Source organism: Nannobrachium achirus, assembly GCF_963921795.1.
Source record: "Nannobrachium achirus genome assembly, chromosome: 9".
Classification (NCBI taxonomy): domain Eukaryota; kingdom Metazoa; phylum Chordata; class Actinopteri; order Myctophiformes; family Myctophidae; genus Nannobrachium; species Nannobrachium achirus.
In genome coordinates, this window is record NC_137818.1 from 10,471,354 (window position 1) to 10,595,816 (window position 124,463).

At 41.6% G+C, this 124,463-nt stretch overlaps 4 protein-coding genes across 6 annotated transcripts; all 4 read right to left on the bottom strand.

The window, feature by feature from the left end:
• Positions 1-23,418: 23,418 nt before the first annotated feature.
• Positions 23,419-27,657, bottom strand: LOC308291734 (fibromodulin-like; the record flags this gene model as incomplete). Its single annotated transcript, XM_080733863.1, has 4 exons — positions 23,419-23,570; positions 24,705-25,044; positions 25,893-26,006; positions 27,211-27,657. 4 exons carry the CDS (start codon positions 27,655-27,657, stop codon positions 23,419-23,421), a joined length of 1,053 nt encoding a protein of 350 aa, XP_080589989.1.
• Positions 27,658-43,865: 16,208 nt separating this feature from the next.
• LOC308291345 (MAP kinase-activated protein kinase 2-like) lies at positions 43,866-81,087 on the bottom strand. The gene is made up of 10 exons (XM_080733336.1): positions 80,553-81,087; positions 61,071-61,210; positions 57,980-58,044; positions 57,767-57,846; positions 51,836-51,962; positions 49,744-49,819; positions 48,916-49,040; positions 47,218-47,303; positions 46,546-46,626; positions 43,866-44,281 (listed from the first exon to the last, which is right to left on the bottom strand). Exons 1-10 carry the CDS (start codon positions 80,838-80,840, stop codon positions 44,138-44,140), a joined length of 1,212 nt encoding a protein of 403 aa, XP_080589462.1. The 5' UTR covers positions 80,841-81,087; the 3' UTR covers positions 43,866-44,137.
• Positions 81,088-83,089: 2,002 nt separating this feature from the next.
• LOC308291957 (RNA-binding protein 39-like) lies at positions 83,090-96,657 on the bottom strand. 3 transcript variants are annotated; one of them, XM_080734124.1, is made up of 15 exons: positions 96,493-96,657; positions 94,429-94,485; positions 91,591-91,640; positions 90,646-90,867; positions 89,756-89,803; positions 89,414-89,531; positions 88,855-89,007; positions 88,332-88,469; positions 87,517-87,582; positions 86,376-86,580; positions 85,045-85,131; positions 84,807-84,900; positions 83,874-83,979; positions 83,687-83,765; positions 83,090-83,343 (listed from the first exon to the last, which is right to left on the bottom strand). In XM_080734124.1, exons 2-15 carry the CDS (start codon positions 94,477-94,479, stop codon positions 83,240-83,242), a joined length of 1,521 nt encoding a protein of 506 aa, XP_080590250.1. In that variant the 5' UTR covers positions 94,480-94,485; positions 96,493-96,657; the 3' UTR covers positions 83,090-83,239. The 3 variants fall into 3 exon arrangements, with proteins under 3 accessions (XP_080590250.1, XP_080590251.1, XP_080590249.1); XM_080734125.1 differs by having other exon boundaries at positions 84,807-84,879; positions 88,849-89,007; XM_080734123.1 differs by having other exon boundaries at positions 88,849-89,007.
• Positions 96,658-99,465: 2,808 nt separating this feature from the next.
• Positions 99,466-102,372, bottom strand: LOC308291735 (ammonium transporter Rh type B-like; the record flags this gene model as incomplete). The annotated part of the gene is made up of 3 exons (XM_080733864.1): positions 99,466-100,428; positions 100,995-101,273; positions 102,178-102,372. The coding sequence occupies 3 exons, from the start codon at positions 102,370-102,372 to the stop codon at positions 99,466-99,468; spliced, it is 1,437 nt and encodes a 478-aa protein (XP_080589990.1).
• Positions 102,373-124,463: the final 22,091 nt, after the last annotated feature.

The following is a 124,463-nucleotide window of genomic DNA, read 5'->3' on the forward strand; positions in this document are numbered from 1 at the left end:
CCAAATACATATAATTTTGGGGGTCCTTGGCATAAAAAGGTTTGAGCAGCACTGACATAGAAACATAGGTTTTTAAAAAAACCTTGGAAGGATTTGAAATATTCAAAGAGTTGCACAACTTTTCATGATTTTTTTTTCATAAATAGCAGATCTACAAGCTCGCGCTGCGCTGTGCTGTGAGCTTGTATATCTGCTATTTTTCAATAGTTAAAGCACAAAATAATGCGTTTCCACTTCCCAGTCTAAATGGGTTAAACCCCCTCCCCAAAGGAAGAACATTCATGGGGGGCCCACAGTGAATCCTTGTACCCAGGGCCCAGATTGTGGTGCGACGCCCCTGAAGTCATCACCCCAGTAAAGACTGTATAATCCCCTATTCTTCCCATGGGACTTGTATTACGGGGGGGCCTTGTGTCGCTTAAAAATTACCCTCGAAGCCTGTTGTTTTGTGGCGCATTTCGGGGATGAACAAAAAAGTCAGAGTTTTACTTATTTACTGGAAATTCAAATATCCCCCTGGATGTGATTAAAAAACAGGACATATTGAGCCCTTTAACGAGAGAAACATTATCCTCATTTCTGCCTGTTTTCCATCTCATCATCGTTTGAGATGATCTAAGACTTGAAGTCTGTTCTCCAGTGAATGCATGGGTTCACAGTAAAGTCCTCTGTTTTATTAGTTTGACTCACATCATTGTAACCAAATTCCGATTGGATAAATTGGTATCCCAGCCTGAAAATGTAGTTTCTGTTCACTTAAAGAAGTGCCGGGGAGAGAGAGAGCAGAGAGCCCTCTTATTGTACAAACACATAAAACAGCACTTTAACGCATTTGTTAACCATATAAAAATCACAGTTTAACACCACCTTTAACAGTTTACATGGACACTAAACATTACATGGTACAAATTGGTTCCGCCTGTTAGATGGACCTCGCAACATATATTATTGTGCCCTGGGAGCAATTTTCTTTAAATGAATGACACGACGGTCAATCATGAAATTATGATATGATATGATATGATATGATATAGTACTTTATTGTCAGTTCACACTGAAATTTGTCTTACGACACAGCAGTCATGTATTCAAAACATATATACAAACATTTGTAACACATCAAGGCATACGTGACACGCTGAGTCGCGGTGCAGCCCCTGTACCAGCGCACCAAAATTTCACTTGCTTGAAAAGAAAAGAGTTGTGAGAGAGGGGGGTGCAAGCTTTGCATGGGGGTGAGGGGGGGGGGGGGGTTGTGCAATCTTATGCACATTAATGGGGGGGTTATGGTCCCATAACCACTCTCTTTCATAATATTCAATGAACTAGCCTCCATACTCGACCGGGGGAAGAGGCAGAAAAAAAGTCACAGAGAAAACAAAACCCTTGCTGAAAACACACATTTACACAAAATTACTGAAATGCCAATTAATATCAGTTATTTGTAAACAACTGGGTTGGCCTAATTGGCCACGAAATCTTTACATCAGCTACAACTACAAATTATGAACATGGCCGAGATTTAAATCACAGACGACCACTACAATTATCGCGGGGGTAACAGTTCCAACTGAGACTTCCAGATTTCCTTATCCTGAGCAACTTCCTCCACTCCCTCAGGGAGTATACCGAGGCGTTCCCAAGCCAGTTTGGAGATATAATCCTTCCATCTGGTCTTTGGTCTGCCACGGGGTCTCCTCCCAGTGGGACGTGCATCGAGGACCTTTCCTAGGAAGGCGCTCGGGGGGCATCCGTACTAGATGCCCGAAACACCTAAGAGGAGTTAATTCTACTACTAGCGTACACATCTGTGTGTGAAAAGCTGACGCTCAGCAGTGTATGGCGAGAAAGAACCAATAAATGGGCGCACGCGTTCCCAAGAAAATCTCCATGTGTTCTTAATTGAAGTGTCTCTGTATGTCCTTCCCACAGATGGATAACCAGCTGAGAAATGGATGTACAGTGAACTACACATTCATAGAGCGCAGAGGTTTGGTAAGGTCAGCTTCTACTCCATCAACACTAACCTGTCTAAGTCTAGGAGTCTTTGTATTCATCAAACGGTCAACCCATGAATGCACATGGTGTGATTATGGTATTTACAGTAGTGTGGCTGCCCCTGCAGGGTAACCAGACTATAGTACTTGTCTGACTGTATTCCATCCATCCATCTTTCTTTCTTTCCCCTCGTAGATAAACGTTATTTTGCCGCGCTACTCCTCCCACAGTTTTGGTGGCACGCACTTGGGCCATACTGTATGTCAATTCGACCAGCTTCATCAGGAATTGATTCTTTACATTTTGCTAAGAGATATGTTTTAAACTTTCCCCAAATATAGAGATGACTGACATCATAGACCACATGAGACAGACAGTGTATATGTCCATATATGAGCATTCCAAGATATGGTATTAATATTGATGACATCATGGATCTCCATATATGGGCATAAATGGGAAAAGGCCGGAATGGTTAGCACCGCTCCAATAGTGACAAGGACTGACAGATAGTGGGACTCCCCTCAAGGCAACTACACTTGCGATTTCCAATTGCATCTTTCTAGTTACTGATTTATACCTTTTATGATTTGTTTATGTATAATTTTTTTTTCTCTTAAAGGTTAAGGATTTCATTTAATTCAAATAATAACAAAATGGGTCTATGTTCTGATAGTTAATATAGTGTTTGGTCCATATTTGGACTTCAGCCTCATCTCTGGTAGGAGAAAAAATAGTCAGAGCGTTTCAGGCAAAAATCGTGCACTTTATGAAAGAAGCATGACATTTGGCACACAGTTAGAACATGTCATATGGAACATTTTTGGCTATAGGGCCGTCGCAGATTTGTCTTGGGAAACTTGTGGGAGCCAATCAAAGTTGGGCTCTCATAGACTTTACTATAGAGTGAAATAATACAAAAAATAAATATGCTTTAAGTAGCATGTGAGGGGTCAAACTAGGTGTTTTTCGGGATTCTGAATCCAATGCAAGCATTTGTTTTGCACGAAAAACATTCATTTCCGAGAAACGGCCGCCACAAAACTGTGAAAAGTGATGACTCATCACTAAACCATAGTTTTATGGGGTCCGTTTTTAGCCCACGGATTTTTTTCCTGAAAAACAAATGCTTGCATTGAATTCAGAATCCCGAAAAACACCTAGTTTGACCCCTTACATGCTACTCAAAGCATATTTATTGTTTGTATTATTTTACTGTATAGTAAACTTTAGCCCAACTTTATTGGCTCCCACAAGTTTCCCAAGACAAATCTGCGATGGCCCTATAGCCAAAAATGTTCCATATAGCATGTTCTAACCGTGTGCCAAATGTCATGCTTCTTTCATAAAGTGCACGATTCCATCAAAATACTGCCTGAAACGCCTGGACTAAAAGCAGTTTCAAAAACTGTTGGGTGACAGGTTATCCTCCTCCAATCATGGTCAATTGGGGGCGGGCCTTATGCGCACCAAGGCCTGCCCCCACTTGATCATGATTGGAGGAAGGCCCCCGCCTGTCACCTACATGAAAACTGAAACTTAAAGGAAATCACTGACCCTACCTTTACTCTTTCCACAGAGTAAGTGCTGCTTTGTGAAGGCTGCGTTGCCGTGGATTCTGGAGCTGCTGAGCAGCAGCTTCAGGTACAGCAGGGGTTCGGTGAACCACGGCCACGTGCTCACGCTGAGGACACTCATCCTCAACCTCTACTCCCAGGGGTGTGTGCCCATGATGGATGAGGAGCTGGAGGTGCGCATGTGACCTGTAATTATTTTATATACTTTAGTTCAGGGGTCCTCAGAGTTACTACAGGGGGGCCGCCAAATCTGTGTGTTATAGGTCATAGATCATGTTTTTTAAATTTTTTTTTTTTTACATACAACCACTTGAACCCTAGCATCCCTATTCTGAGTGGAACATTAGCCAAAAATAGCAGGTCTACAGCGTGTAGATCGGCTATTTTTGGCAAAGAGGTTTGTAGAGAGAAAAGATGAGCAGACTAAATTATTGTATGGTTAAGTGGTTAAATGTCTGAAAATACATAATACTCCAACATGATAACAGTGCTGTCAAACAAGTCTAAAAGCTGTCTAAGATATCTATGAACATTTCTAATCTGCAACACAATTTTATGCAATATGTAGTGGGGGTCCCTGCTTCATCTCTCTCTCTCGCCTGGGTTTCCGAGGCTACTCTCTCTCAACTAAGGGGTCCTTGGCCTGAAAACGTTGAAGACCCCTGCTTTAGCTATTGAAAAATAGCAGATACACAAGCTCACAGCGTGGCAACGAGTGCCGCGCTGCAAGCTTGTAGATCTGCTATTTTTGAAAAGTCGTGAAAATGTGTGCAAATCTTTGAATAATGTTCGCTTTAAAAATTCATTATATTAGATAATTTTTAAAGCGAACATTTGTAACTCACAATTTTGCTTCTGGGGTTCCCTAGAACGAAATATTCTGAGATTTGGGTCCGTGGCCAAAAACATACGATTTGGGGGGTCCTTGACAAGAAAAGGACAAGAAACCTGTTGGATTCAGGAGACATTTATAGAATCGGGTCAATATATTCAAAGACTTGCTCAAATTGTCATGATAAAAAAAATCACACCCGTGTGAAGTGGAGCTGTGTGTGTGTGTGTGTGTGTGTGTGTGTGTGTGTGTGTGTGTGTGTGTGTGTGTGTGTGTGTGTGTGTGTGGATCATGTGTACCGATTTTTGTGACATTTGAAGAAAATATGTAGGAAAAGGAGCAAAAAGTGTGTTTTGGAGAAAATTCAAGATGGCGGAAAATCTATCATGGCGCAAATGGGCGTGGCCTATATGGGGAGATGCGTCATGACCCAAGGAATCCAGGGAAAAAATATTTTTTATTTTCCGACCTACGGTTCAAGAGTTACAGGCCAAAACGTAAAGTGGGGTGTTATAGCGCCACCATGAGGCCAAATGACACAATTATTTTTTATTTAATCCTTGAAATCATTATGAACCTCCTCTCCAAGTCTTGAAACTGTAGCCCCTGTGGTTTGCGAGAGACAAATAATTGAATGTGAGTTTTTGCGATTCCCATTCTAAGTCAATGGGGAAAATTAATTCACTAATAAATTAATATCAATTAAACTATAGAACCTTTCTCTTAGAAAAGTAATAGCCCACGATTCCCGAGTAAGCCGGTCGATTTGACATATGGCGCGAGTGTTTGGTGGCAAAACTGTGGGACTAGTGGCGTGCCGAAGTTTAGGAAGTTCAGGCTACATACACACAGACACACACACACAGACAGACAGACAGACAGACAGACAGACAGACAGACAGACAGACAGACAGACAGACAGACAGACACACACACAGACCCACACAGCCACGTATAGGGAGCCTGTGTTTCACACAGCTCCAAAAAGCAGATCTACAAGCTCACAGTGAGCGTGTATATCTGCTATTTCTTTTAATATTTAAAGCATAGAATGGGGGTACGTTTAAACCCCTTCATAGCCTATTCAGCAGGAGGCAAATTCATTCCTTGAATTGTTTATATGTTTTGATTGATTGAGTTGATAGATACTACTATCAAAAGGTTGAGAACCACTGCTATATATAGAGTGTTTGTTCAGTCACAGCTGGTGGTCTCTGCGTCTCTCCACATCTTTAATAAACAGAAAATACATGTTCAGGTGGATGTCAACATTTCAGCCAATCAGGAGAAAGTTTCTCTGTTCGTTTATCACTTCCAATTTCACTTGTTTAACCTGCATCCTGTCCGAGGTTCTCTATCCTGCGACCGCGGTTTTCCCGGTGAACCTAAGCACAACGGTGGGGGCCGATGGGCAAGGAGGGTCGCGAGCTTATGAAACAACTAAAATAAGACCTTAAACCTGGCGAAAACAGTTGCGTGCATTAGCACAAGATGACGATAAAGGAAACCATTAAAGGGAAAACATTAAATTAACTCCTGAAAAGCCTACTAGGCCTTAAAACCTGGTGAAAACAGTTGGGTACATTAGCTCAAGATTAGATGAGGATAAAGGAAATCATTAAAGGGAAAACATTAAATTAACTTCTGAAAAGGCTTCTAAGCCTACAGTAGCCTACTAGTAAAACTAGTGGAACCGCGATCTTGCCACACGTGAATAATTGTGGTTGTAAACAATAACACAAGACAATATAAATCCTTGGTCTAATAATGGGAAGAGGGGGTTAATATCATCATGGCCCCAAATAACTTTTAAATATCTTGCAATTGGCGACAACCTCTCTACACATAAAGCTATAACCTCTCCCCACACTCCCATGCCCCCACCGTTGCGCTCAGTTTCACCGGGAAAACCGCGGTCGCCTCTATCCTGATTGGATAAAATTGGTATCCTGTCCTAAAAATCTACTGTTTAGACTCCTGTTACTGAACAAACAATCTGTAGCAACGATTACGATCAGACTATAGAGCCATTTAACACTTATTTTATCCAAACAAAATCACTCACCCCACACCTTTAAAGACCAACTCCACCCAACATCCTGTTTTTTTTGTGGTTATTCTGGTCAATGTGTTTTTGGAGCATTGAAAACATGGTCTCTATAAACTGAAGCATTTTACAACCACAATCTAGAACGAGCACTCATTGAAAACAGCTTGGACTCAGGGCACATTTGGCATGATGATGTCACACAATCATGGCTGGTCTGTCTGTTGTCCAATCAGATGCAGAGTAATATGCATACGGGTCGGGATGTCACACGGAGGGGAAAAGTGGGACTGAGTTACTAGGGCCCAAGGTGGAGGGGCCTTAATTATTTTATACTTTAGCTATTGAAAAATAGCTGATCTACAAACTCGCAGCACGGCACCGAGTGCCGCGATGTGAGCTTGTAGATCTGCTACTTTTTGAAAAGTTGTGATGTGTGCAAATCTTTGTATATATGTATTCTTTAAGCGAACATTTGTAACTCAAATTTTGCTTCTGGGGGGTCCCTGGAACTAAATATTTTGAGATGGGGGACCGGGACCAAATACATATCATTTTGGGCAGACTTGGGCGTTGTGCGGCCCGGGGGCCGTATGCGGCCCTTTGGTTCACTCTGACCCGTGTAGGGTTAATTACAAAATTAAACACATTTTCTCATTTTACCTCATGCATGGACTAAAGCTGCCTTGCTTTTGAAGTTTTTTATTCACGCACATATGGATGCAATGCGTACATATCAGCACATGTGCGTGATCATTGTTGTCAGACTGGTCACAAGTCAATGTGACTCACCCATCAAAAATGGCTAAAGTGGCTAAAAAAAGAAAATTCGATGCCGGATGCCAGGTTTTCAACAAAAATTGGACTGCTATTTATTATTTACTGAAGTCGGAGGTAAAGCTGTGTGTTTAGTTTGCGGGGAGCACATCTTGCGGGGAGCACTGCCTTTTGGCCCGGCCCTCCTCAATATTTTCTGTTGTTCATGACATATGGCCCCATGGAAAAAATAATTGCCTACCCCTGATTTTGGGGGTCCTTGGGGGTTTGAGCACCACTGACATAGAAACAGGTTTTTCAAAAAACCTTAGAAGGATTTGAAATATTCAAAGAATCTTTTCAAGATTTTTCAAAAATAGCAGATCTACAAGCTCGCATGCGCGGCACTCGGCGCTGTGAGCTTGTATATCTGCTATTTTTCAATAGTTAAAGCACAACATTTGAGTGAATCCTTGTACCCAGGGCCCAGAATATGGTGTGACAACCCTGTATGCATACATAGTATGCTGGTCTTTGATTAATTTGTGTCACACCACATAAGTTGAGTCAAGCCAGGTGTCAGTGAGCAGGGCCGGATCTAGCCTTTAGCACTAGGTGGGGCAGGGAGAAACGATAGGGGGGTCACCTCCAGCGCATGCCGCGGGGACAAACCCCCTAAAACACCCGAAATGCATAGAAAACTAAGCATTTTGGCACACTTATGCCTATAACACGCAATACAAACAACAGATCTCTCTCTCTCTCTCTCTCTCTCTCTCTCTCTAATATCTACCCAGTTTATCTACCCATCTACCTAGTTGTAGCATAACATTTCAAATAGTTTAATACTTTTGATATTTTCGATTTTTGCATGCCATCATGTTTGGTGGGGCAGACAGGGCATTTAGGGGGGCATTGCCCCCCCTTGCCTATGCCTAGATCCGGCCCTGTCAGTGAGTGCTCATCTGAAAACCAGATTTTGGTCATAAACAAACAGCATTAATTAATGCTTTAGAGATGTACAAGAGACCACCAGGGTTTTCATGGTTAAAGCAGGGTTCCAGACGGTACGCGGTCACCAGACTCACCACCTCCTAGTCATTTATTTTCAAAGAGAGACGGGCGGCTATTTTGGCCGCGTGGATTAGTTTAGGAGCGGTGAAGCGAGCGGGCTCTGTCCCGTGAAATCCCCGCGAGCGTGCTCGCTTGTGCATGCGCACGCGGGCGGCGAGAGATGGATTGTGTTCATCTTTGTGAAATACCGTGCAGTGTTTACTCACCGAGCAAGTGTGTTTGTGTCTCACCACGGTGCGGGAAAATCGCGCTCTTTCGAACGACCATCATTTCGACCCGGAGGGTTAGCGACTCACTCCATGGAGGTTAGGGTTAGGGTGAGGGTTAGAGTCGGGTGTTGAAAAGATGACATGTAGTAACAGCGACACGCTCCCCCGAGGTGCGGCCGCCGCTGATCCCAGCAGGAGCCCCTACGGCAACCGCTGCTCATCTGGAGGGCCCTTTAATCATTTTTCAACATGAATTTTTCATGTTAATGTTAAAAACACGGGTGGTTGAATGGATCATTATGAGTTTCCCAACACCAAAAGAGAAAATGAAAGGCGTTTTAGTGGTGTTTAGCAATATTAGCTTACCGACTGTCGCAGTGGCACTGATGCATTATTATGTTAAAAGGAAACTAGGTAACTCTAAAACTACCGTATTTTAATATATATGTATAGAAGAGAGGTACTCTTGCACACCTACTAGGACAGGTGCGTTGAACAGTGTAATAGATACTGAGAGGAGAGAAGGAGTCCCGCACACTGTCTTCACTTATAACTTTATATTCAGCAACGTTTTGGTCTCTTCAGACCTTCGAAGGTCTGAAGAGACCGAAACGTTGCTGAATATAAAGTTATAAGTGAAGACAGTGTGCGGGACTCCTTCTCTCCTCTCAATATATATGTATACACATTTTTTAGCAGTCCTTTCCCTTTATCAGTCACTATAGTATTGTGCTGGGGTGTTTCCTTGCAGAAAGAAGGAGGAGGATGGATCGCACACAGTGGCAAGAGTTGTTTTTTCTTTATTGTTGCATTTGCATGAGAAACAAACGTTTCGGCTGTAAGCCTTCTTCAGTGTATCTGATCAGATACACTGAAGAAGGCCGAAACGTTTGTTTCTCATGCAAATGCAACAATAAAGAAAAAACAACTCTTGCCACTGTGTGCGATCCATCCTCCTCCTTCTACATGTTGATTTAAAGGGATACCGCACCAGCAGAGTCAGAGCGCGGTGGTAACCAAAAAGTATATTCCTTGCAGAAAGACACATCCCCTGGCTGTATTTTGGTTCTGTTCCACTGTTTATGTTGACATTACGTTTTTGTCAGGGGGAGCTCAGCCAGAGCTCATCAATTGCTCCCTTTGAACTTCAAAGGGGTTGTGCACTGAGGCAATTGATTGGGCCATAAAAGTGGCAAGTGCTCGTTAGTGATCTCTCTTATCAATGAAAGCATCAGAGACAACTACCTGTTTGATGCCTTTCATAGCGGGGAGGGGGAGATGTGTTTGTATCCACACAGACCTGCCTATAGTTCTTATAGTATTAATGACAGCACTCGATTCTCTCCTCCGCCTCAGAACAAACCAGAGCACTTGGAGAGGCCCTTCAGCGGCTCTCCCTCAGAGGCCCTGCAGATGGCACTGGAGGTGCTGTCTACATACTGGGAGCTGGTGACCTCTGCTGCTGGTCCGGTGAACTGGAACTGTCAGAGAGAATACACACCAGTGTCTCCTGCCACCACCACAAAAGCATCGTACACCCCAAGCCCCCCTGCTGCCGATACAGAAGCATTGTACACCACAAGCCCACCCACTGCCACCACAGAAGTATCCTACACCACAAGCCCAGCTGCTGAACACCCAACCACAAGTCTACCTACGCAACACTTTATGACAGGTGGGCTGCTCGTTTTCTGAGGGGGGATGGATTTACCCGTGTGATGTGAGTGTGTCATTATGCTCTGAAGTAGGGTCAGGATTTTATAGCTCAGATTCCTTATTCCTTATTCCCAGATAAATATCATAACTAGTCAGATATGTCCCAGAATATAACCTTATATGCTCATATTTCAACTAACATTACAAACAATAACAATAATCCTGTCAAACGACAAAGTCCATATGACGTCCTGGTAATTACGTCAAGATCATCCCCATATGGGCTGTGATCTGGCCTATAGTTCTGAACGTCACCGGAGTCACCGGAGGACGTTATCATAACATCATCATGACGTCATTTGGCTTGCAGGGTAATTGTTTAGCAGACGTGAAGACATACAGTACCAGCTCTGACAGACAGTGTGATAAACAGGTTCCAGAAACGGTTCCAAATATGATGTGATCTCAATGTCGGTTCCGGTTCTGGATTCCAACCCTAGTCTGAAGATGTCTCTTCCTCCACAGACAGACTTTTCTCTCTTTTTTTTTTATTTCTTTTTTTATCCTGCAATGTTTTTAACACATTTTTCACCCAGTGCCACTTTGCCTAAGCTGTAATCCTGGGCTCTGCTCTCCCTCTGCCAACATGATGTGAGCCCTGAACTGAGCTCATGCTTCCTTTAATGTATGAGGAGTGAGCAGACCGCTTCTTAACACCTGACAGGGGGGAGCAGGACGTTGCGCGTTATTCCAACCAGTTCCTTTCCCATCAGGCATATAGTGGGAGGCAGTATTAGCCTTAGGGTTTTTTTCGTTCTAATCAGTCTAAAAGCGCCCGTTTTTGCACAGATGTAGCCCAGGGCATGCTCTAATGATTTAGCTAGGGCGCCCGAGTCGGTGACCTTCGGGGTCGCCACAGCGGCCAAATCAAGTTGGGCTCCCATTGACTTTCTATACAACGTACTACAGGAGGGGAAAGTAGGATGTGAGGGGTCTAACTAGGGGTTTGTCATGATTCTGAATCCATTGCAAGCATTTGTTTTGCACAGAAAACGTTCCTTGGGTAAAAATGGCCGCAACAAATCTGTAAATCATTAGAGCATGGCCTATAGGCTGGGCTACATCTGTGCAAACTTTGGCACTTTTAGACTGATTAGCACAAAATTACCATTTTATCTCCCTAAGGTCCCGAATATATAGAAACCAGGACCAGAATGCCTTTCCTTCATGTGTCTTCCACAGACAGACTATCATTTTTTCGTGTTCTTTCCACAGAGAGAGCTGTGAGGAGCTCCGTGGGGTCTGCCTCTCAGATGAGTCCACAGACACACCTGTACAAATATGGCTTCATCGTCACTTCTGTCTGTGGAGGACTGATGTTCATGCTCATCCTCTACTGCGTGATCCTACAGAAGGTACAGCGATTCATTATGCATGTCCACTTTACTCAGGAATCACTCAATCACTCACTCTCAACGTGCAGGTTCGAGTTTGTGTCAGTTTGTGTTTGTGTCAAACAGTGTAAACTTAACACACCAAACCCCTCAGTCAATAAGGGCCACTGATCTCTCAGGGAAACCATAAGGGTCTACTTTTACACTCCTGTAATACTTTATACTTTAATAACCCATTCAAACTGGGAAAGTGTGTGTGTGTGTGTGTGTGTGTGTGTGTGTGTGTGTGTGTGTGTGTGTGTGTGTGTGTGTGTGTGCGTGTGCGTGTGTGTGTGTGTGTGTGCGTGTGCGTGTGCGTGTGTGTGTACCTTTTTCAGAAGAAAATATTAGAACAGTGGTACAGTGGTTCTCTAAACTGAAAAAAAAAATCAGATATACAGTACAAGCTCACAGCACGTCACTTTGTGTCACGCTGTGAGCTTGTACATCTGCTATTTTTGAAAATTAAAAAATATCTTGAAAGTGTTAGAAAAATAATTTAAGGAGCTATAGTCAACTATTTTCGAAACATTATTTTTATTTTAGCATCCGTTTCACAAGACAAAGTTGACTAGGCCTATAGCTCCTTTAATAATTGGTTATTTTCTTAAACACAAATCTTCTCTTCTGGGGCCTCACTGGCACAAAACATTTTCAAATGTGTTGTCCGCAACTAAATCTATATAACTTTGTAGAAGGCATAACTGTAGAATCTCCCTCAGGTCATAAGGGGTCAACTAGCTGTGACTGCAACACAGGAGTTATGTTAACAGTACATACTGTAACTTGTATATGGGGTGGAAAAACTGATTCGGTATCTGATCATGGAAATGAGATTATAGCCTATGAGTTCTGAGGTAAAAATTACTCTGCCACAAGCTTAGTGCTACGGAAAGTTATTTATGTTTTGCTGTTTATCCAAAACATCTGTACTGCAGATTTGAAAGAAACACCCACTAATTCACAAACCTTTATTATAGATTATAAAGAAACGCAGACGTGGTGGACCAGTGACGTGAGTATATAGTCAAGTCGCTTGTGTAATTTCGTTCATTTTTTTTGGGGGATTATGAAAACCATATATTTTTGGAAACTTCAGAGTAAAACAAATCAGAAAATCCATGATTCCATTTTTACAGCTGCTGAAAGTGTGTGTCTCATTCACTTACTATACACTATACTATAAAAAATACCCCCCAAAAATATGCTTTAAGTAGCATGTGAGGGGTGAAACTAGGGGTTTGTAATGATTCTGAATCCATTGCAAGCATTTGTTTTGCATGAAAAACATTCCTTTGGCTAAAAACAGCCACCACGAAACTCTGAAAAGTGATGACTCATCATCCGTTTTTAGCCCAAAGAATGTTTTTCATGCAAAACAAATGCTTGCAATGGATTCAGAATCATTAAAAACCCCTAGTTTCACCCCTCACATGCTACTTAAAGCAGATTTTTTGGGGGTATTTGTTTTCTTTATAGTATATTGTATAGTAAGTGAATTAGACAAACTTTCAGCGGCTGCCAAAAATTCCCCTACGGATTTTGCAAATGGAATCATGGATTTTCTGATTTGCTATACTCTGAAGTTTCCAAAAATATATAGTTTTCATGATCCCCTGAAAATTTGAACGAACCTTTCATGTTTGGACATATTAAACTGGACTAATACCAGCCTAGCCTGTCAGTAAATCATCATATCGTTGTCGTTGTGTGGAAACCTTGTATGTCCAAAACCGTTTTGTATTTATCATTTTAAAAAGGATTTAAACTAGTGAAAATAGCTGATCTACAAGCACACAACGCCTCGCATTGTGTGCTTGTAGAGCAGCTATTTTCACTCGTTTTTGTGCGACAGTCTTGTATGATGAAGCAGGGCTTTACTTTACGAATAAATGTACACATTTGAAACTTGGAGATACAAGGTTTCTGCCTTTCAGTGACGATATCTTCAATACTCAGTTGTGTATCTGCTTCTGCTCTGTACATAATAATAATAATAATTCATAAATAATATTCTCTCTTCCCAGGCATTAAAGGATCAGCTGACAGCGAGGACAGAGCATATTTCGAGCAACTAACTGCACTTTGACTTTCTTCCATCCGATATCCTGTGTATTAATTATCAATCTGAAGTATTATGAGTGTTTTCATATCGATCTCATCATGTGTGCAATTAAGCTGCACTCACAGGCAAGGCGATTCATCTGTGATGATTGCCAAAGAGTATATTGTGCTGCGGTATTTCTGCTATGTAAATTATGTTTATGGTATGTACTTGTCTTTTTAAAGTTCACTAAAGGTTTTATTTTTCAGTAGCTTTGTCTTTGTGTCATTATGTCTCCCTCCATCATTATAGCTTTACACATGTTTATGTTTTTAATAGCTGCACTATGAAACTAACCTAACAAATGGTTAACCGTAATCATCATTTGTAAAGAAACACAATGTTAGTTATATACGCAATGCAACAGCTTTACACTCATAGGTTTGGGATCCAGAACCAGAGGAACCAGATCCAACATTGACGAACCGCAATCGGTTCTATCACATTTGGAACCTTTTTCCGAAACATGGGTTTTATCACACTGTCAGAGTACTTGTACAATTACAATACCGGTGGTTTTCAACATTTTTGAGGGGTAGAGTTGCTGCCTTAAGAACACGGAGGGTTCCCAGTTCGATACCGGGCTCCCCCAGAGTTAGTGTCTTAAGAGTCGAAGAGTCCTTGAGGAAGACTCTGAACCACTAGTTGCTCCCGATGTGCAGGTTGGTGCCTTGCATGGTTTCCTTCGCCAATCATGGCGTGTGAATGGGTGAATGTAATGCACAAACTCTGTAAAGCAGCTTGGATAAAGGTGCTATAGCCTATAAATGCACCATTTACCATTTTAACTCTGAGAGTGTACAAGTGGGGTATGGGCCCGTCTATAAAGTTAACCCTTAAGTTCTGTTTGGGTCATTTTGACCCGTTTTACATTTTAATTTGTAAGAAAAAAGTAGAAGTTTACATTTTTTCCACCTGAAACTCACTGGCCTTAAAGATTATTTTGTGATTAACATGTAAACAAATATTTTTGCACTACACCCATGCTACACCCCCCACATTTCTTTTGACCCTCTAAATCTGTTCGCAGGTCATTTTTACCCGGGGATATTTGGTTTAAAAAATACTAGGCTAATATAAATTTTAACTTAACAAATCATCATCATACATTTACTTTGTGTCAAAACAGTGAACTTAGAGTTGAAGCATCTGGCAAGAAAAAGTGCTGTTCGGTGTGTCCTACAACAGCAGACAGGAAAACAGACTGCTTGCAGGAGGTGCAAGAAGCTCATATGTGCCTCACATGCAGTCTGTGTTTGTGAAGCATGTGCCTCCTAGAGTATACGTACAAGTGTGCATTCATATGTGGCGTTAATGTGTGTTAGCGTGTTCACATGTGTGTTCAGCTCTTATTTTACATGAATTTCAGCCATCAGTAAAAAGCTGTTTCAGTGTTTAATTTGATATAGCAAAGCATAAATGCAAACATTTACCATATATCATATGAATTGTTTGGAATTGAGACAAAGTCAATGTATGATGATGATTTGTTATGTTAAAATGCATATTAGTGTTGTTTTTTAAACCAAATATCCCCCGGGTCAGAATGACCCGCGAACAGTACCAAGATGAAGTGAATCTGAACAGAACTTAATGGTTAAAATGTAAAACATCTGAGAGCAAGGGGGCCGACCTTTACTTTTTGGATACGTGTGGAAAAAAGGTAGGAATCAAGCTTATGTAAAAAAAAAACATTAACTATAGGGAGGGTTCCTATTGGCCATGGCACAGCGGATGACTCTGTCCTGGCAAAGAAGCATGGAAAACAACCCAGATAATAACAAATCCAGTGTGGTTTACCGAAATAATGGATTTACAAGGTGTCTTTAAAAGCACAACCACCATCACCTCTACACTGTCTCTCTGACTCTCTGCAGCACTTCAGCACTGACTGCAGGCGTGCAAAGCTCCCAACTGAAGATGGAAGGCAGGGGGAATGAGAGACCATCTGGAGTTTCTGGATGGTGTCTGTGGCTTATTTAAATAAATTGATTCGACTGGTTCCTGTAAACTGTGTAAAGGAATGTGTTTCAAAAGCTATTTTGGGTAAATATAATTTCTGTCGGGTGGAAACCTCATATAACCTCATAATACAATGAGTACGTAATTTTTTGGCCAAATTGATATTTCTGTTTCTATATTCTCATAACACTGCTGCTTCATTGTGCCTTATTGCCCATCTCCTCAGCCTATCAGAATGCTTGTTACATAGTACCAAAATGACTTGGGCAGAAAGAGCTTCTAAATCTAAAGTCAACCTTTTGACTTATCTGAATGCTTGATTCAGATAGTCTGCGAGCATTGGCAATAAGGCAGGATTAATAGGCAGTGTTAGTAATGTCTATCTATATAAAGGCACATAAACAAGGTTATATATAGGTTTAGGCAGTTTTACTGAGGTTATGTTTAGGAAGATGTAGTGGAATATAGAAATAAAAATTGGAAATACTCCAGTAAAGTAAAAAAACAAAACAATACTTGAGTAAAAGTCCCTGCTCTCTGTGTGTGCATGCGAAGAATCCATAGTATCCATAGTATTCATGCCAACCCTGGTATTAGAACATAAGTGGAGGGGTAAAGTAACTAAGTACATTTACTCAAGCAGGCATTGACACTAAGGCTTGCCCACCTGCCCCCGGCAGGTAAATAACTCTTGGGCAGGTGAAGTTTGCTTTCGGTTGCTCGACCGACTGGGTAAGTGCTCATTTGAGAGGGAACGCAACCCAACCGCCTATAAACACAACACCAGATATCTGTCTAAACACCTGAACGAGGACAGAGATGTCTTCTGGTCTGTGGAATGTAAAATAGGGACACTGTTTACCTATAATGTGCTGTTTTCACTGTTGCTACTTACAAATATAAAATAACAAGTGTGAACCCATACCCACAACCTCAGAAAGTAAAAAAGATATGTGTTAAATTGAACAGTAATTCAGATTTGACCTATCATTTTATAATGGACGAGTTCAGGCAAGTGGGAATGACCTTTGGGCAAGTAGAACATAACCTGTACTTGCCTGACGGGCAAGTGCCCTGTCAACTACTGTACTTGAAGGAGTAGTTCACCCCCAAAATTACTTTTTTCTATTGATAGACACGCCATGGAGACTAGAGTTCAATAATATGTTTTGGTTTTTGTCACATTCCTAAGACAAAAATTTTATTCGAGTAAATTTACCCCCATTGATTCCGGATGGGGACCCGTTTCGAAACGGGTCCCCATCCGGAACGAATGGGGGTAAATTTATTGTTATCACATTTTTGTCTTAGGAATGTGACAAAAAACTAGAAATATTATTGAACTCTAGTCTCCATGGCGTGACTAATCATTAGAAAAAAAAAAGAAAAAAAACATTTTGGGGGTGAACTACTCCTTTAAAGGAGATGTAACCGAGGATTTCTACTTTGAAGTATTGATACTTTTACTTGGGTAAAAAAAAAGTACTTTTTCCACCACTGATAATAAGGAGAGTGAATTCAATTTGGTGCTTTTCTCCACTGCAGATTCCAGGCATCTGCTGGAGATGAAAGGCAGAGTCATTGCCAGGCAGATTGCCCAGGAACACGAGAGGGAGACATGTGTTAAGAGCTATGGTTCCCAGGAGTGAAAACCACACATTGTTATTGCTACCCTCTTAAGCCCCAGGGGGGTCCAGGGGAAAACCTGCCTAAAATGTATGGCCAGATTAGAACAGTTGTGGACACAAAACTACAATGATTGTGGCTACTCTTGACCCACCAAATGTCAGCTAACCCCTGAACATTTACAAATGCAATGTAAATTTCTCTTACCAAATTGTCCTGATGTGATCACTTATCTAGGAAAAGATGATTGAAAAAGACCTCCGCCTAAGGAAAATGTGCATTTTGGGTAGTCAATAAGCCTCAAGACCTCATTGAGAACATAATAGTGAATTGAGAAATTGTCCACCAGGGTGTCATCAATTGATAGGCAAAATTGTATGAATATATTCCAAACTATGTAATCTCTACAGATGTTTTAGTGAGAGTAGTGCTGTAATATTAGTAATGTAAAAGTATAAGGTGAGAAATGATAAAAACAAGTAACACAAAGGTGTAATACTAGTGAGTAATGAGTAATGTATGGATGAAAAGTAAAATGGCAGCTGATTATTATGCTGTAGGCCCACTGTAGCAATAATCAACAATGAAATTGTAGTTTGATTTGGTCTCTATTGATTTATTGACATTTATTGACAGGTGAACCCCATTGCCCCCGCCAGCGGGGGCAATGGGGTTCAAGAGGAGAGAGTGAATTCAATTTGGTGCTTTTCTCCACTGCAGATTCCAGGCAGCTGCTGGAGATGAAAGGCCAAGTCATTGCCAGGCAGATTGCCCAGGAACACTTTAGGATCACCCAGAGGGAGACATGTGTTAAGAGCAATGCTACCCAGGAGTGAAAACCACACATTAACCGGGTTTCTCAAAGCAATTTTAGCTCATCGTAGCTCACGAATGGTTGTAGAGACCAAGCCCTGACCGTCATGTAACCAGTTTACATGGGTTCGGGCAGAGCGACTTATTTATGGCCCCCTCCACAAACAAAGTGCTTAATAAAGTCTCACACCTGTCTAAATATGGTACAGTATTCTATAATTACATGTATTCTCTGTGTTCTTTAATAAGAAGCCTTTTTATCCGATCGCTGTCTGTTTATCTCAATGGGGTTGGTTAGGGTTAGCGCATGGGGAACGCCAGGAAATACATGGGAAAACAGAAAGCGATCGGATAAAAAGCCTTCTTATTAAAGAACACAGAGGATACGGGTAATTATAGAATGCTGTACCGTATTTAGACAGGTGTGAGACATTATTAAGCACTTCTGAAATCTGAATGTTGGTGTACAGTTAGGAGGCTAATTAAGTCGCTCTGCCCAAACCCATGGAAACACAGGAACATGACAGTCGGGGCTTGGTCTCTATGACCATGCGTGAGCTTCGATGGGCTAAAATCGCTTTGGGAAACCCGGCCATTGTTATTGCTACATAATGCAATTGTGTACACAAATAGTTATGAATTCGTTTTTTTTAAGGGGTGCTGTAAGTGAGATTTCTGGCTTTTGTTCAAAAATGAAAACTCCATCGTGGTGCATCCGGCGTTGTCAAGCGTTGATATGAGCACAATTGGCCCGCGTTCGAGGGATGGAAGCCGGACGAATACCAAACGTTCACCCCCAAAACACCTCGGAACAGTGGTATTCCTAAACGTAACCTCAGTAGAACTATGCCTAAACCTAACCTTAATCTTAAAAACAAATACAAGAATACAAGAGCCAACAGTACGTCCTCCCGGTGGGGGCTCCTCACTGGCAGGTGAGTCAGTAGGATACAACAGCAGTGACAACACAGAAATGTCTGTGTGTGGGGAGGATTTAATGACGACTAAATTGGAAAGAAAAAAGGGTAAAAAGAAACAATTGGCTTGCTATAGAACGTTCAGTAACAGAGGTCGCCCTGTCTGAGAGAGAGAGAGAGAGAGAGAAAGAGAGAAAGAGAGAAAGAAAGAGAGAGAGAGAGAGAGAGAGAGAGAGAGAGAGAGAGAGAGAATGAGAGAGAGAGAGATTGTCAAAAAGGGAGACACATTTTTAAGTTTCATATTAGTCAGGTCTTTATTTAAAAGGAAAACTAAAAAAATATCATACAACAAAAACTGTGTTTTTATAGGTGGGTTCATTAATGCCCAGTCTGTTAGATCTGAGAGAATGTCACTTTGAGAACAGTCAATGTGTAAGTAGCAATTAAAATTCCTTACTGTGTTATAATATGAATATACATATGTTAGACATGTAGGATTACATACTGTAGGCCTACAGAACAAAACATTTAAACATTGACAATTTCCACACTGAGGATCTGACTGAATTCAAACTGTAGTCCATGACTGTGTACTCAACAGTTTACTGAAAAATCATATACATTTGAGAAAATATCCACGTGTTTTTAAAATAGCAAAGTAATAATAGGATTACTTCAGATAGCTATTTGAAAGGAAATTAGTACCAATGTAAATTTCATTTCAATGTTTGCAGTAAATTGTGTTTAAAATACAATTTATTCTACAAATCAACGGTCCATTTTACTACAATTACTGTATATGTATTTATCCAAAAAGTAAAAAAAAAGAAAAAGAAAAGAAAAAAAGAGGCCAATACATAGTAAGCAAGTGCAGTGGCTTATGGTTGGTATTATGGGTTCAACAGTTAAACTAATGTATTAAATAGATAAAAAAGATAAATGTTATTAAACATTATTGATTTTTGTGAAATATATTTTCATTGAAAAAGATAGTTAAAAACTTGTGAAAGTAGCAGATCTACAAGCTCACAAAATGTTGCGATGGCAATGTGCTGTGAGCTAGTTCTGCGTGGCACCATTGTGCGATTTGAGTAAAGAGGGCTTAAAAGGACGACTTTTCAACCATATCTTCATATAATTGGTCCTCTAATGAACTAATGTTCAAGATAAAATGGTACCATTGTTTTCTACTTGGGTCTGTGTCTCATAGGAGGGCTGTGGGGAGTTCAGAATCCAGCCTACCAGTTTAGTTTAGTTTATTTAGGATCCCCATTAGTCTACACCAAGAGTCTTCAACAGGGGGTAAGGGACCCCTAGGGGGTCCTCAGAGTTACTACAGGGAGTCCTCCAAATCTTTCTGTGATAGAAACTTTTTCCCTTCTTTTTTACACTTGCCAAAAATAGCCGATCTACAATCGTTGTGAGCTTGTAGATCGGCTATTTTCGGCAAAGAGGTTTAGTGTAGAGGGGGAAAAGAGCAGACTAGTAGTGAAAAGTCAAATGTATTAAGTATTGATGGTTCAATTGGTTAAATATCTGAAAACACAAATTGACATGAATCCAAAATACACTGATGATTGTGCTATCAAACCATGAAACTATATGAAAAAGGTTGTGGGGGTCCCTGCTTCATCTCTCTCTCTCAACTGAGGGGTCCTTGGCCTGAAAACGTTGAAGACCCCTGGTCTGCACCGTAGTGGAAACTATTCTTCCAGGGGTCCAGCCAGGCATTAAACATATCACAATACAAGACATTGATAACATGTGTTACAATTCCTACAGTCTTTATGCTTGGCCTTGGGCCTGTTGCACCTCCCAGGTGCCCATGATGGACTCTGCATGGCAGGGACGTCCTCTTCCCTGAGCCAGTCCTGAGCCTGACCGCATACCAAATCCATACCATACCATACCATACCATACCATACCATACCATACCATACCATACTCATCATTGTTAGGCAGATGTATGTTTTGCATTAGTGAGGACCAATTATATGAAGATAGGAGAAGTTGTCCTTTAACTAGTTCAGGGGTCTTCAACAGGGAGTTCGGGACCCCTCGGGGGTCACTACTACAAACCTTTGTGTGATAGAAACCTTTTTTTCTCCTTTTTTATTTGAACCACTTGAACCCTAGCGTCCGTTTTCTGATAACTTTAGCTAAAAATAGCAGATCTACAAGCTTGTGAGCTTCGAGATCGGCTATTTTCGGCAAAGAGGTTTGGTGTCTGGGGGGAAAAAGAGCAGACTATGTACAGAGTGAAATGTCAAGTGTATAATAAGTATTGATGGTTCAAGTGGTTAAATATCTGATAACACAAATTGACATGAATCCAAAATACACTGATGATTGTGCTGTCAAACAATGAAACTATATGGAATCTATGAACAGGTTGTGGGGGTCCCTGCTTCATCTCTCTCTCAACTAAGGGGTCCTTAGCCTGAAAACGTTGAAGACCCCTGAACTAGTTGATCGGAAATGAATTTGATTTCTTACAATGCTGTGTGGAGTCATGCTGGTGTGCGTAAGAGACAAGAGGAGGGTTTTTTGTGACACCCACACATAATCATTAGGCTATTATTAAAATATATACAACTATACAACAAGTTAGAATATATATGTTTTAATTTACTATTTCAATACTTCTGTATGCATTAATTCCCCCAATACCAGAGGCAAATTTATGCTCTAGAAAAAATATATATTTCACCACTTTCAAACCTTCATCCCTCTTTTGTTTAATCAAAACAGGGATGAGGTTTTGTTTCATCCCTGCCTATGTCATTATAAGCATAAATGTTTATTATTTGTTGTCATTTAGCAAACATAGAACATCTAAAAGCTAGTAGTTCTGCTATGTTTGCTATGAACACAGGTGTGCGTTGATTTTCTTTACTTTTGACCCAACCCATTGCTGTGCCTTTGGACATTGGAAATCACACATTTGTGTGTTATGGATTACAGAGTAGTTTGTGATCACACTTTTAAAAACATGATCCAGTTATAAAGCTGATTACATTTAGAAAGTAACCATCCAATCATTCCATCATTACATGTCATCCTTTCTGCTCACCCTGCTGTAATGCCATTATTTACCACATGGTGGCAGCAATTGTCCACATTTCCACGTTTCCCTGCATCCATGCCAATGCAATTTTGTCTTTATCAAGTTTGTCTTTCTAAAACAAATAACATTAAAACACAATAACTAAATAAATGTATCTATTTTCCACTGTTTAATATAATGTTGAGTTTGTGTTTTTTATATGTATTTGCTTGTTCATTGTACAATTAAAGTTAATAGTCATTTTCATATTGGTTATAGCCTCATTTAAAGGTCCATCTATAAAAACAACATATTTGTGTACATGTTTTATTTACATTGTTTGCTTAGAGTCGAGTTAAATATTCTCAAATGGAAACTCTAATCAAATGTTTGTTTTTTGAATCGATTAGTAAGTGCACTTTTTGACCAAATACCAAAGCAGAGACAGAGATAGATAATCACTGCCTTGCACAAGGGTAGAATGGGAGGAAGGCACTACGAGACCAGTGTGTTTCCCTGACATTTTCATGTCAAGGACCCCCAAATTAAAATGTATGTGGACCCCCATCTGAAAAGAGTTTTTCGTTTTATTATCATTATTATTTTAATAGCAGGTCTTAAACCCTGTTTTATAGACCGTTTTCCTGAGCGCTCCCCTGTAGAGAGCGCCGCTGGTGTATGGGCGGGGCTACGGTATGGGGAGGGGCTGTGGGTGTATGGGTGGGGCTACGGTATGGGTAGGGGCTGTGGGTGTATGGGTGGGGCTACGGTATGGGGAGGGGCTGTGGGTGTATGGGTGGGGCTACGGTATGGGGAGGGGTTGCTCTGGTCCAGAGCGTCAGCAGCTGACACTGACTCTGAGGGAGACCAGGATTTCTCAGCCCCTACGAGGGCTCAACTTCAGTCAAAATAAAATAAACTACTTCGCTACTCACATAAGCAAAGGTAGTTTTGCGTTGTTGAAAGTCTTTTCTTCGCGGTGGGAAACCTCTCAGCACCCCACCCACTCTGTAAAATACATTATTTTTGTCATGAAATAAAATGCACCCACCTCGAGCCACCGCAGATACAACCCAGAAATAAGCGGCGGTCCCCCTCGGTCGAGTTGGATGTGTTTTATTTCATGACAAAAATAATGTATTTTACAGAGTGGGTGGGGTGCTGAGAGGTTCACCACCACGGAGAATAGACTTTCAACAACGCAAAACTACCTTTGGTTAGGTGAGTAGCGAAGTAGTTTTGTTTATTTTGACTGAAGTTGAGCCATCGTAGGGGTACAGAAATCCTGGTCTAGTCTTAGAGTCACCCACCTGTCAGAACGTCAGTGAAGTAGACGCTCTGGACCAGAGCTAGGGGAGGGGGTACTAACTAGACGTCAATGTGCGACGCCATGCGTAGACAGTAGGCGGCTTCGGCAGGGATGTCCTTGACGCTGATCTCGTTGGCGTCCAGACGCAGCACTCTCAGCTTGGAGAAGTTGGCCATGTCCACCACACTGCAGAAGCTGCCCACTGAGAACTCTGCAAAGAGATAGGAGAGAAGAGTCAAGTGGGAGTCAACTTGGAACACTCGACTGTCAATGACATATGATCCGCTATTTGATAATGATACATTATGTTGTTTGTTGTCGGACAGAAACCTTGTTATCTCCATGTCTAATATTGTACGTTTTATTTTTCTTCGTATGACAGCAAAGGTAGCGAGAAGCGGAGAACATACTGTATACATATTGTTGGACATTTATAATGACGAAGGGAGGCCATTCAGGCCAGGCCAAGTGTGTGCATGGGTCGTTATAAATATTGAAGCAAGGAAAAGTATTAACTAGAGCTTATGACTAAATAATGACTACATTGGATCCATTGGAAGACAGGTTCTTTTTTCTTTTCCTGAAAAGTCACTGTTTTGGACATACAAGGTTTCCACCCGACACAGATGATATTATATCAATCACCAAGCAAATAAAGAAACATGAGTTAGACCCATTTAACTAATTCATTTCAGAATTGTTTTTGTTAAATTCATATATGTTCTGATAGTAATCATTTAGAACAAAATGAGTTATTAATCAGGTCCGGTGCATCTCAGGAGCAGGTCATATCAGCAGAATTTAAGTGCTAATATCATAAATCTCTTAAGTAACAGGTCTCCCCCGTGCTCTCCAGCTAGTAAACAGAACATTAGATGTTGCTGAGCAAACTCTACAGCAATGATTACCATCATATATAAAGAACTTTAAACTATCAGCAAAGAAAATCATGCAGACATACCGTCTCCAATCACTGCACCATGAAGTCAAACTTCAGAGAATGTTCTAAAAGGGCCTTTTGGTGAAAATATCGAAAATAGACGACCTCCATGGAGGTCGGCTATTTTCGATGCTTGACTTCTACACAGAGAGGGCAATTCTTTCAACATTAAGATGCTGCATTCAAGTTCAGGAGAGTTTGGACAAGGCAATTCTCTCAAACGCTGCCTTCAGGTATGGCATGGAAAGAGGGCATTTGCATGGAGAGGGCAAGTTCCCTCTCCATGGTCTGGAGAGGGAACTTTTTACAGACGGATAAAATCCCCAAGCCTCTTTGATGTCTATGTGTGCACGTGCCAGCACAACAGATGAAGAGAGAAGAATGTGCGTGTGTCGTTTTCTTTACCTTTGATCTGGTTGGCCTGCAGGTAGAGGTTCTCCAGGCTGCGGGCCACCGTGGGGATCCTCTGCAGCTTGTTGTGGGACAGGTCCAGCTCCACCAGGCTGCTGACGTTGAACACCTGGGGCGGGAGGCCCCCGTCCGTCAGACGGTTGTGGGCCAGACGCACGAACTGCAGCGTGGGGTAGGTGGAGAAGAAGTCAGCGGGGACGCTCTCGATGGCGTTGAACTCCAGGTACAGCTGGTGCAGCCTACCTGGCAGGTTGGCGGGGATCCGCCGCAGCTTGTTCTTCCTCAGGTCCAGCAAGGTCAGGGACTTCAGGCCCTTGAAGGCACCGCCCGCCACCTTGATATAGTGAGAAAATATGTATTTATCACTCTCAGGGCCGGTTCTTGGCATAAGCAATATAAGCGGTCTCTTACAGGACCACAACCACTAAGGGGACTATGTTTTTTTTTTCTTTTTCTTATTTTTACATATTGTTACATTATGTCAAGTATCACCTGTCCAAAAACTAGCGTTATTACACTAGTAGTTACACTACAAGACAACAGAATAATGTATGCCACTGCTGCTGTTTCCCCCCTTCCCTTCCCCATAATCCCCAACTTCACTCTAGGCCTGGCTGCTTGTACTTGATTCATAAGCAAGTCAATATGACTCCAAAATGAACAATTCTGGTGCTGGATACGTCTGTATAAAATAAAAATACAAAAACTTCCATCCGGCAGTGGGGAAACCACCTAAAATAATCTTGCATAGGGACACCTGAGTCCTAGAACTTGTATGTGCTTGTGCATATTAGAGAGACAGCATGCATGTCTCTGGTGTATCCGTTTGGTTAAAATGTCTGCGCTTCCAAGGTACTGTGCTATCAACTTGTTTTGTTGCTCCCAGTGTAGAAGATGTCATAACAACCCTGGTTACCCAGGAAACTAAGCATGTTATGTTGGCCGCTGACATCTGGACGTGAGGATGTCAGGTGCAACCCCCTAGGTGTATAAACAACCATGTATCTCTGGGACGGGAGAAGAATTTATCTGGAACCATGCCTTTCCAATGCTTGCAAGATCTCTTTCCTGGAATAAACCCAAATACTATTACAACTAAGATGTTTTCCTCCGTTTATTGATGTAAATTAACTATTTAACAGTTGGATAGATATTGGGGTAATAAAAACTAAGCTATCACACCTCCTCGATGGCGTTGGCATGGAGCTTGAGGCTGGTGAGCTCGCCCATGCCCTCGAAGGCACCCGCCTGGATCTTGGTGATGCGGTTGTTGCTCAGCCGCAGGTCTGTGATGCCCTTTGATTGATTGATTGATTGAAGAATTGATTAGAAAGTTGCATAGGAAAAAGTACAGTTTCATGACGGTACAAATCACTGGTAGGTCAACTTAAAGGAGATCCTAGTAAGCTTTTGGGCTTATTTACACATTTCATATAACATTGAAAGACAGACGGATAGAACACAGTACTTTGCATAGGATATCATCAGTAACAAAAGGGGGGAAAAACAGTCATAAAGAAGAAAAAATGTAATAAAAGAAAGGGAAAGAAATGAAAAAGAAAAGGAAGATATTTACAGTGGAAAAAGGGAGGCAAGTATGGGCTTAATCCATTAAAGGTTTCGAGTAGCAGCCGTCTGTAGGTGACTTTTCAGATTTTGAAGGAAGTTAGGGATTAAGGGCTTTGCAGACAGGCAAGTTTTTTCGCACAGAAACCGATGATTCTCTATGACCTCATGCACACCTGCTCCGAATTTGCCGTGTGGCAAGTGGCTGCGGCAGTGCGTTTTTTCCCCCCGATCGAACCCAGTTCGATTTGTGCGTATTTCCGCATGCGATAAAAACTCCTCGTCTCCCTGACTTGCACAGCATTGCACACCAAATCCAATGTGTTTTAATCATGCAGCATCTAACAGAAAAACTCAACAGGTCTGTGTGCAAAGCCCTTAACACTCCTTTAAGGGCTTTGCACACAGACGTGTTTTTTTCGCACGGAAAAAAATGACGTTTTTTTTTTTCTAAAGCCTCCCACACACAGTCAGGCACTAAGTTGTGTGAGAGTTGTGTGGGGGAGGCGGGGGGCAGAGACAGCGCAATGCATTCCGGATGGAAGTCTAGTGGTTTGAAGTCTAGTGAGAGTCCTGTGGTTGCACAGAGCACCATCCAACAAGCACACAACACGCACTAGACTTCAAATCACTAGACTTCCATCCGGAATGCATTGTGCTGTCTCTGCCCCCCGCCTCCCCCACACAACTCTCACTCAACTTAGTGCGTTCCAGTGTGAGTGCAGCCTAAGAAACCAACGGACTCCTTTTACGACTCCTTTTAGTGCGGATTCTGCAGTCGCTCGCACAGCATTGCACACCAAATCCAATGTGTTTTAATCATGCAGCATTAAACGGGAAAACGCGGCGGGCCTGTGTGCAAAGCCCTTTACACTCCTTTAGGGCAACGCAACGGGCCTGTGTGTAAAGCCCTTTACACTCCTTCAGGGCTTGCCTTGGGGAGGTTGGCGGGCACGCGGCTCAGCTCGTTGTGGTCCAGGTAGAGGCGGTCCAGGTTCCTCAGCTTGCTGAAGACGTGCTTGCCGATGCGGTCGGAGTCCAGCTGGTTGTGGAAGAGCACCACCCACACCAGGCTGGTGGCGTTGTCGAACACGCCGTCCGGGATGCCCGCGATGCGGTTGCGCTGCAGGTAGACGTACTTGATGTGCGCGGGCACGTAGGGCACGTGCTGCAGGTTGCGGTTGTGGCAGTACATGGCCGTGGGGAAGTAGGTGGGGCAGTCGCACTCCAGGGGGCAGTCGTCCTCGCGGTTGTCCCACTGCGCCTCCGGGTGGCGCCGGCGGCTGCGCAGGTGGTTGAGCCACTGGAAGGTGTTGAGACGCTGGCTGGAGGCCAGCTCCAGCATGAGGAACACGGCAAGGAGGAGCAACGCCGTCCGCATGGTTCCTATTGGGGTTGGAGCAGGTCATGGAATTAGTCTGTTTCAGTGTTTCTCAAACATGTAAATGTCAAGGTCTCCCCTTAACTCTGACAGCATGCAAATGTTGTTAGAGTTACAGACTTGAATGGGTCCATTAAGACCCCCATAAAGGAACCCACAAAGTCCCTGGAATCCACTCTGAGAACCACTGGTCTGTTTGATGGAAATATGAAACGTAAAATCGCCAATTTCATGAAATAATCGATCCATATATAGTTTGGGCATTGGTCATTCAAGCCTAAAACTTTTTTTTTTTTTTTTACAGATGGCGGAAAATAGCCCATGGACAAACTTGTAGATCTGCTGTTTCAACTATTTTTGCACGACGCGGTTGTGCACTAAAGTATAAAATAATGCTTCAGAGCTTAATCCATTGATGCACTTTATTTCTAAACAAATACGATTATTCAAAAAAGTAATCGATAAGAATAATCGCTAAAATAAAATAGTTGTTAGTCTCGTCCCTGATTCCTAAAGAGAAATTCAAAACAGAGGAACATGCATCTTGAATCTGGAGAGAAATAAATTAAAATAATAATACAATAAAGCTATTTCTACCTGGCAGTTTCCCAAAACATACCTGTAACACCGTGTGCTGAAATATTCTCAATTGTAGTAATTCAAGTATTTTTCTTTTCAATACAAATAATTTAAAGTAGGCTGAAAAAAGTTCAAAATATGTTAAAAAATAGATCCCAAATACTGTACATCCATAGAAGGTATATACCAACCGGCTGTTTGTTGAGAAGCGACACCTCTCCAAGCCCTCTCCTCTTCACGTTGTGTAATGCTCTCTCCCAGACTGAGGGTATAAGAGGTTGGTATCTCCTCTCTCTCTCTGTCTCTCTCTCTCTCTCTCTGCCTCCAGATGCAGTGCAGCCCCCCACCAACCACTGCAGTCTAATTAGGAAACGTATATTTTCCGCTGGCATGCGGGGGTTTCAAACTGCTACACACACACACATCCCCTCTGGCCATATCTGGATCAATTCCATCTGGATGGCTGGCTGCAGCCGGCATCTGTTCTTTAACAACCTTGTTTTCTCGCTCTCTCTCTTTCTCTCTCTGTGCCTTATCATTAACACTGAGACCCAGGGCTCTACAGGTTCTGGTGTGCACATTGCAACAGGTTTGAAAACTGTGGGTCGCGACCCCCCCAGGTAAGGGTCGCGGGAAGGTGGCGGCGGGGGTCGCGAATTGACAGTTGAGAAAAGAAAGATATGAAAAAAAGTAAAAACAAGACTCGACACTTGACGAATATGCAACTTATGACTTCATCTAATTGTCTCTCACTCATAAGATTCCACCATTTCTGTCTACCAGGGCAGTCATTTCAGGGAGGCCATGGCCGCTGTTGCCCCTCAGTTTGGCCTTGTGCCCCTCAATCCAATGGCATGACCTGAGGCCACAGTGGCCTTAATGATGACAGATGACTGTACCACTTTCTCCTCTGTCTCTTTCTAGTCAATATGTAGACAGTAGACACCGGCGTCTCTTTCTTGTCATGTAGACACCAGTGGGCTTTTTTGTTGAGATTCTGAAATCTTAACTCCCCCGAGTCCCCATCTTTAAACTGCCGATCCAGTGACTTTGAATGGTGCAGGGCTGAGCATGGATCAGATTGTAAATACAATCATTTATCTATTTCACTGCAGATTAGGCCCTTAAATTCAACAAATTCTTTCAATGAACTAAAATCTTGTTTTATTTGATGGCCTTCCTGCCCTGGCGTTTGGCTTTTGTGCCCTAAAAAAAATGGACAACACCAAAGGCCAAGTGGCCTTGCCCCTAAAATGACGAAATTCTAGGCCTGCTGTGTCTACTCCCTGTCTCTCAAGAGGAGAGCCGTGGACAGTTCAGAAATCTGTCTATCATGACATCATCGGTGGGCATGTTTGGTCAATTCAATTATTATTTTTTGAGCGGTGGTAAACCGCTCCATAGAGTGGCTGTGCGTGTGACTGTAGCCACTTTTCCTCAGCGTTTTGCCATAGCAATATATGTGTGTGTGTAGTCATATTACATCACCAATTACATCCTAAACCTATATCCTAGTCTTTTTCCTCAGCGTTTTGCCATAGCAATGTGTGTGTTAGTGATGCGCGGATAGGCTTTTGAAGTCATCCGAATCCATCCGCGCAAATTAATTATCCGCCCATTATCCAACCGCATTAATTATATCATCCAATTTATAAATCCGCATCCATCCTCATCCGCAACTTCAAAAGTATTATTATTATTATTACCCTTATTATTAGGCTAATATTTTCTGGTAGGCTATTCCCTGTTAGTTTTCTTAGTTGTGCGATCACAGAAATGCATTGATCTAGCCTACGGAATGTCTCCGTTAGTCTTTTTTCTTTCTTTTTTTTTTTTGAGTCTGCGTCGATGCAGACAGACATGCAGGCAGACAGACAGACAGACAGAGTCAGACACACGAGAGAGAGAGAGAGAGAGAGAGCGAGGGAGAGAGCGAAAGAGAGAGGAACAAACACAACTTAGTGGGAAGTTTAACTTACCTACTGTACAGTACTTTACAATATGGACTGAGAGAGATTCACTTTTTAGCGCAGCGCGGCCAGAGGTAATGAGTGCGACGATGCATGCCGTGATGCCGTTGCCTTTAAGTGGACACAGCTGTTTAGTTTTATCGTGGACTGCACATTGCCTCATGAAAAATGATGGTTACTTTACAAATTATACAAAATAACACACACTAACACAGACACAAGCATACCTAGATTTAGCTTTTTATTGATAGATATATTAGGCCATAATTTATTTCCTGCATTATTTCATCCGCGGATATCCGAAATTAATTAATAATTATATTTGATTGATCCAAATCCGACTGCACCGCGGATCACCGCGGCTAAAACCGCTATCCGCGCATCTCTAGTGTGTGTGTAGCCTGTATTACATCACCAATTACCAATTGAAGACGTTATGCAAGCACGACCACCGCTCAGTCTCTTCACATTGGGTGTGATTTTTAAATTCATGCAAGAACAATGGCTTCTACTTCAGCTAACTTTAAAGGAAGAAAAAAAGCCTGTAATTTCTGTCAGCTTGAGATCCTCATCGATGAGGTCACTGGTAGGCAGGTTTCTGAACTGTGCCATCTTATAATGAGCATTTGTGAGGACCAATTATAGTTTTCCTTTAAGTACAGTATTTGAGTAAAATGTACTTGTAAATGCTACTTTCCATAACTATTCAATTTCACTGGACAGCCCCTTGTAAACCTCTGGCGATCACTTGTTAAGGAGCATCCAGAGTTGCTTAAGAGAAAGGGGGTCTGCTCTGGCTAAAATTGCTATTTTGGCTTTGACAAAGAGTTGAAGCAGTTCTTCGCCTGTTTCTCAGTCCAACGTAGCCACGCATGGTGGAACTGTGTTCAGCTTACAAACACATCCTTCCCATTAAGACTGTCTCTTTCATTTGTGCTTGAAAAGCACAACCATGTGTTTTATTAAGCTTCTGGCAAACAGATAGGCCTCCATTTAACAAAATCTGTACAGAACGCCTTTCTTTCCAACTACCACAATAAGAAACTAACTAACAGAAGGAATCACATCATTTTAAATATATTTTCTTATAGATATATTCATATCCAAGGCTGCCGGTGCATGCCTTACGTTTTAAATAGACTGTATTTCAAATTTGACTATAAATGAAGTCTAGGGTCACCAAAACAATGAAGTGAATGGCAAATCGAGTGGCAAAGTGAGTTTAACGTTGTTTAATGCAATCAGATAGGACTTTTCTGTTTGGATGTATGGGCTGTCAAGGCCAGAAAGTAGTTTTTTGCCACTTAGTAGGCGTTCCCGCATGGCTTCCGGGTATGATGATGTCACACGCACATACCCTCTATAAAAACGTTTGAGAAGTCCTTTGAGAATCCCCATACTCTGTCTATGTAAAGGTACAGGTATTTATGGAGCTGGAGACTTGCCATCAGCATTGAGTCATTCAAATTGATCCACAAAGGAATGTTTTAAATTATCCTCTTTCAACTTGGCCCTTATTTTTGGCATGTCAAAGGCGAAAAGTGTCAAACATAATTTCTTACAGAATTATCATTCATCATTATTACGTTTAAAAAAAAATAGCATATCTGCAAGCTCACAAGTCACGATGTGTTGTGTTGTTGGCTAGTAAACAGGCCATTTTCTTTGCCTGTTTCTGCATGTTTTTGCCATTTTGTTGGAAGACAACCTATACACAGCTTTAGTGGTTAATTAACTTCAAAGCGCAATTGTTTCTCAAACTATTGTGCAATAAACATTATTCTTGTCTGACAAAGTATGCTTCCAATTAGCCTCTCTCCAGTGTGTGCTTCTTCCATTATTCCTTTGTTTTCAGGTGTTTGTGTGTTAAGCGTTCCATTCCAGAGGCTCGGGCCGCTCCAGGGCAGCTTGCTCAATTACAGTGTTTATGTTGTAGGGAAAGTTAACAAATGGCTGCGCTGGCGCCCATTCACACTAAATGATTACCTTCCTGCAGAATGTCCATAAAATAAGACGGCTCCATTGTTTCTGCCCTCATATGCCTCCACTTTACCAGTCACATGTTGCACTGTAACAGGTACGGGCAAGGGACGACTTCAGATATTTACATACAAGTCCATAGGCGATGTAGACAACAATATCAATAGAGCAGTGTTTCTCAAACTTTACATTTTCAAAGGTCTTCCCATAACTCTGACAGTGTACACATGGAACCAAATGAACCTGTTAGGTTCATTTGGTTCCATTTGTACACTGTCAGAGTTACAGACTTGTATGGGTCAATCTAGAGACCCCTAAAGCAGAGGTCTTCAACAGGGGGTCCGGGACCCCTAGGGGGTCCACAGAATTACTGCAGGGGGTCCTCCAAATCTTTGTGTGATAGAAACCTTTTTACTTATATTAACCACTTGAACCCTAGTTTCCTTATTCTGAGAACTTTAGACAAAAATATTTTTGTGGCAAAGAGCTTTGGTGTAGAGGGGAAAAGGAGCACACTTAGTACAGAGTGAAATGTCGAGTTTATTAAGTTTGACGGTTCAAGTGGTTAAATATCTGAAAACACAAATTGACATGAATCCAACATACACTGATGATCGATCGTGCTGTCAAACAACAAAACTATTGTGGGGGTCCCCGCTTCATCCCTCTCTCAGCTAAAGGGTCCTTGGCCTGAAAACGTTGAAGACCACTGCCCTAAAAGAACCCACAGAGTCCCTGGAATCTACTTTGAGAACCACTGCAATAGAGGGTATGCGCAGGACATCATCATCATAACCGAAGTTATACAGGAACGCCTACTGAGTGGCAAAAAACTACTTTCTGGAGTTGACAGCCCATGCATCCAAACAGATCTGATTGCAATAAATGACGTTAAACAACGTTAAACTCACTTTGCCACTCGATTTGCCTATCATCTATTGCTTGAAAATTATATGGAAATGACTAGGGATGGGTATCAACATTTGTTTCATAGCAAGAAACTAAACTTAAGACGTTCGGGTGGCGCAGTGGTTAAGTACCACCAGCGAGGAGGTTGAGTTTGAATCCACAGGGTGCATCAGCCTTTGTCGAACGTCTATCCACAACTTTCCAACATCCCATCGTTTTTACATTCATCACCTCATTGGTCCTGCTCCAATCAGAACAGCTGAGCCGATTGACAATGTCCCTCTAAAAGGACGACTCCTCCTTCCTTGGCTCACTAATGCTCTCTGTTCAGGACACCCACCACCTCCCCAACACCACCCAAACAGCAGGCACCACCAGGTTGGCCCTATCTACGGGGGGTGGGCTCCTGAAGAGTAGTTTGTGATGGGGCCCGTGCCAAAGTGTTCAAACAAATCAATTATAATTGTATTCTTATTTAAATACTGTTGCATTCATGTCTTCATCTGTATTAATCATTAAATATGATTTCATTCAATTGTTGTGGCAAAGTCTCTTTTAAGTTGAAATAGAATCGGAACCGACAGAAAAGGCAGCTGACTGGGTATGAAGAATCATGCCATTTTGAGTGGAGGAAGTTGTACAAACCGTATTGACATAATGTACATTGTTACATCTCTGGAAGCCTCTCTACTGTTAATTGTTTAAATACATTTATACAGTATCAATGATACACAGTAGGCTAAGTATACTTGTCTTTGTTTATATGGAGCTTGGGTGAGTTTGCCAGCCAGGTTGGGCTAAATCTATCCACAACTTTCCAACATCCCATCGTGCATTGCGCAGAAGTTGCACGGAGCTTCCGGCGCCACAGCCGAGTGTGATCTACAAGCTCACAACGGCTGCATCTGCGACGTGACGTGAGCTTGTATGTCTGCTGTTAACTGGAAGTGTGGTGCAAAAAAATCTCCAGTAACTTCCCGTGGAAAGAGGTGGATAAGTTATCTATTTTGTTGCACATCTGGGTTGTGCTAGAACATATGTAAGAAATATGTAAAAAAAAAAGCAAAGCTACAAGCTCACAATTGTAGCTCTGTGATTTTAGAAGGTTCCTTTTTTAACAATGTGCCAATTGCAATTACCATGTAGGCATTTGATCGAGAGAGACTTACAAATTGAGATTAGAGGAAGCAGAATAAGCTCTGGTCACAGTAAACAAGGTAAAGTACAGTCACATAAACAGAGAGATCAAAGGAAACTATAGGAAACCAGGTAAACAGTGGACCCAGCGTCTGCCCAAACAACATATAAACAACATTCTCAACATTCTTAGTGGTTAACCGCTCCCGCCCAACCCGGCCCCCCTCAACTAGCATGCCGTATTGGAATGGGAAGCCAAACATGTAATGAACCTTAACTAACCAATTTCATTTGAGAGGGAGTGGGGTGGGGAGGGGGGGGGAGTTTAACCGATTTAGGCCTAGAATTATTGAATGCTTTAACTATTGATAAATAGCAGCATGGCACCGAGTGCCGCGCTGTGAGCTTGTAGATCTGCTATTTTTTTTAAATCGTGAAAAATGCATTTTTTCAATATATATTTGAAAAATGTTTAGACCTAGAATTATTGAATGCTTTAACTATTAAAAAATAGCAGCTGTGAGCTTGTAGATCTGCTATTTTTGAAAAATCGTGAAAAATGTGTGCATTTTTTCAATATATATGGCGAGGGCCAGCCGCACTTTGGCACTCGCCCTCCCTATTAACTTTTGTAACTCAAATCTCTGCTTCTGGGGGGGTCCATGGAACAACATATTGAGATGGAGGTCTGCGGCCAAATAAATGTAATTTTGGGGGTCCTTGACATGAAAAAGTTTGAAAACAAGCTGATTTAGAGGAAGGATTTAGAAGTCAGGGTCAAAGATCAGGTCAAATATATTCAAAGACTTGCACACATTTTCATGTTTTCTTTTTTTCCCCAAAGATAGCAGATCTACAATCTCAAAGCGTGGCACTCGGTGCCACACTGTGAGCTTGTAGATCTGCTATTTTTCAATAGTTAAAGCATGAAATAATGGTTAAAGTGGTTAAAATCGAACGCAACTCGGGCACGTTCCAGGTATTTTAGGTTTAATAAACAGATGGAACTCCTCTGAGGGGAAAAAGGGAGCCTCGCTGAAACGCTTTTGACACACAAAAAAACAAACATAAGAAAAACACATCCTTCAACTAAATGATAGTATTTATTACAGGCCTCTTCTTCTCGCATACTGTAACTCGCGTCACCGCTGACTCACCACCCTGATGTGTGGCAGTGTCGCCATGTCTGCTTATTACAAGCGACTTTGGGCTTGTTTTTTTGTTAGGCGACTTGTAAATACAGTTATTTGCAGGGTTTCCAGCCCAAGCACAACTTAGTTAAAACCATCCCAATTTAATAAAATCCAGCCCAAATCAGGCAAACCCATGTTAAACCGCAAAATCTGAGTTTGAAACACATTATATAGGCCTACATATACAATATTTTCCTCCCGCACCGGCATTAAACCGGTGACAGTGACACACTACATGCAGCTTCACCCCTAGATGGATCAGTATCCATCTCCCGCCCTATGTACTCACAACATGGCCGTTATTGGATCAACAGCTTAGTGCATGCATTTATGGGTGTTAAGGACTGGATACAGTGAGTAGGTGGGTTCTAGACCAGATCAGAGCACTGAGCAGTAGAAAGAAACCAGGTAGAAACCAGGTTTTACACACTGTACTGCGTGAAAAACCTGGTGTCTTGAGGCTAATAAAACCATCCAGATGTGTTAAAAACAAGCCCAAATTTAAATGCCCGCACAATGCTATTTTTTCCAGCCCAATGAGTTTAAAAAAATTGGGCGGAAAACTGCCCAATCTGGCAACACTGGTTATTTGGGCTGCCTGCTTTTCATGTAATACTATTTTGCGACCCCTGTACCAGCTTCGTGTTCAAATATTTCAAAAGATATTATTTTCAAGATCTATTTTTTGGTGGAAAATAGCATCTAGATCTACAAGCTCAACAACTGTGCTTATCGATCTGCTATTTTCAAGCGGCCAATGTATATAGGTTTGAAGTACTCGTGCGGCCCAATATAGTGGTTTCTTTTGGGCTTGTTTTCCAAGACCGCATGTTGCTTAATTTTCTCATAAGATCTGGCAACACTGACGAGAAATGTTTTCGCACAAAATTCCAAACTGAATTTTATAAATCATATCCACTAGCCCCTCCCCTTACCACGACCACGAATGGCGGGGCAGTCACTGTCACGCACAATACGATCACAGCGGCCATTGTGTGGGAATACAAAAGCAAGGATGCTGAAAAGGAAGGAATAATTGCTTTCATTATAAAACAAGCATCCTAATTCAAAACATATACCCCGTTGTGGGGGGCTTGTCTCGCCGCAGTCTTATTGCGAACGCAGGCTTGTAATTTTAAACCATTTAGACCAGGTACGCCTAACTCGGTGCCGTGCTGCGAGCTTGTAGATCTTCTATTTTTGAAAAATCTTGAAAATGTGTGCAAATCTTTGAATGTATATATTTTTTAAAGCAAACATTTGTAACTCAAAAACGTTGCTTCTAGGGGGTACTTAGAATAACATATTTTGAGATGGGGGTCCATGGCCAAATACATATAATTTTGTGGGTCCTTCACATGAAAAAGTTTGAGAACCAATGACATAGAATCATAGGTTTTTCTAAAAAACCTTAGAAGGATTTAGAAGGCACTTTTAGAATCGGGTCAAAATATGCATAGACTTGCACAAATTTCAATTTTTCAAAAATAGCAGATCTACAAAATCGCTGTGAGCTTTTAGATCTGCTATTTTTTAATAGTTAAAGCATAACATAATGCGTAATAATGCGTTCCCGGTTTAAATGGATTAAAGACAACATATGATGATCATCTTAGCCTGATGTCAACGTTTCACCCCTGCTGTTTAACAAAGCCTCGCTAGATATTGCCAAGTGCATGCTTTTATTTTACGCTTTCCCTCTCCACAGTTTTAGTCGTTATTAGACGTGTGCCCGCCGTCGGGCACCGGCCTACTCGGGAAGGATGCAAATAAGGAATGTATGTCCCGCCCTCTGTAATGCAATACCCGGTATGATAGATACCTTTATTATCGCAAAATGCCCGTTGTCACTTGTCAGAGTATACCACATATCTCATGATGCAACTCGGGCGCTTTATCTCAGTAAATCTACTTCCAAAAACTCTGGGCCGCGACGATCGATCGGCCGCGGTTAGGATTTTTCATATCTGTGTTTCATTTCGTGAATTTCCACAACATGGACTCGATCGTGGCGTCCGGGGCTCTTCAAAATAAAGCGCAAGTTAATGGCGGCACTCTGTATCCAAATAATTACCAAAATGATGGCTGTGGTTGCCATGGCAATTCATTGGCTCAATTGGGCCAGAGCCTTTTCTGGTGTTTATGGAAAACTGCTTATCTGACCGCCTCAACGCCGCTCACTGCACCCTCTCAGGTCGTCTGCGACGTGTGTGGCGAATGTGAAGTCGGTCTAATGGTTCTTGAGATACGTGGGGGGGAAAAAACGAATACAAATTTCAACATTGAGATATTAGGTGTATTCTATGAAGTCTATCACGTCACACGTTAAAAGATTCATACCCCACATTGTGTCAATCACGCTGTGTACACACCGCCTTGTGTACACTACACACTGAACTTTTGTTCGTTCGTCATTCAAGATTTCAGCTCAGGTAAAAAAAGAAATTGGGTCATCTTTTTCGCATCATCTTCTTGCGGTGCTTTGAGGCTGTACCCTGAAAAATTAAACCATCTGCAGATTCACATTCAGGAAATGCTCATTGCCTGGTCAGCACGCACATTCTTCCATGCAATGATACAATTTGGAACGCCAATTAAACTCACTGCAAGCATGTGTGTGTGTGTGTGTGTGTGTGTGTGTGTGTGTGTGTGTGTGTCAGTCATACTGCCAGTCGTTGTCCAGGATCAAATGGTTTCCCAGAATTGTTGGCTTTACGCGATGGCAGGCTCACCCTGAGAAAACAAAGAGGACAGCTTTGATCAAAAACATGGATTAAATCTCACAACTGAAAATGCCTTGAGTGACCAAGTCCTGATGTGTGCCTGATGTGTGATCTGTGAAAGCATGTGAACCTGGTGCACCCCACACTAAACCAATATGTAAGATTATGATGTTTTAGTAGTATTGTTCCTGCTGTTCTACATACAGCTAAAGGGCCATTTATAGTTACGTATGGTTGATTTTGTGTACGTTTGGGGGTGAGACAGTACGTACGGTAATTGCGTCGACATGCATAGTTCTTCTCTCCGTTATTTATGTGCCGACCCGCTCTCCGCTCCAATTCTGCTCCCGTTTGGGCCGCGTGCCACATGGAGGTGTTTTTTTAGCCAAAATATGTAGAACCACAGAATTTCTTGACCCGACGACCGACGTGATGTTTTCTGTCGGCAACGGCAACGTTATTGCGGTAAATGCAACTCCGCGAGGGACAGATTAACCACCCGGACTGAGTAATTATAACAAAACACAGAGCACTGCACCCCTCTCTCTGTTTATTAGTTGGGGGACAGGCGGTGTGAGTGTGTGTGCGCGCGCGTGTTTGTGTGTATGTTTTCTCATGCCAATAAAGCCGTTTGAGGCTGTGAGGAGTCCAGACGTCCTCTTCAGTGATTGCAATGACGTTCCTTTTTTCACGTTTCTTGCTAAATTATATTTCTTGTTGGAGGAAAATTATTTCTTAATTTTCCTCACTACTGCCACGGTTGACAAAAGTTCGCCACGGGTAGTTCAAGCGTACGTACGTCTTTATCGGTTTTAATCCGCCGGGTTGAGTGCTGTCCGTAAGGTTACGGACAGAGTCAATTATGTACGGAGCTACGGAGCAAACGGATTAAATGACTCTCCCCCTCCGTTTCTTGTGTATTCCTGCGGTCCTTATGTACTACTATGCATGGTACTTAACCAGGTGAAGAATCACAGACTGAGGCTTTAACCCCTGCTTTTATGAAACTTATGAGACTATTAAAGAGGTGCCATAGTTTTATACTTTCTCTTTCGTATGCGTCTATGGACTTTACTCTAATAGACCCCCAGGTGTGGTTATAATATGCAAATTATGTCTTCCCTGTGTACTTCGGTTACTTCCTGAAAGCCTCCGAGTCAAAAGGCCCAATTGATATGCACTGATATGACGTTGTAATATCATCCCCTAAAATGCCCCCAGAGCAGCAATTTAACATTGGTCTATGCATATCATTTAAGCTGCTCTTTTGGTTTCTATTAGGGATGTAATGGTAACAAACTCACAATACGATGAGATCACAATAAAGTCCAAAGATGTGACATTTATCATATTATCGTTGCTGTCATGCAGAAACCTTATAACCATGTTCTATTTTCTTGTGGAAATGAATGCCCTTCTTGATCACACAACAGCGTCAAACAAAAGCATCAAAATTAACAGATCTGCAAGCTCGAAATGCGGTGCGAAGAGACACGTTTTGAGCTGGTGGATCTGCTACTTTTGCCATTTATGAATTTGAATCCTAAACATAACAGTTTTGGACACATGCCTTACCCCTTATCCCTACACTTTGTTACCATTTTGAAAACTATTTTCTTCAAATAGCCAATAATCTACATCAACACGTTGTGAGATTTTAGATCAGCCATTTGAACTATTTACTTGTTTTAAATAGTAGGCTAAAAAAAATGCCCATGGTTTCCATCCACTCAAGAGAGAAGATATTTTAAATATAAAGAAATGCTCCAAAAGTTCACTTATGACATGCTCAGAACTAGCCTAATAAACCAACTTCCGTAAACAAATGAAATCCTTTCAGGAAGAGGGCGGTTTACGAGGCTAGCTCAGAACAGGGATGCTATGCTTCATGTTGATCAAGATGCACTGATTTGATTTTCCATCATAGGATCTATCCATCTACCTACATCTACTCTGCTTGTTTAAGGCTTTGAACCACTTCATCTTGTGTGTCTCTTGGTAGAAAGCTGGCAGCATGGTTTGACTAATGCCAAGTTAGCTGCTAAGCTAAATGGCAAGGCCATTATGCCGGCGACAGTGGCTCAGGGGTAGAGTAGCAGTCTTAGAACACGGAGGGTTCCAGAAGGGTTCCTAGTTCCATCCCGGGCTCCCCAGAGTTAAGCTGGTTGCTCATTGCTGCGTTTTTTCGTTGCATTTTGGAAACCGAAATCCGCATAAAAACGTTTTTTTTTTTTTTTTTTTTTTCAGGCCAGGGAGAGAGAGAGGAAAGGGAGAGAGCAAGGGACCCAGTTGTGACAGTTGCGAAAATCGGAAAAATTAAGCCTGGTCTGAAAATAAATACAAAACGGGCGGCAGTGTGCAACCGTGATTGACATAATGTGAGTAAGATCTTTTTATTTACGTGCTCCGAAATTCGCTCCTATATTCGGACGAAAAAAATGCAGCAGTGGTTATGTTTAGCTAAACATCCAAGTCATCAGCAAGCGAGTCCCTACAAAATAAGTCTGTTTTACTCTCATTACTCCGCTGCTGTTCAAACAAATTAATACGATTTGTGTTCTGGGGAGGGTGATAATTGTCTATACTTACTTCTACAGGGCCGGGGCGGCAAATGTCAGCAGGGAGTGTTGGGCGGGAGGAGTAGGACGAAGGCTCTGCATCGTCCCGGTGGGGGCTCCTCGCTGGCAGGTGAGCCAGTAGGATACCACAGCAGTGACAACACACACACACACATATGTGTGGGGAGGAAATAATTAGACTATTGGGGAGAAAAGGGAGTGAAAAGCAAAAAACAGACCTCACTTCCTGCATTAATCTGAGGAGGGAAAACCCACAGATATAAAAAGCTAGATACCTCCCCCGCCGCTGCAGTTCATTGGCGCGACTGGTCAAACACTGCTGGCGGAAGTGTGTAACTGTGGAACTGCGGAAGGCACTCTGCCCCCTCCAATGGGAAAGAGGTAGTCCTGCCAGTCCTGCATTTGATTGGCCTACCGAGCTTCCCATTCTGTGACGCACAAGGAAGCGTCCTTCAGAATTCCCAAGAGCCCCGCCTCAGAATTCTGGAGGCTTGCATAGAGTTATTGGGAGGCTTGCCAGCTCTCTTGACCAACGCCCCACACCGGAGGAGGTATCTAGCTTTTTATATCTGTGGGAAAACCAACCCACTGGGAATGAGAAATCTCATCAGAAATGTTAGGGCTACACAATATTTCAGGGCCACAAACTACCCGTTGGGGGCGGTAAAGTGCCACTAAAGCTACGGCGAGGGGAGTCTACTGCAAGGGTCTTCAACAGGGGGTCCGGGACCCCTAGCTAGGGGGTCCTCAGAGTTACTACAGGGGGTCCTCCAAATCTTTGTGTGATAGAAAGAAAAAAGTCAAACTCCTTTTTAGCCAGATTCTTAACCAGATTCTGAGAACTTTAGCCAAAAATAGCAGATCTACAAGATCACAACAGCCTGTAGATCGGCTATTTTCGACAAAGGGGTTTGTTGTAGAGGGGAGAAGTATAACAGTTCAAGTGGTTAAATATCTGAAAACACAAATTGACATGAATCCAAAATACACTGATGACTGTGCTGTCAAACAATTTAACAATATGGAATTTATGTACAAGGTTGTGGGGATCCTCATCCTTGGCCTGAAAACGTTGAAGACCCCTGGTCTACTGCGTTTGCAGCAATACATTATGCACACCAAGACTTCAGAGGATTTCAAGAGATTTAATTGAGAGTACAAGACATGATTTTAGTAAGGTGCAAAATGACAGATTCTTACATCTCCCAACTACTTCCCTTGTCTTATACTGTCCCTTGCCCCCCCCCCCCCCCCCATTCCCCAACACTTTTTAAAAGTCCTTCACACAGTAGGGACCTTTATAACGACAAAATGGACCCGTGAGGGTCCATTTGGTTACGTTTTGCATCCTCTCAAGGAGTTAGAAATCGATAAATGAAAACACAGAGGAGTGGATTCAACAATGTTCTTGTCCATTGCTGCGGTGCGGCGCGTTGAAATGCCTTTTTGAAGCATCTTGAATCCAGCTAGCAGCAGGGTTCGTCAGAAGCTTCTCAATTAAAACGCTGTTGTGATCAGTCTGTCAAAGAGATACACGAATACTAAAACTCCCCACACACACTGGATACTCTGTATGGGGAAGGAACTACAAACACTGATATTTGGGACACCGAAAGATGGCGACAAGGTTTTTAAGGTCAGTTTGCCACGACAAGTGTCGACCGACTCCTTCACACGACGAAAGTGGCGCCGGAAATGCATTTGTGCCATTTCGCCAGCGAGTCGCAGACGGCATGAACGAACGAACGCTCAAACCTCACAGAATGCTGAGACACGCGACCCTGTTGATCGACACGTGCCTCTCAAAGCATTAATCGACCTTGACGCGTTGACAGAGAATTGATGAGAATTCGACTATTAAAAGTGAGAGTAATCCGACGTGGGCACAGAAAACACATCCGTGTGAAAATCATGCATTCGTCGAACACACGTTTCGATTAAAAACTTAAAAAAATAAAACCGATGCGGAACCGTTTTTTGAATTAGAATTCTCTGCCACGCAGGGCACCTACTACTCTCCTATGTAGACAAACATTAAAATATTTGGGTTGACACGACTCGGCTCGCGGGCATGTTGCCAAAAGAATATAACGCACGAGCAACAATTCCAACACATTCAAAAGCACTCATACAATCCATTATTCTCCTTTTCTTTTTTCCTTTTTTCTCCATTTTGTGGCAACATAATTCACCCGACGCAGGAAAAAAACAAAAACAATAACACTGTTGATGCGACATTATGTACATCAACAGTATAAAGGGGACAAGAAAAACGATTAAAACACTATTATACACAGATGTTTTCCTCCCTTCACCCTGACAACACAAGGGGATTTATGAATAACCTTCAGTGCACATACTAAAATGTTTTCCAGTGCATAGCGCAAGAGAGCCCAGTCCCCCCCACCCCCTCCCCCGAGAACGCTTACGTAATCCTTTTGTGTCATTCTTTATGGCCGCCCGGCTACCGATGACAGCATCCAGTAAATAACAAAGATATCAGAACCATGTGGGCTCTCCGCTGTGAAGAGACAACAAAAGGACAGTTCGGCTCCGTTGATTGTACTTCTGTGGAGTGTTCAATAAACCGTTTGACAGGGATCCGACAACTGGGACCAGAACCTATCATGATAACGGTCGGAAAATGTAAATCATCAGTGCTCAGTAACCCTTCCAAGTGTTCCAACTACTGGGGGAAAAAAAGTTCTACTCATGGGTTGCATTTGTAGTCCTACAGCGGCCATATTGAGGACCAACACAGGTGTTCTGATTGGCGTAGAACATTATAGTTCTATGCCAATCAGACAAATAGAAACACCTGTGTTGGTCCTCAACACGGCCGTGTTGGACTACAAATGAAACCCATGGAATTGCAGTGGTTTTCAAACTTGCACAACAAGGGAACCAAAAAGTTCCATTCGTACACCGTCAAAGGGTTACAGACCCGTAAGGGTCTGTTTTGAATCCCCTCAATGAACCCTGTGGGGTCCCTGGAGCCCCACTTTGAGACCCACCGTTCCATCTTGTGATAACCGTCTGATGATCTACATGCCGCTTCACCTTAAAATAGAATCAATGACAAATCTGAACGGTAACTTCTATGATAAAAAAGGTTGCAACATTGATACAAGACAGAAATAAATGTTTTAAAAGCTTTCAAAACAGCTTTTTTGGGGTGTGTGTGGGGGGGAAATAGCAGTCTTCAAACACTGGAAACTCCTCTGGATTTCCCAGAGATCTCCAGTGAGAGCGGCTTTCTTTCTGGTGTGTGCGAGCCAAGGCGAAGCGAACGGGATGAGAAACAAGTCGACACACACACATCACGGCAGCGTTCCTTAGGACAGGGCGGGACAATGTGTGTGTGTAGAGAGGGAGGGCTTTTCTTTCTAAAAGAGTCTTTTGTTGGGGTTTCACAGGCCTGGCGGTTGCGTGGTCGTGCCCTTGACTTTTTTCCGTCTCTTCATGAGCAGAGGGTTGGTGGAGTCCTGCAGGGTTTTGATGGTGATCTGTTCGTAGTCCACTCTCATGGTGGCCAGGGCACTGGTCATCTCCTCCTGGTGATGATAATACAACAGACAATCAGTGGTGAAAAAAAATACTCAAGACTTTTTACTTGTGCAGTAGTTAGGCCCCCAGAATGTTTCTATCAATTAAACAACTAGGGCGAGGTCGCGCCACAGTGATATGGGCATCAGGGATCTCCACATAAGGGCATAAAAGGGATTTGTTCCCCTGGCATCACAGGGATCTCCATATCTCCATATATGGGCATAAAAGGGATTTGTTCTCCCTGGCATCCCAGGGATCTCTCTAACAGGGCATCATTATTATTGATGACATCAGGGAACTCCATATATGGGCATAAAAGGGATACTGTTAGTGTGACATCACAGTGAATGTCATCACAGCGTTATGTCAGAGCGGCAAACCCATTCTGGTAGGGTTGTAATTTCACGATTATCTCCACGATACGATTATTGTAAGTGTTTTTTTTATCACGATAAGCGATAACAACGATCATCGTCCCATCCCTATAAACAACGCATTTACTCACAAGCCATAAAAGATTTGCGCCTCAGTTTGGCCTTGTGCCCCTCAAACCAATGGCATGACCTGAGACCACAGTGGCCTTAACGCCCCAATGACTGTACCACTTTCTCCTCTGTCTCTTTCTTGTCAATATGTAGACAGTAGACACCGGTGTCCATCTTTAAATTGGTGCTGGGCTAAACATGGATCAGATTGTAAATACCATTATTTATTTATTTCACTGCAGATTAGGTTATCATCCCTAACCCTTAAATTCAACAAATTCTTTCAATAGACTAAAAACTTGTTTTATTTGATGGCCTTCTTGCCCTGGCATTTGGCCTTTGTGCCCTCAGAAAAATGGACAACACCAAAGGCCAAGTGGCCTTGCCCCTAAAATGACGAAATTCCAGGCCTGGTCCCGACCCACTGTGCTTTACATCACAGTCTGCAGCCTACCGTTAATAAAACCACCATGATCACAATGTTAACGAGCACAGTCATAGCGTCATTACAGTTTAAGTACCTGCTATGTGCCTCATTGTTCAGCAACAGCTGCACACATGTAGTCACGTGCACTGACATGCAACACAAAGTACTGTACTATACAGGGTGCTTGCCCCCTTTTCAGCTTTTCCTAAATAAAAAAAGTTAATCGTTTTTCAAGACAAGTGTGCATTTTTGTTGGGATTTGACCTTTTTGATCAGCGCTGGTGATCTCAACCTGCGTGTTTTATGTCCTGCCAGATGGCAGATCAACGCTAAGCCGAAAATGTCGGTTTTGTTGGCGCATCATTTTTACCATGTTTTTACTGTTTGACTTGTTGTCAGGAGCGATCTCTGGTCCAGAGCGTTAGTGAAGTCTCTCTAACGCTCTGCCAGGCAGCAGGCTCAGATGGCTTGACTTCAGTCAAAATAAACAAAACTACTTCACTACTCACCTAAACAAAAAGGCAGTTTTGCATTGTTGAAAGCCTATTCTCCGTGGTGGTAAACCTCTCAGCACCCCACCCACTGTCATGAAATAAAATGCATCCACCTCGCATCGGAGTTGGATGCATTTTATTTCATGACAAAAATAATGTATTTTACAGAGTGGGTGGGGTACGGAGAGGTTTCCCACCACAGAGAATAGACTTTCAACAACACAAGTCTATCTTTGTTTAGGTGAGTAGCGAAGTAGTTTCGTTTATTTTTTCAGTCCCAATTCTGGGGATATCCACAGAAAATCGACAACACAAGCTGTAAGCTTATAGATTGGCCATTTTCAGTGAAGATATTTGGTGTAGAGGGGGGGGGGACACCGAAAAGTAACCATTGCATAGCTAAACTAAATGGAAAAATGTACTTAGAAATGCTGCCAGTTAACACTAGAGGGCGCAGGTGGACAATGTTCAGGGTTTGATAACAAGGCACACATGTTTCTGTCATTGTTATCAAAAGGGGGTCCATTTATTCCCAGGGAGGACATGGATCCTGACGCCACCTCCATGACAGCCAATCAGAAGAGGCGTAGAGGGGACGAGCCCACATACCCCCCACTGGGGAGAAGCAACACATACAGTAGACAACAGCAACAAACTGAAGGCCCGCCCATGACACATTTTTGGGTTCCGAGGCCGATCCCACTTTTGGGCAGTACTAGAACCATGTCTTGGCCCATAATTTGTCAAAAGTTGCAACATTTTAGAATAATTTGAAAAAGGTTAGATTTGATTAATGTTTATATTTGAGAACATCCAACCAAGCAAACAAATAAAAACAAACAGAAAAAGGCTAAAGCAGATACCTTGACATCCTCCCAGACGTCCTGCTCTTCCTGCAGCACGCGGCTGGTGTGTAGAGGGGTCTGCGGGACCTCCATCGACTGCTGTGGACAGGACCAGACATGGATGATGAGCGGACACAAAGCACTCGCACACACTGAAACACTTAACAGTGCTCTTTTAAGTCAGCGGCTCCCAAGCGGTTTGTAGACTGAGAGCCAAAAGAGACATCTGATGTCTCCCAGGGACACAAACCAAGTAGCAGATTTACAAGGTCACGACGGGTCGCATCAGGGCACGTTGTGTACTTGTAGATCTGCCATTTAAACTACTTCTTAAAAGTCTATTTCTTTATTTTTCCATTTTTTCCCCTGTTCTGAATTCCCATACACAGTTATAATATCATGTCAAATAAGAACTGTGTTCCAAAATTAAAAAGGATTATCCCAGCAGTTTGACTCGTATGGATATGAAGGACATCAACTGACGGTGTGGAAACTGTAGTGTTTCGTCAGAAACAAACCGTATCAAATATGAGTGACTGACTATAAACGATACAGAGCCTGAAATCGCCGATATTTTTGTATCACAATGCTTATATGCAAGCTTATATACAAGCTTGCAGTGCAGCACGAGAGCTTGTATATCAGCTATTTCTTGATAGCATAAACATAATGGTTACGGTGGTTTCTTACATTGATCCAGGGGTGGTTCATGAACTCTGTGATGCTGATCCTCTGGCTGGGCTCAGTCTTCAGCAGGTGACGGATCAGCTGCTTGGCTGAAGGAAAACACACAACAGGGTAATGATCACACACCCAGCTCAAAAGGTCACACTCACATGTCTGCTATCTCACTGATATCCTTATCAGACAATTATTTACTGCAACCGACATGAAATGTCACGTGACATCATGTTTACATCATGTTTACATCATGTTTACATCCGGTCTGGCGGGACCAGTAGTAGAGGCAGCTCAGCGATGGAAACGTCTTTTTTCAATGGGATTATTTTATTTGAAAGCTGTGATCGGGTGTACACATGCCTGGTACATTATCCGTGCACAGATCGTGAGCGATATGCACGCACGCGTCCACGTTAAAAGGTAAGGACGACGCGGCAGTTAACCCTTTCAGTTGTTTTAAAAGACGGTAAATGAGTTAATACAGATTGCTTAAGGCTGTATTTCACTATGCATTCATACAGTATATTGCCGTCTATAAATCCAGACACTAAGCTACACTCCACACACACTTTCCCTAATGTAGCTCTAAGGGTAAATTCAATCAGGAAGATCTCTTCTCCCATGCTTTCAATCTTTGCGATTTAGTTTCTTGCTGGGAATTCTCAGCAAAAGTCCTTCTCACTTACAGCTTGAAGCGTGAGCACTATTGGCCAATCTGAATCTGCAGATGGCCAATCAGACGATTGGGCCTGATATATCCTTTAAATAGCTCTGTTTATGAACCTGTCATTCCCTTTTCAGCGAGCAACGACCAGCTCCACCTCATTAAAGTCTCACTTTAACAATTCTGGTTCCTTAACGATTCCCTCTTCACGGTCCGATTCCATACCAGTTCCCTTTTAACGATTCCTGTAAACATTACAGGTCTGTAACTCGGTGTACAAATGGAACCAAATGGATTCATAAAAAGGTGTACTTGAAATGTAAAAGTTTGAAAACCACCGGTATTGTAATTGAAAACCACAGGGAGTTTGGCGACATCTGGAGAGAGCGAGGACGGACAGGACGGAGAGACGGCGACCCGGGTTGGAGAGGGTTGGGAGTTCCAAACCCTTAAAATCCACTAAGGCAGTATGAGATGTTTGGCTGGCCAGCGGAAACGCACTGAAGACACTTCTGGTCAGACGCAGTAGGATCCAGACCTGGAGGCAACCCACAGTGTCCAGAGCCTCCTAGTGTCACCAACACCCACTGCTAACAGCTCAACTGCCACCCTAAGCACCCAAGAGACAGTGGGGGCAGTAGCATGCCACTTGTACACATGCCAGGGAGGTCTGATCAGCCTCGGTCGGGTCGTCTGGAGGAGGCTGTCTGTTGCAAGACCCCAAACACCCAGTGACTCCAGGAAACAACACTGATGATGTGTCCCAAGTTTGAATTATAACACTGACGAAGACCTGCGCGCCGAAACACGCTTGTTATCTGAAGGCTACTGCTGCTTCTTTTTAAAAAAAGACTCTTATTTAAAGTGAGTGCAGAGAGTATTTCTCTTCTGAATCCCCTCAGACTGTCCTAAAGTTGAGCGAACCTTTATTTGAAGTGTGCCCCAAGTTTGTGCATCAGTAGATGTTTTGTTAACTATAGTGTGATAAATCAGTTCCGGATCCCAACCCTACGGTGACATGGCTCTCTGTGAGTGTCTCTCACCTTCCTCCGACACGTCGGACCACTCCGGGTTGGGGAACTCGTACTGTCCATTGCGGATGCGTCTCTTCATCCCAGGGGAGATGGCCAGGCCGTGGTTGGAATAGAAGGGGGGGTAGCCACACAGCCTGGGGATGGGACACAAACAAACCACTATCAGGAATATGTGGAACGTTGTTGCCGTAATCCTAACCAGGAAGAGTGGCAGTTGCAAGCTTTCAAAAAATATATATATATTTTTTTTTATTAGACAAATAGCTGATCTACAATCGGCATGCATTTTGAGTTTTAGATATTGTTGTGGCAGGGCAGAAACGTATTATCACCATAGTTTAACGTATGTGTTTTCGTAATTTGATCTCATATATTGTCAAACTACAGTGTCACACAAAAGTAGCAGAAATAGCGACATGTTGGGAGCCTGTATTTCAGATATTTTATGGTTATTTTTTCATTTGAACCCTGAAAAGTAATAGTTTTGGACAAAGGAGGTTTTGACCCGACAGAGACGATAAGCTATGTTTGACCATTTAAGAAAAAATCTAACTTAAAACTGTACAAAGATAAATCAAAGTGAAAAACACTGATAAACTGATGATGGACACAGATATTTCCTCTTTCATGACATACATTTCCCTTCAGGGCTGGTTCTGGTTATGAAGGACATGTAAAGAAACAAGACAACAGATCACAGAACTTGACGGGTTCTGGAAAGCATCAGGTTTAACAGATGGTTCATGGTTACCCTGCGTAGAGGAAAAGAGCCATATGTAAACCCATAAACACATGTCAAAACCACCCGCCCCCCCACGACCTTTCAGTTTGACTTACAGGATGTACATGATGACTCCCAGAGACCACATGTCACAGGATTTGTCGTACTTCTCTGGACCCAGGACTTCCGGGGCTGTGACAGAGAACAAGAGACAAACAATGATGACACGTTCATTTGTGTTACAACTTAACCCACTTACACCAAGAACGCATTATTACTTTAACCATTATTGTATGCTTTAACTATTGAAAAATAGCAGACATACAAGCTCGCAGCACGGCACCGAGTGCCGCACTGTGAGCTTGTAGATCTGCCATTAAATAAAAAATAAAACATGGAAGTCTTTGAATATTTTGACCCGATTCTATAAATGTCTTCTAATCTAAGTCCTTCTAAATCAGTGGTTCTCAAACTTTTTCATGTCAAGGACCCCCAAAATTATAGGTATTTGGCCACAGGCCTCCATCTCAAAATATGTTGTTCCAGGGACAACCCCAGTAGCAATGATTTGAGTTAGAAAGGTTTGCTTTGAAAACTATATATTCAAAGATTTGAACACATTTTCACGATTTTACAAAAATAGTACATCTACAAGATCATAGCGTGGTATGTGCCGCGCTATGAGCTTGTATATCTGCTTAATGGGTTAATGCAGTGGTTTGTAAACAAACACCAATCAATATCTCAAGGCACTCCTGTATTCATAGCAAAAACAGCACCTCTACATGCTCATGCCGCGCCGATTACACAGGCGAGATTGTATATCTATCATTTTCGCTACCATTTTCACCATCTTTAACATTTTGAGGTAATAAAAATAAAAAGAATAATGTCAGGCAAAATAATAATATCACGCCCAAAATATGGCAAGTGTTTTTAGGGTAAACAATTTGCATCTGTATTGAGAAATGTATTGAGAGTTCACAAAATACAGATATAGTAAATTAAAATGCAATTCATATTATATTGGGTGGTTGTCACCTGGATTTGTCTTGCGACACAGCAGTGTGCCTCCACACACACCATGTGGTAACCACTGACTTAATGTATTCAACACGTTGGCTGACAATTGAAAACATAATGAAAAGAGAACAAAAAACTAAAAAACAGCTGACTCTAAAACAGGTCTATGTCTAGTCCACAGGATGTTAACTTCTCGTTAACCAAAACATGCTGTAGCCAGCGTGGATACTGTACTTTCCACAGGAAGTAACCTATATACTGTTAACGATCAGCAACTTCTGTGAAATCCCCTGCAAGGAAAGTTCTGCACACAAACACTGGGTCACCTCCATGGCTTAGTAAGCACTCACATGGCTTTGTTTTAACCACTGTCAACCCTGGGAGGAGGAAGCCCCCTTCTTGTGGTTTACAAGAATGCAGATAAACACAAGCTCACAACGTGTTGCATCGCAACTTTGAGTCTTGCCTTTGTGGGCTTGTTAGATCGGCTATTATTGAAACATTGAGACATTTCTGAAAAGAGGGCATAAAGGAGTAGTTCACCCCCAAAATGACTTTTTTTCTATTGATTAGTCATGCCATGGAGAGTAGAGTTCAATAATATTTTTTGTTTTTTGTCAAATTCCTAAGACAAAAATTTGATTTGAGTAAATTTACCCCCATTGATTCCGGATGGGGACCCGTTTCGAAACGGGTCCCCATCCAGAACGAATGGGGGTAAATTTATTGTTATCACATTTTTGTCTTAGGAATGTGACAAAAACCAAAAATTATTATTATATTATTATTATTATTAGTAGTAGTAGTAGTAAAAAAAGAAAAAAACATCCTGTGAAGCTTGGGCAATGTGACCCTGGGCATACAACAAACTTTGAAGCATGGCCTACATCTTGCCACAAAGCACTCAAAGCCCGGACATTTAGTGGGGCATACAACAAACTTTGAGCACTTTGTGGCAAGATGTAGGCCAGATGTAGGCCATGCTTCAGAGCCCAGACAAAGCCAGATGTTGGAGCTTAGCTCCTTTCAGGAGCACTGCTCAAAAAGGCAAAAAAAGATAGAACAATCGTTTCTCATTTGGAATTAAAATGATAATTTTTCGGTCCGGCTAATAAGCTGATGCATGACAAGTAAATCAATATAGCAGTATTATTAATGTATACAACTTTAGCCAGCAGTTCTTACCAACATAATAAGGGGTGTAGCAGGGCGTAGCCAGTGAGTTGAGAGTGGTGATTTCTTTGGCAAACCCAAAGTCGGTGAGCTTGAGCAGAGCGTCGGGTCTTTTGGAGGTGTACAACAGGTTCTCTGGCTGAAAGAACAAAAACACCACACATTCATCTTCTGCAAAGCAGGACAGTCACAGAACACCCCAAAAAAGCTGCATCCAAATTGTTCATTGGGGCCACATTATAAGAAACCCAAGGGGCCGGGGGCCAGACAAATAATCTGTACATTGAAAGTATAGGATTCAAGGTAAACATGGAACCTAGCATCTGTCTAAATATCATGCTATCTAAATGACATCATTTGTAACCTTTGCATTAGTCTACATCAGTGGTTCTAAACCTGTGGGTCAAGACCCCCAGGGGGGCCCCCAAATTATTTTGGGGGGGGGTCCCCAGTTGCTTAGCTTAAAGGAAAATTCCAGAATAAAACATATTAATCCTTAATCAGCCTTTTATCACGTATGTACATACCTGGTATGATGGATTTATCATAGTCCTTCCAGTTTTTACTTCTCCTGGACTCCTCAGATCTCTCTCCCACAGCCAAAACGGCGGTCAATTGTGGTTCTCCCAAAGCGCTAATTTTCACCGCTGCAAAGTTACTTTTTTCTTCATAAATCTGCTATTTATAGTTCCAAGAGAGCCAGTAATCCACTGTTTTATCGCGGGTTGAGGGAAATGGCCGTTGTTGACATGATCCCAATAGTACTCACAGAAGAAGAATGAAGTCTCGCGTCTCGCGTGATTACCGCGTTTCCTTTAGCTTTTTCTTTAGCGCAAAAGAAAGCTTTCTCCTGGAGTTATTACAGCCAGTATGTACACAACAAGGCATCGTGGTATATATATAAAAAATAAGAAAGCAGAAGAATATAATCTAGTTAGTCTATTGATCGCTAGAATCTAGTAATATGACTGAGAAGGATTCATAACAAAGCATTTTAACGGACTTCCTGTAGTCATAAGGTAATTCTATTACCTTTATTTATTTTATTTTTTCCTCAATACATTTCTTCGATTTTATTTATTATTTATTTATGGAATTACTTATAAAATAACTTTGACGTGTATTATTATTTGTAAACAATGTAGGCTACAATATAATCAAAATAATCGTATTTTCCTCAAGACATTCTGCAATGCCTCACCAAATAAACGTTAGGTAAAAAGTACCTCATGACCACAGAAACGTGTCTTTCCGTTAAAATGCTTTGTTATGAATCCTTCTCAGTCATATTACTAGATTCTAGCGATCAATAGACTAACTAGATTATATTCTTCTGCTTTCTTATTTTTTATATATATACCACGATGCCTTGTTGTGTACATACTGGCTGTAATAACTCCAGGAGAAAGCTTTCTTTTGCGCTAAAGAAAAAGCTAAAGGAAACGCGGTAATCACGCGAGACGCGAGACTTCATTCTTCTTCTGTGAGTACTATTGGGATCATGTCAACAACGGCCATTTCCCTCAACCCGCGATAAAACAGTGGATTACTGGCTCCCTTTGAACTATAAATAGCAGATTTATGAAGAAAAAAGTAACTTTGCAGCGGTGAAAATTAGCGCTTTGGGAGAACCACAATTGACCGCCGTTTTGGCTGTGGGAGAGAGATCTGAGGAGTCCAGGAGAAGTAAAAACTGGAAGGACTATGATAAATCCATCATACCAGGTATGTACATACGTGATAAAAGGCTGATTAAGGATTAATATGTTTTATTCTGGAATTTTCCTTTAATGTGCAATGTTGTTTTCTCACTCAACAATAAACAAACCAACATAAAGTTTAACCATATATAGAGGGCATCTGCACATTTCTAAAGTGACAACTTACTGACTTTTTAAACCCTGTCAAATTGACAATTTAAAACTGGCCAAATTGTCAAATATTAGAGGCAGAAATTGTGAAAATAGCCGATCTACATGCACACAACGCATGTAGATCGGCTATCTATCAGATAAACAACCAAAATATGTGGAGCAAGGGCATACATTATGCCTTACATTATGATGCTCCCACATATTCTCACGCACGCACCAGTTACAGTAACTTTCCCCACAACCCACACTCTGCACATATTTTGGAGCACACATCTTCGAACGGGTAAGGTCTAGTTTTCATAATAGAACCGTCTGTGACAGGGTGGGGGGTCCCCAGTTAAAATGATTATTTTGGGGGTCACGGCCTGAAAAGGTTGAGAACCACTACTGGTCTACATGGTCGTCAAGGCTAGGTTCACATGCTACGGGCTGAGGTGGAGTCTGAAGAGGTGAGTCTCCAGATTACGCTGAAATGCACATTTCTGTCAGTTTGTTGACCATACACTTGAAAGGCACAACTCATTTACAAAGTAATACTGTAGGAATACTCAAGAAATGTGAGACGATTGAACCTCCTCCGATGTAAAATGAAAGACATTTCTAAAATCCCTGTTCTGCAGCCAGTGGTCCGTGGACCATTCATTCTTTGTAAACCTGTTGTGAATGTGATCCACGGCAGGGGGTCCGGTCATAGACCCCCCCACTGGTGTTCATGTCAAGACTACAGCTGGTCACCTGTTATCAACTACACCCGTCAGCAGACCCACTGTTGTCACAGCGTCTGTTAGTGTAATGGATGTAGAATACAACCTTTTAAGGGCACTTCACTAATGCAACACTAGTGTGTAAGGGACATTAAAGTAGGGTGACCAGACGTCCCGTTTTACCCGGGACAGTCCCGTTTTCAAGCTGCGTGTCCCGGTGTCCCGACAAATATCTCTAAAACACCAATATGTCCCGGTTTTCAACATTCACTACAAAATTGTCCCGGTTTTCGCCAGAATTAAAATAATAGTAGCTGTTTTCAGTGGTTGCATAGACATTTATCATGTTCTTTTCACGAAAACATGCTCACCTAACCAATCAGAAACAAGAATTGACACAGTCAATATATAAGCTGGTCAGATGGAAAAAAAAATGTTTTTTGAAAAAAAAAAAAAAAAATGTTTTTTGAAAAAAAAAAAGTTTTGGAAAAAAATGTTTTTTGGAAAAAAAAAGTTTTGAAAAAACTCGGGCGTGCTCAAACAACAGTAATAACTGCGTATTACCTTACTGTACTTTACTGTACTGTATACTGTACCTCACTGTACTGTACTGTACATATTCTGTGTTCTATATCTATGAAGTCTGTGTTCTAGATCTATGAATTTTGTCACTCCCCCCCCCCCCCCGTGTATGTGTGTGTGTGTGTGTGTGTGTGTGTGTGTGTGTGTGTGTGTGTGTGTGTGTGTGTGTGACTTTTACTTATAACTGAGTACATCTACAGTGCAGTATTGATACTTTTAAGATACTTTAAAAAAAACAAGTGTAAAACATTTGAGTACTTTTTCCAACAGCTACTTTCCCCCATAGCCTGGAGGACTCCTGCTAAGTTTACAGTTGCCATATAGCCTATTACTCTATAAATCTATCTGTGATGTCTGATTTTACTAAAACTAGCATGCTTATTAGGCAGTAGTGGGAAAAGTACTCGCATTCTTTACTTAAGTATCATACAAGTGGAAGACTTGTATTCAAAATTTACTTGAGTACAAGTATAAAAAGTATTTGTATTGAAATGTACCAAAAGCAGAAAGTACGCATTATGCAGAACTTAATGTAACCAAGGTGTTCAAATAAGTGTATTGATTGTAGGCATTTTCCAAAATCTTGTGGTATTTCACTGCTACATATCGTTCTAAATATATGCTTTCTTGTCATTTAGTACAATGAATGTGTTACCGTGTCTCTAGAAATGTGCTCATTATTTGTGAAGATACTAACTGTAATTCTCAAAGACTCGCATTGGTTCATTCAGCACATCGTTTTTGCTCTGCTTCATTTGATATTAAAATGCAACTCGAATTAATCTACTGTGTGGACACTGATCAGATGACAGGAAGAAGCAGCTCATCAATGAATGTACTTTGTGTTGCTTTTGTAAATTGTGTAGGGTACGATATTTTCATGACTTCACACCAAAGCCCATATCATGGTCATAGAGTTAAATCATTGACAACTTGCATACTCGTTCAGTTCATATGTTAATGCAGATGGTGTGACACATCACCTACTACAGCCTACAACGATGCCCAGGGCAACACTGCATATTGTCTATAAATGGCTCACAGTTTAAATAACGTACGGTTTATTTGGACAATCATCTGTAACAGATGAAGTATAATTAAATACGACGTGATTAACGTTTGTTTGACATCCTCATCACAATTACATTGGATGCATCGCGTTGATTAAAGTGAATGGCTGCTATAGTTTTGCTAGTTTTCATCACCTAATCACCTTCCTTTCATAACCTAATCTCTACGTTTAGAATTGAAAGAAGAAAAATAATGTTAATGTTAGTATGAAGCTAATTATAAAGCTTAAATGGATGATGATGTCAACAATGACTTGTGAAAATCAAAGAATGATAGCCGATCTACAAGCAATCATACAAACATTTTGTACTTTGATGCCAATACTTTTGTACTTTTACTCAAGTATAGACCTCTCTTTTCTTCTGTTTCATTTATCACAAGCAGGCTGGCCACAGGCACCGCCTCAGTGTGAAGGAATGGTGCTCCCTGCTGGACAAAATATGTCATTACAGCAGTACAGATCTGGAGGGCCTGGCCAATGGATCATGAGCTCGGTGACCATGTGACATGGACAGCCAATCGGCAAATAGGTCCCCTAGGTCCCCTGAATGTCTCAGGACAATGTAATCTGTTTAAAGAGCTGGTCCTGCTGACCAGCTAAAAAGGAACAAATTCATTGCGTGTCTGAATTCAACACTGAGCCCTGTTTGTCAATCACTCACTGCCCGTTTGCAACCCTGCGGTGCGTGTGTGCGCGTGCACGAACGTTAGAGAATGGGCACGCGCGTGTGCGGTAACGTGCGCATTGCTTTTAGGGTCCCAGTTTAAGGCAACAGTGTTTTGCGTCCCGGTTTGAGTGGCTGAAAATATGGTCACCCTACATTAAAGAGGTCTTTGAGGTTGAGGAGGACTTAGATCTCATCAAGGAGAACTGATTAGGACATATGACAGTGGAGCGAGATGTTCTAGGCCAGTGGTTCTGGCTCAGGGCACCCTGTAAACATTTGTTTCATCCACGGCACTGTTACTTTACAGGACCTTACATTTATGTCAAATAAATCTTTCTTTTAAAGTCATTCACTCATATTTGATAAAGCCTGTTTCTAGCAAAAATGTAACTAATTCGGCGACAGTAACATTAGCGTTTTCTCACAATCAGTTGATTCTTCATATCCATATGAGTCAAACGGCTTAGATCATTTGTTTATGTTTGGAACACAGTTCTTATAATTATTACGCAATATGAAAAAATCACACCCGTGTGAACTGAGCGGTGGTGTGGGGGGGGGGGGGGGGGTGCCTGTGTGTGTGTGTGTGTGTGTGTGTGTGTGTATTGCAGTTGATGCTCAGGGCAGGCTAGACTCAACAGCACCTCTCTGGTCACCCAGGGTACTCAGGCTACACCAGAGGCTACATACAGACAGACACACACACACACACACATACATACATACATACACACACGGCCACGCTATGGAGACGGTGTGACCACCGCTCAAAAAGTCTATGGGAATTCAGAATGGGGGGGGGGGGGAACGTGAACCAGGTAGGATGGGTAAATGAAGTCAGACTTCACTGCTCTATTCTGAGGGATTTAGGCCTAACCTGTAGTTAGGCCTAAATCAGAAATTTGCCTACAAAAACAATTATTTTGCTACATACTGTACATGTACTGTAAGCCCCTTCCATACACTAAAATGTGTGCCCGGCCTGAATGGGTTAAGTGGTGGTAAGAGATGTTGATGGCATGTACTAGGAACTGTATGGTTTACCTTGATGTCTCTGTGAGCGATGTTGATGGCATGTAGATATTGTATGGCTTCTCCTATGCTCTTCATGATGTCTGAGGCCTCTGAGCACGAGAGAGAGAAAGAGGGAGGGAATAATTCAACAGGACTGAACAGCACACTGACTGAGCCCCTGGCAAGCAGAGGAGGAGAGACCATTGGATTTGATAAAAAAAAAAGGAGAAGAAATGTCTTTACCTCTTTCTGTGAAAGCATGATTCCCTCGGTCTTGGATATGACTGAATAGCTCTCCTCCATCCATGCTGAGGACACATAAAGGAAAAAGATATATTGTTGTCAGGCAGAAACCTCTTTATCTCCATATATCGACTTTTTTTGTTGTTGTTGTAAATTAACGCTCTAATTCAGGAGTCTTTTTCAGGCCAAGGACCCCTTAGTTGAGAGAGAGATGAAGCAGGGACCCCCACAACCTTTCACGGATTCTATATAGTTTAATCGTTTGACAGCACAATCATCAGTGTAAAAAAAGCATCAAAAGTAAAACCTCAAAAAGTGCTGCTTAGCCCCATGTTTCGAGCTGGCAGATCAGTTACTTTTGCCATTTTTAAATTGAATCGTGAACATTAACAGTTTTGGACACCTGACAGAGACGATATATTAAAAAGATATTTTTAGCATAATATAGAAATCACATCAAGACACATTTAGATAACTTATAAAAGCTCTGAGACAATTATATTTAAATGTATATATGTTTTTATATTCCGCATCACTCCCCCATTAATGCCTCATTTAAAACGGCAGATATACAAGCTTGTAGACGATGGGCTATTTTTGGCACAAGACTTACAGACAGTTTTATTGCTAACTAGAAGCAGTGCTCTTCCGAGCACAGGTCTCCACCAGGCCACACAAATCGGCCTGTTATAGCGCCACCATGAGGCTGATTTAAAAAATGTGGGGCAGAGGTTCTGAATTAGCATCCAGGGAGTGTGTGTGCTCAGTTTGGCAGCGATCGGGCCAACGGCGCCGGAAATTAGCTGGTAACAACCAGGCCACACAAATCGGCCTGTTATAGCGCCACCATGAGGCTGATTTGAAAAATGTGGGGCAGAGGTTCTAGATTGGCATCCAGGGAGTGTGTGTGCTCAGTTTGGCAGCGATCGGGCCAACGGTGACTGAGATTAGCTATTCACAAACTGCGAGGACGCACGGACGCACGCACGGACGCACGGACGGACGGACGGACGGACGGAGGGGAAAACATACTCTCCCTCAGCCTTCGGCTGGTGGAGACAATTATCAACATCCTAAAAACCGAATAGCGTTATGAGGAAATGTATCAATGAAAATGCTCCACTCCGTCAAATTAGTCAGACATGGACCCAATTTAGATATATTATAGAAAAGCAAGCCATGAAAATAACTTTTATAGCAAGCATTGGGTTTGTGTGCCACAAATAATAAAAACCTTGTAGAGTAAACTGTAGAGTAAACCAAACCCATTAAAAATCGAAACTCCAAGAAGCCGTTGGTTCACAGAACGGCTACAAGAAGCAACATATTTTACATGAATATGGCAGCCTAAACTTTATGACAACCATATGAGATCATTATGCACAGCATAATAATGGGTCTAATAAAAGATATTATACACCAGGTGCTTCATGCTACGTTCTGTGCTACTGTATCATACAGTAGCATGTCGTCACTGTCGGGTTGAAACCTTGTATGTCCAAAACTGGTCCATTTCAAAACATTTTAACGACGCGTTGTGAGCTTGAAGAGTGGTATTTTTGCTACTTTTGTGCAACACTTGTGTGATGAAGTATGGCATTAAATTACAAATACAATTAATAATAATAATGTAGATATGAGGTTTCAGAAGCAGCGATATATTTCATCATTATATATCCCATGTTATCATAAAATATGGGATGTATTAGCTGATGGTTGGCAGTAGGGGTATAACAATATAGTAACTGCATCGAAAAATCTTTTTTAATTTGCAATGATCTACTACATCGATATGCAAAAGCAAATATTGTACCATGTGGCTCTGTATATCAAATAAGCAAATAATCGGGATTGAATCGTTTTGCAATGCAAATAAATCGATTGTATGGGAAGTATTTGTGCCTTGTATTTAGCAATTTTAAGAGGGAAAATGTAAAAGAATGGGTCTAATTACTGTTCCATTCCATATAGCTACTCTTGGTCTATCGATAAATGTGTGTAATCTCTGTGTTCATGTCAAGGTGCGGGTTTGTCCATGTGTTGTAATATAATGTCCATGTATTTGCTAAAGAATCAGTGTTTTCTTATTTATATCAAGAATAGATTTGTCCCTTAAAAAACCTGCCCTATTGACACGTTTCACACAGATTTAATGTCTAATGTGCTAAATAGTTACTATATTGATTTTAAATCATTGAATCGTATCATATCACCATGAATGAACCAATATCGTCCATGTATCGTATCGTATCGTCAACCATGTATCGTGATGCGTATCGAATCGTTGTTCAAATGTATCGTTACACCCCTAGTTGGCAGGTTAAAGGGATATTTCACTTTCAAACATGTTTGGGGTCATTTTATCTTAACAATAATAGTAATAATAATAAAATAATGGATTAAACATGGCCCCCTCACACATTAGAAGGATATGAGTCACCAGAACCAAGGTGTTTGCAATGAGTAACATGGTTCAAACAGAGCTTGAAGTCACAATGGGTTTGTATAGGAAGGGGCCGTGTGTCTAATTGTGTCTAATAAAATGAATATCAAATATCTAAATACTGAATCTAGCAACTTAAAACTTTTACGGGGTGCTCGTAAAAGCCAGAGTACACGTTAAAATTACACCAAACATGTTTGAAAGTGAAAGCACATGTATTCTACTCTGTGTGTGTGTGTGTGTGTGTGTGTTTGTGTGTAGAGATGGGATGATAAGCGATATTATCGTTTATCGTGATCAAAAAAACACTCATGATAATTGTATCGTGGAGATTTAATATATCGTGATGCACTGGGATCAATTCAACTTTTATTTGCTGAGCTGCATATCCGGTACCACTTAAACCCTCTATAACTGGCAAAAGGTACTTATAATATACGTACTTGATACAGTCTTTTTCACTCTCTATCAAATGTCTTTGCCAAATAATAGCCGATCTACAAACTCACAACGCGTCGCAGCAAATGTTCCACCCCAAGATAATGGATTTTGATTATCGTCCCATCCCTATGTGTGTGTGTGTGTGTGTGTGTGTGTGTGTGTGTGTGTGTGTGTGTGTGTGTGTGTATGCATGCACAACCAACCCACCATTCCATCACGATGAGCAGACACTTCCTGGCCTGGTAGAGGTTCTCGTAAACATCGGTGATGCGTACAATGTGTGTGCACGGAGACGCCCTCCAGTGGAGCTCAACCTCTCGTCTGGCTTTGGGACAGTCCTGCAGCATCTGAGAGAGAGACGCACACACGTTTGTATTACTATACTTGCTAGGACTCGTCTGGCTTTAAGACGGTCCCGGAGACAGTCTGGGCGGTGACACATGGCGGTGAGATACTTGTGTAGCACTGACTAGCATTGACTGTTTGAACACTTTTGTTTGGCACTGCATTGATAAGTTGTGCTTGTATTGCTATTTGTGACATGCTACTGTATATTAGGGATGTTAATCGACGCATTATTGGCGAATCGACGCGTCGCGGCCGAAAATCGACGCGTCGATCGACTTTTTTCACCTTTTTTTTTTGGCTAAGCAGCAGCTGAGAGGAGAGCAGCACAACGGCGCATTACTTTAAACAACACAACGTATGCTGCACCCATCAGAACTTGCATCAAAGCCCTAATAATAATGATAATACATAATTGCTCTTCCTTGTTAGCATGGAGTCTGTTCTCTAGAGACTAGAAGCGGAGTGACAATAAGTCCATGGAACGTGCGGGAGCGCTGACCGCTCGCTCTCATATATCCCCGCCCCCGGTGTGTCGCATTAACGTTAACGACGAGTAGTGTGGTTTGTGATCATCGCACACAATGGCGACGCTGCCATTAACAAGCGAGCTTTCGTGTCAAGCGTGCATGCAGAGGCAGGAGGTAAACAAAAGCATCCAGTCCATAGAGTTGATACAGTCAGGCAAGTCAGCGCGCACTGCTATGACGCGCACATCAGTCCCGGTCCAGCAGTGTTTCTCAACCAGTAGTCCGCGGACCTGACTAGCGCCGCATGCATGCGAATGCACAACACATGCAGGCATGCACTCGTCTCCGACACAGACACAGACACACACACACACACACGGTCCTCTCACATATGGAAAACATTAACGCTTATAACGTTTTTGAACGATTAAAACCTTTTTTGGGGGAAAAACTTTTGAAAAATAAAAAAAAATATATATTTTTCGATTTTTCGACTCGTACTTTTTGAGTCGCGGTGAGCTTGAGTCGATCGACGCGTCGATTTCCGATTTTTTTTCACATCCCTACTGTATATACTTCTCTAACTTTGTAAACCTTAAATCTGTTGTGCTGCCTCTGGGCGACTGATTTCCCCCCTTGGGATAATAAAGGTATCCATCTATCTATGTGAGAGCAAGAGGATCACCACAGCTGACAGATCTCAGGCAATCAGCGACAAGTTAAACGGTTCCAACAGTCAGGTCCAGGCAATCAGCGACGCGCCACAGAGCCATGTGAGTGAGATACAGCGTGACTGACGGACATGAGGTGGACGTTTTCATACTAACTGCGACCTGGCGGTCACAGTTACTATACTCGACTTGGGAGGACATCAATATTTTAGGCCAGCATTGAAAATAGTACAGTACAATTTCTGTGTGTGTGACATTACCACACAAGCAAGTATAAACATAGACTAACCACTAAAACGAACCTCTAAAGTGACTCATTATAATTCTAGCCCCAACAATGAAGGGGATTTGGAGGTAATAATATACCAGGAACGCATCTGTGTTGGTTTAGATTTGAACCACTTTAACCATTTTTATATGTTTTAACTATTAAAACTTTTTAGGTATTTTTCAGATCTTTTAAAGTGTTAAAGTTTCATCATCATCATCACTTCATGTAGCCTGGTGTGAGCGGTGACCGCAGTGGCATCGCTACAAACAGACGTTTGTAGCTTTCTTTGGGACTTTCTTCTTCTCATGTTTACTACACCATAAAACCGGGACCTCGTAAGCAGACATGGTGTTTTGGTTTAGAGCTCGACCGATTGCCAGATCTCTGGGTCTGATGCCAATGAATTCTCTAGGACAGTCCTAGACAACACATGCTATTGACCCATATGGCCCAAAAAGAAAGGAAAAAAAAATACGTTATTATAGGAAGAAAATGAATGTATTTATTTTTCAAATCTATACAGATTTTTCTAAATCTGTATATATTAACGTATGTAACGTTTTGCTGTACTTTTAACCACTTCTGCCCTATACTAGAGGTTTGCAATTAGGCTTAATGCTGACGAGTCTATTATGGGATGGGGGCATTCATTTATGGTGGGGACGACGGCCACAACAACCGTTAAGGATGAAAAATGGAGGATACAAGGTTTCTGGCCTCCAGTAAATGACCTTATCCAAGAACAGTAGAAATAATGTAGGATAATGTCACAGCGGAAGAACGGCAACACAGCGACGTGGATGATTATAACGTTGTGTTCCACCAAGAACATTAAGAATTCTTATTCAATGTTTTTTCAGGACCCCTTAGTTGAGAGAGTGATGAAGCAGGGACCCCCCTGCAACTTTTTCATAGATTTGAAGATTTCATATAGTTTCATTGACAGCACGATCATCAGTGGATTTTGGATTCATGTTAATGTGTATTTCCAGACATTTAACCACTTCAACCACCGAATAAACTTGACCTTTCACTCTGTACTCGGTCTGCTCTTTTCCCCCCCGCTGTACACCAAACCTCTTTGTAAAATAGCCGATCTACAAGCTGTGTAAAAGCCGATCTACAAGCCAACAAAGCCTCGCAGAGCTATTTCTAGCTTGGGTTCTCCTCAGAATATGGACGCTAGGGTTCCAAGTGGTCAATGTAAAAAAGGACATAAAATAATAATAATAATACTATCACAAAGATTTGGCAGACCCCCTGTAGTAAGTCTGAGGACCTGAGGTAAATGTTTGCTTCTTTTTGTTTTTTCCATGGCACTAGACCAGGGGTCAGCAACCTTTTTGAAATGAAGTGCCATGTTTTTATTTTCTAGATAGTCAGAGTGCCATGTCAACATACATTTTAATGACACACCATCAGAAGTTCATACATTGGCAGGACATGGTTATAACAATCATTAGACTCAGAACAATAATCCACCTCCCCAGTCAAGAGTTCAGTTTTAATGAAGGTAGAATTATGTGCAGGATTTAATTTGCTGTAAATTAGGTGATTTCATTGAATTGACCACGTTTTTAAAGAAATATTTGATTTTAAAATAAAAATTGTCTCGTTCACATTTCTGCCAGTGTGCCAGTGATCACCCTCCCCTGTGCCAATGTTGGCACCCATGTCTAAGGTTGTCTATCCCGGCACTAGGGCATTCACGAATAGTGAATTTTAGTATTAGAATTAATCGACCTCAAAGTATTCGAATCGAGGACTGGCCAAACTGTCAAATATTAAGTAAGCAAGAGGCGAACATTGTGAAAATAGCCGATCTACATGCTCACAACGCCTCGCGTTGCGAGGCGTTGTGAGCATGTAGATCTGCTATGTTCACAATATTTATCTGCGGAACCGAGTCACATTAAATGTAATACCTACAATTCCAAGTGCTTGTCAGGGTGGGGGTCCCCAGTTCAAATATGTTTATTTTGGGGGTTACGGCCTTAAAAGGTTTGAGAACCGCTGGTATAGAGAATTAACAAATTCATCCACCAGGGGCATTGACAACTCATTCTTATGTCTTCCTATTCCTATCTAGCCAAACTTTATAAACTATATATTTTTTAAAGAGAAAATAAAAAATAAAAAAAATAAGCGAATATTCGACTTCGGTGAACAACGTCAAATAGTGACTTTGATATTCGAATATTTGGTGAATGCCCTACCCGGCACTAGACATTTTCAGATTGAGGGTCCTTGGTTGGTTCAAATACATATTTATGTGGGGGTCCTTCTTGACATGGAAAAGTTTGAGAGGCACTGTTCTAGAATATAGAGCACTCACACAAACAGGCCATTCATCCCTGCCTTCAGGACAGAGTGGAACAGGCAACCCCCGTACACTGTTGCCAGATTTTGCGCGAGAAATAAGCAACCAAGGGACTATTTCTCAAAAAAACAACACATTTTAATTAAGACTCATACAATTTCCCTGGGACTCATTCATATGACCCACTAGTGAGTGCCGAGACTCACGACAACGAAAACCTAGCAACATCACTACACTTTAAACCCTGTATACTGCATGCATCGGCGGTTTCAATTCAATCTTTATTTCAGACCCAGGAAGATCCATATCAGTTACAAAAAATACAAAAAAATGATCAAATAATTCAAAAATAAAAGCACCAAGCCCAAATATTCAGTTTCTAACATACAAACATGTGCGCCAATAGTTCCACAGACTAGATGAGAACTTAACTGACAGAACTGCGTGTAGGGTCCGTTATAACAGCAATGATGTCATTAACTGACTCAGATGCCATACACATGTTTGAAAATAGACGATTTACAAGCTCTTAAAAAAGAAAAGATACTGAATAAAAATGTGGAATATTTTGAATATTTGTGAAACATTTCAACACCACAAATCTGGTAGAAGGGGCTCCTTGGCACAACACATTTTCAGATGGGGGTTAGGGAAAAATACATGCAAAGTTGCAAACTACCAATATTTACAAGCGACCTTACAGAAAAACAAGCATGCATGATGTTTGAGAACCACCGATTAAAAGAAAAAAAGAAAATGGGGGTGCCCGCTGGCCTGGTGGTACCATATACTAGGCTATGATGCCTGCTGGCGTCGCCGGTTCGATTCCCGATCCGGACGACCTTTGCCGCATGTCATTCCCCATGTCTCTCCCCATTTCCTGTCAGTCTACTGTCCTATCGAATAAAGGCAATAAAAAAAGCCCAAAAACAAATCTTTAAAAAAAAAAGGAAAAAAAGAAAACTCAATATTTACAGGCGACCGTACAGAAAAACAAGCCCTAAGTGGCTTCTAATAAGCAGACATGGCAACCCTGCCCCCGTAGCTGATAAGAAAACAAAGAGCATTGGAGGAGGAGGAACGTGAACATTCACTGTGCTCACAATTACTACATAATCACCTAATTATTCGACATAAGTGCAATTATTTTGCAACGCATTGCAATCTTGTAGATCGTCCCATTTGTGAAAGAATAGTGGTCATTGTTAGCCCAAGGCGGCACTGTGTAACCTTTTTTTAATGAATACATGTTTTGTCCAATCTGTGTGGTGACGCAGCACCCTAGGGTGCTGTGATGCCAGTCCAGGGGTGCCCATTTGGTAAAACAGACCTGATTTGCACTGTCCTTGATGAGTTCTTTTTCCGTATACGGCAAACTCTCTTCACCAAAAATAGCAGATCTACAAGCTCACAACGGCGGGTCACCTTCCCCCCAGAATAGGGATGCTGGGGTTCAAGTGGTTAAACGTTAAGTTAAGTGTAACGTTACAAGCTCACAATGTGTCGCAATGCGACACGTTTATGAGCTTGTAGATCTGCCATTTCCACTACTTTTTCAAAGTGTTTGTAACTATATTACCATTTCTCAACATGGAAACTATTATGACGATTATGCAAAATAATTGCGATTTACCTCAAATAATTGCGATTAGACGATTATGTAATAATTGTGACAGGCCTACATGTCTTGATTCTGGACCTGTCAGTCACTTTTCTGGGAGGGTTCGCCTCCCAGTGAGTCCCAGGCTTGTTTACTCCCATGTCTAAAAAGCACGGCTGTGTTGCCTAATAAAAGCTGAGAACATGTTCCCCGTGTGGGACACTGTGCTGCAGTTCTTCTCATGCAGGGCTGAATAATCCCCCAGTCATCTCTGGCCTCTCGCACCAGGCTACTTTTAGACACAGGCATGCGTGTCCCCATCATCCCTCTCTCTCTCTCCCTCTCTCTCTCTCCCTCTCTCTCTCTCCCTCCCCCTCTCTCTCTCTCTCTCTCTCCCCCCCACTCTCTGACATCATTGGAATTGGCCAGACAGCAGAGGTTACAGTCAACAACACAAATAAACCGCTGCAGAGTCGGGGGGAGAAAAAAAAAACCTCTTCTCTCCACAGTTTAACGTTGCAGTTTAGGCCTAGAATTATTTAATGCTTTAACTATTGAAAAATAGAAGATATACAAGCTCACAGCACGGCACCGAGTGCCGCGCTGCGAGCTTGTAGATCTGCTATTCTTGAAAAATCATGTTTTATTTTTTTGTTGTAATTTAGATTTTTTTTGTAATTTTTGAATAAATCTTAGCGAACATTTGTAACTCGAATATTTGCTTCTGGGTGGGTCCCTGGAACAACATGTTTTGAGATGGGGGGGGGGTCCGCGGCCAAATACATGTAATTTTGGGGGGTCCTCGACATGAAAAAGTTTGAGAACCACAGATTTAGAAGAAGGATTTAGAAGAAAGACATTTATAGAAACGGGTCAAAAATATTCAAAGACTTGCACAAATGTTCACCATTTTTCAAAAATAGCAGATCTAGCGGTGAGCTTGTAGATCTGCTGTTTTTTAATAGTTAAAGCTTAAAATAACGGTTAAAGTGGTTCAAATCTAAAGTGACGCAGATTTGTTGCAGATTCATGTTGCGTTCTTTTGTGAGTTAATGCCCTACTTGATCAAACTACAGCACCACACAAAAGCATCTCAAGTAGCAGGTTCTGCAATCCGTTTGGAGCTTGTAGATCTGCTACTTTCCTGAAATCCTGAAACGGGTAACAGTTTTGGTCGTGTGAGGTTTCCACCTGGAGGAAATAACAGTGGTTCACAGTCAGTCACACACAAAGTCCCCGTGGTTATTTAAAGTCTGAACCAAATTGAACTAAATGGACCCGTAGGAGTTTTACAGTATCCCTCAGCTACCTGCAATTATATTGTCAAACACTAGGACAGAACTGTGACTTGGGTGTTTTTTTTGCAGCAACCAAAACATCCCATCGAAAATCCAATATCCAATCCTCCATTGGCCAAACATTAGCCCGGCCAATACATTATGGGCCTATTTTATTGCGTTTATTTTACAACGGAACTACAGTCAATGGTCCATTCCAGCATATCTTGATTATTCAATTGCTGACAACACTGACGATGACTGGCTTAATTAATATTTAACAAACATGTTGGGAAGGAAATCCATATCCATCTATCTATCGTAATATCATCTGTCGTGGAAACCTCATATGTCCAAAACCGTTACTGTTCAGGATTCAAATTTGAAAGTGGCAGATCTATAAACCAGGACTTGACATTAACTTTTTGAGGCACTTGTCCGTCGGTCAAGCACATTTCCCAGTCACTTGTCCGGATAAAAATTAACCACTGCGAAATGGTTAATTTTTAGACTGAATTCAGAGTCCACATCTTCAGGTCTATGGATCTTTCACACCTGTTATTATGAGTCAGTCCCATTGGAAGATTAAAAAGGACAGCTACTGATGGGGAAATCTCGCTCTTTCGAACGACCATCATTTCGACAAAGGAGTGTTGGGAGGGTTAGCGACTTGGGGTGTCGAAAAGATGACACATAGAAACAGCGAAACGCTTACTGACTGGGGCTGCGTTAATAGCACAAACATAGGATTGTCACATCATTGTTGGGGGAAAAGAATCACCTTGTCTGATGGACTAGTAATATTTGTATCCACTTGTCCTTCACTGAGAATCACGTGTCCCGGACAATGGGACACGCCTTAATGTCAAGCCCTGTATGAACTCAAAGCGCGTCACAGTTTCGGGTTCAAGCCTGTGGATCTGCTACGTTTCATAATTTTGCGTGACAAGGTAGTATGATCAAGTAGGGCGTTAGTCAGAATATGGAGATAAGAGGTTTCTGCCTGACAGCAACTCATCGTAATATGCATGAGGCTTGACACATCACAACACAATCTTGTAAGTATACTTTACTCACTGACTCTTAATCTGTGTAATCAATCACATACTGTAGATAATATACCTTTGCTTATTGTGCCCTCTCTCCCCCTCTAATCAGGAAACTGTATGGTGGTCAGCACAGCACACAGTTCCTACCGCATCCGTCTCCTTCCTGTTCTGTCTACTTTGCACCATGCAGTCATGATGACTCATGTATCTTAAGGCCACAACAATTTAAGATTTAGGCATTTAGCAGACGCTCTTAATCCAGAGCGACTTACAATAAGCAAGGTAATACATCAATCAATACTTCGACATCAATACATCAAATGCATCGAAAGATAACGTCGACCAAGCTCCTATTCCATAAAAGAAACTTACTGACATAATCAAAATGTACAGTCTCCGTCAGGTGGCAACCATGCATGTCTAGAAACTTACTTTCCAGGGAAAGGGGTGTATGTAGTCAATATTTAGTCACAAGCTCATTAATAATACAATTTTTCAAATGCACACACAACCACTTAAGAAAATATAATAGCTCCTTTACAGAGCTTGTCGAACAGACGTTTTTGCCATTTTATGCATGACGATTCTGACGAAGTAGGCCATTAAATGACAAAAGTAACACTGAAAGTTTGAAACACAGAGATACAAGGTTAGGTTCCAGCAGATAGCAACAATACGTGTCTCTGTGTGTGCGTGGTAATCTTCAGAACATGTCGTGGTGTGCGGGTGTGATCCGCCTTGGTCATCTTGTTCTCAGAACTCTGGAAGCTTGCATAAGCCTTGGTAAATAGCAGATCTACAAGCTCACAATGCGTCACGTTCGTGACACGTGGCGAGCTTGTAGATCTGCTATTTACCGAGCAAACAACACCAGCGTGCGTGCCATGCCATGCGACCAAGTATAAGTCAGGCTTTTTCACACGTCGAGTAATGGATCTGTATGAAGTCACCAGCGCCTCTAATAGAGTCTGTGCTTTTAAAGGATGACAACAGAGCATTCTGAATCACAACACCATCCGTCCGTGTCTCTATACTGTAACTGTATATAATGATGTCATCCTCACCCCTCCCCCGTTCACCCTCCAATATCTGCAGTGCAACGGCAGGCAGCTCTGCCAGCTGTGTGTCTGTGTGCTGCTGGCTGTCAACACTGACCATAAAAGTAACTTCAAGTACATTCACTGAAGTGCTGCGCTTCAGTGGTTCTCAAACATTTTCATGTCTAGGAGCAAGTGTCCCCCAAATAGATCATGCATTTGGCCACAGGCGAATCTTGTTCTCAAGAGCATCTGAAAAGAGTTTGCGACACAGGACCCCCAGAAGAGAAAAAGAAAAGAAGATACGTTTCCTAATTTTTCAAAAATAGCAGAGGTACAAGTTTGCAGTCAGGGATGTCGGACCAAATTCTGGGCCCTGGGGATAAGGATTCACTGTGCCCCCCTAGTAACTCAGTCCCCCCCCCCTCTCTCTCTCCCCCCTGTGATGCCCACTTTTCACTTTTTTGACATAAATGGAGAAAGTGGTTAAAACGATTGTGATGCTGTATTTTTACTCAAGTAAATGTTCTAATACTGGGTTTTTACTCTCTATATTGAGATCGCTACTTTTACTTAAGTTAAACAAATATATCCACGAGTTTCCAACGCCCCATAGTGCATTGCGCAGACGTCTGCACCGAGCTTCCGGTGCGGATTTACAAGCTCACAACGGGTTGCATCTGCGACGCGACGTGAGCTTGTATGTCTGCTGTTAAACCCGGAAGTTTGGTCCCGATAGTCTCCAGTAAACTCCCGCGGAAACTTGTGGATACAAGTACTTCTTCTTACACTGATTACTTCAATCAATTCAACAGCACCAATCAGAGTGGGTGGTCAGGAGGACCACACACACCCACACACACACCAGGGTTTCCTGCAGGAAAAAGTCTTGACCAGGGGGTGATCTCATGAATTTTTTTGATAATTAATTAATTAATTCGAGTAATTAATTCACTTAATTTTTAATATTAATTCTTATTTTTGCCCTATAAAAAAACACATGAATGTGCCCATGATGACGGAAAACACAACTACATGCTATCATCCACATTTATTCAACATTGAATAACTATGTTTTTCACAGGACAGTGTAACTTGTTTTTTTCCCCCAGGTTAATCAACCAGCACTCGTGCCATATAAATAGATACAGCACAGTAAAAAAAAAAAAAAACATTGGTGTAAAGTAACTAAGTATATTTACTTAAGTACTGTACTTATACTGTACAAAGGAGATGTTCAGGTATTTGTACTTTACTTGAGTATTTCCTGTTTTCAGTACTTATTTACTCCACTACATCTGGGATCCAAATATTTTACTTCTACTCTTACAAAGTTAACTTTAGTTACTTGTTACTTTGGAGATATAAATGTTTATACTATAAAACATACATTAATACATTAACATACATAAAAAAAAGAAGTTGTTCTTTAACTTCTTCGGTGCCATATGTAAAGTGGGACCTCTTATATTGCCGGTTCGCCACCAAAGGGTTAAAAAAATAGTGTGCACGCTGGTGTACGAATTCGTGCACAGATGATGCACTATGCATGTACACGCTTTTCACAGCTTTCAAACAAAAAAATCAGCTTGGAAATCCAGGCATTCAGGAGATATAAGGAGATACCAGCCCTTATGTTTTCTTCAAATGTAAACAAACATGGCTGCCATGTTTGAAAGATAGGGTTGGTATGGGGGTTAAACATGCAATTTCGCGATCGCGATCATGCCTAGTACATTGTTGGAGGTCCAAAAAGTTTTTCACACACACACACACACACACACACACACACACACACACACACACACACACACACACACACACACACACACACACACACACACACACACACACACACACACACACACACACACACACACACACACACACACACACACACACACACACACACACACACACACACACACACACACACACACACACACACACACACGAGAATATAACATTTTAAGGCAGCATTGAAAATAGTTGAAATTTGTCCCCCCCAAAAGATTTGGGACCAGGAAAATGGGAGAGAGGGTGAGATCATTTAGCGACCTACAACCGGGTCGGTAGATTTAGCGACCCGGTCGGTCGATTTAGCGGCGCGGTCGGTGATTTACCGGCCTGGTCGGTTGATTTAGCGACCCGGTCGCTGAAAACTACCGACCACGTTGCGACCCGGTTGTAGGTCGCTGAATGATCTCGCTCCTACTGGAAAATGGTCCTCACAAACGTCTATTTCACAAATAATTTGACTATACTTGTGGGGACACTCGGGCAATACAAACACACGCGTGCTGCCTCACAGCAGACTAATTGATCCCAGAGGACAGAGGAGGACAGGATGGTGAGGTAATGTGAGTCTGATCATCATCATTTCTCTCCCTGGAGAGATGAGAAGTGAAACGTTGGCAGAGGAGACTCTCTGTCCTGAAGGCAGGAGGTACAGAGGAAGAAGAGCAGGACGGGAAGTGGACTTGATGAAATCAAAGAGAGATCCGGGAACAAACCGCAGCTCTATTATTATCCCCCCCAAATCCTCTTTAATACAGTGGTCCTTAACCTTTTCAGGACCGTGACCTTTCTAAATGAAGCCTATTTGCACTAACTGGGGACCCCCCACCCACCCACCAGGCTAAGAAAGTGTAGGAGTTGAGGCATTCAATGTTGCTCGACTCGGTTCCACAGATAAATATTGTGAAAATAGCAGATGTTATAGGCTCACAACCACCATCTTTGCTTCTTTCTTATAATTTCACAACTGGGCCAATGTTTGACCGATTTTTAAACTACAGTTTTGTTGATTACTTCTGATGCAGTAAAGTATTTTTTTTTCTCCTTCTGGGCATCAAAAGGGTCTTAAAAATGACACTTCCCCTTCCTGTGGGGACCCCTCTGGCTCTAATACATTTATTCTAACATGTGGGCCACCCGAGCGTATTGTAAGTGGAACCCCAAATATTTGGCATCAATATTAACAAGTGATACCAATAAGTAAGAACTTCAAAGTCTAACATGTATGCTTTCCTGACAACATAAGTAAGAACTAAGTCTAACATGTATGCTTTCCTGACAATGATGTAATAGAAACATTCCTGACAATGATGTAATCGAAACATTGTCTTTTTTGTGTGTTTTGCACGCAGTTATTAAAATAAATGGGCTACAATCACCCGAGTAGCTCCAGTGCCTTCTTTATTGAGTTGTATGCTTTCTAGGGATGTGATAAAAAGTAGATTTTCGACTCATGCTCATCACAACTCAAAAAATGTAAATGGAAAACTTATTTTTTTTTAACAGAAAATGTTTTAATGGCTTGTTCAAAAACATTATACACGTTGATGTTTTCCAAATGGGAGAGGATCTGTGTGTGTGTCTCTGTGTCATAGGGTCTGTGTTTGTGTCTACGATTGCTTCAAGACGCTCCTTTTCAAGGGTTGCCCGTGTATTGAAAGTTGATGCTGAAATCTGGTCTGAGATTACCAAACCTTCCTGGCGATGATGTCACTGGTAGTCAGGTTTCTGAACTTCCCATAACACCCCCTCCCCTGACACAAATAGGGCTGTCACAATTATTACATAATCGCAATTATTTGTCATAATCGCAATTATTTGACATAATCGCAATTATTTTGTGATAATCGTCATACTCATTTACATCAAACATTTAAAAAAAAGTGGAAATAACCGATCTACAAGCTCACAATGCGATGTGACACATTGTGAGCTTGTAGATCGACTATTTCCATTATCAATGTTCTTTTTTAAGGTGTTAAGTTGTCAAATGTCAGTAATTTCTTTGGATATTTTGGCTTATGTGTCATATCTGCCATGTGCAACTTAAAAGCCTACAAGCCAAACAGAAATGTAATTGTCAACGACAAAAACACATTTAAATCGTTAATCACAATTACTTGAGCGACAATTAATCGTCATGTAAAATGTCATAATCGTGACAGCCCTATTTCTGAACTTCCCATAACACCCCCTCCTCTGACAACGTCAGTAGACAGAAATGGTACCATCTTATGAAGAACAAACCCATTTAGGACTGAGGCACATTCTAAAAAACGCCCTCTAAATCCTGCCCTATTAAAGCTTTCTGACAACAAACAAGGCCAATTTCACTGGACGTGCTGCTTCGTGCTCCTTTGATAGAACAGCACAGAAGACAACAATATCAACATTAGGGTGCCTTGGCTCTTATCAATGCCATCAGATCCAGGGGAGAGGGGACTGGAAGGAGAAGTTATTTGTGGATCAGAATGACAGCTGCAGTACATTACCACACTCACCGGAGTCTACCGCCACCTCCCACTAAACAGCATGGCACGCACGTCGCACGCACACACAGTACACTCACATGTTGTACTTCAGTAAACAAGAATTGACACAGTCAATATAAAATCTGGTGGAATGGTGTGGTGAAAAGTCGGGGACTTTGAACAGTCTATCCATAATGATAATGAGTGGGGCGTGAACGGAGTAATATTATAAGTAATGTTGCATAGTTGTTTTTCATAGTTGGGTTTTATCTAGCCTACAAATAACTGTGCGATACATTGTTTGCTTAGATTCACTCAGCCTTTTATTGAAGTATTTTGGGTGATTTGTTCCTTTGTAATAAATTGCACATTTGAAGTTACTGGTGGTGTTTCCTATCATCGATGTTGCATAATATTAGAATTCACTGTCGGCTTTATGTGAAAGTAGCTAAATGGTAAAGTATTTACCATTTACAACATACGTGGCCCGTGCTCCAAGGCTAATGTTTACTGTAATACACGGGTGGCGTTTCCCACCTTGTGAGGAAACGTGGGATAGAGAATGGCAAGAGCTGGTCAAAAACACTATAAAGTTGCAATAAGGATACAGTCTTTAATGCATGTTTTAGAATATTCTAGTTTATGTCTGCCAAATAGTATCTATATAGTTCTCACATAAATTTGTTAGGGTTAGGGGTGAAACAAAACATGTTGTGTGTACCCCTCTGCTTTTGTGTTCACAACACAGCTACATATAAAAAGTAAGACAGAGGTTCAATGAACACCTCTGTGACGTTGGCAACCCATATGTTGAAAACATATATAAAAATGGTGTCATTCTTTGGTGCTGAAATTTTAAAATTTGTGCTGGTATCACTTTTTAGTTATTCTACAAAACACCACTGTTGTGCTCCTATGTTCTACCATTATCTCTATCACCCTCTGCTGGCCATACCACTGTAGCTGCTAAATCTGCTACTTTATAACCACATAAATATTTAAATATATAAAAATACAAGACTTCGGATTACATCGTTGTACGAGCCTGACTACAAGAATAACTTTACATGCAGCAGTTACTCGGATAGGTCGGAGACAATCATATTCTGAAGTTTTGGATTTTATATAGCCTACAAATAACTGTGCGATACATTGTTTGCTTAGATTCACTCAGCCTTCAAAATAAAAGTGCAGTAAATAATGTATCATTTAAAAGACATTGATTTTTATTTATTAGAAGTTTGCATAGGAAAGGGTACAGTTTCAGGATGATACCGTTCACTGGTACAATGTCCACTAAAAGGAGATCCATGAAAAGACTAAGCTTATTTCCACAGGAAACCATTAAAGTATCTCATATATCATTGAATGACTAATAGAACGCAGTACTATGCAGTCGATATGTAAATAAAAAAATTAAAAATATGTCTAAAACAGTAAGAGGGGCAAGGGATACAAATGTATTTAAAAGATGAGTATTTGATGCATGTCTATATACTAGTGTAGGCTACTTCTAATTGTCCCAACACATTTTGGTTCTTTCAGATTGAAATTCGTCGAATGCAAGCTATTAAAGGCCACTTAACACAATTCCATTCCAATTCGAATCGTTCTGCTATAATCCTATCAATTGGCTGTTCAGACACAAATTCCCTGGTTCTTTCAGATATTCTGACAAAGAATAAATTAGTTCTATGGTGGATTGTTTTTTTATTACACCACTGCAGTGTCAAACATTTTGTCCTTCAGCCATTGAAATAAAATGGGTTTTCATGAGTGGGTTCTCCAGTTGGTGGCGGTAATGCACCTTTAAGGTTACACCAACCACCAATAAACCCCAAAGAAAAGAAGAAGCAGCAACCAGGAAGACCAGGCGATGCTTTTAAACACATTTGTATTTGGAAAAGTATATTGAGATGAAGATGATGATGACTGCTCAATGTTCCCATAATGCTTTGAATGAACGTGACAAAGTGAACATATAACTGACTGACTATTGTGGGATGTAATCTGCAGTAGACGCCTGTGAATGTCCTGTCTATTCCTTATATTATTTACATTTTCCTGCTTTAAATAATAATTATGTGCAACTGTGGTGTGGATGCTTATAGACATACAGCTATGATACCGAGTTAGCATGTATTTTGTTGTGAATGTATTTATTTATTTATTGGGGAAAAGCTTCCGTTACATGTAGGCCTACTGTACTGTACCTGTTTCCTATTTCCAATACTTTTACTTCTACTCCACAATACATCTCAGATCCAAATATCATACATTTACTCCACTACATTTACTTGAAAACTTTAGTTAGTGCTGATACTTTTACTTGAGTATAGTATGCGAGTACTTTTTCCACCACTGGTATCAATAAACGAGAACTACTATTCTATCTCTTTCTCATAATGCCCAAATGTAATCCTTTGTTCTGCTGTCATAAGCCCACGTTTGCCAATAGTCTTCAGGTGTTAATGGTCAGTTTCTAAATAATTCACACACAGTAACTGTGTGAATTACTGCTCGAAACTGGACATCAACACCTAAAATAGCTAACTGTAGCTATGCTAAGTGCTTTGTGTAACATGGGTCTCAGTGTTTGTGTAACTTCGTGAAGGATCATCTGACTCTGATAATAAACCACAATCTACAGGCTCAACCACCTCGCATTGTGAGCTTGTAGATTTTCATAGATTGGCAAAAATAGAGTTGGATCACGTTTTATTCCAGTAACCCAGTTGTTTATACGATAGCTACATTAGCCTGCAGCTAGCGCTAGCTAGCGTTAGCCGTTAGCCACTAATAAACAGTCATCCAGAATAGTCTAATAAGTCAACTTTCCGACGGCAAAGGAACGATTACATTCCATGTGTCCTTCTGATAGATTTTTCCCCCTGGCTGTCATTCCTGTCAATGTTTTATTGTCCAAAAAAAAAACGCTCTGGACGTGGATACTGTTCTATTCAATGCTAAGCTAACTCAACAACAAAGGAAAGGACCGCAGCATTTGAGGAAGTCACAGACGCCTCCAGGCAGGAAGCAAGCGGATCATTTTTCCCTCCAAAGCCAGAGAAGAAGAAAACGGGATAATAAATAAATAATAGATTAAATCATTATAACAACATTACGTGGTTAATAATTGTTCATTTGGAACATACGTGGCATTACATTAACGGAATAAATACCGGAATAAATATCGCTAAGTAATGGAGTCTCGATATTACCGCATTTGGCTACAAAGGGCTAATACAGGCTGGCTGGGACTAGCATGTTAGCCATATTCTGGGAGGACCAACAAAAATATGTCACGATCTCTCACATTAATTTAAAAAAAAGTCCTATTTACATGCAGAGTTAAGCTCTGGCGTTTATGTGAAATGTAGCCTAGATATTTTGAGATGCTTTTGTGGCTTTATCACATTTTAGTGAATTGGGTCGCCGTTTTATTCCATGAGTAATTGTGTATAACATGCCTGCGTTAGCCTGCAGCTAACGTTAGCGTTAGCCGTTAGCCACACATCCAGAATAGTCTAATAAGTCAATTTTCCAACGGCGAGTGAACGATTGCATTCCGTGTCCTTCATGGATTTTTTTCCCCCTGCCTGTCAATGTTTTATTGTCCAAAAAGAAAACGTTCTGAACGTTAAAACTAGATAGTTGTACGATCATGACAATGTTGTCAATGCTAAGTCAATGCTAAGCAGGGACAACAAACATTTGAGTACTTTTGCCAACACTGCTAATTTCCCCCATAGCCTGGTTCTCGCCCCATTGTCTGGAAGGGCACTCCTGGGGTACTGTCCTGCGATTGGCCCTTAGCTCTACCATGTGACATGAATAGCCTATCCAGAAGAGGTAATCAATGGTCGTCAAAGAAAGTGAGGTGATTACTGATCTGGTTTCCACCAGATAAAAATACCAAAACCACAATGTATAAATAAATACAGTACAAATAAAAGTCCAGTATTCAAAATGTACCTGGGTAGAAGTACAAAAGTATTCACATTAAAATATACTTAAGTACTGTACTCATTTTGCAGAATGTCACATTTCACAGGTTTCCAAATGTAAATAAAGAAGGAAAAAAAAGGAAAGTAGATCTACGAGCTTGTAGATCAGCCATTAATGCATAGGGGGTGGTTAATGCATGTTTTGTAAAAATTATCAAAATCTACAAAGTAACTAAAAACACTGATATACAATATTTCCATTCTGAGATGTAGCAAAGTAAAAGTAAACACTCAAGTAAAGTAAAACATTCCTAAAAAGTGTACTTAAGTACAGTACTTGAGTAAATGTGCTTAGTTACTTTACACACCACAGCACACACTCACACAGGCAACCCTGGCCTGACTCAAATACGTTGACAGTCTGTAGCCACTATGTCAACAATGTACCATATCCCAGTACCAGACCAAAGCCCAGCCATTCTCACACGGACAGCAGCCTGTCTAAGCTGGATTGCACCTCAAATGGAATTTAGTTCAAAGATCACCACGTTTAGGCTAGTGTAGTTTACCATTAGCCCTTTCTAATACAAAAAAGCATAAGCTGTAGACCAAAGAAAGCATTTGCATGGGAGCTAAAGAAAAGTATTTGTGAGATGTGAAATCCCTACTACTAATTGACGCTGAAACCCACATGGGTACCGAGTCAGCATGTCTAGGGTCTCACAGCACACGGCTGGCTCTACTGGCATCATAGAGGGTTCGCAGAGACTGACATCGTCACAGCTGATGTCAGGGACAGAACGGCCCAAACAGGGAGATATGCACATATTTCATACACCTTTCCTGACCAGCAAAATGGACGTGTCGACAAAGACAACCTTCTCAAAGGCACGGTATACAAGAAATCAACAGACTTCCCTGGAGAAGAAGAGCGAGTGTACGGTCATCTGAATCCATTCAGGAGGACAATCACAAGGACTCCATGCCTATGGAATTCCTTAATTCACTGACACCCACTGGCATCACTGATCATAACCTGAGGTTGAAACTACTTAGAAACCTGCAAACCAAACCTGACCGCACTCTCAAAAATGTCACCAGAATGGTGGTAATGCAGACGATGGACATTGAGTGTGAGATTGTAGTAGGCACAAACAGAAGGGTGAAAAGATATTCCCCCCCCAAGGATAGCTCACCATGACAGAAGTGACGAGCTTTCCTTCACCTTTATTAGACGACAGTTGCCTTTCAGATAAAGGCAGGGCTCCACCAAAATGACGGCGTCGTGCCGGCGTCGGACGCCGTCAAAAAATGAACCGGGGCGAATTTGAGCGTCCGACGCGGACGTTGACGTCGGCAGTGGAGCACCCTTCATTGATTAAAACGGGAGCGTTCCCTGCGTTGACGTTGACGCGACGCTCGACGCGCTCGGTGGAGCCGGGGCGTAAGCCTTCTCCAGGGGAAAGAGGGCGAGCAACATCAAAGTATTCTTTAAGGGTAATGACAAGGGAACAACTGACATTGTTTATAGCCTACCGAACTCCTTTAATTACATATATTGTAGCTGATCATTCAAGCAATATATTTTCCGACAGTTCCACACATAAAGTCATAGTCCGTTTCTCTGACAGTGTGCAAGGACTGACAGATACAGATCTGCATATTACAAGGACATTAGCTCCTTTCGGAACCCCTCACTCCACTGCTACGCAGCTCCGAGATGGGGTTCCTACTGGTAGCATGCCGGAACCTTGCGGCTGGATCGCCGATCCGCCGTTAGGGAACACTTCTTACCTTTGGTGAACACTCTATCCAAAAAATGACCGGTCTCTATTCATCTATAATCGTTTTACTTCTCTAAGGTGGAAGAAACTCGAAGCACTGGGTTGAAATAAAGTTTTTATATCGCTCAAAAGATCAGCCGGTTCTGTGTTTTTAGACATTCCGGAAGTTGTGGCCACATAGGGAAACATTACTGCCTCCCCTGGTCACGTGGTATATACACAAGTTACACAACGGGGAAAACACAGAACCGGCTGACCTTCTGAAAGATATAAAAACTTTATTTCACCCCAGTGCTTCGAGTTTCTTCCACCTTAAAGAAGTAAAACGATTATAGATGAATAGAGACCGGTCACCTTTCGGATAGAGTGTTCGCCAAAGGTAAGAAGTGTTCCCCAACGGCGGATCGGCGATCCAGCCGCAGGATTCCGGCATGCTACCAGTGGAGTGAGGGGTTCCGAAAGGAGCTACAAGGCCATGTCAGTTGGATCACTGCTGCCTGCAACATAGCTGTGAGCGCCCGATCTCTAGATGTGAGCGGCCCGAAGGGCCGCGAACTTCTAGTACTATTAATTACTTACAGATTAATGTGCTGTGGATAATTATCATTTCACTTAAGTTTAAGATGGGAAAATAATGATATAAAACTTACCTTCAATGCACACTTCTCTCCATTGTCTTTCCGGAATATTTCCAAGACCTTGCCGTTTATTCCCATGCCGAGGACCTGACTCGTCACTTTGTAATCGTCCGTGATCGCGTTCTTCTTGATCAGCAGCGGGTTGTGGGGCTTGGCGAAGAACACGGGGAAACAGGGGCCCTGTTGCTGGTTGTTGAGGTTCGTTGTGGGCCCCTGCGGACCCCCCTGCTGCTGCTGCTGTAGGGGTCCCTGGAAGCCGGGGAACGCCGCCTGGTTCTGGTTCGGGACGTTGGACAACATGGTGGTGGTGGCCCGGCCCCCGGAGTTTTAAGAGAGAAGTTGTCAAATAAAACCCGGTGAATTTATAATAGGAGTCCAAACGACAAACTCCCCCGTCGTCTTCCTTTAGAAAGAAAAGTACCAACTTTTAGTTGAAAGGCTAGCTAGGCTAGGCTAGCTTCTTTGAGAGCCCAGACTCATGTTGTAATGTCCTGGCATGGAACGGAACGTCCGTCCTGCTAGCCTAACCCACTGCTGTTAGCATGGACCCGGTCCGTACAACGAGACTAGACAGTAGACACCACTTTACTTTCTGCTTGACAACAACGGCCCGATGTCTTTCTTTTAACTTTTACTGTTACAGTTGCGGTTCTAGGACAAGTTATGAAGTGTCAAACAAACTCTGTCTCTGTCTGCGACTTGAAGCTGCTTTCTAAGAACGTGTAACTCTAACTGATGTCATTTAGCTGTTGGTTGTCCTCCGCCTCCTCCCGTGTCTTTCTGGACAAACTTCACGTCGCTATCATCGCCACCTGCGCTTCTTTTACAGCGGCGCAGTAGGAGGGTCCCCGGCTGTTACACCGATATCAGTGACTTGTTGGAAAATGTTGGGACTCCAGGGGGCGCTGATGGCCCATCCGCGAGCAAAACGATTAAATCTAGATGTTTGATTACTTTATTGATATTATTACGGTGTCTGGTCTTAGCCCTTGGTCGTTGTAGCAACAACAGCATATGAATGTTTCATAATGAAAATACAAGTTATACCTCTCTCTCCATAATATACACGCACAGAAATGTAATTAAAAACACTGAAAACTAAATGACATGGGAATTATAGAAAATATGAATACTGTATTCATGGGTTGCATTTGTAGTCCTAAACCGGCCATATTGAGGACCAACACAGGTGTTTGTTCGATTGGCATAGAACCAATGTTCTATGTTAATCAAAACACCTGTGTTGGTCCTCAAAATGGCTGGTGTAGGACTACAAATCCAACCCATGAATATGCCTGTCTACAGACTGCACTCAAACATGAATGATTAACATTGAGTGAAGTTTTGAGGTTCAATAAGCACCAAAATAATTTTGAACTGGGGACCCACCCACCCTGATATGCACTTGGAATTTAAGATGAGGCAGTGTTGTTTGACTCGGTTCAACAGGTAAATGGTTAAAATAGATACATTTTCACTATTCACTTCTTCCCAAAAACAAGCTCACATGCTGTGAAAACAGCATGAAATGTTTTTGAAAATGTTGCCAATATTTGACCAGCTTTGATTTTTATCAAGGTATTGAGTCCTTTAACGGTCACTTTACTGTCATCCAGGGACCTCCCCCAACACTGAGGGACCATGCTATGAAATAGGAACAAAAGTGTTGTTTTCACAACCACTTCAGCATGACTTGCAATCTGTGGTGTGCTAGCCGAAGAACATCACTTTTTACAAACATAGAAATTATCATTCACAGGAAGGACACCAACGGTTTTGTACGAGACTTTTATTACAAATACATATCGATATCGACTCCAGTTGTGATAAAACTTTCAAAGGAGAAAATTACTCTCAAATCAATTACTAACAAAGCGGGACTTCTAGCCTTCTTCACTCAAGCTCATTTGTACAAGAATATTGAAACCTTTTTTCCTTCTTCTCTCCTGTGGATGGGGGCCATCTGTAATTTATTTTTAAGTTTTGGTTTTGTGATTTGTTGAACAGTTGAAGCTAATCAATATATGACAAGCAACCAGGGAACCGGGTTCTGTAAAACTGTTGACAGTCAATATAATGTAACATCTTGCTTAAAATTGGCAGTACAAAAATATGTTATTACAACAAAAATTGTTTCCTACTGTGCATAATAAATCTCAATGTTTTCCTGCAACATCTGATGGGACTTCTTTATTTTGAGTGGGCCAACACATTGTGATTAAGAGACCTCATACCAAAAAAAGATGACAATTAAAATGCTTTATTTGCACAGAGATTTCTCTTTTTTTTTTTATAAACCGATTCCATAAAAAGAAAAGAAAACTGCTTTAGGAACAATTCAGGGCCTTCCTTTTCACTCAATGTAACTGCATCAATAAATCATAAACAAAACAATATAAAACAAACTAATGAGTGTGGTTAAGGCAGCTACTGAAGCAACCTGTGTGCAATCATGTTTTTCAAAGGGTATGGAGAATTCCTATGAATTGGTCTTTCTGTGTGGTACCTGGACAACCCCCCCACCCCCCCAAATAAAACAAAAAACAAAACTGAAATACAATTTAGAACCTGCCTAAAGTCTTTGTAGTACAGGAGCAACTGATAATTACTTCACAGCCACTGTTCAAGGTTTCAATGTAGGAAAACAAATGTATGTACATTCATCTACTATCTCCGGTACCTGGCCCAGGTACGACCACCTACGATCGGCGCGCCGGCATTAAAAGCTGCTTTGCCGTTACTGAATCGGGGAAAAGGTTGTGGTACGTTGGCAGGGGAACGTAGGCAGCAGTAATCATTTTCCCTAAAAGAGAGAGAAGAATTATCTCATTAGATGCCATAATAACCTGCTCACATTGCATAATCTAACATACAAATTAATATTTTAACCCCTTGAACTTTGTAAACGAATACTTGGTTGACCAGTTTCAGCTCCATACTTACTTGACCCGTTGTAAGTTTTTCCCCTCTACACCAATTTATTTTTGCCGAAAATACCCACAGCTCTACCAAGCTCTCAGCGTGCTGCGGTGAGCCGAGAGCTTCTAGATCTGCCATTTCTGGTGAATTCCCCCCCACACCCGTGTTCCAAATAGTTAAGACTGAAGGTAAATATGTTTTATGTCATCAGATTAAAGAATACATACCTGCAAACCAGCGACCATGAAGTGCATTTACAGCAGCCATCGCTGTTGGTATTGAGGGACATTTCACATATACATTCCCCTGTGCGAGAAAGAAAAGAAATAGGAATGAAATTAGCATTGTAACTTGAGTAAAATTGCTAAGCATGCTTCTGGGAGTCATGCGAGAGGTAATTAGTCCTCGACTCACTTGAGCAGAGTTCCTGTCCACATAAACGTGAACTATTCCGCCGTGTTTGTTGCATTCCTCAATGACATCATCTTTGATGTCAGTATCCCAGCCAGATTGATTTTCTCTGGAAAACACAAATAATATGTTTATTAGTATGCGGCTTCACAATCACAGAAAAAAATAAGGTATTTAAAAAGGGGGTAGTGTTTACTGTTTACATGAATCAAGATTTGTCCTTATTCTGGGGCGAAATGTTGCCAAAAAAATTGCTTATGTAAAAGCCAGTCCACAACAAAGCAACCATTATCCCCAATGGCAGTTGCAAGAAGTGTGGACTGACCGTAATCTGTTTTGTTGCAAGGAGTTGCGAATAGTTAGATTGGTGCGGTCTGGCCTTATAAACTCGCTGCCACCCACTGAGTTTGCAAATTGGCTAAGTTCCAGAAATTCAAAGAGATTTGGTAGAGGGAAATAATGGAGGATCAAGTGGAATATACTTAGTTGAAGTGCTGTAAAAGTATGAAGCCATTTCACCATTTCTTTTGTGATGCAATGGTATGGCTTGAACCTAATGTGATGTCGCATAAGTGTTAAGCACAAGTAGTGAAAACATCCAATCTACATCTACAAGCTCACAATGCGTTGCATCGCAACATTATGCTAAACACAACCCCTAGCCGGCCACATTATACTGTTTGGAGGTGTGGGGCAATGGAAACCAAACCACATTTGCATCATTGGATCCCTGCTGATCCAGCAGTTGATTTCCACAGATGGGAGCTAGAAACACTGATAAATGACTGGTCTTGGTATCCAGTTTTTTCTTGGGACATCCAACTCTATTCCACATTAACATTTTTCAGTGATCTATGGCTTTCCAAGAATCGGTGATCTAGACCGAAAGGCGGGATCAGACCAAAAAGGTGTGTGATTGGGTTGGGCGGTACTTACGAGGATGTTGGGTTGAACATGTTGGACAGCTGCAGACAGTGTGTTGCCAGAGGCTGAGCTGGCAGGTTCATGGCTTGGACAGGGGATGGAGCAGCTTGAGAGTTAATAATCGCATCATTAGTTGAATTGTATCCCACCACAAGGTGCTCTATAAATAATCCTCGTCAGTTGAGAACATTAAAACAAGCTACTGAATAAACACTAAATCAAAAAAATAAAGTGATTTTGCCCATCTAACCTGCTGCAGTTGTCATGGCTCCAAATGGAATGGAGCCACTCATCTGTAGAGCCTGTTGGGCCGCTGGGGGGATCTTCAATCCAGTTCCTACAGAGAGACCAATGTTTTATATTAAAGTTCCAACAAATGTATCTCACTCAGTTGCCAAAAAAAACTTTTTCTTTTCTTCGTTTTAAAGCTTCTTCTGACTGGAACAATCTATCTGCCTGTTCATATTCGGTCAATAACATCTCTTCAACCGTTTAAACTGTGCTGTACTCTCACCGTGAGATTACTTGTTCATGCTTTCACTATTTAACAGTATAATCTACGTCAGTATGATCAATGACACAATGATGTGCTCAGTGTATTGTTGATGTGTTTTTGTTTTGCACCCTGGTTGATGTTTGAATTGTCCCATTTATTCAACATTTCCTTGTTGTGTTTAGTTTGTTTTTGTTCCGTTTTCTAAGTAATTTGTGGATGCGGATCTCCTTGAAAACGAGATGGTTCATCAAGGGGTTATTCCCAATAAATGTCAACATCCCCAGCTTTAAAAAATAGTCTCTATAAGCCAAACTCAAGAATACATCACACTGAAAAACCCAAGCTTTCAATTCTGTTTAGAAACTGGGACTATTCTAGAAACAAGAATACTAGAAACAAATTATTGTGTGCATTTCACTTCTCTGGAAGTGGTTGCTACAGCTTACTCTGTGATTATTCCTGTCTGTCTGTCAGACAGACTGACACATACCAGCACGCACCTTTGAAAGCTGTGACCATCATAATATAAAACTGTGTTGCTGATAGTTTGGTCTGCCGAGCTGACAACGCCGAACACAAAGTGTTCTACATTTTGGGGGGCGTATTTCACTAAAGAAAAAGATTGAGGCAAGTGCAAATTAAAAGCATGAAAATCCATGACTATAATGTGACATGTTATTAACACATAATTTGACAAAACATCTCTAAGTCCACGGCATTACGTTTAGGGCAGAGAGTTGCCCACAAGACAACGAAACAGCATCATCTACTGCCAGGGCAGGAGATTACACCGAATGTCAAGCTTAGTAAAGTTGTGCATACGTTTAGCTCACAACGCATTCCAACGCAGTAAGTTGTGAGCATATAGATCGGCTATTTTTGGCAAAGACAAAGGCGGTCCAAATACAGAGAGCAGAATCAGGGGGGAAAAATCTAGTCTAGTGTGTTTAAGTGGTTAACTAAAAGAAAATATCAACGGTGAAAACATTTTCAGACTTTTTTGTAATGGTTCAATAAAAAAAGAAAGTTTGGTAAAATGGGTTACTTTCATTGACTAAATGAAAGTTGTGCCAATAATAACTCACCCTCTGCCAGCCTGGCCATGAGCTGCAGGCGTCCCGTGGTGCCCAGGTCGATGCCAGTCCTCTCCAGCTCGTCGTTGTCCAGGAAGGAGCTGGCGGTGGAGGCGTCGGTGCGCTCTGTAACATGACCCACCTTCATGGGCCGCCCCGCCAGCTCAAAGCCGTTCAGCTGCTCCAGGGCCTTCTTAGCACACTCTGCATCCGCAAACTACCAGAAGAAAAGTCAATATAAGTGATTAAACAACCCATTTAGGCCTGAACACATTATGGCACAATATTTTATGCTTTAAATATAAAACAAATAGCAGATCTACAAGCTCACAGCGCGGCACCCAGTGCCGCGCTGCGAGCTTGTAGATCTGCTATTTTTAAAAAATCGTGAAAATTAGAATTTTGACCCGATTCTATAAGTGTCTTTTGAATCCTTCTAAGATTTTTGGAAGCAATCTGGCCAGCCATCGTCAAAGAAAAGGTACTTTTCACTTAACTGGAGCTCAGTTAGTCTGTTCTTGAGAGACTACTATGTCAGTGGTGCTCAAACCTTTTCATGTGAAGGAGCCCCAACATGATATTTATTTGGCCACGGACCCCCATTTCAAAATATCTAGTTCCAGGGACCACCCAGAAGCAAAATTTGAGTTACAAACGTTCGCTTTGAAAATACATATATTCAAAGATTTTCATACATTCACGACTTTTTCAAAAATAGCAGATCTACAAGCTCGCAGTGCGGCACTCGGTGCCGCGCTGTGAGCTTGTATATCTGCTATTTTTCACTGGTTAAAGCATTCAATAATTCGAGGCCTAAATGGGTTAAGTGGCAATGACGAAGGAAACAATCCTACCCTTAGCCGTTACTTTCAATTTCAGGATTCAAAATAAAAAGACGGCAACAAGTAGAAGATCTACAAACTCAAAAAGTATCAAAAGATCTGCAATCTGCAATGTGGTGCGAAGCAATGCGTTTCGAGCTTGCAGATCTGCTATTTTTGATACATTTGTTTGACACAGGGCATTCATTTTTATGAAAAAACAAAAGGTTAGAATATGTAGAGTTGTGGTTTCTGCCCAACAGCGACATTAAATATTTATATAAAATCTATCTTTAACACAACAGTGTAGAGCAGACAGTAAACACACATACCGATATGAAGCCGTATCCTTTGGATCGTCCAGTTTCACTGTCCATCATCAACTGGATGCCTTCAATCTGTTGAAGAAACAAAATCAATTGATCAGAATCGGATCGGGAGCAAAGCAAACGTGATCAGGACATCCCTAATTTAGACCAAATCTCTTTGAATAAAACAGCCAATCTACGAGATCACAATGTCTTGGAGATCTGCCATTTCGCCCATTTTATCACCTGTTTATGACATGGCACACTAGATTTCACATATGAACACACTATGTTTAAATAATCTTAGCTGATCAGTGCCAGCGTTTTCTGGTGATTTTACAATGTTTTCTAATGGTGATCACGCACGGGCACGTGGATGCGTGTGCACCCTGCTCTGTTCTGCAGCACACTATAGGTGTAGTGGCTTAGAGTGAGGCGAAACATCTTTGCAACCCGACCGTGTAACTTCTCCCAGGCACCACTATGCACTGTGTGAATGGGGCGCATGGCACTGTGGAGCGCTAGAATGGAAGCTATGCTTGTTTTTTCGTCAGAAGAAGAATTGAATTGATTGATTGTTTTCTTTATAGACATATTAGCATAATCAAGCATACAAATATCCAAAAGGATGAACATAAGAAAGCTGGTAGGATTATTTCCATTATGGTTCTTTCCAAGATAATATAATACCGGAGGGAGGAGTCCGTTATGTACAATCTGAGCGATCGGATTGTACATAACGGCGATATTAATCAGACGGAGATCTCCGTTTTAGGCTCGAAGAGTGTTTTTTTTAATGAAAAAATGTGGTATTTGGTGCCTTGTTTCCTCACACCCACCTTTCCGAAGGGTTCAAAGATCCCCCGCAGCATGTCCTCTGTGATGTTGAAGTGCAGCGAGCCCACGTAGAGCCTCATGGGCCCCGCGCTGCCCTTCTGCAGGTTGTTGGCCATGGCTGCAGCCCTGTTCTTCTCTGCCTGCAAGAGTGGAAGCAAGAGAGTTGTCAGTACGTGCATGGATTACTGCAAGGGTTATTTTAGACTGAAAATGTTTATTTTTGTCCTATTATTACACACAAACATTCCTAAACAATTAACAAAATATGCAACATTATGTTTTAGTAATATTGTTCCTGCTGTTCTAGAATAAAGCTTTAGCGTTTTTTTTTATACAAACATATGAAACATCCAACTACAATTTTACGAAGATGCTTCTGAACATATTGCTATGCTATTGCGATTTCCATAAGGCTAATCCAGTTTCTACTGTACCTACATCAGACAGGTTAGTAAAGTGATGATAATTGACAGGTGTGGGTGTAGATGTAAAGATGTAAATGTCCAACCATATACATACATGTACCTGGGAGGCCTGGACGATGATGGGGACCCCCAGGAGCCTCTGTCCAGTCAGACCGATGGCCAGCGGGACGGACGTGGCCTCCAGGAACTCAATGTACGCGATGCCCTTTGACCTCCTGGAGTTCCTGTCCGAGATCATCCTCACGTCTCTTACCTGGAGAAAGAAGCAGCGGAGGCAAAAATTAGACCTTTCAGAGCATAAATAAAGACTAGTCTGTTACAATTAGGACTTTTATTAAGACCTCTTAAGTTGCAATAGCAGTGGTGCTTAAACTGGAGGTGGGTTGTGGTTTGGCAGCCAAGGAGTGTGTGTGCAAAGTTTGGCATGGATAGGGGCAACGGTGGCAGAGATATGAGTAGGGCAAAAGTGTGACGGGACTGAGACTGACAGACAGACTGACAGACAGACTGACAGCCGGTAGAGGTTTTGATAGTAACTGCGACCTGACGCTTGCAATCATTTATAAATAAAAGAAAATCTGTATATCTGTTATTTTCAATGAAATGTATCGGTTCCATTAAGTATTGCAAGCCTAGAAGAGCTTCAAATAACAACATACCTTTCCCACGGCAGAGAAGAAATCCTCTAGGTCTCGTGGTCTGATTCTTGCAGCGAGCTGCATGCAGAAAACTGTGCGGGCATCTCTCTCCTCCGGTGTTAAATTGTCAATTGGTTGTCTGAAAGAAGCAACAGTATTACTACCAGAAAGTAGGCTATTTTCACCTAATGTTAGGGTTCAAATGATTAACACCCTGCTATATCAAACCCACTCCACTCCCACCCTTGCCGTGTTCAAAGCCTCCCTTAAAAAACACCTTTTCAGACTCTAAACTGAATAAACTGAATATTCAGACATTTATTACAGCTCCCAAAAACGACACGGAAATGCTTGTTCTCTCACCTTACGGGACTCTTGTCTTTTCTGAAGGGGCTTCTGGAACGTTTGCGGCTGGAAGTAGATTTGTTTCAAGTTAATACTAGAGATATTAAAGCATGAACATTCACACACAATATACGGTATTACCGTTTCCACACATTTCCCCCCGTAAATAAATTTACTTTTAAGGAGTAGTGAAAATACCAGATGTAAAACCTCACAGCGTGGCGCGAAGCTACACGCTGTGACATCTTGTACATCTGCTATTGTCACTAGTTTGGGTCCTGGCGTCTTGAGCTAAAAGGTTTGGGAAGACTTCCCTAGACTTAGCAATTTGCTATTGCTACGGTTCCTTCAGAATATGGATGCTGGGCTTCAAGTGGTTAAGGGTTATAGGACAACTTTGTTTTTTGTACAACAAGGGTTCATATTTTAGATTGTAATTAAAGAAAAGAAGAGTGTTAAAATGTTTTCATTTAATGCTTTCTGTTATTTTAACGATTTTAGTATTTTCATTTCAGTGGGTACATTTTCAGCATGCAAGTGGTTAAATAGGTCTTTTTAGACACAATAAGCCGGCAGTTTCTTTGTTACTATTTACACCAGCCCCAATAAGTCACATCTGCCCATGAAAGATTGCAGTGCTTATTGTATCTAAAGACAAATTAAGCCACTTGCATGCATGCCCCCAACCTGGGGGCATGCATGCAAATCAAAATTGTTAAAATCACTAAAACGATAGAAAGAAGTAAATGAAAACATTTAACACTCATATTTCCTTTTCTCTAATGACTATCGAAAATATGAGCCGTTGTTGTAAAAAAAGACAAAGTTGTCCTTTAAATGATCATTACTACAGGTTAAATAATCATTACTACATGTGATAGGCTGATGGTGTTTAAAGGCCAACATACAAGGGGCTCCTGCGTGCTTTGTAGCGCCCGGGGCGCTCCTTGCTACGGGAGCGGCTGCGAGGGCGTTCTTTGCTGTGACGTTCCTTTTCCTTGCTGTGGCGTTCTTTGCTGCGGCTCCGCTTTTTGTGCGGACTCTTGCTTCTCTTCCGGCTCTTCTTCCTGTCCCGGCTCCGGCTCCTTCTCTTGGTGGGGCTACGACTCCTACTCCGGCTCTTCTTTTTCCTGGAACAGCCATGCATTCCATGACAGCCGGTTACAAGAAGGAAACTGGGCTTCATTTATACTTGGCGCACGACACAGGCTAAAGGCCTATTTTAACCCAGTGTTTTTACCAATTGTTATGGGTCGTTGAGTAGGGATCCACCGATACAGGTTTTTTCAATATCGATCTGATACATGCATTTGGATATTTTGTGATACAGTAGGCTACATAGCAAGCATTCAAAATAAATGCATCACCTTTCAATTAAAGCCATTTATTAACTGTAGGATAGGCTATAGTTAGGAGTGCAGTCAGTGCAACAGAGTGCAATTTGCCAAAACGTTTGGTTATGGGCTTACAATTGCGTGTTTATATTGCATATTTATAAGCCAGAGACTTTTTTTAGTACATTGTGACATTGTGTCCAATATCCGATATAACCAATATGAATTAATTAAGTCATATCGGGAACCGATACCCATAAGATATCAGTGCATCCCTAGTCGTGAGTAAATACCCCTTTATTTTTTTGTTTCATACATTTTGGGCCCCATTTGTGTCCATGCCTTACCACTTATCCCTAAACTCTTTTGCCATTTTTTTTGTGTTTTCAATTGATTGAATATGTGATTACACATTGTTCTACAAATAAACACACAGCCTTCCGGCTAATGCATCCTCTCCCCACATGCAAACAAAACAAGCACAAGAATATAAATAAAGTAAAAGACAACCAGACTCACTTCTTGCTGCGCTCCTCGTGTCCGTTTGCATGAGAGGACTTGATGTCATCCTAAGCAAGGTTGATAGAAGAACATCATGAGGACGGAGGTGAAACATTTCAAGTCGTGATGGTAAAGGGGGGCAGGGGGGGGTGGGACAAGAGAAAATGCACAATACATTACAATTAATACTCAATTCACACAAATACTGTCCCCAGCCCCTTCCCCCTAGAATCCCTTCCTACCCCAAGTCTCAAGTAATATTACACTACATTGTGGACTAACTCAATGCTACCAAACAAAAGTCATCATGGTTTAACGGGAGAGCATCCCAACATTAGCACACTTCAGTTTTAAGCTTTAATCATTATATGGCCACCTTTCCACCCCCCCTTTTCCCCGGCTTCTAAAAGGTCGTACCAATACCACTATCTGTGCCTATAAGCCCCCGTGAGGCCACACACATTGGGGCCCACGGGCCACTAAAAGAGATCCTGTGGGGTTGACGTTCAATCCAGTGCATGATCTTCACCCATTTTCGTTCTTGGACTGTAAGGGCTTCGATGCCACCTCTGTCACACATCTCGCCCTGAAGCAAACAGGGATTCACACTGCTTAGTAAGGTCGACTCCCAAAATTGGAAAAGAAATGTAAAAAAAAAAAAAAAAAGGAAAAGAAAAGAATCCACTAGTTCAGCCACTTTTTTTCTATTTTTTTTCTATTTTGGTGTCTGTTGTCAAAGTGAATTTATGTTATCAATGTAGGCATTTCATTCAAACAGGAAGTGATGTAACCTGACTTGCGCCCGATGGTGGCAGTAGTGCGTAGGCTACCGCCCTACTTTACCATCTGGGATCTCTCGGGCAGACCCGATGTAAGGGGCGGGCCATTTTTTCAAATTCTTTATCAGGTGATTGGATGTGGCCTTCTCTCTATCACAGTCTGGGAGTGCCAACTCAAACCACTCATATTGGCCTGTCTGCATCCACGTGGTCTGCAATCAGACTCTATTGGCTCAGAGCCGCTCAGAGCCCGCCCGTAGCTGCCGCTGATTCGTCCGGCCCGGGGCTTTACGAGCGTTATCAACTCCCCCCGAGAGATCTCAGATGGTAAAGTAGGGTGGTAGCCTACGCACTACTGCCACCATCAGGCGCAAGTCAGGTTAGAAGTGATGTGCTTACGGCAAAGAAAATCTTAACTTTACAATAAGATGGAAGCTGAACAGTAACCAGGTGCTATATATAAATGTCTCTTGGTGTTCATGTAGCATGCAAAGTCAAGATGCCGATTTCTAACAAGTCTGACAGCAATTATAGTCGACTAAGGCAAAGAGGCAGTATTCATATTTCAGAGCCAAAACAAAGCATTATTATCCATTCACCTTTACGTGGCTTAGATTTCTGACATTGCTCTCTTGTCCGCATGATGAAGCTACAATTGCTGTCAGTACACTTTGATGCAAGATATTCCTTCATGTTAATTACATGGTGGTAGTTTTAAAACTACTGCAGTGTGATACATACAACATTTAATGTGGTTTAAAGACAGTAGAGACAGGGGAATTATGTCATTCAAATGTGTTTTTGATAAGACAAAAGAGCAATGTGATGCAGGCTACACATACAATGTGTCACTTAAAAGTGAAAATGTCATTCACTGACCAGGCTGATGGAGCCAAGTGATAATGGACTAACCTAACAACAGTGCGCAGGGCTGGGCTTTCAAATTCATATCACTATCATGTCACACTTTTGCCTGATTACATTAACAATATATAGTATACATACCAATTACGGTATGTGAAATAGTAGCAGATCTACAAGCTCACAACACAGCGTGCTTTCAACGTGTTGTGAGCTTGTAGATTGGCCAGTCTCACTCATTTTGTATGCCACCAGTGTGCAACAAAGTACAATACAATAATAAATAAATTGTATTTATAATGCACATTTGAAACAAGTCTCAAAGTGTTAAATTGGATAAAATCAGACTAATAGGCTGCCGATTATTTAAAAAATCGATTCAAATGTTTCATGTCAATTTGTTGATATACAAGAAAATAAATTATCAACAACAAAAAAGTAAATGATTTGGTTATTTCAGTGGTTCTCAAAGTGGATTCAAGGGACTCTATGGGTTCCTTTAAGGGGGTCTAAATTGACCCATACAAGTCTGTAACTCTGACAGTGTACAAATGAAACAAAATGAACCCTAACAGTTCCATTTGTACACTGTCAAGTTAAGGGGAAACCTTGACATTTAGAAGTTTGAGAAACACTGGGTTATTAGATCTAAATATCGGTTTTCTATACATTTATGGTTAATTGCCCAGCCCTAACAGTGCGCCCTTTTTTTAAATGGCGGTGCTATGCACATTTATACATGTGAATACTGCCTCCTTTGCAAGAGAGGTACAATGCGCTCTTCAATCATCCATTGGCATTCACCTTGTTGCAACTTAAATAGGTGATTGTAATGTTTCTAAAAAAACTTGAGCCTCTTTTTTTTAGCCCTAGCAGGGGAACCACAGTACATCAACACATTGCGCAATAACTACCTTACTTTTTTTCACAGTTCACACTGGAATCAAAGGTGAATTCATGGTAGTAGAGGTGAGATATCATTAGGCAAGTCTATAAAAAGAGATAGATGGGGATTTATTCATAATTCTGTATAATTGCGTTTGAAAGAGTCAACACACTTACTAACACCACATCATTGAATGCACTATTGTTTCGGTAAAGGAAAAACTATCATAGCAAGAAGAAGTAGTACAAAAAGGTCTCAACTTTGTTTTTCTTTGTTTGTCTAACAGGTTAACAGTGAAGCAAGGCCTGATCAGTGTAACCGGCAACCCACCTTGTGATATGGAGCCTCCAGCATTGCCTCGATGTCTAAATCCTCGTTCATTTTGTCCTGTGAGGAAAACACAAAAATAAAACACATGTATCATCAGATCACATTTAATACTTAACCACTTGAACCCCGAGTCTTGACCAGTGGTCCTCAACCTTTCAGGCCATACGACCCCCCACAAGCAGTTTAAAATGAGTAATTCGCTTTAGCTTGACTTTGTGCCACAGATACATAGTGAAATAAATAGCCGATCTGTGTTTTATCAAGTCCTGATTCACACAGCCATTTACCATGATATTTTAGAGCACTTTGTGCTTCCGTAGTATACGTTGACAAGCTTTATGGAGATGCTGATTTCCATTCTCAGCAGAACATGGTACCTGCCCAATAGTACCAAAACTACTAGTAACTGGTGTACTGACCATGGCATTACGGTGCTTGACTGGTATAACTGGCCTGACCTGAACCCCGGCCATGGATGATCTGTGTTGTGTTGCCAAGAGGAAGATGTGACACCACACCTAACCACACAGATGAGCTTAAGGCCTCTATCAAAGCAACCATAACACCTCAGCACTCAGCAGCACCACAGGCTGATCACCTTCATGTCTCATTGATGATATTTGAGTGCATAAATTAACATACTTTTCAGATGGTTGACACTTCTGTATTATAAATTCTTCTTTTAATATATATTTTAATATATGAATATTTGGATGTGGATTTTCATGAGCTGTAGTGTATGCCATAAAAACATCCAAAACAAAAGCTTTTGAATATTTCACTGCATGCACAATAAATCTAGAATATATGTTTTGACTGATCTATAATAATTCCACATAGGTTTGGTGAGGAGTGTGAATCACATTGAGTGACAGAAGCAGTCTGGTGTCTCTATTTATTAAAACCCTGGCTCAAATGTGTTAATGTTATAACAAATAACTAAAACATACCTACATAGTAATTATAATGATATATCCATCCAAAATGTGTCATATTATTGGGCTTGTTTTTGGAGATGGGTTGGCTTATTTCTCTCATGAGTCGAGCAACGCTACTCGTACTCAGTAGTAAACAAATGGACCCGAGTGGTTTTGTACTTGGTCTGTTTCCCCATCTACAGCACTGAATCTTTTCACCAAAAATAGCTGATCATTCAACAAGTTATAACATGCCGTAAGCTTGTAGATCTGCGATGTCTGGCAAATAGACAGCCTGAGCAGTGAGCCTACGTTTAAAGCACGGCCGACTCAGTGTTTCTATCCCTGGGGGGCACATACTCACATAGCTCTCTCTCTCTCTCTCTGCAAAATGTAACCAAATTTAACTCGCCGAGGGCACACAAATCATGTAACCACAAATGGTTACATGACACGTGTACCCTACGAGATAAATCGAGAGGATCTACTGTACATAATGTAACCTGTGCGCGTACAGGACAGCACACTATGGTTAAGCATGTCTGGCTCTCAAAACAACATTGGATCCATCATCCATTTGACCACAGGGTCGCTGCGTGGGGCCTGTTCCCCCTCTGAGACCTCGATGCATAACATCATCATGTCCCCACAACAACTTGTTTTTATAGTTCACGTTATTCATATAAATCAGACATCTTTAAAGCCATCTGACCTGGCTTGAATAAGATCTTAATCTGCACAATGTGCGATGCAACGTGTAAAGTTACACCGCTTTAGTTACCATCAATAAACAAACAAAACACACACGGAAGGAACCTCCACTGGAGTCCAGAGTCTCCAGAACAAACATTGTCGACATTATAAACACAGCTGGAGCTGCGACTGAACCCTTTTACGTTTTAACATGTATTCATGTCCCAGCTAGGCCAGTTAAATGTAGCTATAGGTCACTAATAACCAGCTATAATTACAGTAGAGGCGTCGTGGTGGCTGATATATTAGCCAGAATTAGCACTAGCGTTCTAAAATAGCCACTGATGCTAGCTCAGCTACAAATGGAGCCTGACTGCTGTAGCCTTTTCCGGTTAGCTTTTTAGCTTAGCCGCACCAGCAGTTAGGTAAGGTAAGCTTTAAAAACGCCACTCACCTGTTAGAAAACGACAAATGAGTCAAAAAACCCAATATTCTCCTCGAGGTGGCTCGTCTCGCTGTCCTCCTGTCGACTCGTCGTGTATTTTCCAGTGTAAAATGTTTGTTTTTTACGCGTCACATGCTACTACTAGCCTCCCGTGAGCGTGCTGCTGCTCCTCTGTTTTTGGCTTGGGCTTCGAGAATCGAAATGGCGCTTCTCCACGCGAGAAAGGACGAGACCTTGGTTTTCTCGCACATTTGCATTGGCGGAGATTTATCGCCACCTAGCGGCAACGACTAGAAACTAATGCCTATCAAACTTTATTTGATGGGCATTTTTTGTTTTGCATTAGAAATGTTTTTTGCATTTGCATTGCCTTATCACAATAGAACATAATTATCCTGGTAGGGTAATACTGTTATTGACAAAGCCTTTACCTCCATATAACGTACGTTGTTTGTATTTTTAGTTGTGATATATAGTCATTCTCAAAGCTGGTAGTAGGCTACTCAAACTTTTGATTGATTGATTGAAGACTTTATAAGAAGTTTGCATAGAAAAAGGTACAGTTTCATGACGGTACAGGGGTCCTTGAAACTTTCAAATTTCAAGGACCCCATAACTCTGAAGCACTACTAGCCTATGGTATCTCAGGGTGACTGTTGTTACATCATGATTATAGGAAGTAGGAACAATAACAGTTTTAACAACTATACAAATTAATAATCGACTGATTTTCCAAAATGGCAGATCTAGGCTACAAGCAGCACACGTCACCTCAAGAAGCCACTACAAGCCACAACACATGGCATGAGAGCTTGTAGTTTGCCTATTTTTGTTATTTTGCTATTATATCAATTCATGTATAGGCCTATCCACGAGTTTCCAACGCCCCATAGTGCATTGCGCAGACGCTGTACCGAGCTTCCGGCACCGCAGCCGAGTGTGATTTACAAGCTCACAACAGGCTGCATCTGCGACATGGCGTGAGCTTGTATGTCTGCTGTTAAACCGGAAGTGTGGTCCAAACAGCTCCAAATAATCTCCAGTAAACTGCTGCGGAAACAGGTGGATAGGCCTATATGTTTCAAATTGCATACCACCGAGCGACAGGTGCTCACTTCACATGGTATCAAACATGACACACGAGCTCATATGGACACACTGTAGGGACATAGATAGGACTTACACACAAAGCCAGACATAGGAGCGGTTAGCACTGCTCAAAAAATTATATTTTTTTAAATGTGCTTGTCATTTATTTGATGAATCAAAGTAGAGTAATCGTTAAGAAAATACTGGATAGTTAGAGATTATTCTCAAGTAAACAAACAAAACCGTGTTCAGTATCTGTGTGTTTCCGTGACTCTGGAAAGTTGTGCTGTCCCACCATTATAAAACTTCACACATGTACATCACATAAAAAATATATAATTTTAATTCAAAAGGGCAATATAAAAGCAGATTGTGTAAAGGGAGGGAGGGAGGGGTGTTCTCAGCCAGGGAGTGGGACAGTACAGTATTTTGAAGTGGTGCTGGTCTGGAAGTATTTGCAAACACAGAGAGGTGGACATGACAAGGGGAGAGAGGAGGAAGAGGACCAACTGTGTGGTTGTAAGGCTGTACCGGTGTGGAGTTGAGGTTCCACAGACATACAGTAGCCTACGGCTGGTTATTTCTATAGCACGGGCCTGGCAACTTCAGGGTGGGCACTTTTTTTTCCTTTTCTTTTCTGTAATTATTGTTTTTTTGGGGGGGTTAAAACAAGTGCGGGCGCCAGCAGCAATGAACACTAATTAATAGGTTAATACAAAGCATTGAGTTCCCAACAACACATTTCCAAATATAAACTAACACTCCCCCTCCAAACACACATGCAGTAGCCGACTGCTGCTAGTGTAAAAGATGCATCATCATTATCAGTTCCATTTTCCATTTTTACTAGTAAATCATTTTACCAAAAATAAAATGAAATACAATGAAGTATGGAAATGTTTCCAATAATCATTATCAGTTATTGGCCAAAATCGATGGGTGGGCCAGCTTTCTACATGGCCCCTGATGTAAAGTGCTTTGGATAAAAAGTGCTATATAAATGCAACATTTACCATTTACCATGACATTTCTCTTTTTTGGGGGAGGGGTCACATCTGGGTGAAGCTGAAACTGAATTTCACCCGCAGGGATTATAAAGTCTACAAAATCAAATCCAAAAATTCAAATCCCAGTTTCAGCTCCAGCCCTGGCCCCCGCCCTGTCCCGACCTTATCCCTGCCCCAGTTTCGGGGCCCATTCACTGGCCCTTGTTGATCCTGACTCAGTTTCGCCTCCCCCAGCCCCAATCTTGGCCCCTGCCCCTTTTTTCATCCCCCACTTCTACCAATACTAGAGGCCCTCGGAGTAAGAGAGCAAACCACGTCACCTGAAAGAATTTGTGTTTACGTTTATTTATTATGGATGGACTGAGAAGTCACTGTATGGTAGTGTTTTGTTGTTTTTGCCATGTTATGGCACACAGTAGAGGTTACTGAGGTTCCTGTTTTAGTGAGGGGGCAAACATCATCAGAGGTCAAAGGTCATAGTCAGGGCTTCAACAAACCTGCAAATGTGAGTAAAATACAAATTGATATGCAATGCAAACACAGAGCAATGTCTTGATCTGAAACGCAGCAATTATATCTTATGCACTCAATAAAAGCTCAGTAGTGGGTATAAGACAGACAGACAGACAGACAGACCTGTGACAACATTGTGATAGCACTGTATTACTTCAGACTCTAAAGTAATACAGTGCCATCGCAATGTTATCAATAAATATAGCACTCAAAAAGTTGATTAGATCATTACTTGACTTGGGGCTCAATGAAGGCTTAGTTTATCATATCTAAACCATCATCAAATCAAAAGGTAAAATACATTATTCATGTTAAAGAAGGCACATATACATACAGTATCACTCAACAGCATATTAATGCTGACACTGATGGATCAGTTAGTAGCAGAATCCTCTGTTGCGATTGTGCTTTTGAAATTAACCGGTGAATCATAGTCGGGCGGAACGTTGAAAAACAGCTCGTCGTCAAAGCACAGTTCATCTGACGGTGACGCCAGATAGGGCAGCTTCAACACCAAGCCTGTGAAGACGCCTCCCAGCGCCGATATAGCTATGGTAGACAACACGGCCGCTAGCTGGTAGAGAGCCTGCTCCCGCGCGGTCCTCCCCAAGCCTGCCTGCAGGCCAGGAATCAGCTTCTGCAGCTCCAGCAGCTTGGGGTCCCCCGCTACGGGCGCCCTGTGGGTGAAGATCACGTACATGCTGGGGCCGTACACCTCCTCCGAGGCCGCCAGGATGGCGCATATCCCTGCGGCGCACGATATGAGCCCAGTGAGGCCGTGCAGGTTGTGTATCCCGCACTGGTCCTGGATCCGGAGGCGCCGGGCCAGGAAGGGGCTCAGGTACTTGTATCCCAGCATGCAGGCGGTGCTGCCCAGCATGCCCAGCGCGTACGCCCCCGCCGGCGAGATCATCATGTCCACGGAGGCGCCCACCGTCACGCCGCCCGCCAGCGTCACGTTCTGCACGTCCGCCATGGTGAGCTTGCCGTTGCGGCTCAGCATGGCGGAGAGGGCGAAGGCGGTGAGCGTGGACGAGCTGAGGCCGATGAAGGTGTGCAGGATGGCGCGGTGCTGGTCGTCGCCCTTCAGCGCCAGCGCCGAGTTGAAGGAGGGCCAGAAGACCCACAGGAACAGGGTGCCCATCACGGACAGCATGTCCGACTGGTAGCTGGTGCGCTCCTTGGCGTGGCCCTGGCTCAGGCCGGGCCGGTACAGCACGAACGTGACGCCCAGGCCGAAGTAGCAGGCGAACAGGTGGATCAGGATGGAGCCTCCGGCGTCGTTGATCCTCAGGTACTTCAGCACGGCCCACTCCGTGGCCGCGAAGACGGGCACCTGGTGTACAAGATACACTGCACTAAGTTACCCATGTACCTGACAAAATACTTCCAAAATGTCAAGGATGTCCACAATTATACCAGAGGCAGCTCCACAGATCATGTTCAACCCAGATTCGGCTCAAACAAAGGGTCAAATTCGCTCTCGTGCTATACCTCTAAAATGTGGAACGCCCTACCGAAGGCCTTAAAGGAGTATAAATCCCTAACTTCCTTTAAAACCACTATGAAAAGCCATTTACAGGCGGCTGCTACTCAAAACTGGTAACAGTAAACTTAGCCTAACCTTACCTCCCCATGACCTTTCTATTGTAAATACCATTGTTTTACGACTGTACGGCTGTTTTTCTTTCTTCCTTTTCCTGCATATTACTGTGTTTTATCTGTTTGTCATTCAGTGTTATATGGGTTAAAGAAAAGGAACTCAATTTAAATACGCCTTAAGCTTTCCTGACTGTATACCTTTAGTTGTACCAGTGAACTGTACTGTCATGAAACTGTACCTTTTCCCATGCAAACCTCTAATAAATTCTCAAATAAAATCAATCAATCAATCAATCAAACCTCCAGCAGAGCCATGACCAGCAGCTGCACAGGGCTGGTCTTCCCCAGCACGGCGCCGAAGGAGATCAGCACCACGGCGCAGGCGAACTCTGCGTTGATGAGGTTGACCACGCCCAGGTGGATCTTGCCGTCCTCCTGGCTGCGGAACTGGAGGTAGCCCTGCACCAGGACGGCCCACTGGGTGGCAAACGTGGCCGTGAGGAAGTTGAACACCATCCCCCCGAAGCCGTAGAGGCGGAAGAAGGCCAGCAGGCACCCGAAGCCGATGAATATCATGACCTGTCACGTCAAGAGATGGGACGGTGAGAGTCGTTATTATCGCTTATAAAAACGCTTGCAATGATCGCATCGCAGAGATTTAAATTTATCGTGAAATCGTCCTACACCGTAGGATGAAATGGCTTTTGTTGAGCTGCAAATTCAGTACTACTTAACCCCTCTATATGCTCTATGCATAGCCGCCATAATGTAAAGAAATTGGGCCTCTTCCTTAGTTCCTTCACCGATGATTCTGCTCCATTTAGTGTACTGTAGCACAGACTTCTCAAACATTTTGATTTCAAGGACAAATGGAGCCAAAAGGACTCTTACGGGTTGCATGTGTACTCTCTCAGAGTTACAGACCCATAAGGGGCCATTTGGAAGCCCTCAAGGACACTTTGAGACCCACTAGTGTAGCCTACTAGCCTCATACCCGCCCTCTTCCGGAAACCCCGGATAACGGAGGTTGGTCGTTTACTAGGCTAGTAGCCTACTAGCAGAGTGTTTCCAGTGAGCCAATATGCACAACCCTGACTCTGAGCAGAATGGAACAGAGCCTTTGTTAGTATCATTGGCAACACCTGAGAAGGAAGCAAGGCAGGCAGGGGCCCAATTTCTTTATGGCTGCTGTGCATAGAGCCAATTGATAAAACTTATTTCACAAGTGTTATTTCACACAAATCGTTTCGCCATACTGCATCTACAATCTCACAAAGAGTTGAGCTTTGAGCTTATAGATCGGCTATTTTTTGGCAAATGTTCCCCCCAGAAGAGGGATGCCGGGCGCTCAAGTGGTTTGACGAAAGTGGCCTTTTAAGTTTCACGTATATTTGGATTATCGCGATAATATCGTCAATAGCAATGATTTTTGCCACAATAATCGTGACGTGTAGCTAATGTTCACATTGTCCCCCATGGCTACCTGTATGTCAACGAAGAAGGGGTAGTCTCTGTACACTGCATTGTCCATGGGGTTGGTCTCGTTGGTCTGGAGTTTGGCATCGGTGTGCTCGTCATACGTGACAAAGGCATAATAGAGGGTGAGAAAGAGCACCTCTGTGACGAGGACAAACGCAGGCAGCCTCACTCGGAGGCTGGTGGAATTCTGCTTCTTCATCCTGAGAGCTCTTGCAGAAAAACAAACCACATTGCCTCTTCTCTCTCTCCCCGTTTATGTTATCTCCGCTGAGTCCGCTCACAGATAAGAAAGGTCGAAGGCGTCTGGCTGAGCTCGATCCGTGAAGAGAAGAGCACTGCTACTTGTACTTTGGCCTATATTATAATCCATATACAAGCCTCAGTTCTGACTGAAGCAGGCCAAAGTAGTTCTGTCACCATAGGGCTATGTCACAACCTGAACCCAACGGCCATAAAATAATAATGTCACGCGAAAAAACAAAGGCTGTCAATACAGCTGACACAAGCATCACCTCTGCAGGTGACACAAGGCCACATTGTGTTAGGTTAGTATGCATATATACTCATAAGTTAACCACGATATAAACTCATATGCACGTTTTCACTGATGCAATATTACTCTAGGTAAGATTGTGTACATAGCACAATCTTGCAGAGTATGATTGCACCAGTGAAAACGTGCATAGGAGTTGTTAATGTACAGAATTTTCAACAAGTTTTCAGCATGAGAGCCATATAGCTGAGGTAGAAAGGCTACATTGTGTTATTAGTATGCTCGCGTGCACCTGTAGGCCGACTCATAACCAGAGTTTAAGCATGCACCGTCTTGCCCAACAAGGTGTAATATTGGGTCAGTGAAAACGTACATTATTTGAAATCATATTTTTCTTCTTTTTTTTTTATGGTGTGCACAAAACCCTCAGTGTTCACCATGAACTCTGAGAGAGTTTTGATTACCTACCAAGGGAATCAAAAAAGTCAACCAACTAATTCGTTTCTTGCAAAGGGTTGCCCCACTGATCAATATTAAATCTCGAAAGACACTAGGAGGTGCTCTTATTGGGCCCCTCATTGATTACGGAATCCTTGTCTTCTTGAAATGGGCCTGGTGTACAAGATTCACTACACCTCCAAGATACCCATGTACCTGGCAAACTACTTCTTAAAGGTCAAGGATGTTCACGATCACAACACTAGAGGCAGCTCCACTAATCATCATCAACGTAGATTTAACACTGAACAAGGCTCCAACTCGTTCTCCTGCTATACCATCAACATGTGGAACGCCCTTCCACAAGCCTTAAAGGAGAGCAAAAAACATGTTGTTACAGGAAAACCTAACTAAAGGACATGCTGGGTGTTCTCTGCTGGGGTGCTGGGGAACTAACTGAAGAACTAGCAAACACTCCTTTATATAGCCTGGCTCTAATCATCATCAAGCACAGTTGAAACAGGGAGGGGCATCCAGAGCAATCACAGGGATGCAGCACAGGTGCACCAGTATTAGTGAACCATTAGTAACAGTATTGTGAGGAGTGAGGAGTGTATATGTGCAGGCACATAACACAGGGACCCCCCCAGAAGCTAAATTTGAGTTACAAATGTTAGCTTAAACACATAGATTCAAAGATTTGCACACATTTTCATGACTTTTAAAAATAGCAGATCTACAAGCTCACAGCGCGGCAGATTGTAGATCTGCTATTTTTCAATGGCTAAAGTATAAAATAATGAAGGCGCCTCAACCTTGGGCCCTATTAACTTGTATGTGACACTATCAGCTGGGCAGACCTCAATCTCCTAAAACACAACATCGCTTGCCAACAATGGCCTACTATTGATTGATTGATTGATTGATTGATTGAAGAATTTATTAGAAGTTTGCAATAGAAAAAAGTACAGTTTCATGACAGTACAAATCACTGGTTCAAGGTCAACTAAAAGGAGATCCTAGAAAGCCGAGGCTTATTTCCACAGGAACCATATTTTAAGTATCTCATATAACATTGAAAGACAGACGGATAGAACATAGTACTTTATCTAGGATGATATCAATTTCAAAAGCAGAAAAAGCATAACATCAAATACAAAGGCAGAAAAAAGAATGTAACTCGTCATCATCTTTGACCACAATATAATGTAATAAAGTTTGATCCATAAAAGTTAGTTTTTATGATGATGGCCTCTGACTGAATTATCATATCTGATTCTATAGTTATAATACTATAATACTATGAAACCTCTGAGCTTGACTTGGAAAAGTAAAAAGCAATGTAAAAAGAATGTTGTAGTTCCACTATAAAAAAAAAAGAGAGAAAAAAAATGATCGAATGTAAAAAAGAAACAGCGGTTCAAGTACCCATGGGAGACACCGGTCGATAAAGTATGGGTTTAGGAGTTTTTTGTTTAGTTTTTTTCTTTTAATAGAATCATTCAAATGAATTGTTCTTTTAAAGAGCCTTGGACTGAATGATTCTTTCTGGAATCAAAAATGGCTCCTATGGCATCACTGCTTCCAGTTGGAAGGCACGTGCCTTTATTTTTCTGTGTGCAGTTCCCACCTGAGGTTGTGAGGGAGTTCCAGCTTCTCCAGACCATACTGAAAAACTGCTAGCTTGCATAACGTCTTCAGAGTAGGCCTAAAATCTAAGACATGCAGGTCACTGGACAACACAACAATGGATGTGAAGAGGATGATACGATCCCCGACCACGCAACAGCACATCCTACATGTCGGGGACGGGCCTTTTCCCTTGGGCTCAACCTTCTTCCAGGAGAGGGTCTCTGGATTGAATTTCCACAGATGGAACTTCTGGATTTTGCCACCAAATATGTACAGCTCTCCTTTGTAGGCAAAGGCTGAATGGTCCCATCGACTTCGACTTGCAGGAAGCTTTGCAGAAGGTGTGTTCAGCCAGCTGTTGGTCTCTGTGTCAAACACTCTGATGTCGTCCCGCCATCCCCCAAATACAAACATCTTTGTCCCGATGATGGTGGCAGAGTGACGTGATGAAGCATCTCCTCTGGTGTTAATTAAAGACCAGACCATTGTGGTAGTGTCCAACTTGTCGATGTTATTAGTCAATTCAGTGGCGCTTATGAATCCTCCGTGGACATACATGACCTTCCCCAAGACACAGGCTGAATGGAACCTCCTCCCCTCCGGAACATACCCCGAAATCCTGGGCTTGAACCATGTGTGGGCGTCAACGTCAAATGCATGAAGCCCGTTGTAGTACTTAAATGCAGTGTTCCCCCCTCCCCAGATGTACACAATATCGTCTATCAACACAGCTGTGTGGCCCAGGTACATATAGGTAACTTCATGGGGACGTTGTCCTCTAGTTGTCACTGGGAGCAACTTTCTCCAGCGCAGAGACACTGTGTTGAAGATGTACACATGAATCCGATCACTATCGCGGTCTCGTGCAAAGGAGTACAGCTTGTCTCCCACGGCAACAGCAGCATGGTGACAGTCACTGTTTGGTGCTTCAGTGAGATGAACGGTCCAATGGAACATTTCAGCTGATTATAGTGGACTGAACCGGTCTGACTCTGTAAACAATGGAGTTCACATGTGTGTGCGACCACTTATATGAGTTCAGCGGCACCGATATCATGTAAAGTTTGCCTATTGTTCCCTAATATGGTCATTTGATCACCTAGCAACCCCAGGCCAGGCAGGCTCTGGAAACTCTTGAGTTACACAGCAGACCATCTCTTCATCAGTGTTAATACTAGTTCTGTTATGTTCTTAATATTGATAATATAGGAATCTCCATATATGGGCATAAAACATATGTTAATTAGTAAAGCCAAGCAGGGCCTTGGCGAGTTAGGGCCTGGGTTTGATGCCTGGGGATCTCCATATATGGGCATAAGATATATATATATATATATATATATATATATATATATATATATATATATATATATATATATATATATATGGACTTTTTTATTTTATGTTATGCTTTATAAATAACTAGAAGCAGCGTCTAGTCGGCGACCTGGCCAACTCGGAACAATGTAAATAGGGAATGAATGCCCCGCCCTTTAATGCAAACCCCATTATACCTGTTTTCATAGGACCCGTTTTGACCATCTGTCTGCCTGTGTCCATTTATGCCCATATATGGAGATATCTGTATCTGTCTGTCCATTTTATGCCCATATATGGAGATCTTTGACCATCTGTTTGCCTCTGTCCATTTATGTCCATATATGGAGATATCTGTATCTGTCTGCAATCCATTTTATGCCCATATATGGGGGCATTCATTTTATGCCCATATATGGAGAACGCGCGTGCCCGTGGGACGAACGGTTCTCGAGATAGGCGGATTACATACATACATACACACTCACAGAGATTTTTTGTTGACTCATGTGGCGTACGTGATGTCAGAGCCTTTTATGAAGTGATGTCACAATGAATCAGAGCTTTCGGCGATTTCCTCCGGAACAGCCTGATGTCAACAATCAACCCTGTATCTGTCTGTCCATTTTATGCCCATATATGGAGATCTTTGATCATCTGTTTGCCTCTGTCCATTTATGTCCATATATGGAGATATCTGTATCTGTCTGTCTGCAATCCATTTTATGCCCATATATGGGGGCATTCATTTTATGCCCATATATGGAGAACGCGCGTGCCCGTGGGACGAACGGTTCTCGGGATACGCGGATTACATACATACATACACACTCACAGAGATTTTTTGTTGACTCATGTGGCGTACGTGATGTCAGAGCCTTTTATGAAGTGATGTCACAATGAGTCAGAGCCTTCGGCGATTTCCTCCGGAACAGCCTGATGTCAACAATCAAATAAGGAGATTCCGAACGTTTCGCGCCGGTTCGGGAAAACCGCGCGTCGGGTCGGGTCGAGACCCGGCACTGCACTCCGTGCCGCGGCGGGGAACGCGCGTGCCGAATCTGAAGCCGGTGGGACGAACGGTTCTCGAGATACGCGGATTACAGACACACAGACAGACACGCAGAGACTTCTCGCATTTATAGATAGATAATATGTATCCATATACAATACATACAATACATTTTATGCCCATACATGAGATCCCTATCTGAACCAGCCAGACAGATGGGCCATGCCTTTGCCTTCTGGCTAGTGATTTATATCAATGACATCAGGGATCTTCATATATGGGCATAAAAGGGAAACCCATATATGGACTGTCACTGTGATATCACCTGTGATGTCACAGTGACAGTATGAATATCCAGGGTTTGATCTTTGATGAGGTAATGTCACTTCCTGTACAGAAGGACGGTAGGACGGACAAGCTACGACATTTCTCATGATATACTGCGACCTTCGGTTCTATTATTTCATGATTCATGTTAAAGTGATATTTTAGGGGTAGATAAAGTAGTAGTGAAATGTTAAAGTAAAGTAAATTAAGTACCAATTTTCCGTTAGGGCATGGTCACACCACACTTTTCTCCTACCTAATTATTCTAAATCTTTATCCCACGATTTTGTAACCCATTTTTCATCGGGTGCCAATTGCTTACGTTTTTAATCCTGGGCTCTGCTCTCCCTCTGCTAACCTGGGGAGGGCCCGAACTGAGCTCATGCTTCCTTCAGGGCATGAGGAGTGAGCAAGCCGCTTCTTATCACCTGACAGGGGGAGTTTCCCTGGTTGGACGTAGCGCGTGGAAGGAACACGTTATTCCAACCCGTTCCATTCCCCTCCATCAGGTGCCCCGGCTGGCCAGGGGAAGGCAGTATAGAGACCAGGATTACTGCATGTTTTTGTGAGGGTACCTAGGAGACACTCGAAGAACATGCAAACTCCACACAGAAAGGCCAGTTCGCCAACCCCACCTATGGGCACTGGAGGAGACGCCCCCAGTGCCCACAGCGTCCCCCGGCGGGAATCGAACCCAGGACCTTCTAAAATAGCAGATCTACTACTCTAGCTCTGCGACGTGTTGAGAGCTTCAAAATCGTACTTAAAGGGGAATACCACTCATTTTCAACATTGCACTATGTCATTATTTTACTTTAGAGTTATTGTGTGGAAAAAGTCTGCCTTCTGTGCTGCCTAGAACTGTAGGATTGATTGTGGGGTCATGTGATCAGTGACATCATGAAGGTGTGCAGAGTTTGCTTGCTTTTTTCTTATTTCCACACAACAACTCTGTATATATTAATGACGTAGTTCAATGTTGAACATGAGTGGCACTCCCCTTTAAGCAGTGTTGCATTGGTTGTGTCACATGCGTACATGCCGCCCCGAATTTGAAGTAAATCAACCCCCAAGTTCACAGTCACACCTCGACAACATTTACAGACATTGTAGTGTAGTATCACAGCAGGTTGATTTAACAAAGGGTCGTACGAGCCTGTATGCATATCAATAGACTTGTAGAGTAGTTCTAGCACTCCAGACTGCAAGACAGCTGAACACTGGAGCCCTAACATAGGTTAGAATGTCCAGGCCTGAAACTGGAAGCTAATTAGAGACAATTATTTAGTCAAGACACTGTGCGTGTTGAAAGGGCTTCTTATCAGCAATGCAAAGGTCTTAGAGGATATCCTTTCCTCAACAATGTGTGACCCTGACAATTATCACTTTGTATGCAGCCCAACACTTTCCTGGATGCATTACGATGTCTATTTGGCTAACTACTAAGTAACTACTCTTGACAGAAATCATTTTCCGTGCGTGCGTGCGTGCGTGCGTCTGCGCAGCTAATCTCGGAGACCGATGGACCAATTACCATCAGACTTTGCTAACTGTAGGCTCCATACTCCTATAGCAGGCCACTCTGGAATGTTTCAAATGGGCCTCATGGTGGCGCTCTACCGTGTGCTCTACATTTTGGCCTTTGCATCTTGAACCACAGGTCTTACAATCAACATTTGGATTCCTTGGATCGGTTGACGACCCCCTGTAACCCCCTGGAACTCCCTCAAGGACCCCTGGCCTGGGGGTCCCCGGACCCCACTTTAAGCAAGAGCCGTTGGCCGCCGCGTCCACGTCCATGGACGCGGACGCGAAAAAAACGTCCGTGGACGCGAGGCCGCGTCCACGGACGCAAACGGCCGGCCGTCCCGGCCGTGGACGCGGCCGTGGACGAGGCCGTGGACGCAGACGGCCGGGGACGCGGCCGTGGACGAGGCCGCGGACGTGGACGCAAACGGCCGGCCGTGGACGAGTCCATGGACGAGGCCGCGAAAAAAAGGCAGCGAAAAAAAAAAAAAAAGTGTCTATTGTATGTATTTTTTGATGGAGAATTCAAATATGACCTTCTTTTTTGCATAGGACAACTCTAACCTGCATCAATTGGTATTTTATAATTGCCAATTGTACCCTATCCATCTGAAAAACAAATTGGATGTCTATTGTATGTATTTTTTGATGGAGAATTCAAATATTACCTTCTTTTTGGGATAGGACAACTCTAACCTGCATCAATTGGTATTTTATAATTGCCAATTGTACCCTATCCATCTCAAAAACAAATTGGATGTCTATTGTATGTATTTTTTGATGGGGAATTCAAATGTTACCTTCTTTTTTAGATAGGACAACTCTAACCTGCATCAATTGGTGCATCAACCTACTATCTATCTATCTATCTATCTATCCATCTATCCATCTATCCATCTATCCATCTATCTATCCATCTATTTATTTATACTTCACCTTTAGTCCAGAAGAGAGTTCAGCATCAGGAACTTGCACACATGTAACTGTGTCATGACTGTGTCATGGAGCTAAAACAGGGCTATGTTAAATACTCAAAATGACTCTGATGGACCAATCAGGGTGGTGGTGGGGGGAGGGATCAACAATAGACAGAAACTGGATAATGCTTTGTTAACTGTCCCACCTAAGTCCCTGCTAGTCTGAACAAACATCACCTTCCCTCTCATAACACTACTACTACTACATTTATATAAAGCTGCTCTTGCATTTGAATTCAAGTCTGACACAAGTTAAGGTTAACTTAGGTACACTCTAAAAACAAAAACTAGGCTCTACTCAATTTTATTGGTGAAACATTTTTACACTCAAAAATATTGAGTAAATATTACTGTTATGAAATCAGGTAGATGATACTCAATTAATTTGAGTAAAAGTAACCAAAACTTTTACGTACTTATTAACAACTAAAATTGAGTACAATGACCTAAAGAAATTGAGTAGATATAATTAAATTATTCAGTCAATGCCACAAAAGACTACAAGTAAATACATTGAAATATTAAGTAGATCTAATTGAATATTAGAGTATGATTTTACAAAACAAATATGTCACATTTACTCTATTCATTTACTTTTATTGATTTAATTCATATAGTATCATTTACCCCTTTCATTTACTTTACCTTTTACTCCAGGAGTACATGATGTCAAATGAATACACATGAAATAATTATGCAGATAATTATGTTTTTAATCAACTAATTTTGACCAGTGTAACACCACATCAAGTATGAACATTCAACATACTTTAGTATGTAAATGACATGCAACAATGCCTGCAAAAACAATATGTTTAAAGATAATGATCAGGAAAGGGGTATCCCTGACACTTTTAAAATGTTCTGTTTACTAAAGAGCAGTGTGTGTTCACAATACTGTATATAAGTACCTCTAATTGAACTGTGCATACTGTAAGTAAGCAGTCTGTCAAACATTATGCACCATAAGAACAATGAGCCCATCAAATGAACAGTAAGTCATAACCACAAAATACATTAAAGAAGACAGTCAGAGGCCATTTGGCACGAAAGAAAATCACAACTTGGAATATAAAATAATAAATAAGCATTTACAGTAGCTCAACATTTAAACATATTGACTATGCACACGTGTAATGTCTCTATGCTAAACTGACCTGTTTGCATTATGACTCGAATGCACCAGAAACAAACACTTTACATTAACTAATTACTATCAGCAACAAATACCATTGCAAAAATGCTGTTTTGACAATAAATCCACTTTCAGTACCCACTTTCTGAGAGCATCTTGCTGAACAGTAGTCGGCAAGCAGAATTCTTTTCAGTCTCTGAACTTTGGCTGAAAGGTGTCCAGGATCCAACTCAACTAGTACTTTTTGGAACATCTCAAGACCATATCTGAGGTTCTTGGGGTATCTCAGATTAAAGGCATAGAACAGTCCCAACAGATAGCAGCAGACCCCCAAGATTGTTGAGGGCAGTGATGCCCTTAATCACAATACCTACATCAGTAGGTTCATTCATTGAGTCCTCTTGGTTCTGCAGCAGGTAGATCTTCATCTTCATCATCATCATCATCACCTCCTCTGTCAACTTCTCTTCTACTCTGACAGGTGCACCAGCAGCTTCCTTCCTGCACACATTGTAAAGATAATTGTTTAGAGCTCACTTTCAGGCTAAATGTTACAAGACACACAGACACACATTGAGCAATCCTAGCTGTCTCCACACATGCAGCCCTGGGCATAATCTTGAATCAGTTGGACCAGACATGCAACGGATGCAACAGCCATTCAGCCAATGTCACAACCTCATTCTCTGGACATCACTATGCTGTTCCTTTGCATGTGATGGTCTCATCCACGATGACATTAAAACGTCAAAACATTTATTTTACTAACTTGAAAGTCCTTGATCTTGACACTATCTTCTTCCAGATGGTCGATGAGACATCGGATGATGACCTCTCGTGTTCGTTGATTGGGGATTCCTCTCTGCAGAATAGAAAAATAATTATTTGAACAATAAAGAAAAAGTATGACTGCACTTTCATAACTAACATAAACTTTGGCAATACAATTGTTTCCACAACCCAGTTTTAGCAACGGAAGCTGGGAGACTGTCCTTAGTAGCTATTAAGACATACATTTAGAAGTGAATAATCAGGAGAGAGAGTTGCAGGGGATAAAGATGAGTTTAGCATAAATTAATATAGTAATTATTGTCATTAGCCAGGTGAAATATAATTAAAGCAGTTAGAGTAAATGAAAGTTTCATACCTGAAGTACAATACTCATTTGTGCCCAAACTGCCCTTCTTGGACTGGAACATGGACAGTAGTTTGGGGGTATAGAAGTCCAACATTGCCATACATTTTGGCTCAAGATTCAGTGTGGTGATCATCCTGAACTTTGCACTAACCTGGAAGACAGAGATGAGGGGAAGAGAGTAAAAAAGAAGACATGTAGATAATAATGTAGGCCTATACCTGTGCATTTTATCTTCATTGTACACACCATTGTATGCAGCTGCATGTGCATAGCTTGTAATAAATGCAAAAAGTCACAATGACTAGAGGGCTTGCACATTCCCCTCACTGTAACCTTATAGCTGCAAACCTTTGTAAAGAACATAAGTTATACCCAATACATTTGTGTAGCCTATATGCACAAAGATACAGTAAATCTACTTACCAATATTTGCAAACACTCTCCAGGTTTCTTGTTGAAGAAGATGTGTGCTGCTGCTGTTTGTTGACAGAATGTTCCAGTAGAACTTTCCCATGAACCCTTGTGTACAATTTTGAATCTTAGTCATATCTACTCAATTGTTTAAGTTGTTGTGAGAGATGAAAGATTATTAAGTTGGAATGAATAATAATTAAGGGTCTTTTTAAATTGATCCATATAAGTACTCCATACTCAAATATTATGAAGGAAAATTACCAAAACAAATTGAGTATAATTCATGAATAAAATCAGTTGGTCAAATACTAATTTATTCTCATGAAATTAACTCAAATAATATATGTACATCTAACTCAAAAAGAACAGTTGGATTTTTACTCATTTTGTTTGGTGTGACCTACTCAAACAATCACATACATGATATTCAGTGATTTTATTGAGTAAATATAACCTTTTCTAATAGTGCTATTTACTCGGTCACAGAATTCTTTCTTAGAGTGTAGTATTTCATTTTGCTGGCTTTTAGGGTCTGTGTGTGAGTGTGTAGGCTCACAAATTATTATAATTGTCATTAAGTGACTCTATCTATCTATCTATCTATCTATCTATCTATCTATCTATCTATCTATCTATCTATCTATCCATCTATCTATCCATCTATCCATCTATTTATTTATACTTACTGTTTACATTTTCTATAAATATTTATTTCTATATAAAACTCAGTTGTGTGGAGTTATTGTGTGCCTTTTCTTGTAGCTAAAGAGTCCATTTGTTCACTAGACATTAAGTCAAGGTTACTATTTTGAGTTGAAGCTAAGTGTTTTATTGCTTTGTGGTTTAACATGATTTAAAGGGCAAATTCATTGTTATGGTTACTTTAGAAGACTGCTTTTGCATTCATGAGTTAAAAAGAGAGCCAAGCTAATTCAAAGAGTTAAGTTAAAGGAACACAAAACATGACCTAACTCGCTGCCATTGGACAGACAGTTACAACATAGGCCTACTCTTATCTTTCACAGAACAGACAATTATCATTTGTTTTATCTATTTGAGACTATGTAGCTGCTCTATGGGAAATAGAGCATTATATCAGCCTATTCAATTGATAATGACCAATGGGTGCCAGTTTCTAAGTAGTTAACCATATTAACATAACAATATATGTGGCCTAGACATGGATATTGCCCAATCAACTCGTAATCTACAGAAATGTCCACCACATCACACAGTATAAAACTTAGTAGGCTCAGTGGATTCACCTATGTTAAATCATGTCAGGTTAGTTTGGTTCAAGGTTCAAGTATAATAATTTATGAGACAAAAATGTAAACAGCACAAATGTACAATCACATCTCGGCTAGAATGATAACATAAAGTCCTGACTACTCCTTGTTATTGTGGTCCTAAATACTACAATGATTAGTTTGGATGCATTGCTTCTATCATGTCCAATTAAAAATAAATACATTACATACATACAGAAATCTGCCTTCTCCTGTATTGTATTAGTGACATTCATTATAAATAGTAAAATAACAGGACAGAGCAAAAAAGGCCTCTGTTGTGTCTTTATCTGATCACATGCAATCAGACACTCACACTGCACAGCAATATATAAACTTTATTACAGGCTCAAGGCCCACAGGGTAAGAAGACAATACATTACAAAGATAATAATTAAAAAAAACAACAACAGAGAGTACATTCACAAAGCCCCACCGGAGCTAAAGAGGCACTCATGCCAGTGTCCTCTAACGGTAGACGTGTACCTGACAGAGCTTTCCCCACATTGGTTACAGATATAAGGTTTCTCTCCGGTGTGAATTTGTTGGTGTATTTTGATATGTTCCAGTCTAGGAAAGCTCTTTCCACACTGGTCACAGCAATAAGGTTTCTTTCCAGTGTGATTTTTCTGGTGTGCTTTGAGATGATGCATATCACTGAACCTTTTCTCACACTGGACACAGCAGTATATGGCTTCTCACCAGTGTGGATTTTCAGGTGTCTTTTCAGAGCCGTCTTCAGAGTGAACCTTTTCCCACATTGGTGACAGCAGTAAGGTCTCTCTCAAGTGTGAATCTTCTTGTGTTGTACGAGGCTAGATTTTACAGTGAAACGTTTGCCACAGTGTTCACAGCAGTAAGGCTTTTCTTCGGTGTGAAATCTCTGGTGTACTTTCAGAGCAGCCATTAAACTGAACTTTTCCCCACATTGGACACAGCTGTATGGTTTCTCTCCTGTGTGAATTCGTTCATGTATTTTGAGATAAGACAATCGAGTAAAGCTTTTCCCACACTGGTCACAGCAATAGGGCTTCTCTCTAGTGTGAATTCTCTGGTGTTCTTTTAAAATCCCCTTTTGAACAAATCTTTTCCCACACTGGTCACAACAATAAGGTTTCTCTCCAGTATGTGAACGCTTATGATCTTTTAATTGTCCAGACCGAGCAAAATACTTCCCACATTGTTCACAGCTGAATGGCTTCACTCCGGTATGAATTCTCTGGTCTACTTTGAGATAATAAATTGAGCTGAAGGCTTTTCCACATTGGTCACAACAGCACTGTCTTGGTTTAACTGAGGACAGCACAGGACAGGGAGAGAAAACACACACCTGATAAGAGCCAGATTCACACATTGATCAGCATTTAAGTAACATCATCATTATTATTGTTGAGTCTGAAAAGAACAATACAATGTGATAGATCTTTACACATCTGACCCATAACATTATTAGCAATTCACATGGTTACTATAATAGTTGAGTCTTCTAGCTTTTTAAAAATGTAATATTTCATTAATTCTTTCTCTTACTAAGTGTAACATCCCACTTCTTAATTGTATATTATTTGGAAAGGGTTAGCAAAATGTTTGCCATAAATTCAATGCTGAGTTGCATTTGTTTTCCTACATTTTCCCCTTCAATGTATTATTACAATGTATTTACTATTTCTTACTTAGGTCTACTTAACTTTGTATTTTTACATTATTATATTGATCAACATTAACACATAGTGTGTGTTAGGTTAGGTTAGTTGCAGAGTGTCCACAACTGTCCAGAATACACTGTACATAATAGACTCCAGACTTCAAGTGAAGATGAAATCTCTAGACGGCACCAGCGGCAATTCTGATGAACGGGTGGAACCCAAAGACCATCAAGATCTCTGTAAGTCACAGACTGAGTAAGTCTCCAGATAAACTCACACACATCAAAGTGTTTAAACATTACTTTTATCATTCATGACATAATATCATGTTACTGTTACCTACATGCCTTTATATGGGGAGAACCAAGCAATAACTGAGAACCCAGTTATGATTTTGCTTTTAATAGAAAGGAATCCCTTACATTGTTGTATGTTAAATTACTTTCTGATCTGTTTGTGTTCATTATAACAGCCACAGGAAAGATACATTGTTTCAGATTGTTCCAGAGACTGATGACAGACCCTGGATGTAGCTCTGTCAGGTACACGTCTACCATTAGTGGACACTGGCATGAGTGGCATGAGTGCCTCTTTAGCTCCGGTGGGGCTTTGTGAATGTACTCTCTGTTGTTGTTTTTTTAAATTATTATCTTTGTAATGTATTGTCTTCTTACCCTGTGGAACTTGAGCCTGTAATAAAGTTTATATATTGCTGTGCAGTGTGAGTGTCTGATTGCATGTGATCAGATAAAGACACAACAGAGGCCTTTTTTGCTCTGTCCTGTTATTTTACTATTTATAATGAATGTCACTAATACAATACAGGAGAAGGCAGATTTCTGTATGTATGTAATGTATTTATTTTTAATTGGACATGATAGAAGCAATGCATCCAAACTAATCATTGTAGTATTTAGGACCACAATAACAAGGAGTAGTCAGGACTTTATGTTATCATTCTAGCCGAGATGTGATTGTACATTTGTGCTGTTTACATTTTTGTCTCATAAATTATTATACTTGAACCTTGAACCAAACTAACCTGACATGATTTAACATAGGTGAATCCACTGAGCCTACTAAGTTTTATACTGTGTGATGTGGTGGACATTTCTGTAGATTACGAGTTGATTGGGCAATATCCATGTCTAGGCCACATATATTGTTATGTTAATATGGTTAACTACTTAGAAACTGGCACCCATTGGTCATTATCAATTGAATAGGCTGATATAATGCTCTATTTCCCATAGAGCAGCTACATAGTCTCAAATAGATAAAACAAATGATAATTGTCTGTTCTGTGAAAGATAAGAGTAGGCCTATGTTGTAACTGTCTGTCCAATGGCAGCGAGTTAGGTCATGTTTTGTGTTCCTTTAACTTAACTCTTTAAATTAGCTTGGCTCTCTTTTTAACTCATGAATGCAAAAGCAGTCTTCTAAAGTAACCATAACAATGAATTTGCCTTTTAAATCATGTTAAACCACAAAGCAATAAAACACTTAGCTTCAACTCAAAATAGTAACCTTGACTTAATGTCTAGTGAACAAATGGACTCTTTAGCTACAAGAAAAGGCACACAATAACTCCACACAACTGAGTTTTATATAGAAATAAATATGTATAGAAAATGTAAACAGTAAGTATAAATAAATAGATGGATAGATGGATAGATAGATAGATAGATAGATAGATAGATAGATAGATAGATAGATAGATAGATAGATAGAGTCACTTAATGACAATTATAATAATTTGTGAGCCTACACACTCACACACAGACCCTAAAAGCCAGCAAAATGAAATACTACCTAAGTTAACCTTAACTTGTGTCAGACTTGAATTCAAATGCAAGAGCAGCTTTATATAAATGTAGTAGTAGTAGTGTTATGAGAGGGAAGGTGATGTTTGTTCAGACTAGCAGGGACTTAGGTGGGACAGTTAACAAAGCATTATCCAGTTTCTGTCTATTGTTGATCCCTCCCCCCACCACCACCCTGATTGGTCCATCAGAGTCATTTTGAGTATTTAACATAGCCCTGTTTTAGCTCCATGACACAGTCATGACACAGTTCCATGTGTGCAAGTTCCTGATGCTGAACTCTCTTCTGGACTAAAGGTGAAGTATAAATAAATAGATGGATAGATAGATGGATAGATGGATAGATGGATAGATAGATAGATAGATAGATAGATAGATAGATAGATAGATAGTAGGTTGATGCACCAATTGATGCAGGTTAGAGTTGTCCTATCTAGAAAAGAAGGTAACGTTTGAATTCCCCATCAAAAAATACATACAATAGACATCCAATTTGTTTTTGAGATGGATAGGGTACAATTGGCAATTATAAAATACCAATTGATGCAGGTTAGAGTTGTCCTATTCCAAAAAGAAGGTAATATTTGAATTCTCCATCAAAAAATACATACAATAGACATCCAATTTGTTTTTGAGATGGATAGGGTACAATTGGCAATTATAAAATACCAATTGATGCAGGTTAGAGTTGTCCTATTCCAAAAAGAAGGTAATATTTGAATTCTCCATCAAAAAATACATACAATAGACATCCAATTTGTTTTTCAGATGGATAGGGTACAATTGGCAATTATAAAATACCAATTGATGCAGGTTAGAGTTGTCCTATGCAAAAAAGAAGGTCATATTTGAATTCTCCATCAAAAAATACATACAATAGACACCTTTTTTTTCTTTTTTCGCTGCCTTTTTTTCGCGGCCTCGTCCATGGACTCGTCCACGGCCGGCCGTTTGCGTCCACGTCCGCGGCCTCGTCCACGGCCGCGTCCACGGCCGCGTCCCCGGCCGTCTGCGTCCACGGCCGCGTCCACGGCCGCGTCCACGGCCGGGACGGCCGGCCGTTTGCGTCCGTGGACGCGGCCTCGCGTCCACGGACGTTTTTTTCGCGTCCGCGTCCATGGACGCGTCCACGGCCGCGTCCATGGACGTGGACGCGGCGGCCAGCGGCTGTCTCTCCAAATGGTTACACATCATCTCCTGGGTCAAGTGATGGAAATGTACGATAGTCTAGACTAAGTGGGGTCTGGAGACCCCTAGGGGAGAGTGAGGGGGTTCCAGGGGGTCCATCAAAATCACTTTAACCAATTTAGTGGTATAATTTGTCTATTCAAAAATAGCCGATCTACAAGAGTGATGCATGAGCCTAACATTTTTTTTATTAATATTTTGCTTCAAGAGAGTATTACTGCATATTACAACAGTTAAATCTGGTTATTAATGCAACACATTAATATCTTATCAGTAAAGCTTTTTTAACTTGCTTATTGTATTGATGTATACTTTGCTTATTGTAAATCGCTCTGGATTAAGAGCGTCTGCTAAATGCCTAAATTGTAAATTGTAAAATCAGTGAATTTGGACATGTAAACTCATTGTTTAAATAATCATATGTGAACTGGGGACCCCCCACCCTGACAAGCACTTGGGTATGTAAGAGTTGAGGCATTACATTATGTTTGACTCGGTTCCACAGATAATAATGTGAAAACGGTTGTGAGCTTGTTTTAAAGTATAGTTTGTTGATTACTTTTGATGCATGGTCCTTTTTCATTCAGTTACATTTTTTGTTATCCATAAAAAAAGGTCTTGAAAGTCCTGTCACTTTACCATCATCATCTGGGGACCCCCCAAAATCACGTGGGGATCCCGCTGGGGGTCCCGACCCACAGGTTGAGAACCACAGGCCTTAAAGGAGTAGTTCACCCCCAAAACTTTTTTTTTTGATTAGTCACGCCATGGAGACTAGAGTTCAATAATATTTTTAGTTTTTTGTCGCATTCCTAAGACAAAAATGTGATAACAATACATTACCCCCATTCGTTCCGGATGGGGACCCGTTACGATCAATGGGGGTAAATTTACTCGAATCAAATTTTTGTCTTAGGAATGTGACAAAAAACTAAAAATATTATTGAACTCTACTCTCCATGGCACGAGTAATCAATAGAAAAAAAGTCATTTTGGGGGTGAACTACTCCTTTAACCCATTTAGGCCTAGAATTACTTAATTAATAGCAGATATACAAGCTGCGAGCTTGTAGATCTGCTATTTTTGAAAAAGCACTCTGTGCCGCGCTGTGAGCTTGTATCTGCTATTTCTCAATAGTTAAAGCATAAAATAATGATACACAATAATGTGTACCTTAAACAAAGGATGGCCAGTGAGTCACTGTGTTCGCATGCGTCACGCAGACAGAAGGACTCTGCAGTAATATAACTCAAGACAGCTGACTCCTGGAAGCCCTTGGCAGGGACCGCTGTGTTCCGCAGAGGAATCCAAGGTCAAAGGTCTAAGTTAGCACTATAGCAGCGCTACCCGCTTGTCTGAAAAGTTGTGTTGATAAATGTCAAGGTCTTGTTGGAGGTGTAGAGTTTGTAACTCTATCTTCAAGTTGGCCGCGGCCCAAATTTATCACCTTGCCGAACAACCTTGCACTTTCCCTGATGCACGATGACCGCATACTACGTCGACGCATGACCTCGTGTCACACTATACTGTATACCAGGGACATGCTGGGCCCCTGATTCAGCCTAGCTGGGAAAAAGAGTTGGAGAGGCCCTCATTGTGCGCTTTAGAGAGAGATCTCTCTCTATAGAGCTGCTGCTGCTACTCAAAGATTTGTGACAAAGTGACAAGCCAGTGGGCCAATTACATGAGTTATATTTCGTCGTTGTCGGGTGGAAATCTTGTATGTCCAAAACCGTTTGTTTTGTATTTATCATTTTAAAAATGATTTAAACTAGTGAAAACAGCCGATCTACAAGCACACAACGTTGTGTGCTTGTAGATCTGCTGTTTTCACTACTTTTGTGCGACGGCATTGTATGAAGCAGGGCTTTGCTTTGCGAAACAAATGTATACATTTGAAACTTGGAGATACAAGGTTTCTGCCCGACAGTGACGATTTACTTTGTTGGCCGCCCAGCCCCCAAAATGGAACAAAGAGATTTTATTTTATTTTTTTCCTAATGGCCGGCCTGGACCAGCCGGGAATGAACCGGCCGTTCGGGAGTTGTCCCGCTTTTCCCAATGGCCAGCACGTCCCTGCTATATACTCTGTAGATCGGGAGTCTTCAACAGGGGGTCCGGGACCCCTAGGGGAGGTCCTTGGAGATACTGCAGAGGGACCTTTATATGATAAGGACTTTATATTTTTTATTTTTACATTAATCACTTGAACCCTTGCATTCCTATTCTGGAGGGACATTAGTCGAAAATAGCTGATCTACACGCTAGATCAGAGAGAAAAGTGCAGACCATGTACCGAGCCAAAGGTCAAATTTACAAAGTATTGAGGGTGGTTACATTTCTGAAAACACACATGTAACATGAACCCAATGTGTAGTGGGGGTCCCTGCTTCATCTCTCTCTCAACTAAGGGGTCACTGGCCTGAAAAACGTCAAAGACCACAGTTGACCGTTGTGGCCCAGGGTGCTATAATGGGACCTGCTCCATTTTTCCCTCTGCAATTTGCTGAAAATATCTAATCTACAACCTCACAACATGTCATGTTGCAACATGTTGTGAGGTATACAGTCGCTTCACTTTCACCTTCACGCTTCAACTCTTGAGCGGTAGATCGTTTGGGGCGGCCATAGCTGAATGGTTAGTGAGCCGGCCTAGGACTCAAGAGAGGTCCCAGGTACGATTCCAGCTCCAGCAATGTGTGGAAGTGTCCATGAGCAAGAAACCTAACCCCTAACTGCTCCCCTCCCCTGCACTCCTTGTGGGCAGCACTCAGCTGGATTAAGCTGAAACTGAATTTCCACGGTGGGAGATTATACTGTTGGTAATTAATCCGAAAATGTACAGCCCTAGATTCCTTGGATCATGGTGCGACTACCTGCATAGGCCACACCGATTTCCACCAAACTAGATTTTGTCTATTTATTTTTTTAATTGGCCTGAAAGAAATATCTATCGGGAGACCACAAGGGGACATGCATGTATGTTTCCCGTCTCTTTTGTACATTACAGTGTTTGTATTTGTTGATGACATGGGTTAATTGTGTTATTTTGTATGCTATGTTGATGAATTGAATGAATACATAAGGCCACAATTGAAACAAGTCCCCAAGACTTGTATTCCAAACAATCCAACAGGGGATTTAAGGACACGGTCTATTTGTAAGCACTTGAGCATGAGTCAGCATGAGTCACATCAATCCTCTCACACACTCCAGACAGTGCGACAGCTTGGCGTTGGACTCCTCAGCGTTGGAAGCTAAGCAAACAAGACAGCAATGCAAAGGTCTTAGAGGACATAACCCTTTCCCCAGCGATGTCTCGTGCTAATTATCACCTTGTAGACAGCCTTACACTTTCAGTGATGTATACATAGGCCTACAGTAGGCTATGTATCTACTGTATAAGTACTGTTGAAAGACATCTGACTGCATGGCTCCTTGTCACACTTAGACTTAACATGCTTTATCGTTTTAGCTCTCACAGTGCATTTGCCAAGTTCAAGTTGGCCTATTTGTCATTTGTTTTCCATCTGGAAGCAGCTTTGGGGGAAAAAAACTAAACAAATTATGTTTCTCCTACAGGACATAACATAAAATAAATAATACATAAATGAAAAAGAAAGTTCGTCTCATCTAATGCAATGCACGCCTTCCAGGATCATACACTATTGGAGATTGGGAGTTCAAATAATATGTGATTGCCTGGGGAAAGAAACTGTCCTCTACAGAAATATGTCTTTCTAAAGATTGTTCAATCTGTAATAATGTCTGTTTTTGATTCCACTATGCTCTATGATTTATTACTGGTGATAGTTATCTTATCACACCCATCAAAAGAGGGGCCTTGTGTGGTAAGCTTTCTTAATCCTTATAAGGACCAAAGGTTTACTGGACATTCAACACGTTCACAGACACACATTACTATCTGCCAGTCCACGCAAGAACAGTGAACAAGGAAACACATGTTTTCATTTATTATGCTCCACACAAATGGAACAAACTTCATGACTCTCTGAAACGGGTTTGATTGGTCTCAATAGAGACATTTAGTGTGCTTCTTGAGGACTCACCGGTTTCATGTAACGCTATATTTATTTGCATCTGCGACGTTGCAATGCGGATCTTTTTGCTGTTATTGCATTTCATTATATGTATTGTGTTTTGCATGCTCAAGTTCAAGTTCAAGTTCACTTTATTGTCACTTAGGATGCACGGTTTAGGTACATACATGTGAAAAACTTATGCACAGGAGCTCCAATAAAAACAACCAATAAAAACAACAACAGTAAAACATGATCATATCATCACATGATAAAAGCCTAAAAACACAGGTCAATAAAGTCAGTCCAAAAGTGCATAGTGCAAAGTGCATAGCCTTCTAAAGTGCTTTACAGTAATATTGCACATTCACAGTCACTTTTTGTTAAGGATCCTGACAGCCTGCGGAAAGAAACTGTTCCTCAGCCTGCTTGTGCGAGCTGGCAGGATTTTATATCCCTTCACCCTGTGGTCAAGATCGTCCTTGCTTGCTCTCAACGGGCTTCCCTGAATAAATAAAGCAAAAAGAAAAGGTTTGGCATTCTTTCCTTTGCGTTCCTGGCACTGATGATGCTCCTGTATCGTTTCCCCTCGGCGGGGGAACGGACGGGGATCAGAAGCACGTGACAAGTGCTTCTTTCCTGAGGTCTGTGTGCCAAGTTAACACTAGACAAAGGATGGCAGGTGAGTCTGTCGAGGTTCCAGTTTGTTCCAAGTACGTCACAGAGAAGACTCAAATGAACCCTAGTACCAGCAGCACCGACTCAAGATAGCTGAACTCTTGGAAGGCCTTGAACGGGACCGATATGTTCCCGCGGAAGCATCTAAGGTTGAAGGGGTCACGTTAGCACTTACCCAGAGTAGAAAAGGGTTTCTGCCAACAATAAGGTCTTGTTGGAGGTAAGGCTGTTTGTTGTCTGCGACCCGAATTATCACCTTGCAGAGATAGCCTTACACTTTCCCTGATGCACAACAACCCTTGACACGGAGTCACATTGTTTTCCCAAAGGTGAAAACCTTTGGTTCAGCACCATATAAAGAGCTCAAAGGTTATTTCTATTTTGAAGTGACACTAAGATTGGTGCTTGTGCATGGATGGATGTCAACATATTCCATCTACATTAGAGTGTTAATTTTGTTGACTAAAAACAATTTCAGATGACTAAAATAGGACTAAAACTAAATGGTGTGTTCAAAAGACTATACTGTATGACTAAGACTAAATCAGAGTTTCCTGCTCACTGCTATAGTACTAATAATGAACATTTGTTTTGTTTCTATAATTAGCCTATAGTAGACCTTAAATGACTTAAGTTGATGCCTTATTCCCTAATGTGTCCTGTGGTATTTTTATTCACAGGCAATTCAGACTTTGAAAGGCGAGAGCGTGTCCATGGGTATGCTTCGCGGTCAGCAGAAGGAATCCAAAAACAATTTCACAAGTGTTATCTTTGTCCTCAAGGATAGGGGCGAGGCGAACAATGGCAGTCCCTTCACCAACATAAAGAGTTATAGAGTTCTTGACTCTTAGATGGTGCCAATAGGTACTAATAGGGTGAACAATAGGAACAGCTGTGGCTAGCTGTCCGCATCTTTAAGAACATGGTAGATTGCAGTGGTGGGAAAAGTCATTTTTGTTTTTTACTTAAAGGGGCACTCCACCACTTTTCAACCTATGTTCATATAATTGGTCCTCACTCAAAAATATATATATATATTTTTTTTTTCTCAGAGGAGGGCTGTGGGCAGGTCAGAAACCCATCGTCTTGTGACATCATCGATTGCCAATCCAGTTTATAGAAACTGCAGGCTTTCTATTCCTGAAAAGTTGCCATTTTAAAGTGGAAGCCATTGTTCTCATGATAATAAAAATCTAAATATTTTTTTCAAAAATA

Excerpts from the sequence above, each read along its gene's own strand:
- LOC308291345 (XM_080733336.1), bottom strand. The coding sequence starts at position 80,840 with ATGTTGTCCAACGTCCCGAACCAGAACCAGGCGGCGTTCCCCGGCTTC. Across the intron at positions 58,045-61,070 it reads CTGCTCATCGTGATGGAATG|CATGGATGGAGGAGAGCTAT; the intron begins GTGGGTTGGTTG and ends ATGTGTCCTCAG. Across the intron at positions 49,041-49,743 it reads GGAGTCATCATGTACATCCT|GCTGTGTGGCTACCCCCCCT; the intron begins GTAAGTCAAACT and ends TCCCATCCCCAG.
- LOC308291957 (XM_080734123.1), bottom strand. The coding sequence starts at position 94,479 with ATGAACGAGGATTTAGACATCGAGGCAATGCTGGAGGCTCCATATCAC. Across the intron at positions 83,980-84,806 it reads ATGTTCAACCCAACATCCTC|AGAAAATCAATCTGGCTGGG; the intron begins GTAAGTACCGCC and ends TGTGTTTTCCAG. Across the intron at positions 83,766-83,873 it reads TGGACAGGAACTCTGCTCAA|GGGAATGTATATGTGAAATG; the intron begins GTGAGTCGAGGA and ends TTTCTCGCACAG.